We start from the raw sequence: 144,179 nt of genomic DNA on the forward strand, positions 1-144,179 counted from the left end.
ATTTCAAAACCATGCACCAGAATTCACTTCTTTCAACTCAGTAATGCATTTTGGATGTGTACCTAGAGTTTAAAGCAGAAAAACAGGAACTTTTAGAATTTTAATTTTTTGACCAAAACGACAGGTCCGGAGCTGATAAAATGTTGATATGGATGTAATTTTTTTTCTGACTGCAGTTTCAAAACCATGCACCAGAATCAACTTCTTTCAACTCAGTAATGCATTTTGGATGTGTACCTAGAGTTTAAAGCAGAAAAACAGGAACTTTTAGAATTTTCATTTTTTGACCAAAACGACAGGTCCGGAGTTGATAAAAATGTTGATATGGATGTAATTTTTTTTCTGAGTGCAGTTTCAAAACCATGCACCAGAATCAACTTCTTTCAACTCAGTAATGCTTTTTGGATGTGTACCTGGAGTTTAAAGCAGAAAAACAGGAACTTTTAGAATTTTCATTTTTTGACCAAAACAACAGGACCGGAGCTGATAAAAATGTTGATATGGATGTAATTTTTTTTCTGACTGCGGTTTCAAAACCATGCACCAGAATCAACTTCTTTCAACTCAGTAATACATTTTGGATGTGTACCTAGAGTTTAAAGCAGAAAAAAAGGAACTTTTAGAATTTTCATTTTTTGACCAAAACGACAGGTCCGGAGCTGATAAAAATGTTGATATGGATGTAATTTTTTTTCTGACTGCGGTTTCAAAACCATGCACCAGAATCAACTTCTTTCAACTCAGTAATACATTTTGGATATGTACCTAGAGTTTAAAGCAGAAAAAAAGGAACTTTTAGAATTTTTATTTTTTGACCAAAACGACAGTTCCGGAGCTGATAAAAATGTTGATATGGATGTAATTTTTTTTCTGACTGCGGTTTCAAAACCATGCACCAGAATCAACTTCTTTCAACTCAGTAATACATTTTGGATGTGTACCTAGAGTTTAAAGCAGAAAAACAGGAACTTTTAGAATTTTCATTTTTTGACCAAAACAACAGGACCGGAGCTGATAAAAATGTTGATATGGATGTAATTTTTTTTCTGACTGCGGATTTTAAAACCATGCACCAGAATCAACTTCTTGCAACTCAGTAATACATTTTGGAAGTGTACCTAGAGTTTAAAGCAGAAAAATAGGAACTTTTAGAATTTTCATTTTTTGACCAAAACGACAGGTCCGGAGCTGATAAAAATGTTGATATGGATGTAATTTTTTTTCTGACTGCGGTTTCAAAACCATGCACCAGAATCAACTTCTTTCAACTCAGTAATTCATTTTGGATGTGTACCTAGAGTTTAAAGCAGAAAAACAGGAACTTTTCGAATTTTAATTTTTTGACCAAAACGACAGGACCGGAGCTGATAAAAAAGTTGATAAGGATGTTTGTTTTTTATGACTGCGATTTCAAAACCATGCACCAGAATTTACTTCTTTCAACTCAGTAATGCATTTTGGATGTGTACCTAGAGTTTAAAGCAGAAAAACAGGAACTTTTAGAATTTTAATTTTTTGACCAAAACGACAGGTCCGGAGCTGATAAAATGTTGATATGGATGTAATTTTTTTTCTGACTGCAGTTTCAAAACCATGCACCAGAATCAACTTCTTTCAACTCAGTAATGCATTTTGGATGTGTACCTAGAGTTTAAAGCAGAAAAACAGGAACTTTTAGAATTTTCATTTTTTGACGAAAACGACAGGTCCGGAGATGATAAAAATGTTGATATGGATGTAATTTTTTTTCTGACTGCAGTTTCAAAACCATGCACAAGAATCAACTTCTTTCAACTCAGTAATGCTTTTTGGATGTGTACCTGGAGTTTAAAGCAGAAAAACAGGAACTTTTAGAATTTTCATTTTTTGACCAAAACGACAGGTCCGGAGCTGATAAAAATGTTGATATGGATGTAATTTTTTTTCTGACTGCGGTTTCAAAACCATGCACCAGAATCAACTTCTTTCAACTCAGTAATACATTTTGGATGTGTACCTAGAGTTTAAAGCAGAAAAACAGGAACTTTTAGAATTTTCATTTTTTGACCAAAACAACAGGACCGGAGCTGATAAAAATGTTGATATGGATGTAATTTTTTTTCTGACTGCGGTTTCAAAACCATGCACCAGAATCAACTTCTTTCAACTTAGTAATACATTTTGGATGTGTACCTAGAGTTTAAAGCAGAAAAATAGGAACTTTTAGAATTTTCATTTTTGACCAAAACGACAGGTCCGGAGCTGATAAAAATGTTGATATGGATGTAATTTTTTTCTGACTGCGGTTTCAAAACCATGCACCAGAATCAACTTCTTTCAACTCAGTAATTCATTTTGGATGTGTACCTAGAGTTTAAAGCAGAAAAACAGGAACTTTTAGAATTTTAATTTTTTGACCAAAACGACAGGACCGGAGCTGATAAAAAAGTTGATAAGGATGTTTGTTTTTTATGACTGCGATTTCAAAACCATGCACCAGAATTTACTTCTTTCAACTCAGTAATGCATTTTGGATGTGTACCTAGAGTTTAAAGCAGAAAAACAGGAACTTTTAGAATTTTAATTTTTTGACCAAAACGACAGGTCCGGAGCTGATAAAATGTTGATATGGATGTAATTTTTTTTCTGACTGCAGTTTCAAAACCATGCACCAGAATCAACTTCTTTCAACTCAGTAATGCATTTTGGATGTGTACCTAGAGTTTAAAGCAGAAAAACAGGAACTTTTAGAATTTTCATTTTTTGACGAAAACGACAGGTCCGGAGATGATAAAAATGTTGATATGGATGTAATTTTTTTTCTGACTGCAGTTTCAAAACCATGCACAAGAATCAACTTCTTTCAACTCAGTAATGCTTTTTGGATGTGTACCTGGAGTTTAAAGCAGAAAAACAGGAACTTTTAGAATTTTCATTTTTTGACCAAAACGACAGGTCCGGAGCTGATAAAAATGTTGATATGGATGTAATTTTTTTTCTGACTGCGGTTTCAAAACCATGCACCAGAATCAACTTCTTTCAACTCAGTAATACATTTTGGATGTGTACCTAGAGTTTAAAGCAGAAAAACAGGAACTTTTAGAATTTTCATTTTTTGACCAAAACAACAGGACCGGAGCTGATAAAAATGTTGATATGGATGTAATTTTTTTTCTGACTGCGGTTTCAAAACCATGCACCAGAATCAACTTCTTTCAACTTAGTAATACATTTTGGATGTGTACCTAGAGTTTAAAGCAGAAAAATAGGAACTTTTAGAATTTTCATTTTTGACCAAAACGACAGGTCCGGAGCTGATAAAAATGTTGATATGGATGTAATTTTTTTCTGACTGCGGTTTCAAAACCATGCACCAGAATCAACTTCTTTCAACTCAGTAATGCATTTTGGATGTGTACCTAGAGTTTAAAGCAGAAAAACAGGAACTTTTAGAATTTTCATTTTTTGACGAAAACGACAGGTCCGGAGATGATAAAAATGTTGATATGGATGTAATTTTTTTTCTGACTGCAGTTTCAAAACCATGCACAAGAATCAACTTCTTTCAACTCAGTAATGCTTTTTGGATGTGTACCTGGAGTTTAAAGCAGAAAAACAGGAACTTTTAGAATTTTCATTTTTTGACCAAAACGACAGGTCCGGAGCTGATAAAAATGTTGATATGGATGTAATTTTTTTCTGACTGCGGTTTCAAAACCATGCACCAGAATCAACTTCTTTCAACTCAGTAATGCATTTTGGATGTGTACCTGGAGTTTAAAGCAGAAAAACAGGAACTTTTAGAATTTTCATTTTTTGACCAAAACGACAGGTCCGGAGCTGATAAAAATGTTGATATGGATGTAATTTTTTTCTGACTGCGGTTTCAAAACCATGCACCAGAATCAACTTCTTTCAACTAAGTAATGCATTTTGGATGTGTACCTAGAGTTTAAAGCAGAAAAACAGGAACTTTTAGAATTTTCATTTTTTGACGAAAACGACAGGTCCGGAGATGATAAAAATGTTGATATGGATGTAATTTTTTTTCTGACTGCAGTTTCAAAACCATGCACAAGAATCAACTTCTTTCAACTCAGTAATGCTTTTTGGATGTGTACCTGGAGTTTAAAGCAGAAAAACAGGAACTTTTAGAATTTTAATTTTTTGACCAAAACGACAGGTCCGGAGCTGATAAAATGTTAATATGGATGTAATTTTTTTTCTGACTGCAGTTTCAAAACCATGCACCAGAATCAACTTCTTTCAACTCAGTAATGCATTTTGGATGTGTACCTAGAGTTTAAAGCAGAAAAACAGGAACTTTTAGAATTTTCATTTTTTGACGAAAACGACAGGTCCGGAGATGATAAAAATGTTGATATGGATGTAATTTTTTTTCTGACTGCAGTTTCAAAACCATGCACAAGAATCAACTTCTTTCAACTCAGTAATGCTTTTTGGATGTGTACCTGGAGTTTAAAGCAGAAAAACAGGAACTTTTAGAATTTTCATTTTTTGACCAAAACGACAGGTCCGGAGCTGATAAAAATGTTGATATGGATGTAATTTTTTTTCTGACTGCGGTTTCAAAACCATGCACCAGAATCAACTTCTTTCAACTCAGTAATACATTTTGGATGTGTACCTAGAGTTTAAAGCAGAAAAACAGGAACTTTTAGAATTTTCATTTTTTGACCAAAACAACAGGACCGGAGCTGATAAAAATGTTGATATGGATGTAATTTTTTTTCTGACTGCGGTTTCAAAACCATGCACCAGAATCAACTTCTTTCAACTTAGTAATACATTTTGGATGTGTACCTAGAGTTTAAAGCAGAAAAATAGGAACTTTTAGAATTTTCATTTTTGACCAAAACGACAGGTCCGGAGCTGATAAAAATGTTGATATGGATGTAATTTTTTTCTGACTGCGGTTTCAAAACCATGCACCAGAATCAACTTCTTTCAACTCAGTAATTCATTTTGGATGTGTACCTAGAGTTTAAAGCAGAAAAACAGGAACTTTTAGAATTTTAATTTTTTGACCAAAACGACAGGACCGGAGCTGATAAAAATGTTGATAAGGATGGTTTTTTTTTTCTGACTGCGATTTCAAAACCATGCACCAGAATTCACTTCTTTCAACTCAGTAATGCATTTTGGATGTGTACCTAGAGTTTAAAGCAGAAAAACAGGAACTTTTAGAATTTTCATTTTTTGACCAAAACGACAGGTCCGGAGCTGATAAAATGTTGATATGGATGTAATTTTTTTTCTGACTGCAGTTTCAAAACCATGCACCAGAATCAACTTCTTTCAACTCAGTAATGCATTTTGGATGTGTACCTAGAGTTTAAAGCAGAAAAACAGGAAGTTTTAGAATTTTCATTTTTTTGACCAAAACGACAGGTCCGGAGCTGATAAAAATGTTGATATAGATGTAATTTTTTTTCTGACTGTGAATATAAAACCATGCACCAGAATTCACTTCTTTCAACTCAGTAATGCATTTTGATGTGTACCTAGAGTTTAAAGCAGAAAAACAGGAACTTTTAGAATTTTCATTTTTTGACCAAAACAACAGGACCGGAGCTGATAAAAATGTTGATATGGATGTAATTTTTTTTCTGACTGCGGGTTCAAAACCATGAACCAGAATCAACTTCTTTCAACTCAGTAATACATTTTGGATGTGTACCTAGAGTTTAAAGCAGAAAAACAGGAACTTTTAGAATTTTCATTTTTTGACCAAAACAACAGGACCGGAGCTGATAAAAATGTTGATATGCATGTAATTTTTTTTTCTGACTGCGGTTTCAAAACCATGCACCAGAATCAACTTCTTTCAACTCAGTAATACATTTTGGATGTGTACCTAGAGTTTATAGCAGAAAAATAGGAACTTTTAGAATTTTAATTTTTTAACCAAAACGACAGGTCCGGAGCTAATAAAAATGTTGATATGGATGTAATTTTTTTTCTGACTGCGGTTTCAAAACCATGCACCAGAATCAACTTCTTTCAACTCAGTAATTCATTTTGGATGTGTACCTAGAGTTTAAAGCAGAAAAACAGGAACTTTTAGAATTTTAATTTTTTGACCAAAACGACAGGTCCGGAGCTGATAAAATGTTGATATGGATGTAATTTTTTTTCTGACTGCAGTTTCAAAACCATGCACCAGAATCAACTTCTTTCAACTCAGTAATGCATTTTGGATGTGTACCTAGAGTTTAAAGCAGAAAAACAGGAACTTTTAGAATTTTCATTTTTTGACCAAAACGACAGGTCCGGAGATGATAAAAATGTTGATATGGATGTAATTTTTTTTCTGAGTGCAGTTTCAAAACCATGCACCAGAATCAACTTCTTTCAACTCAGTAATGCTTTTTGGATGTGTACCTGGAGTTTAAAGCAGAAAAACAGGAACTTTTAGAATTTTCATTTTTTGACCAAAACGACAGGTCCGGAGCTGATAAAAATGTTGATATGGATGTAATTTTTTTCTGACTGCGGTTTCAAAACCATGCACCAGAATCAACTTCTTTTATCTCAGTAATGCATTTTGGATGTGTACCTAGAGTTTAAAGCAGAAAAACAGGAACTTTTAGATTTTTCATTTTTTGACCAAAACGACAGGTCCGGAGCTGATAAAAATGTTGATATGGATGTAATTTTTTTTCTGTCTGCGATTTCAAAACCATGCACCAGAATTCACTGCTTTCAACTCAGTAATGCATTTTGATGTGTACCTAGAGTTTACAGCAGAAAAACAGGAACTTTTAGAATTTTAATTTTTTGACCAAAACGACAGGACCGGAGCTGATAAAAATGTTGATAAGGATGTTTTTTTTTTTCTGACTGCGATTTCAAAACCATGCACCAGAATTCACTTCTTTCAACTCAGTAATGCATTTTGGATGTGTACCTAGAGTTTAAAGCAGAAAAACAGGAACTTTTAGAATTTTCATTTTTTGACCAAAACGACAGGTCCGGAGCTGATAAAATGTTGATATGGATGTAATTTTTTTTCTGACTGCAGTTTCAAAACCATGCACCAGAATCAACTTCTTTCAACTCAGTAATGCATTTTGGATGTGTACCTAGAGTTTAAAGCAGAAAAACAGGAACTTTTAGAATTTTCATTTTTTGACCAAAACGACAGGTCCGGAGCTGATAAAAATGTTGATATGGATGTAATTTTTTTTCTGACTGCGATTTCAAAACCATGCACCAGAATCAACTTCTTTCAACTCAGTAATACATTTTGGATGTGTACCTAGAGTTTATAGCAGAAAAATAGGAACTTTTAGAATTTTAATTTTTTAACCAAAACGACAGGTCCGGAGCTGATAAAAATGTTGATATGGATGTAATTTTTTTTCTGACTGCGATTTCAAAACCATGCACCAGAATTCACTTCTTTCAACTCAGTAATGCATTTTGGATGTGTACCTAGAGTTTAAAGCAGAAAAACAGGAAGTTTTAGAATTTTCATTTTTTGACCAAAACGACAGGTCCGGAGCTGATAAAAATGTTGATATGGATGTAATTTTTTTCTGACTGCGAATATAAAACCATGCACCAGAATTCACTTCTTTCAACTCAGTAATGCATTTTGATGTGTACCTAGAGTTTAAAGCAGAAAAACAGGAACTTTTAGAATTTTCATTTTTTGACCAAAACAACAGGACCGGAGCTGATAAAAATGTTGATATGGATGTAATTTTTTTTCTGACTGCGGGTTCAAAACCATGCACCAGAATCAACTTCTTTCAACTCAGTAATACATTTTGGATGTGTACCTAGAGTTTATAGCAGAAAAATAGGAACTTTTAGAATTTTAATTTTTTAACCAAAACGACAGGTCCGGAGCTAATAAAAATGTTGATATGGATGTAATTTTTTTTCTGACTGCGGTCTCAAAACCATGCACCAGGATCAACTTCTTTCAACTCAGTAATTCATTTTGGATGTGTACCTAGAGTTTAAAGCAGAAAAACAGGAACTTTTAGAATTTTAATTTTTTGACCAAAACGACAGGACCGGAGCTGATAAAAAAGTTGATAAGGATGTTTTTTTTTTCTGACTGCGATTTCAAAACCATGCACCAGAATTCACTTCTTTCAACTCAGTAATGCATTTTGGATGTGTACCTAGAGTTTAAAGCAGAAAAACAGGAACTTTTAGAATTTTAATTTTTTGACCAAAACGACAGGTCCGGAGCTGATAAAATGTTGATATGGATGTAATTTTTTTTCTGACTGCAGTTTCAAAACCATGCACCAGAATCAACTTCTTTCAACTCAGTAATGCATTTTGGATGTGTACCTAGAGTTTAAAGCAGAAAAACAGGAACTTTTAGAATTTTCATTTTTTGACCAAAACGACAGGTCCGGAGATGATAAAAATGTTGATATGGATGTAATTTTTTTTCTGAGTGCAGTTTCAAAACCATGCACCAGAATCAACTTCTTTCAACTCAGTAATGCTTTTTGGATGTGTACCTGGAGTTTAAAGCAGAAAAACAGGAACTTTTAGAATTTTCATTTTTTGACCAAAACGACAGGTCCGGAGCTGATAAAAATGTTGATATGGATGTAATTTTTTTCTGACTGCGGTTTCAAAACCATGCACCAGAATCAACTTCTTTTATCTCAGTAATGCATTTTGGATGTGTACCTAGAGTTTAAAGCAGAAAAACAGGAACTTTTAGATTTTTCATTTTTTGACCAAAACGACAGGTCCGGAGCTGATAAAAATGTTGATATGGATGTAATTTTTTTTCTGACTGCGATTTCAAAACCATGCACCAGAATTCACTGCTTTCAACTCAGTAATGCATTTTGATGTGTACCTAGAGTTTACAACAGAAAAACAGGAACTTTTAGAATTTTCATTTTTTGACCAAAACGACAGGACCGGAGCTGATAAAAATGTTGATATTGATGTAATTTTTTTTCTGACTGCGGTTTCAAAACCATGCACCAGAATCAACTTCTTTCAACTCAGTAATACATTTTGGATGTGTACCTAGAGTTTAAAGCAGAAAAACAGGAACTTTTAGAATTTTCATTTTTTGACCAAAACAACAGGACCGGAGCTGATAAAAATGTTGATATGGATGTAATTTTTTTTCTGACTGCGGTTTCAAAACCATGCACCAGAATCAACTTCTTTCAACTCAGTAATACATTTTGGATGTGTACCTAGAGTTTAAAGCAAAAAAATAGGAACTTTTAGAATTTTCATTTTTTGACCAAAACGACAGGTCCGGAGCTGATAAAAATGTTGATATGGATGTAATTTTTTTTCTGACTGCGGTTTCAAAACCATGCACCAGAATCAACTTCTTTCAACTCAGTAATTCATTTTGGATGTGTACCTAGAGTTTAAAGCAGAAAAACAGGAACTTTTAGAATTTTAATTTTTTGACCAAAACGACAGGACCGGAGCTGATAAAAATGTTGATAAGGATGTTTTTTTTTTCTGACTGCGATTTTAAAACCATGCACCAGAATTCACTTCTTTCAACTCAGTAATGCATTTTGGATGTGTACCTAGAGTTTAAAGCAGAAAAACAGGAACTTTTAGAATTTTAATTTTTTGACCAAAACGACAGGTCCGGAGCTGATAAAATGTTGATATGGATGTAATTTTTTTTCTGACTGCGGTTTCAAAACCATGCACCAGAATCAACTTCTTTCAACTCAGTAATACATTTTGGATGTGTACCTAGAGTTTAAAGCAGAAAAAAAGGAACTTTTAGAATTTTCATTTTTTGACCAAAACGACAGGTCCGGAGCTGATAAAAATGTTGATATGGATGTAATTTTTTTTCTGACTGCGGTTTCAAAACCATGCACCAGAATCAACTTCTTTCAACTCAGTAATACATTTTGGATGTGTACCTAGAGTTTAAAGCAGAAAAAAAGGAACTTTTAGAATTTTTATTTTTTGACCAAAACGACAGTTCCGGAGCTGATAAAAATGTTGATATGGATGTAATTTTTTTTCTGACTGCGGTTTCAAAACCATGCACCAGAATCAACTTCTTTCAACTCAGTAATACATTTTGGATGTGTACCTAGAGTTTAAAGCAGAAAAACAGGAACTTTTAGAATTTTCATTTTTTGACCAAAACAACAGGACCGGAGCTGATAAAAATGTTGATATGGATGTAATTTTTTTTCTGACTGCGGTTTCAAAACCATGCACCAGAATCAACTTCTTTCAACTCAGTAATACATTTTGGATGTGTACCTAGAGTTTAAAGCAGAAAAACAGGAACTTTTAGAATTTTCATTTTTTGACCAAAACAACAGGACCGGAGCTGATAAAAATGTTGATATGGATGTAATTTTTTTTCTGACTGCGGTTTCAAAACCATGCACCAGAATCAACTTCTTTCAACTCAGTAATACATTTTGGATGTGTACCTAGAGTTTAAAGCAAAAAAACAGGAACTTTTAGAATTTTCATTTTTTGACCAAAACGACAGGTCCGGAGCTGATAAAAATGTTGATATGGATGTAATTTTTTTTCTGACTGCGGTTTCAAAACCATGCACCAGAATCAACTTCTTTCAACTCAGTAATACATTTTGGATGTGTACCTAGAGTTTAAAGCAGAAAAACAGGAACTTTTAGAATTTTCATTTTTTGACCAAAACAACAGGACCGGAGCTGATAAAAATGTTGATATGGATGTAATTTTTTTTCTGACTGCGGTTTCAAAACCATGCACCAGAATCAACTTCTTTCAACTTAGTAATACATTTTGGATGTGTACCTAGAGTTTAAAGCAGAAAAATAGGAACTTTTAGAATTTTCATTTTTGACCAAAACGACAGGTCCGGAGCTGATAAAAATGTTGATATGGATGTAATTTTTTTCTGACTGCGGTTTCAAAACCATGCACCAGAATCAACTTCTTTCAACTCAGTAATTCATTTTGGATGTGTACCTAGAGTTTAAAGCAGAAAAACAGGAACTTTTAGAATTTTAATTTTTTGACCAAAACGACAGGACCGGAGCTGATAAAAAAGTTGATAAGGATGTTTGTTTTTTATGACTGCGATTTCAAAACCATGCACCAGAATTTACTTCTTTCAACTCAGTAATGCATTTTGGATGTGTACCTAGAGTTTAAAGCAGAAAAACAGGAACTTTTAGAATTTTAATTTTTTGACCAAAACGACAGGTCCGGAGCTGATAAAATGTTGATATGGATGTAATTTTTTTTCTGACTGCAGTTTCAAAACCATGCACCAGAATCAACTTCTTTCAACTCAGTAATGCATTTTGGATGTGTACCTAGAGTTTAAAGCAGAAAAACAGGAACTTTTAGAATTTTCATTTTTTGACGAAAACGACAGGTCCGGAGATGATAAAAATGTTGATATGGATGTAATTTTTTTTCTGACTGCAGTTTCAAAACCATGCACAAGAATCAACTTCTTTCAACTCAGTAATGCTTTTTGGATGTGTACCTGGAGTTTAAAGCAGAAAAACAGGAACTTTTAGAATTTTCATTTTTTGACCAAAACGACAGGTCCGGAGCTGATAAAAATGTTGATATGGATGTAATTTTTTTTCTGACTGCGGTTTCAAAACCATGCACCAGAATCAACTTCTTTCAACTCAGTAATACATTTTGGATGTGTACCTAGAGTTTAAAGCAGAAAAACAGGAACTTTTAGAATTTTCATTTTTTGACCAAAACAACAGGACCGGAGCTGATAAAAATGTTGATATGGATGTAATTTTTTTTCTGACTGCGGTTTCAAAACCATGCACCAGAATCAACTTCTTTCAACTTAGTAATACATTTTGGATGTGTACCTAGAGTTTAAAGCAGAAAAATAGGAACTTTTAGAATTTTCATTTTTGACCAAAACGACAGGTCCGGAGCTGATAAAAATGTTGATATGGATGTAATTTTTTTCTGACTGCGGTTTCAAAACCATGCACCAGAATCAACTTCTTTCAACTCAGTAATGCATTTTGGATGTGTACCTAGAGTTTAAAGCAGAAAAACAGGAACTTTTAGAATTTTCATTTTTTGACGAAAACGACAGGTCCGGAGATGATAAAAATGTTGATATGGATGTAATTTTTTTTCTGACTGCAGTTTCAAAACCATGCACAAGAATCAACTTCTTTCAACTCAGTAATGCTTTTTGGATGTGTACCTGGAGTTTAAAGCAGAAAAACAGGAACTTTTAGAATTTTCATTTTTTGACCAAAACGACAGGTCCGGAGCTGATAAAAATGTTGATATGGATGTAATTTTTTTCTGACTGCGGTTTCAAAACCATGCACCAGAATCAACTTCTTTCAACTCAGTAATGCATTTTGGATGTGTACCTGGAGTTTAAAGCAGAAAAACAGGAACTTTTAGAATTTTCATTTTTTGACCAAAACGACAGGTCCGGAGCTGATAAAAATGTTGATATGGATGTAATTTTTTTCTGACTGCGGTTTCAAAACCATGCACCAGAATCAACTTCTTTCAACTCAGTAATGCATTTTGGATGTGTACCTAGAGTTTAAAGCAGAAAAACAGGAACTTTTAGAATTTTCATTTTTTGACGAAAACGACAGGTCCGGAGATGATAAAAATGTTGATATGGATGTAATTTTTTTTCTGACTGCAGTTTCAAAACCATGCACAAGAATCAACTTCTTTCAACTCAGTAATGCTTTTTGGATGTGTACCTGGAGTTTAAAGCAGAAAAACAGGAACTTTTAGAATTTTAATTTTTTGACCAAAACGACAGGTCCGGAGCTGATAAAATGTTGATATGGATGTAATTTTTTTTCTGACTGCAGTTTCAAAACCATGCACCAGAATCAACTTCTTTCAACTCAGTAATGCATTTTGGATGTGTACCTAGAGTTTAAAGCAGAAAAACAGGAACTTTTAGAATTTTCATTTTTTGACGAAAACGACAGGTCCGGAGATGATAAAAATGTTGATATGGATGTAATTTTTTTTCTGACTGCAGTTTCAAAACCATGCACAAGAATCAACTTCTTTCAACTCAGTAATGCTTTTTGGATGTGTACCTGGAGTTTAAAGCAGAAAAACAGGAACTTTTAGAATTTTCATTTTTTGACCAAAACGACAGGTCCGGAGCTGATAAAAATGTTGATATGGATGTAATTTTTTTTCTGACTGCGGTTTCAAAACCATGCACCAGAATCAACTTCTTTCAACTCAGTAATACATTTTGGATGTGTACCTAGAGTTTAAAGCAGAAAAACAGGAACTTTTAGAATTTTCATTTTTTGACCAAAACAACAGGACCGGAGCTGATAAAAATGTTGATATGGATGTAATTTTTTTTCTGACTGCGGTTTCAAAACCATGCACCAGAATCAACTTCTTTCAACTTAGTAATACATTTTGGATGTGTACCTAGAGTTTAAAGCAGAAAAATAGGAACTTTTAGAATTTTCATTTTTGACCAAAACGACAGGTCCGGAGCTGATAAAAATGTTGATATGGATGTAATTTTTTTCTGACTGCGGTTTCAAAACCATGCACCAGAATCAACTTCTTTCAACTCAGTAATTCATTTTGGATGTGTACCTAGAGTTTAAAGCAGAAAAACAGGAACTTTTAGAATTTTAATTTTTTGACCAAAACGACAGGACCGGAGCTGATAAAAATGTTGATAAGGATGGTTTTTTTTTTCTGACTGCGATTTCAAAACCATGCACCAGAATTCACTTCTTTCAACTCAGTAATGCATTTTGGATGTGTACCTAGAGTTTAAAGCAGAAAAACAGGAACTTTTAGAATTTTCATTTTTTGACCAAAACGACAGGTCCGGAGCTGATAAAATGTTGATATGGATGTAATTTTTTTTCTGACTGCAGTTTCAAAACCATGCACCAGAATCAACTTCTTTCAACTCAGTAATGCATTTTGGATGTGTACCTAGAGTTTAAAGCAGAAAAACAGGAAGTTTTAGAATTTTCATTTTTTTGACCAAAACGACAGGTCCGGAGCTGATAAAAATGTTGATATAGATGTAATTTTTTTTCTGACTGTGAATATAAAACCATGCACCAGAATTCACTTCTTTCAACTCAGTAATGCATTTTGATGTGTACCTAGAGTTTAAAGCAGAAAAACAGGAACTTTTAGAATTTTCATTTTTTGACCAAAACAACAGGACCGGAGCTGATAAAAATGTTGATATGGATGTAATTTTTTTTCTGACTGCGGGTTCAAAACCATGAACCAGAATCAACTTCTTTCAACTCAGTAATACATTTTGGATGTGTACCTAGAGTTTAAAGCAGAAAAACAGGAACTTTTAGAATTTTCATTTTTTGACCAAAACAACAGGACCGGAGCTGATAAAAATGTTGATATGCATGTAATTTTTTTTTCTGACTGCGGTTTCAAAACCATGCACCAGAATCAACTTCTTTCAACTCAGTAATACATTTTGGATGTGTACCTAGAGTTTATAGCAGAAAAATAGGAACTTTTAGAATTTTAATTTTTTAACCAAAACGACAGGTCCGGAGCTAATAAAAATGTTGATATGGATGTAATTTTTTTTCTGACTGCGGTTTCAAAACCATGCACCAGAATCAACTTCTTTCAACTCAGTAATTCATTTTGGATGTGTACCTAGAGTTTAAAGCAGAAAAACAGGAACTTTTAGAATTTTAATTTTTTGACCAAAACGACAGGTCCGGAGCTGATAAAATGTTGATATGGATGTAATTTTTTTTCTGACTGCAGTTTCAAAACCATGCACCAGAATCAACTTCTTTCAACTCAGTAATGCATTTTGGATGTGTACCTAGAGTTTAAAGCAGAAAAACAGGAACTTTTAGAATTTTCATTTTTTGACCAAAACGACAGGTCCGGAGATGATAAAAATGTTGATATGGATGTAATTTTTTTTCTGAGTGCAGTTTCAAAACCATGCACCAGAATCAACTTCTTTCAACTCAGTAATGCTTTTTGGATGTGTACCTGGAGTTTAAAGCAGAAAAACAGGAACTTTTAGAATTTTCATTTTTTGACCAAAACGACAGGTCCGGAGCTGATAAAAATGTTGATATGGATGTAATTTTTTTCTGACTGCGGTTTCAAAACCATGCACCAGAATCAACTTCTTTTATCTCAGTAATGCATTTTGGATGTGTACCTAGAGTTTAAAGCAGAAAAACAGGAACTTTTAGATTTTTCATTTTTTGACCAAAACGACAGGTCCGGAGCTGATAAAAATGTTGATATGGATGTAATTTTTTTTCTGTCTGCGATTTCAAAACCATGCACCAGAATTCACTGCTTTCAACTCAGTAATGCATTTTGATGTGTACCTAGAGTTTACAGCAGAAAAACAGGAACTTTTAGAATTTTAATTTTTTGACCAAAACGACAGGACCGGAGCTGATAAAAATGTTGATAAGGATGTTTTTTTTTTTCTGACTGCGATTTCAAAACCATGCACCAGAATTCACTTCTTTCAACTCAGTAATGCATTTTGGATGTGTACCTAGAGTTTAAAGCAGAAAAACAGGAACTTTTAGAATTTTCATTTTTTGACCAAAACGACAGGTCCGGAGCTGATAAAATGTTGATATGGATGTAATTTTTTTTCTGACTGCAGTTTCAAAACCATGCACCAGAATCAACTTCTTTCAACTCAGTAATGCATTTTGGATGTGTACCTAGAGTTTAAAGCAGAAAAACAGGAACTTTTAGAATTTTCATTTTTTGACCAAAACGACAGGTCCGGAGCTGATAAAAATGTTGATATGGATGTAATTTTTTTTCTGACTGCGATTTCAAAACCATGCACCAGAATCAACTTCTTTCAACTCAGTAATACATTTTGGATGTGTACCTAGAGTTTATAGCAGAAAAATAGGAACTTTTAGAATTTTAATTTTTTAACCAAAACGACAGGTCCGGAGCTGATAAAAATGTTGATATGGATGTAATTTTTTTTCTGACTGCGATTTCAAAACCATGCACCAGAATTCACTTCTTTCAACTCAGTAATGCATTTTGGATGTGTACCTAGAGTTTAAAGCAGAAAAACAGGAAGTTTTAGAATTTTCATTTTTTGACCAAAACGACAGGTCCGGAGCTGATAAAAATGTTGATATGGATGTAATTTTTTTCTGACTGCGAATATAAAACCATGCACCAGAATTCACTTCTTTCAACTCAGTAATGCATTTTGATGTGTACCTAGAGTTTAAAGCAGAAAAACAGGAACTTTTAGAATTTTCATTTTTTGACCAAAACAACAGGACCGGAGCTGATAAAAATGTTGATATGGATGTAATTTTTTTTCTGACTGCGGGTTCAAAACCATGCACCAGAATCAACTTCTTTCAACTCAGTAATACATTTTGGATGTGTACCTAGAGTTTATAGCAGAAAAATAGGAACTTTTAGAATTTTAATTTTTTAACCAAAACGACAGGTCCGGAGCTAATAAAAATGTTGATATGGATGTAATTTTTTTTCTGACTGCGGTCTCAAAACCATGCACCAGGATCAACTTCTTTCAACTCAGTAATTCATTTTGGATGTGTACCTAGAGTTTAAAGCAGAAAAACAGGAACTTTTAGAATTTTAATTTTTTGACCAAAACGACAGGACCGGAGCTGATAAAAAAGTTGATAAGGATGTTTTTTTTTTCTGACTGCGATTTCAAAACCATGCACCAGAATTCACTTCTTTCAACTCAGTAATGCATTTTGGATGTGTACCTAGAGTTTAAAGCAGAAAAACAGGAACTTTTAGAATTTTAATTTTTTGACCAAAACGACAGGTCCGGAGCTGATAAAATGTTGATATGGATGTAATTTTTTTTCTGACTGCAGTTTCAAAACCATGCACCAGAATCAACTTCTTTCAACTCAGTAATGCATTTTGGATGTGTACCTAGAGTTTAAAGCAGAAAAACAGGAACTTTTAGAATTTTCATTTTTTGACCAAAACGACAGGTCCGGAGATGATAAAAATGTTGATATGGATGTAATTTTTTTTCTGAGTGCAGTTTCAAAACCATGCACCAGAATCAACTTCTTTCAACTCAGTAATGCTTTTTGGATGTGTACCTGGAGTTTAAAGCAGAAAAACAGGAACTTTTAGAATTTTCATTTTTTGACCAAAACGACAGGTCCGGAGCTGATAAAAATGTTGATATGGATGTAATTTTTTTCTGACTGCGGTTTCAAAACCATGCACCAGAATCAACTTCTTTTATCTCAGTAATGCATTTTGGATGTGTACCTAGAGTTTAAAGCAGAAAAACAGGAACTTTTAGATTTTTCATTTTTTGACCAAAACGACAGGTCCGGAGCTGATAAAAATGTTGATATGGATGTAATTTTTTTTCTGACTGCGATTTCAAAACCATGCACCAGAATTCACTGCTTTCAACTCAGTAATGCATTTTGATGTGTACCTAGAGTTTACAACAGAAAAACAGGAACTTTTAGAATTTTCATTTTTTGACCAAAACGACAGGACCGGAGCTGATAAAAATGTTGATATTGATGTAATTTTTTTTCTGACTGCGGTTTCAAAACCATGCACCAGAATCAACTTCTTTCAACTCAGTAATACATTTTGGATGTGTACCTAGAGTTTAAAGCAGAAAAACAGGAACTTTTAGAATTTTCATTTTTTGACCAAAACAACAGGACCGGAGCTGATAAAAATGTTGATATGGATGTAATTTTTTTTCTGACTGCGGTTTCAAAACCATGCACCAGAATCAACTTCTTTCAACTCAGTAATACATTTTGGATGTGTACCTAGAGTTTAAAGCAAAAAAATAGGAACTTTTAGAATTTTCATTTTTTGACCAAAACGACAGGTCCGGAGCTGATAAAAATGTTGATATGGATGTAATTTTTTTTCTGACTGCGGTTTCAAAACCATGCACCAGAATCAACTTCTTTCAACTCAGTAATTCATTTTGGATGTGTACCTAGAGTTTAAAGCAGAAAAACAGGAACTTTTAGAATTTTAATTTTTTGACCAAAACGACAGGACCGGAGCTGATAAAAATGTTGATAAGGATGTTTTTTTTTTCTGACTGCGATTTTAAAACCATGCACCAGAATTCACTTCTTTCAACTCAGTAATGCATTTTGGATGTGTACCTAGAGTTTAAAGCAGAAAAACAGGAACTTTTAGAATTTTAATTTTTTGACCAAAACGACAGGTCCGGAGCTGATAAAATGTTGATATGGATGTAATTTTTTTTCTGACTGCAGTTTCAAAACCATGCACCAGAATCAACTTCTTTCAACTCAGTAATGCATTTTGGATGTGTACCTAGAGTTTAAAGCAGAAAAACAGGAACTTTTAGAATTTTCATTTTTTGACCAAAACGACAGGTCCGGAGTTGATAAAAATGTTGATATGGATGTAATTTTTTTTCTGAGTGCAGTTTCAAAACCATGCACCAGAATCAACTTCATTCAACTCAGTAATGCTTTTTGGATGTGTACCTGGAGTTTAAAGCAGAAAAACAGGAACTTTTAGAATTTTCATTTTTTGACCAAAACAACAGGACCGGAGCTGATAAAAATGTTGATATGGATGTAATTTTTTTTCTGACTGCGGTTTCAAAACCATGCACCAGAATCAACTTCTTTCAACTCAGTAATACATTTTGGATGTGTACCTAGAGTTTAAAGCAGAAAAAAAGGAACTTTTAGAATTTTCATTTTTTGACCAAAACGACAGGTCCGGAGCTGATAAAAATGTTGATATGGATGTAATTTTTTTTCTGACTGCGGTTTCAAAACCATGCACCAGAATCAACTTCTTTCAACTCAGTAATACATTTTGGATGTGTACCTAGAGTTTAAAGCAGAAAAATAGGAACTTTTAGAATTTTCATTTTTGACCAAAACGACAGGTCCGGAGCTGATAAAAATGTTGATATGGATGTAATTTTTTTCTGACTGCGGTTTCAAAACCATGCACCAGAATCAACTTCTTTCAACTCAGTAATTCATTTTGGATGTGTACCTAGAGTTTAAAGCAGAAAAACAGGAACTTTTAGAATTTTAATTTTTTGACCAAAACGACAGGACCGGAGCTGATAAAAATGTTGATAAGGATGGTTTTTTTTTTCTGACTGCGATTTCAAAACCATGCACCAGAATTCACTTCTTTCAACTCAGTAATGCATTTTGGATGTGTACCTAGAGTTTAAAGCAGAAAAACAGGAACTTTTAGAATTTTCATTTTTTGACCAAAACGACAGGTCCGGAGCTGATAAAATGTTGATATGGATGTAATTTTTTTTCTGACTGCAGTTTCAAAACCATGCACCAGAATCAACTTCTTTCAACTCAGTAATGCATTTTGGATGTGTACCTAGAGTTTAAAGCAGAAAAACAGGAAGTTTTAGAATTTTCATTTTTTTGACCAAAACGACAGGTCCGGAGCTGATAAAAATGTTGATATAGATGTAATTTTTTTTCTGACTGTGAATATAAAACCATGCACCAGAATTCACTTCTTTCAACTCAGTAATGCATTTTGATGTGTACCTAGAGTTTAAAGCAGAAAAACAGGAACTTTTAGAATTTTCATTTTTTGACCAAAACAACAGGACCGGAGCTGATAAAAATGTTGATATGGATGTAATTTTTTTTCTGACTGCGGGTTCAAAACCATGAACCAGAATCAACTTCTTTCAACTCAGTAATACATTTTGGATGTGTACCTAGAGTTTAAAGCAGAAAAACAGGAACTTTTAGAATTTTCATTTTTTGACCAAAACAACAGGACCGGAGCTGATAAAAATGTTGATATGCATGTAATTTTTTTTTCTGACTGCGGTTTCAAAACCATGCACCAGAATCAACTTCTTTCAACTCAGTAATACATTTTGGATGTGTACCTAGAGTTTATAGCAGAAAAATAGGAACTTTTAGAATTTTAATTTTTTAACCAAAACGACAGGTCCGGAGCTAATAAAAATGTTGATATGGATGTAATTTTTTTTCTGACTGCGGTTTCAAAACCATGCACCAGAATCAACTTCTTTCAACTCAGTAATTCATTTTGGATGTGTACCTAGAGTTTAAAGCAGAAAAACAGGAACTTTTAGAATTTTAATTTTTTGACCAAAACGACAGGTCCGGAGCTGATAAAATGTTGATATGGATGTAATTTTTTTTCTGACTGCAGTTTCAAAACCATGCACCAGAATCAACTTCTTTCAACTCAGTAATGCATTTTGGATGTGTACCTAGAGTTTAAAGCAGAAAAACAGGAACTTTTAGAATTTTCATTTTTTGACCAAAACGACAGGTCCGGAGATGATAAAAATGTTGATATGGATGTAATTTTTTTTCTGAGTGCAGTTTCAAAACCATGCACCAGAATCAACTTCTTTCAACTCAGTAATGCTTTTTGGATGTGTACCTGGAGTTTAAAGCAGAAAAACAGGAACTTTTAGAATTTTCATTTTTTGACCAAAACGACAGGTCCGGAGCTGATAAAAATGTTGATATGGATGTAATTTTTTTCTGACTGCGGTTTCAAAACCATGCACCAGAATCAACTTCTTTTATCTCAGTAATGCATTTTGGATGTGTACCTAGAGTTTAAAGCAGAAAAACAGGAACTTTTAGATTTTTCATTTTTTGACCAAAACGACAGGTCCGGAGCTGATAAAAATGTTGATATGGATGTAATTTTTTTTCTGTCTGCGATTTCAAAACCATGCACCAGAATTCACTGCTTTCAACTCAGTAATGCATTTTGATGTGTACCTAGAGTTTACAGCAGAAAAACAGGAACTTTTAGAATTTTAATTTTTTGACCAAAACGACAGGACCGGAGCTGATAAAAATGTTGATAAGGATGTTTTTTTTTTTCTGACTGCGATTTCAAAACCATGCACCAGAATTCACTTCTTTCAACTCAGTAATGCATTTTGGATGTGTACCTAGAGTTTAAAGCAGAAAAACAGGAACTTTTAGAATTTTCATTTTTTGACCAAAACGACAGGTCCGGAGCTGATAAAATGTTGATATGGATGTAATTTTTTTTCTGACTGCAGTTTCAAAACCATGCACCAGAATCAACTTCTTTCAACTCAGTAATGCATTTTGGATGTGTACCTAGAGTTTAAAGCAGAAAAACAGGAACTTTTAGAATTTTCATTTTTTGACCAAAACGACAGGTCCGGAGCTGATAAAAATGTTGATATGGATGTAATTTTTTTTCTGACTGCGATTTCAAAACCATGCACCAGAATCAACTTCTTTCAACTCAGTAATACATTTTGGATGTGTACCTAGAGTTTATAGCAGAAAAATAGGAACTTTTAGAATTTTAATTTTTTAACCAAAACGACAGGTCCGGAGCTGATAAAAATGTTGATATGGATGTAATTTTTTTTCTGACTGCGATTTCAAAACCATGCACCAGAATTCACTTCTTTCAACTCAGTAATGCATTTTGGATGTGTACCTAGAGTTTAAAGCAGAAAAACAGGAAGTTTTAGAATTTTCATTTTTTGACCAAAACGACAGGTCCGGAGCTGATAAAAATGTTGATATGGATGTAATTTTTTTCTGACTGCGAATATAAAACCATGCACCAGAATTCACTTCTTTCAACTCAGTAATGCATTTTGATGTGTACCTAGAGTTTAAAGCAGAAAAACAGGAACTTTTAGAATTTTCATTTTTTGACCAAAACAACAGGACCGGAGCTGATAAAAATGTTGATATGGATGTAATTTTTTTTCTGACTGCGGGTTCAAAACCATGCACCAGAATCAACTTCTTTCAACTCAGTAATACATTTTGGATGTGTACCTAGAGTTTATAGCAGAAAAATAGGAACTTTTAGAATTTTAATTTTTTAACCAAAACGACAGGTCCGGAGCTAATAAAAATGTTGATATGGATGTAATTTTTTTTCTGACTGCGGTCTCAAAACCATGCACCAGGATCAACTTCTTTCAACTCAGTAATTCATTTTGGATGTGTACCTAGAGTTTAAAGCAGAAAAACAGGAACTTTTAGAATTTTAATTTTTTGACAAAAACGACAGGACCGGAGCTGATAAAAAAGTTGATAAGGATGTTTTTTTTTTCTGACTGCGATTTCAAAACCATGCACCAGAATTCACTTCTTTCAACTCAGTAATGCATTTTGGATGTGTACCTAGAGTTTAAAGCAGAAAAACAGGAACTTTTAGAATTTTAATTTTTTGACCAAAACGACAGGTCCGGAGCTGATAAAATGTTGATATGGATGTAATTTTTTTTCTGACTGCAGTTTCAAAACCATGCACCAGAATCAACTTCTTTCAACTCAGTAATGCATTTTGGATGTGTACCTAGAGTTTAAAGCAGAAAAACAGGAACTTTTAGAATTTTCATTTTTTGACCAAAACGACAGGTCCGGAGATGATAAAAATGTTGATATGGATGTAATTTTTTTTCTGAGTGCAGTTTCAAAACCATGCACCAGAATCAACTTCTTTCAACTCAGTAATGCTTTTTGGATGTGTACCTGGAGTTTAAAGCAGAAAAACAGGAACTTTTAGAATTTTCATTTTTTGACCAAAACGACAGGTCCGGAGCTGATAAAAATGTTGATATGGATGTAATTTTTTTCTGACTGCGGTTTCAAAACCATGCACCAGAATCAACTTCTTTTATCTCAGTAATGCATTTTGGATGTGTACCTAGAGTTTAAAGCAGAAAAACAGGAACTTTTAGATTTTTCATTTTTTGACCAAAACGACAGGTCCGGAGCTGATAAAAATGTTGATATGGATGTAATTTTTTTTCTGACTGCGATTTCAAAACCATGCACCAGAATTCACTGCTTTCAACTCAGTAATGCATTTTGATGTGTACCTAGAGTTTACAACAGAAAAACAGGAACTTTTAGAATTTTCATTTTTTGACCAAAACGACAGGACCGGAGCTGATAAAAATGTTGATATTGATGTAATTTTTTTTCTGACTGCGGTTTCAAAACCATGCACCAGAATCAACTTCTTTCAACTCAGTAATACATTTTGGATGTGTACCTAGAGTTTAAAGCAGAAAAACAGGAACTTTTAGAATTTTCATTTTTTGACCAAAACAACAGGACCGGAGCTGATAAAAATGTTGATATGGATGTAATTTTTTTTCTGACTGCGGTTTCAAAACCATGCACCAGAATCAACTTCTTTCAACTCAGTAATACATTTTGGATGTGTACCTAGAGTTTAAAGCAAAAAAATAGGAACTTTTAGAATTTTCATTTTTTGACCAAAACGACAGGTCCGGAGCTGATAAAAATGTTGATATGGATGTAATTTTTTTTCTGACTGCGGTTTCAAAACCATGCACCAGAATCAACTTCTTTCAACTCAGTAATTCATTTTGGATGTGTACCTAGAGTTTAAAGCAGAAAAACAGGAACTTTTAGAATTTTAATTTTTTGACCAAAACGACAGGACCGGAGCTGATAAAAATGTTGATAAGGATGTTTTTTTTTTCTGACTGCGATTTTAAAACCATGCACCAGAATTCACTTCTTTCAACTCAGTAATGCATTTTGGATGTGTACCTAGAGTTTAAAGCAGAAAAACAGGAACTTTTAGAATTTTAATTTTTTGACCAAAACGACAGGTCCGGAGCTGATAAAATGTTGATATGGATGTAATTTTTTTTCTGACTGCGGTTTCAAAACCATGCACCAGAATCAACTTCTTTCAACTCAGTAATACATTTTGGATGTGTACCTAGAGTTTAAAGCAGAAAAAAAGGAACTTTTAGAATTTTCATTTTTTGACCAAAACGACAGGTCCGGAGCTGATAAAAATGTTGATATGGATGTAATTTTTTTTCTGACTGCGGTTTCAAAACCATGCACCAGAATCAACTTCTTTCAACTCAGTAATACATTTTGGATGTGTACCTAGAGTTTAAAGCAGAAAAAAAGGAACTTTTAGAATTTTTATTTTTTGACCAAAACGACAGTTCCGGAGCTGATAAAAATGTTGATATGGATGTAATTTTTTTTCTGACTGCGGTTTCAAAACCATGCACCAGAATCAACTTCTTTCAACTCAGTAATACATTTTGGATGTGTACCTAGAGTTTAAAGCAGAAAAACAGGAACTTTTAGAATTTTCATTTTTTGACCAAAACAACAGGACCGGAGCTGATAAAAATGTTGATATGGATGTAATTTTTTTTCTGACTGCGGTTTCAAAACCATGCACCAGAATCAACTTCTTTCAACTCAGTAATACATTTTGGATGTGTACCTAGAGTTTAAAGCAGAAAAACAGGAACTTTTAGAATTTTCATTTTTTGACCAAAACAACAGGACCGGAGCTGATAAAAATGTTGATATGGATGTAATTTTTTTTCTGACTGCGGTTTCAAAACCATGCACCAGAATCAACTTCTTTCAACTCAGTAATACATTTTGGATGTGTACCTAGAGTTTAAAGCAAAAAAACAGGAACTTTTAGAATTTTCATTTTTTGACCAAAACGACAGGTCCGGAGCTGATAAAAATGTTGATATGGATGTAATTTTTTTTCTGACTGCGGTTTCAAAACCATGCACCAGAATCAACTTCTTTCAACTCAGTAATACATTTTGGATGTGTACCTAGAGTTTAAAGCAGAAAAACAGGAACTTTTAGAATTTTCATTTTTTGACCAAAACAACAGGACCGGAGCTGATAAAAATGTTGATATGGATGTAATTTTTTTTCTGACTGCGGTTTCAAAACCATGCACCAGAATCAACTTCTTTCAACTTAGTAATACATTTTGGATGTGTACCTAGAGTTTAAAGCAGAAAAATAGGAACTTTTAGAATTTTCATTTTTGACCAAAACGACAGGTCCGGAGCTGATAAAAATGTTGATATGGATGTAATTTTTTTCTGACTGCGGTTTCAAAACCATGCACCAGAATCAACTTCTTTCAACTCAGTAATTCATTTTGGATGTGTACCTAGAGTTTAAAGCAGAAAAACAGGAACTTTTAGAATTTTAATTTTTTGACCAAAACGACAGGACCGGAGCTGATAAAAAAGTTGATAAGGATGTTTGTTTTTTATGACTGCGATTTCAAAACCATGCACCAGAATTTACTTCTTTCAACTCAGTAATGCATTTTGGATGTGTACCTAGAGTTTAAAGCAGAAAAACAGGAACTTTTAGAATTTTAATTTTTTGACCAAAACGACAGGTCCGGAGCTGATAAAATGTTGATATGGATGTAATTTTTTTTCTGACTGCAGTTTCAAAACCATGCACCAGAATCAACTTCTTTCAACTCAGTAATGCATTTTGGATGTGTACCTAGAGTTTAAAGCAGAAAAACAGGAACTTTTAGAATTTTCATTTTTTGACGAAAACGACAGGTCCGGAGATGATAAAAATGTTGATATGGATGTAATTTTTTTTCTGACTGCAGTTTCAAAACCATGCACAAGAATCAACTTCTTTCAACTCAGTAATGCTTTTTGGATGTGTACCTGGAGTTTAAAGCAGAAAAACAGGAACTTTTAGAATTTTCATTTTTTGACCAAAACGACAGGTCCGGAGCTGATAAAAATGTTGATATGGATGTAATTTTTTTTCTGACTGCGGTTTCAAAACCATGCACCAGAATCAACTTCTTTCAACTCAGTAATACATTTTGGATGTGTACCTAGAGTTTAAAGCAGAAAAACAGGAACTTTTAGAATTTTCATTTTTTGACCAAAACAACAGGACCGGAGCTGATAAAAATGTTGATATGGATGTAATTTTTTTTCTGACTGCGGTTTCAAAACCATGCACCAGAATCAACTTCTTTCAACTTAGTAATACATTTTGGATGTGTACCTAGAGTTTAAAGCAGAAAAATAGGAACTTTTAGAATTTTCATTTTTGACCAAAACGACAGGTCCGGAGCTGATAAAAATGTTGATATGGATGTAATTTTTTTCTGACTGCGGTTTCAAAACCATGCACCAGAATCAACTTCTTTCAACTCAGTAATGCATTTTGGATGTGTACCTAGAGTTTAAAGCAGAAAAACAGGAACTTTTAGAATTTTCATTTTTTGACGAAAACGACAGGTCCGGAGATGATAAAAATGTTGATATGGATGTAATTTTTTTTCTGACTGCAGTTTCAAAACCATGCACAAGAATCAACTTCTTTCAACTCAGTAATGCTTTTTGGATGTGTACCTGGAGTTTAAAGCAGAAAAACAGGAACTTTTAGAATTTTCATTTTTTGACCAAAACGACAGGTCCGGAGCTGATAAAAATGTTGATATGGATGTAATTTTTTTCTGACTGCGGTTTCAAAACCATGCACCAGAATCAACTTCTTTCAACTCAGTAATGCATTTTGGATGTGTACCTGGAGTTTAAAGCAGAAAAACAGGAACTTTTAGAATTTTCATTTTTTGACCAAAACGACAGGTCCGGAGCTGATAAAAATGTTGATATGGATGTAATTTTTTTCTGACTGCGGTTTCAAAACCATGCACCAGAATCAACTTCTTTCAACTCAGTAATGCATTTTGGATGTGTACCTAGAGTTTAAAGCAGAAAAACAGGAACTTTTAGAATTTTCATTTTTTGACGAAAACGACAGGTCCGGAGATGATAAAAATGTTGATATGGATGTAATTTTTTTTCTGACTGCAGTTTCAAAACCATGCACAAGAATCAACTTCTTTCAACTCAGTAATGCTTTTTGGATGTGTACCTGGAGTTTAAAGCAGAAAAACAGGAACTTTTAGAATTTTAATTTTTTGACCAAAACGACAGGTCCGGAGCTGATAAAATGTTGATATGGATGTAATTTTTTTTCTGACTGCAGTTTCAAAACCATGCACCAGAATCAACTTCTTTCAACTCAGTAATGCATTTTGGATGTGTACCTAGAGTTTAAAGCAGAAAAACAGGAACTTTTAGAATTTTCATTTTTTGACGAAAACGACAGGTCCGGAGATGATAAAAATGTTGATATGGATGTAATTTTTTTTCTGACTGCAGTTTCAAAACCATGCACAAGAATCAACTTCTTTCAACTCAGTAATGCTTTTTGGATGTGTACCTGGAGTTTAAAGCAGAAAAACAGGAACTTTTAGAATTTTCATTTTTTGACCAAAACGACAGGTCCGGAGCTGATAAAAATGTTGATATGGATGTAATTTTTTTTCTGACTGCGGTTTCAAAACCATGCACCAGAATCAACTTCTTTCAACTCAGTAATACATTTTGGATGTGTACCTAGAGTTTAAAGCAGAAAAACAGGAACTTTTAGAATTTTCATTTTTTGACCAAAACAACAGGACCGGAGCTGATAAAAATGTTGATATGGATGTAATTTTTTTTCTGACTGCGGTTTCAAAACCATGCACCAGAATCAACTTCTTTCAACTTAGTAATACATTTTGGATGTGTACCTAGAGTTTAAAGCAGAAAAATAGGAACTTTTAGAATTTTCATTTTTGACCAAAACGACAGGTCCGGAGCTGATAAAAATGTTGATATGGATGTAATTTTTTTCTGACTGCGGTTTCAAAACCATGCACCAGAATCAACTTCTTTCAACTCAGTAATTCATTTTGGATGTGTACCTAGAGTTTAAAGCAGAAAAACAGGAACTTTTAGAATTTTAATTTTTTGACCAAAACGACAGGACCGGAGCTGATAAAAATGTTGATAAGGATGGTTTTTTTTTTCTGACTGCGATTTCAAAACCATGCACCAGAATTCACTTCTTTCAACTCAGTAATGCATTTTGGATGTGTACCTAGAGTTTAAAGCAGAAAAACAGGAACTTTTAGAATTTTCATTTTTTGACCAAAACGACAGGTCCGGAGCTGATAAAATGTTGATATGGATGTAATTTTTTTTCTGACTGCAGTTTCAAAACCATGCACCAGAATCAACTTCTTTCAACTCAGTAATGCATTTTGGATGTGTACCTAGAGTTTAAAGCAGAAAAACAGGAAGTTTTAGAATTTTCATTTTTTTGACCAAAACGACAGGTCCGGAGCTGATAAAAATGTTGATATAGATGTAATTTTTTTTCTGACTGTGAATATAAAACCATGCACCAGAATTCACTTCTTTCAACTCAGTAATGCATTTTGATGTGTACCTAGAGTTTAAAGCAGAAAAACAGGAACTTTTAGAATTTTCATTTTTTGACCAAAACAACAGGACCGGAGCTGATAAAAATGTTGATATGGATGTAATTTTTTTTCTGACTGCGGGTTCAAAACCATGAACCAGAATCAACTTCTTTCAACTCAGTAATACATTTTGGATGTGTACCTAGAGTTTAAAGCAGAAAAACAGGAACTTTTAGAATTTTCATTTTTTGACCAAAACAACAGGACCGGAGCTGATAAAAATGTTGATATGCATGTAATTTTTTTTTCTGACTGCGGTTTCAAAACCATGCACCAGAATCAACTTCTTTCAACTCAGTAATACATTTTGGATGTGTACCTAGAGTTTATAGCAGAAAAATAGGAACTTTTAGAATTTTAATTTTTTAACCAAAACGACAGGTCCGGAGCTAATAAAAATGTTGATATGGATGTAATTTTTTTTCTGACTGCGGTTTCAAAACCATGCACCAGAATCAACTTCTTTCAACTCAGTAATTCATTTTGGATGTGTACCTAGAGTTTAAAGCAGAAAAACAGGAACTTTTAGAATTTTAATTTTTTGACCAAAACGACAGGTCCGGAGCTGATAAAATGTTGATATGGATGTAATTTTTTTTCTGACTGCAGTTTCAAAACCATGCACCAGAATCAACTTCTTTCAACTCAGTAATGCATTTTGGATGTGTACCTAGAGTTTAAAGCAGAAAAACAGGAACTTTTAGAATTTTCATTTTTTGACCAAAACGACAGGTCCGGAGATGATAAAAATGTTGATATGGATGTAATTTTTTTTCTGAGTGCAGTTTCAAAACCATGCACCAGAATCAACTTCTTTCAACTCAGTAATGCTTTTTGGATGTGTACCTGGAGTTTAAAGCAGAAAAACAGGAACTTTTAGAATTTTCATTTTTTGACCAAAACGACAGGTCCGGAGCTGATAAAAATGTTGATATGGATGTAATTTTTTTCTGACTGCGGTTTCAAAACCATGCACCAGAATCAACTTCTTTTATCTCAGTAATGCATTTTGGATGTGTACCTAGAGTTTAAAGCAGAAAAACAGGAACTTTTAGATTTTTCATTTTTTGACCAAAACGACAGGTCCGGAGCTGATAAAAATGTTGATATGGATGTAATTTTTTTTCTGTCTGCGATTTCAAAACCATGCACCAGAATTCACTGCTTTCAACTCAGTAATGCATTTTGATGTGTACCTAGAGTTTACAGCAGAAAAACAGGAACTTTTAGAATTTTAATTTTTTGACCAAAACGACAGGACCGGAGCTGATAAAAATGTTGATAAGGATGTTTTTTTTTTTCTGACTGCGATTTCAAAACCATGCACCAGAATTCACTTCTTTCAACTCAGTAATGCATTTTGGATGTGTACCTAGAGTTTAAAGCAGAAAAACAGGAACTTTTAGAATTTTCATTTTTTGACCAAAACGACAGGTCCGGAGCTGATAAAATGTTGATATGGATGTAATTTTTTTTCTGACTGCAGTTTCAAAACCATGCACCAGAATCAACTTCTTTCAACTCAGTAATGCATTTTGGATGTGTACCTAGAGTTTAAAGCAGAAAAACAGGAACTTTTAGAATTTTCATTTTTTGACCAAAACGACAGGTCCGGAGCTGATAAAAATGTTGATATGGATGTAATTTTTTTTCTGACTGCGATTTCAAAACCATGCACCAGAATCAACTTCTTTCAACTCAGTAATACATTTTGGATGTGTACCTAGAGTTTATAGCAGAAAAATAGGAACTTTTAGAATTTTAATTTTTTAACCAAAACGACAGGTCCGGAGCTGATAAAAATGTTGATATGGATGTAATTTTTTTTCTGACTGCGATTTCAAAACCATGCACCAGAATTCACTTCTTTCAACTCAGTAATGCATTTTGGATGTGTACCTAGAGTTTAAAGCAGAAAAACAGGAAGTTTTAGAATTTTCATTTTTTGACCAAAACGACAGGTCCGGAGCTGATAAAAATGTTGATATGGATGTAATTTTTTTCTGACTGCGAATATAAAACCATGCACCAGAATTCACTTCTTTCAACTCAGTAATGCATTTTGATGTGTACCTAGAGTTTAAAGCAGAAAAACAGGAACTTTTAGAATTTTCATTTTTTGACCAAAACAACAGGACCGGAGCTGATAAAAATGTTGATATGGATGTAATTTTTTTTCTGACTGCGGGTTCAAAACCATGCACCAGAATCAACTTCTTTCAACTCAGTAATACATTTTGGATGTGTACCTAGAGTTTATAGCAGAAAAATAGGAACTTTTAGAATTTTAATTTTTTAACCAAAACGACAGGTCCGGAGCTAATAAAAATGTTGATATGGATGTAATTTTTTTTCTGACTGCGGTCTCAAAACCATGCACCAGGATCAACTTCTTTCAACTCAGTAATTCATTTTGGATGTGTACCTAGAGTTTAAAGCAGAAAAACAGGAACTTTTAGAATTTTAATTTTTTGACCAAAACGACAGGACCGGAGCTGATAAAAAAGTTGATAAGGATGTTTTTTTTTTCTGACTGCGATTTCAAAACCATGCACCAGAATTCACTTCTTTCAACTCAGTAATGCATTTTGGATGTGTACCTAGAGTTTAAAGCAGAAAAACAGGAACTTTTAGAATTTTAATTTTTTGACCAAAACGACAGGTCCGGAGCTGATAAAATGTTGATATGGATGTAATTTTTTTTCTGACTGCAGTTTCAAAACCATGCACCAGAATCAACTTCTTTCAACTCAGTAATGCATTTTGGATGTGTACCTAGAGTTTAAAGCAGAAAAACAGGAACTTTTAGAATTTTCATTTTTTGACCAAAACGACAGGTCCGGAGATGATAAAAATGTTGATATGGATGTAATTTTTTTTCTGAGTGCAGTTTCAAAACCATGCACCAGAATCAACTTCTTTCAACTCAGTAATGCTTTTTGGATGTGTACCTGGAGTTTAAAGCAGAAAAACAGGAACTTTTAGAATTTTCATTTTTTGACCAAAACGACAGGTCCGGAGCTGATAAAAATGTTGATATGGATGTAATTTTTTTCTGACTGCGGTTTCAAAACCATGCACCAGAATCAACTTCTTTTATCTCAGTAATGCATTTTGGATGTGTACCTAGAGTTTAAAGCAGAAAAACAGGAACTTTTAGATTTTTCATTTTTTGACCAAAACGACAGGTCCGGAGCTGATAAAAATGTTGATATGGATGTAATTTTTTTTCTGACTGCGATTTCAAAACCATGCACCAGAATTCACTGCTTTCAACTCAGTAATGCATTTTGATGTGTACCTAGAGTTTACAACAGAAAAACAGGAACTTTTAGAATTTTCATTTTTTGACCAAAACGACAGGACCGGAGCTGATAAAAATGTTGATATTGATGTAATTTTTTTTCTGACTGCGGTTTCAAAACCATGCACCAGAATCAACTTCTTTCAACTCAGTAATACATTTTGGATGTGTACCTAGAGTTTAAAGCAGAAAAACAGGAACTTTTAGAATTTTCATTTTTTGACCAAAACAACAGGACCGGAGCTGATAAAAATGTTGATATGGATGTAATTTTTTTTCTGACTGCGGTTTCAAAACCATGCACCAGAATCAACTTCTTTCAACTCAGTAATACATTTTGGATGTGTACCTAGAGTTTAAAGCAAAAAAATAGGAACTTTTAGAATTTTCATTTTTTGACCAAAACGACAGGTCCGGAGCTGATAAAAATGTTGATATGGATATAATTTTTTTTCTGACTGCGGTTTCAAAACCATGCACCAGAATCAACTTCTTTCAACTCAGTAATTCATTTTGGATGTGTACCTAGAGTTTAAAGCAGAAAAACAGGAACTTTTAGAATTTTAATTTTTTGACCAAAACGACAGGACCGGAGCTGATAAAAATGTTGATAAGGATGTTTTTTTTTTCTGACTGCGATTTTAAAACCATGCACCAGAATTCACTTCTTTCAACTCAGTAATGCATTTTGGATGTGTACCTAGAGTTTAAAGCAGAAAAACAGGAACTTTTAGAATTTTAATTTTTTGACCAAAACGACAGGTCCGGAGCTGATAAAATGTTGATATGGATGTAATTTTTTTTCTGACTGCAGTTTCAAAACCATGCACCAGAATCAACTTCTTTCAACTCAGTAATGCATTTTGGATGTGTACCTAGAGTTTAAAGCAGAAAAACAGGAACTTTTAGAATTTTCATTTTTTGACCAAAACGACAGGTCCGGAGTTGATAAAAATGTTGATATGGATGTAATTTTTTTTCTGAGTGCAGTTTCAAAACCATGCACCAGAATCAACTTCATTCAACTCAGTAATGCTTTTTGGATGTGTACCTGGAGTTTAAAGCAGAAAAACAGGAACTTTTAGAATTTTCATTTTTTGACCAAAACAACAGGACCGGAGCTGATAAAAATGTTGATATGGATGTAATTTTTTTTCTGACTGCGGTTTCAAAACCATGCACCAGAATCAACTTCTTTCAACTCAGTAATACATTTTGGATGTGTACCTAGAGTTTAAAGCAGAAAAAAAGGAACTTTTAGAATTTTCATTTTTTGACCAAAACGACAGGTCCGGAGCTGATAAAAATGTTGATATGGATGTAATTTTTTTTCTGACTGCGGTTTCAAAACCATGCACCAGAATCAACTTCTTTCAACTCAGTAATACATTTTGGATGTGTACCTAGAGTTTAAAGCAGAAAAAAAGGAACTTTTAGAATTTTTATTTTTTGACCAAAACGACAGTTCCGGAGCTGATAAAAATGTTGATATGGATGTAATTTTTTTTCTGACTGCGGTTTCAAAACCATGCACCAGAATCAACTTCTTTCAACTCAGTAATACATTTTGGATGTGTACCTAGAGTTTAAAGCAGAAAAACAGGAACTTTTAGAATTTTCATTTTTTGACCAAAACAACAGGACCGGAGCTGATAAAAATGTTGATATGGATGTAATTTTTTTTCTGACTGCGGTTTCAAAACCATGCACCAGAATCAACTTCTTTCAACTCAGTAATACATTTTGGATGTGTACCTAGAGTTTAAAGCAGAAAAACAGGAACTTTTAGAATTTTCATTTTTTGACCAAAACAACAGGACCGGAGCTGATAAAAATGTTGATATGGATGTAATTTTTTTTCTGACTGCGGTTTCAAAACCATGCACCAGAATCAACTTCTTTCAACTCAGTAATACATTTTGGATGTGTACCTAGAGTTTAAAGCAAAAAAATAGGAACTTTTAGAATTTTCATTTTTTGACCAAAACGACAGGTCCGGAGCTGATAAAAATGTTGATATGGATGTAATTTTTTTTCTGACTGCGGTTTCAAAACCATGCACCAGAATCAACTTCTTTCAACTCAGTAATTCATTTTGGATGTGTACCTAGAGTTTAAAGCAGAAAAACAGGAACTTTTAGAATTTTAATTTTTTGACCAAAACGACAGGACCGGAGCTGATAAAAATGTTGATAAGGATGTTTTTTTTTCTGACTGCGATTTCAAAACCATGCACCAGAATTCACTTCTTTCAACTCAGTAATGCATTTTGGATGTGTACCTAGAGTTTAAAGCAGAAAAACAGGAACTTTTAGAATTTTAATTTTTTGACCAAAACGACAGGTCCGGAGCTGATAAAATGTTGATATGGATGTAATTTTTTTTCTGACTGCAGTTTCAAAACCATGCACCAGAATCAACTTCTTTCAACTCAGTAATGCATTTTGGATGTGTACCTAGAGTTTAAAGCAGAAAAACAGGAACTTTTAGAATTTTCATTTTTTGACCAAAACGACAGGTCCGGAGTTGATAAAAATGTTGATATGGATGTAATTTTTTTTCTGAGTGCAGTTTCAAAACCATGCACCAGAATCAACTTCTTTCAACTCAGTAATGCTTTTTGGATGTGTACCTGGAGTTTAAAGCAGAAAAACAGGAACTTTTAGAATTTTCATTTTTTGACCAAAACAACAGGACTGGAGCTGATAAAAATGTTGATATGGATGTAATTTTTTTTCTGACTGCGGTTTCAAAACCATGCACCAGAATCAACTTCTTTCAACTCAGTAATACATTTTGGATGTGTACCTAGAGTTTAAAGCAGAAAAAAAGGAACTTTTAGAATTTTCATTTTTTGACCAAAACGACAGGTCCGGAGCTGATAAAAATGTTGATATGGATGTAATTTTTTTTCTGACTGCGGTTTCAAAACCATGCACCAGAATCAACTTCTTTCAACTCAGTAATACATTTTGGATGTGTACCTAGAGTTTAAAGCAGAAAAAAAGGAACTTTTAGAATTTTTATTTTTTGACCAAAACGACAGTTCCGGAGCTGATAAAAATGTTGATATGGATGTAATTTTTTTTCTGACTGCGGTTTCAAAACCATGCACCAGAATCAACTTCTTTCAACTCAGTAATACATTTTGGATGTGTACCTAGAGTTTAAAGCAGAAAAACAGGAACTTTTAGAATTTTCATTTTTTGACCAAAACAACAGGACCGGAGCTGATAAAAATGTTGATATGGATGTAATTTTTTTTCTGACTGCGGTTTCAAAACCATGCACCAGAATCAACTTCTTTCAACTCAGTAATACATTTTGGAAGTGTACCTAGAGTTTAAAGCAGAAAAATAGGAACTTTTAGAATTTTCATTTTTTGACCAAAACGACAGGTCCGGAGCTGAGAAAAATGTTGATATGGATGTAATTTTTTTTCTGACTGCGGTTTCAAAACCATGCACCAGAATCAACTTCTTTCAACTCAGTAATTCATTTTGGATGTGTACCTAGAGTTTAAAGCAGAAAAACAGGAACTTTTAGAATTTTAATTTTTTGACCAAAACGACAGGACCGGAGCTGATAAAAAAGTTGATAAGGATGTTTGTTTTTTATGACTGCGATTTCAAAACCATGCACCAGAATTCACTTCTTTCAACTCAGTAATGCATTTTGGATGTGTACCTAGAGTTTAAAGCAGAAAAACAGGAACTTTTAGAATTTTAATTTTTTGACCAAAACGACAGGTCCGGAGCTGATAAAATGTTGATATGGATGTAATTTTTTTTCTGACTGCAGTTTCAAAACCATGCACCAGAATCAACTTCTTTCAACTCAGTAATGCATTTTGGATGTGTACCTAGAGTTTAAAGCAGAAAAACAGGAACTTTTAGAATTTTCATTTTTTGACGAAAACGACAGGTCCGGAGATGATAAAAATGTTGATATGGATGTAATTTTTTTTCTGACTGCAGTTTCAAAACCATGCACAAGAATCAACTTCTTTCAACTCAGTAATGCTTTTTGGATGTGTACCTAGAGTTTAAAGCAGAAAAACAGGAACTTTTAGAATTTTCATTTTTTGACCAAAACAACAGGACCGGAGCTGATAAAAATGTTGATATGGATGTAATTTTTTTTCTGACTGCGGTTTCAAAACCATGCACCAGAATCAACTTCTTTCAACTCAGTAATACATTTTGGATGTGTACCTAGAGTTTAAAGCAGAAAAACAGGAACTTTTAGAATTTTCATTTTTTGACCAAAACAACAGGACCGGAGCTGATAAAAATGTTGATATGGATGTAATTTTTTTTCTGACTGCGGTTTCAAAACCATGCACCAGAATCAACTTCTTTCAACTCAGTAATACATTTTGGATGTGTACCTAGAGTTTAAAGCAAAAAAATAGGAACTTTTAGAATTTTCATTTTTTGACCAAAACGACAGGTCCGGAGCTGATAAAAATGTTGATATGGATGTAATTTTTTTTCTGACTGCGGTTTCAAAACCATGCACCAGAATCAACTTCTTTCAACTCAGTAATTCATTTTGGATGTGTACCTAGAGTTTAAAGCAGAAAAACAGGAAGTTTTAGAATTTTCATTTTTTGACCAAAACGACAGGTCCGGAGCTGATAAAAATGTTGATATGGATGTAATTTTTTTTCTGACTGCGATTATAAAACCATGCACCAGAATTCACTTCTTTCAACTCAGTAATGCATTTTGATGTGTACCTAGAGTTTAAAGCAGAAAAACAGGAACTTTTAGAATTTTAATTTTTTGACCAAAACGACAGGTCCGGAGCTGATAAAAATGTTGATATGGATGTAATTTTTTTTCTGACTGCAGTTTCAAAACCATGCACCAGAATCAACTTATTTCAACTCAGTAATACATTTTGGATGTGTACCTAGAGTTTAAAGCAGAAAAACAGGAACTTTTAGAATTTTCATTTTTTGACCAAAACAACAGGACCGGAGCTGATAAAAATGTTGATATGGATGTAATTTTTTTTCTGACTGCGGTTTCAAAACCATGCACCAGAATCAACTTCTTTCAACTCAGTAATACATTTTGGATGTGTACCTAGAGTTTAAAGCAGAAAAAAAGGAACTTTTAGAATTTTCATTTTTTGACCAAAACGACAGGTCCGGAGCTGATAAAAATGTTGATATGGATGTAATTTTTTTTCTGACTGCGGTTTCAAAACCATGCACCAGAATCAACTTCTTTCAACTCAGTAATTCATTTTGGATGTGTACCTAGAGTTTAAAGCAGAAAAACAGGAACTTTTAGAATTTTAATTTTTTGACCAAAACGACAGGACCGGAGCTGATAAAAATGTTGATAAGGATGTTTTTTTTTCTGACTGCGATTTCAAAACCATGCACCAGAATTCACTTCTTTCAACTCAGTAATGCATTTTGGATGTGTACCTAGAGTTTAAAGCAGAAAAACAGGAACTTTTAGAATTTTAATTTTTTGACCAAAACGACAGGTCCGGAGCTGATAAAATGTTGATATGGATGTAATTTTTTTTCTGACTGCAGTTTCAAAACCATGCACCAGAATCAACTTCTTTCAACTCAGTAATGCATTTTGGATGTGTACCTAGAGTTTAAAGCAGAAAAACAGGAACTTTTAGAATTTTCATTTTTTGACCAAAACGACAGGTCCGGAGTTGATAAAAATGTTGATATGGATGTAATTTTTTTTCTGAGTGCAGTTTCAAAACCATGCACCAGAATCAACTTCTTTCAACTCAGTAATGCTTTTTGGATGTGTACCTGGAGTTTAAAGCAGAAAAACAGGAACTTTTAGAATTTTCATTTTTTGACCAAAACAACAGGACCGGAGCTGATAAAAATGTTGATATGGATGTAATTTTTTTCTGACTGCGGTTTCAAAACCATGCACCAGAATCAACTTCTTTCAACTCAGTAATACATTTTGGATGTGTACCTAGAGTTTAAAGCAGAAAAAAAGGAACTTTTAGAATTTTCATTTTTTGACCAAAACGACAGGTCCGGAGCTGATAAAAATGTTGATATGGATGTAATTTTTTTTCTGACTGCGGTTTCAAAACCATGCACCAGAATCAACTTCTTTCAACTCAGTAATACATTTTGGATGTGTACCTAGAGTTTAAAGCAGAAAAAAAGGAACTTTTAGAATTTTTATTTTTTGACCAAAACGACAGTTCCGGAGCTGATAAAAATGTTGATATGGATGTAATTTTTTTTCTGACTGCGGTTTCAAAACCATGCACCAGAATCAACTTCTTTCAACTCAGTAATACATTTTGGATGTGTACCTAGAGTTTAAAGCAGAAAAACAGGAACTTTTAGAATTTTAATTTTTTGACCGAAACAACAGGACCGGAGCTGATAAAAATGTTGATATGGATGTAATTTTTTTTCTGACTGCGGTTTCAAAACCATGCACCAGAATCAACTTCTTTCAACTCAGTAATACATTTTGGAAGTGTACCTAGAGTTTAAAGCAGAAAAATAGGAACTTTTAGAATTTTCATTTTTTGACCAAAACGACAGGTCCGGAGCTGAGAAAAATGTTGATATGGATGTAATTTTTTTTCTGACTGCGGTTTCAAAACCATGCACCAGAATCAACTTCTTTCAACTCAGTAATTCATTTTGGATGTGTACCTAGAGTTTAAAGCAGAAAAACAGGAACTTTTAGAATTTTAATTTTTTGACCAAAACGACAGGACCGGAGCTGATAAAAAAGTTGATAAGGATGTTTGTTTTTTATGACTGCGATTTCAAAACCATGCACCAGAATTCACTTCTTTCAACTCAGTAATGCATTTTGGATGTGTACCTAGAGTTTAAAGCAGAAAAACAGGAACTTTTAGAATTTTAATTTTTTGACCAAAACGACAGGTCCGGAGCTGATAAAATGTTGATATGGATGTAATTTTTTTTCTGACTGCAGTTTCAAAACCATGCACCAGAATCAACTTCTTTCAACTCAGTAATGCATTTTGGATGTGTACCTAGAGTTTAAAGCAGAAAAACAGGAACTTTTAGAATTTTCATTTTTTGACGAAAACGACAGGTCCGGAGATGATAAAAATGTTGATATGGATGTAATTTTTTTTCTGACTGCAGTTTCAAAACCATGCACAAGAATCAACTTCTTTCAACTCAGTAATGCTTTTTGGATGTGTACCTAGAGTTTAAAGCAGAAAAACAGGAACTTTTAGAATTTTCATTTTTTGACCAAAACAACAGGACCGGAGCTGATAAAAATGTTGATATGGATGTAATTTTTTTTCTGACTGCGGTTTCAAAACCATGCACCAGAATCAACTTCTTTCAACTCAGTAATACATTTTGGATGTGTACCTAGAGTTTAAAGCAGAAAAACAGGAACTTTTAGAATTTTCATTTTTTGACCAAAACAACAGGACCGGAGCTGATAAAAATGTTGATATGGATGTAATTTTTTTTCTGACTGCGGTTTCAAAACCATGCACCAGAATCAACTTCTTTCAACTCAGTAATACATTTTGGATGTGTACCTAGAGTTTAAAGCAAAAAAATAGGAACTTTTAGAATTTTCATTTTTTGACCAAAACGACAGGTCCGGAGCTGATAAAAATGTTGATATGGATGTAATTTTTTTTCTGACTGCGGTTTCAAAACCATGCACCAGAATCAACTTCTTTCAACTCAGTAATTCATTTTGGATGTGTACCTAGAGTTTAAAGCAGAAAAACAGGAAGTTTTAGAATTTTCATTTTTTGACCAAAACGACAGGTCCGGAGCTGATAAAAATGTTGATATGGATGTAATTTTTTTTCTGACTGCGATTATAAAACCATGCACCAGAATTCACTTCTTTCAACTCAGTAATGCATTTTGATGTGTACCTAGAGTTTAAAGCAGAAAAACAGGAACTTTTAGAATTTTAATTTTTTGACCAAAACGACAGGTCCGGAGCTGATAAAAATGTTGATATGGATGTAATTTTTTTTCTGACTGCAGTTTCAAAACCATGCACCAGAATCAACTTATTTCAACTCAGTAATACATTTTGGATGTGTACCTAGAGTTTAAAGCAGAAAAACAGGAACTTTTAGAATTTTCATTTTTTGACCAAAACAACAGGACCGGAGCTGATAAAAATGTTGATATGGATGTAATTTTTTTTCTGACTGCGGTTTCAAAACCATGCACCAGAATCAACTTCTTTCAACTCAGTAATACATTTTGGATGTGTACCTAGAGTTTAAAGCAGAAAAAAAGGAACTTTTAGAATTTTCATTTTTTGACCAAAACGACAGGTCCGGAGCTGATAAAAATGTTGATATGGATGTAATTTTTTTTCTGACTGCGGTTTCAAAACCATGCACCAGAATCAACTTCTTTCAACTCAGTAATTCATTTTGGATGTGTACCTAGAGTTTAAAGCAGAAAAACAGGAACTTTTAGAATTTTAATTTTTTGACCAAAACGACAGGACCGGAGCTGATAAAAATGTTGATAAGGATGTTTTTTTTTCTGACTGCGATTTCAAAACCATGCACCAGAATTCACTTCTTTCAACTCAGTAATGCATTTTGGATGTGTACCTAGAGTTTAAAGCAGAAAAACAGGAACTTTTAGAATTTTAATTTTTTGACCAAAACGACAGGTCCGGAGCTGATAAAATGTTGATATGGATGTAATTTTTTTTCTGACTGCAGTTTCAAAACCATGCACCAGAATCAACTTCTTTCAACTCAGTAATGCATTTTGGATGTGTACCTAGAGTTTAAAGCAGAAAAACAGGAACTTTTAGAATTTTCATTTTTTGACCAAAACGACAGGTCCGGAGTTGATAAAAATGTTGATATGGATGTAATTTTTTTTCTGAGTGCAGTTTCAAAACCATGCACCAGAATCAACTTCTTTCAACTCAGTAATGCTTTTTGGATGTGTACCTGGAGTTTAAAGCAGAAAAACAGGAACTTTTAGAATTTTCATTTTTTGACCAAAACAACAGGACCGGAGCTGATAAAAATGTTGATATGGATGTAATTTTTTTTCTGACTGCGGTTTCAAAACCATGCACCAGAATCAACTTCTTTCAACTCAGTAATACATTTTGGATGTGTACCTAGAGTTTAAAGCAGAAAAAAAGGAACTTTTAGAATTTTCATTTTTTGACCAAAACGACAGGTCCGGAGCTGATAAAAATGTTGATATGGATGTAATTTTTTTTCTGACTGCGGTTTCAAAACCATGCACCAGAATCAACTTCTTTCAACTCAGTAATACATTTTGGATGTGTACCTAGAGTTTAAAGCAGAAAAAAAGGAACTTTTAGAATTTTTATTTTTTGACCAAAACGACAGTTCCGGAGCTGATAAAAATGTTGATATGGATGTAATTTTTTTTCTGACTGCGGTTTCAAAACCATGCACCAGAATCAACTTCTTTCAACTCAGTAATACATTTTGGATGTGTACCTAGAGTTTAAAGCAGAAAAACAGGAACTTTTAGAATTTTCATTTTTTGACCAAAACAACAGGACCGGAGCTGATAAAAATGTTGATATGGATGTAATTTTTTTTCTGACTGCGGTTTCAAAACCATGCACCAGAATCAACTTCTTTCAACTCAGTAATACATTTTGGAAGTGTACCTAGAGTTTAAAGCAGAAAAATAGGAACTTTTAGAATTTTCATTTTTTGACCAAAACGACAGGTCCGGAGCTGAGAAAAATGTTGATATGGATGTAATTTTTTTTCTGACTGCGGTTTCAAAACCATGCACCAGAATCAACTTCTTTCAACTCAGTAATTCATTTTGGATGTGTACCTAGAGTTTAAAGCAGAAAAACAGGAACTTTTAGAATTTTAATTTTTTGACCAAAACGACAGGACCGGAGCTGATAAAAAAGTTGATAAGGATGTTTGTTTTTTATGACTGCGATTTCAAAACCATGCACCAGAATTCACTTCTTTCAACTCAGTAATGCATTTTGGATGTGTACCTAGAGTTTAAAGCAGAAAAACAGGAACTTTTAGAATTTTAATTTTTTGACCAAAACGACAGGTCCGGAGCTGATAAAATGTTGATATGGATGTAATTTTTTTTCTGACTGCAGTTTCAAAACCATGCACCAGAATCAACTTCTTTCAACTCAGTAATGCATTTTGGATGTGTACCTAGAGTTTAAAGCAGAAAAACAGGAACTTTTAGAATTTTCATTTTTTGACGAAAACGACAGGTCCGGAGATGATAAAAATGTTGATATGGATGTAATTTTTTTTCTGACTGCAGTTTCAAAACCATGCACAAGAATCAACTTCTTTCAACTCAGTAATGCTTTTTGGATGTGTACCTAGAGTTTAAAGCAGAAAAACAGGAACTTTTAGAATTTTCATTTTTTGACCAAAACAACAGGACCGGAGCTGATAAAAATGTTGATATGGATGTAATTTTTTTTCTGACTGCGGTTTCAAAACCATGCACCAGAATCAACTTCTTTCAACTCAGTAATACATTTTGGATGTGTACCTAGAGTTTAAAGCAGAAAAACAGGAACTTTTAGAATTTTCATTTTTTGACCAAAACAACAGGACCGGAGCTGATAAAAATGTTGATATGGATGTAATTTTTTTTCTGACTGCGGTTTCAAAACCATGCACCAGAATCAACTTCTTTCAACTCAGTAATACATTTTGGATGTGTACCTAGAGTTTAAAGCAAAAAAATAGGAACTTTTAGAATTTTCATTTTTTGACCAAAACGACAGGTCCGGAGCTGATAAAAATGTTGATATGGATGTAATTTTTTTTCTGACTGCGGTTTCAAAACCATGCACCAGAATCAACTTCTTTCAACTCAGTAATTCATTTTGGATGTGTACCTAGAGTTTAAAGCAGAAAAACAGGAACTTTTAGAATTTTAATTTTTTGACCAAAACGACAGGACCGGAGCTGATAAAAATGTTGATAAGGATGTTTTTTTTTTCTGACTGCGATTTCAAAACCATGCACCAGAATTCACTTCTTTCAACTCAGTAATGCATTTTGGATGTGTACCTAGAGTTTAAAGCAGAAAAACAGGAACTTTTAGAATTTTAATTTTTTGACCAAAACGACAGGTCCGGAGCTGATAAAATGTTGATATGGATGTAATTTTTTTTCTGACTGCAGTTTCAAAACCATGCACCAGAATCAACTTCTTTCAACTCAGTAATGCATTTTGGATGTGTACCTAGAGTTTAAAGCAGAAAAACAGGAACTTTTAGAATTTTCATTTTTTGACCAAAACGACAGGTCCGGAGTTGATAAAAATGTTGATATGGATGTAATTTTTTTTCTGAGTGCAGTTTCAAAACCATGCACCAGAATCAACTTCTTTCAACTCAGTAATGCTTTTTGGATGTGTACCTGGAGTTTAAAGCAGAAAAACAGGAACTTTTAGAATTTTCATTTTTTGACCAAAACAACAGGACCGGAGCTGATAAAAATGTTGATATGGATGTAATTTTTTTTCTGACTGCGGTTTCAAAACCATGCACCAGAATCAACTTCTTTCAACTCAGTAATACATTTTGGATGTGTACCTAGAGTTTAAAGCAGAAAAAAAGGAACTTTTAGAATTTTCATTTTTTGACCAAAACGACAGGTCCGGAGCTGATAAAAATGTTGATATGGATGTAATTTTTTTTCTGACTGCGGTTTCAAAACCATGCACCAGAATCAACTTCTTTCAACTCAGTAATACATTTTGGATGTGTACCTAGAGTTTAAAGCAGAAAAAAAGGAACTTTTAGAATTTTTATTTTTTGACCAAAACGACAGTTCCGGAGCTGATAAAAATGTTGATATGGATGTAATTTTTTTTCTGACTGCGGTTTCAAAACCATGCACCAGAATCAACTTCTTTCAACTCAGTAATACATTTTGGATGTGTACCTAGAGTTTAAAGCAGAAAAACAGGAACTTTTAGAATTTTCATTTTTTGACCAAAACAACAGGACCGGAGCTGATAAAAATGTTGATATGGATGTAATTTTTTTTCTGACTGCGGTTTCAAAACCATGCACCAGAATCAACTTCTTTCAACTCAGTAATTCATTTTGGATGTGTACCTAGAGTTTAAAGCAGAAAAACAGGAACTTTTAGAATTTTAATTTTTTGACCAAAACGACAGGACCGGAGCTGATAAAAAAGTTGATAAGGATGTTTGTTTTTTATGACTGCGATTTCAAAACCATGCACCAGAATTCACTTCTTTCAACTCAGTAATGCATTTTGGATGTGTACCTAGAGTTTAAAGCAGAAAAACAGGAACTTTTAGAATTTTAATTTTTTGACCAAAACGACAGGTCCGGAGCTGATAAAATGTTGATATGGATGTAATTTTTTTTCTGACTGCAGTTTCAAAACCATGCACCAGAATCAACTTCTTTCAACTCAGTAATGCATTTTGGATGTGTACCTAGAGTTTAAAGCAGAAAAACAGGAACTTTTAGAATTTTCATTTTTTGACGAAAACGACAGGTCCGGAGATGATAAAAATGTTGATATGGATGTAATTTTTTTTCTGACTGCAGTTTCAAAACCATGCACAAGAATCAACTTCTTTCAACTCAGTAATGCTTTTTGGATGTGTACCTGGAGTTTAAAGCAGAAAAACAGGAACTTTTAGAATTTTCATTTTTTGACCAAAACGACAGGTCCGGAGCTGATAAAAATGTTGATATGGATGTAATTTTTTTTCTGACTGCGGTTTCAAAACCATGCACCAGAATCAACTTCTTTCAACTCAGTAATACATTTTGGATGTGTACCTAGAGTTTAAAGCAGAAAAACAGGAACTTTTAGAATTTTCATTTTTGACCAAAACGACAGGTTCGGAGCTGATAAAAATGTTGATATGGATGTAATTTTTTTCTGACTGCGGTTTCAAAACCATGCACCAGAATCAACTTCTTTCAACTCAGTAATTCATTTTGGATGTGTACCTAGAGTTTAAAGCAGAAAAACAGGAACTTTTAGAATTTTAATTTTTTGACCAAAACGACAGGACCGGAGCTGATAAAAATGTTGATAAGGATGTTTTTTTTTTTTCTGACTGCGATTTCAAAACCATGCACCAGAATTCACTTCTTTCAACTCAGTAATGCATTTTGGATGTGTACCTAGAGTTTAAAGCAGAAAAACAGGAACTTTTAGAATTTTCATTTTTTGACCAAAACGACAGGTCCGGAGCTGATAAAATGTTGATATGGATGTAATTTTTTTTCTGACTGCAGTTTCAAAACCATGCACCAGAATCAACTTCTTTCAACTCAGTAATGCATTTTGGATGTGTACCTAGAGTTTAAAGCAGAAAAACAGGAACTTTTAGAATTTTCATTTTTTGACCAAAACGACAGGTCCGGAGCTGATAAAAATGTTGATATGGATGTAATTTTTTTTCTGACTGCGAATATAAAACCATGCACCAGAATTCACTTCTTTCAACTCAGTAATGCATTTTGATGTGTACCTAGAGTTTAAAGCAGAAAAACAGGAACTTTTAGAATTTTCATTTTTTGACCAAAACAACAGGACCGGAGCTGATAAAAATGTTGATATGGATGTAATTTTTTTTCTGACTGCGGGTTCAAAACCATGAACCAGAATCAACTTCTTTCAACTCAGTAATAAATTTTGGATGTGTACCTAGAGTTTAAAGCAGAAAAACAGGAACTTTTAGAATTTTCATTTTTTGACCAAAACAACAGGACCGGAGCTGATAAAAATGTTGATATGGATGTAATTTTTTTTTCTGACTGCGGTTTCAAAACCATGCACCAGAATCAACTTCTTTCAACTCAGTAATACATTTTGGATGTGTACCTAGAGTTTATAGCAGAAAAATAGGAACTTTTAGAATTTTAATTTTTTAACCAAAACGACAGGTCCGGAGCTAATAAAAATGTTGATATGGATGTAATTTTTTTTCTGACTGCAGTTTCAAAACCATGCACCAGAATCAACTTCTTTCAACTCAGTAATGCATTTTGGATGTGTACCTAGAGTTTAAAGCAGAAAAACAGGAACTTTTAGAATTTTCATTTTTTGACCAAAACGACAGGTCCGGAGCTGATAAAAATGTTGATATGGATGTAATTTTTTTCTGACTGCGGTTTCAAAACCATGCACCAGAATCAACTTCTTTTATCTCAGTAATGCATTTTGGATGTGTACCTAGAGTTTACAGCAGAAAAATAGGAACTTTTAGAATTTTAATTTTTTGACCAAAACGACAGGTCCGGAGCTGATAAAAATGTTGATATGGATGTAATTTTTTTTCTGACTGCGGTTTCAAAACCATGCACCAGAATCAACTTCTTTCAACTCAGTAATTCATTTTGGATGTGTACCTAGAGTTTAAAGCAGAAAAACAGGAACTTTTAGAATTTTAATTTTTTGACCAAAACGACAGGACCGGAGCTGATAAAAATGTTGATAAGGATGTTTTTTTTTTTCTGACTGCGATTTCAAAACCATGCACCAGAATTCACTTCTTTCAACTCAGTAATGCATTTTGGATGTGTACCTAGAGTTTAAAGCAGAAAAACAGGAACTTTTAGAATTTTAATTTCTTGACCAAAACGACAGGTCCGGAGCTGATAAAATGTTGATATGGATGTAATTTTTTTTTCTGACTGCAGTTTCAAAACCATGCACCAGAATCAACTTCTTTCAACTCAGTAATGCATTTTGGATGTGTACCTAGAGTTTAAAGCAGAAAAACAGGAACTTTTAGAATTTTCATTTTTTGACCAAAACGACAGGTCCGGAGTTGATAAAAATGTTGATATGGATGTAATTTTTTTTCTGAGTGCAGTTTCAAAACCATGCACCAGAATCAACTTCTTTCAACTCAGTAATGCTTTTTGGATGTGTACCTGGAGTTTAAAGCAGAAAAACAGGAACTTTTAGAAATTTCATTTTTTGACCAAAACAACAGGACCGGAGCTGATAAAAATGTTGATATGGATGTAATTTTTTTTTCTGACTGCGGTTTCAAAACCATGCACCAGAATCAACTTCTTTCAACTCAGTAATACATTTTGGATGTGTACCTAGAGTTTATAGCAGAAAAATAGGAACTTTTAGAATTTTAATTTTTTAACCAAAACGACAGGTCCGGAGCTAATAAAAATGTTGATATGGATGTAATTTTTTTTCTGACTGCGGTCTCAAAACCATGCACCAGGATCAACTTCTTTCAACTCAGTAATTCATTTTGGATGTGTACCTAGAGTTTAAAGCAGAAAAACAGGAACTTTTAGAATTTTAATTTTTTGACCAAAACGACAGGACCGGAGCTGATAAAAAAGTTGATAAGGATGTTTTTTTTTTCTGACTGCGATTTCAAAACCATGCACCAGAATTCACTTCTTTCAACTCAGTAATGCATTTTGGATGTGTACCTAGAGTTTAAAGCAGAAAAACAGGAACTTTTAGAATTTTAATTTTTTGACCAAAACGACAGGTCCGGAGCTGATAAAATGTTGATATGGATGTAATTTTTTTTCTGACTGCAGTTTCAAAACCATGCACCAGAATCAACTTCTTTCAACTCAGTAATGCATTTTGGATGTGTACCTAGAGTTTAAAGCAGAAAAACAGGAACTTTTAGAATTTTCATTTTTTGACCAAAACGACAGGTCCGGAGATGATAAAAATGTTGATATGGATGTAATTTTTTTTCTGAGTGCAGTTTCAAAACCATGCACCAGAATCAACTTCTTTCAACTCAGTAATGCTTTTTGGATGTGTACCTGGAGTTTAAAGCAGAAAAACAGGAACTTTTAGAATTTTCATTTTTTGACCAAAACGACAGGTCCGGAGCTGATAAAAATGTTGATATGGATGTAATTTTTTTCTGACTGCGGTTTCAAAACCATGCACCAGAATCAACTTCTTTTATCTCAGTAATGCATTTTGGATGTGTACCTAGAGTTTAAAGCAGAAAAACAGGAACTTTTAGATTTTTCATTTTTTGACCAAAACGACAGGTCCGGAGCTGATAAAAATGTTGATATGGATGTAATTTTTTTTCTGACTGCGATTTCAAAACCATGCACCAGAATTCACTGCTTTCAACTCAGTAATGCATTTTGATGTGTACCTAGAGTTTACAACAGAAAAACAGGAACTTTTAGAATTTTCATTTTTTGACCAAAACGACAGGACCGGAGCTGATAAAAATGTTGATATTGATGTAATTTTTTTTCTGACTGCGGTTTCAAAACCATGCACCAGAATCAACTTCTTTCAACTCAGTAATACATTTTGGATGTGTACCTAGAGTTTAAAGCAGAAAAACAGGAACTTTTAGAATTTTCATTTTTTGACCAAAACAACAGGACCGGAGCTGATAAAAATGTTGATATGGATGTAATTTTTTTTCTGACTGCGGTTTCAAAACCATGCACCAGAATCAACTTCTTTCAACTCAGTAATACATTTTGGATGTGTACCTAGAGTTTAAAGCAAAAAAATAGGAACTTTTAGAATTTTCATTTTTTGACCAAAACGACAGGTCCGGAGCTGATAAAAATGTTGATATGGATGTAATTTTTTTTCTGACTGCGGTTTCAAAACCATGCACCAGAATCAACTTCTTTCAACTCAGTAATTCATTTTGGATGTGTACCTAGAGTTTAAAGCAGAAAAACAGGAACTTTTAGAATTTTAATTTTTTGACCAAAACGACAGGACCGGAGCTGATAAAAATGTTGATAAGGATGTTTTTTTTTTCTGACTGCGATTTCAAAACCATGCACCAGAATTCACTTCTTTCAACTCAGTAATGCATTTTGGATGTGTACCTAGAGTTTAAAGCAGAAAAACAGGAACTTTTAGAATTTTAATTTTTTGACCAAAACGACAGGTCCGGAGCTGATAAAATGTTGATATGGATGTAATTTTTTTTCTGACTGCAGTTTCAAAACCATGCACCAGAATCAACTTCTTTCAACTCAGTAATACATTTTGGATGTGTACCTAGAGTTTAAAGCAGAAAAACAGGAACTTTTAGAATTTTCATTTTTTGACCAAAACAACAGGACCGGAGCTGATAAAAATGTTGATATGGATGTAATTTTTTTTCTGACTGCGGTTTCAAAACCATGCACCAGAATCAACTTCTTTCAACTCAGTAATACATTTTGGATGTGTACCTAGAGTTTAAAGCAGAAAAACAGGAACTTTTAGAATTTTCATTTTTTGACCAAAACGACAGGTCCAGAGCTGATAAAAATGTTGATATGGATGTAATTTTTTTTCTGACTGCGGTTTCAAAACCATGCACCAGAATCAACTTCTTTCAACTCAGTAATACATTTTGGATGTGTACCTAGAGTTTAAAGCATAAAAACAGGAACTTTTAGAATTTTCATTTTTTGACCAAAACGACAGGTCCGGAGCTGATAAAAATGTTGATATGGATGTAATTTTTTTTCTGACTGCGATTTCAAAACCATGCACCAGAATTCACTTCTTTCAACTCATTAATGCATTTTGGATGTGTACCTAGAGTTTAAAGCAGAAAAACAGGAACTTTTAGAATTTTCAATTTTGGACCAAAACGACAGGTCCGGAGCTGATAAAAATGTTGATATGGATGTAATTTTTTTTCTGACTGCGGTTTCAAAACCATGCACCAGAATCAACTTCTTTCAACTCAGTAATGCATTTTGGATGTGTACCTAGAGTTTAAAGCAGAAAAACAGGAACTTTTAGAATTTTAATTTTTTGACCAAAACGACAGGACCGGAGCTGATAAAAATGTTGATAAGGATGTTTTTTTTTTTGTTCTGACTGCGATTTCAAAACCATGCACCAGAATTCACTTCTTTCAACTCAGTAATGCATTTTGGATGTGTACCTAGAGTTTAAAGCAGGAAAACAGGAACTTTTAGAATTTTCATTTTTTGACCAAAACGACAGGTCCGGAGCTGATAAAATGTTGATATGGATGTAATTTTTTTTTCTGACTGCAGTTTCAAAACCATGCACCAGTATCAACTTCTTTCAACTCAGTAATGCATTTTGGATGTGTACCTAGAGTTTAAAGCAGAAAAACAGGAACTTTTAGAATTTTCATTTTTTGACCAAAAAGACAGGTCCGGAGCTGAAAAAAATGTTGATATGGATGTAATTTTTTTTCTGACTGCGGTTTCAAAACCATGCACCAGAATCAACTTCTTTCAACTCAGTAATACATTTTGGATGTGTACCTAGAGTTTAAAGCAGAAAAACAGGAACTTTTAGAATTTTTATTTTTTGACCAAAACGACAGGACCGGAGCTGATAAAAATGTTGATAAGGATGTTTTTTTTTCTGACTGTGATTTCAAAACCATGCACCAGAATTCACTTCTTTCAACTCAGTAATGCATTTTGGATGTGTACCTAGAGTTTAAAGCAGAAAAACAGGAACTTTTAGAATTTTCATTTTTTGACCAAAACGACAGGTCCGGAGCTGATACAAATGTTGATATGGATGTAATTTTTTTCTGACTGCGATTTCAAAACCATGCACCAGAATTCACTTCTTTCAACTGAGTAATGCATTTTGGATGTGTACTTAGAGTTTAAAGCAGAAAAACAGGAACTTTTAGAATTTTCATTTTTTTGACCAAAACGACAGGTCCGGAGCTGATAAAAATGTTGATATGGTTGTAATTTTTTTTCTGACTGCGGTTTCAAAACCATGCACCAGAATCAACTTCTTTCAACTCAGTAATACATTTTGGATGTGTACCTAGAGTTTAAAGCAGAAAAACAGGAACTTTTAGAATTTTCATTTTTTGACCAAAACAACAGGACCGGAGCTGATAAAAATGTTGATATGGATGTAATTTTTTTTCTGACTGCGGTTTCAAAACCATGCACCAGAATCAACTTCTTTCATCTCAGTAATGCATTTTGGATGTGTACCTAGAGTTTAAAGCAGAAAAACAGTAACTTTTAGATTTTTCATTTTTTGACCAAAACGACAGGTCCGGAGCTGATAAAAATGTTGATATGGATGTAATTTTTTTTCTGACTGCGATTTCAAAACCATGCACCAGAATTCACTTCTTTCAACTCAGTAATGCATTTTGATGTGTACCTAGAGTTTAAAGCAGAAAAACAGGATCTTTTAGAATTTTCATTTTTTGACCAAAACGACAGGACCGGAGCTGATAAAAATGTTGATATTGATGTAATTTTTATTCTGACTGCGGTTTCAAAACCATGCACCAGAATCAACTTCTTTCAACTCAGTAATACATTTTGGATGTGTACCTAGAGTTTAAAGCAGAAAAACAGGAACTTTTAGAATTTTCATTTTTTGACCAAAACGACAGGTTCAGAGCTGATAAAAATGTTGATATGGATGTATTTTTTTTTCTGACTGCGGTTTCAAAACCATGCACCAGAATCAACTTCTTTCAACTCAGTAATACATTTTGGATGTGTACCTAGAGTTTAAAGCAGAAAAACAGGAACTTTTAGAATTTTCATTTTTTGACCAAAACGACAGGTCCGGAGCTGATAAAAATGTTGATATGGATGTAATTTTTTTTCTGACTGCGGTTTCAAAACCATGCACCAGAATCAACTTCTTTCAACTCAGTAATACATTTTGGATGTGTACCTAGAGTTTAAAGCAGAAAAAAAGGAACTTTTAGAATTTTCATTTTTTGACCAAAACGACAGGTCCGGAGCTGATAAAAATGTTGATATGGATGTAATTTTTTTTCTGACTGCGGTTTCAAAACCATGCACCAGAATCAACTTCTTTCAACTCAGTAATTCATTTTGGATGTGTACCTAGAGTTTAAAGCAGAAAAACAGGAACTTTTAGAATTTTAATTTTTTGACCAAAACGACAGGACCGGAGCTGATAAAAATGTTGATAAGGATGTTTTTTTTTCTGACTGCGATTTCAAAACCATGCACCAGAATTCACTTCTTTCAACTCAGTAATGCATTTTGGATGTGTACCTAGAGTTTAAAGCAGAAAAACAGGAACTTTTAGAATTTTAATTTTTTGACCAAAACGACAGGTCCGGAGCTGATAAAATGTTGATATGGATGTAATTTTTTTTCTGACTGCAGTTTCAAAACCATGCACCAGAATCAACTTCTTTCAACTCAGTAATGCATTTTGGATGTGTACCTAGAGTTTAAAGCAGAAAAACAGGAACTTTTAGAATTTTCATTTTTTGACCAAAACGACAGGTCCGGAGTTGATAAAAATGTTGATATGGATGTAATTTTTTTTCTGAGTGCAGTTTCAAAACCATGCACCAGAATCAACTTCTTTCAACTCAGTAATGCTTTTTGGATGTGTACCTGGAGTTTAAAGCAGAAAAACAGGAACTTTTAGAATTTTCATTTTTTGACCAAAACAACAGGACCGGAGCTGATAAAAATGTTGATATGGATGTAATTTTTTTTCTGACTGCGGTTTCAAAACCATGCACCAGAATCAACTTCTTTCAACTCAGTAATACATTTTGGATGTGTACCTAGAGTTTAAAGCAGAAAAAAAGGAACTTTTAGAATTTTCATTTTTTGACCAAAACGACAGGTCCGGAGCTGATAAAAATGTTGATATGGATGTAATTTTTTTTCTGACTGCGGTTTCAAAACCATGCACCAGAATCAACTTCTTTCAACTCAGTAATACATTTTGGATGTGTACCTAGAGTTTAAAGCAGAAAAAAAGGAACTTTTAGAATTTTTATTTTTTGACCAAAACGACAGTTCCGGAGCTGATAAAAATGTTGATATGGATGTAATTTTTTTTCTGACTGCGGTTTCAAAACCATGCACCAGAATCAACTTCTTTCAACTCAGTAATACATTTTGGATGTGTACCTAGAGTTTAAAGCAGAAAAACAGGAACTTTTAGAATTTTCATTTTTTGACCAAAACAACAGGACCGGAGCTGATAAAAATGTTGATATGGATGTAATTTTTTTTCTGACTGCGGTTTCAAAACCATGCACCAGAATCAACTTCTTTCAACTCAGTAATACATTTTGGAAGTGTACCTAGAGTTTAAAGCAGAAAAATAGGAACTTTTAGAATTTTCATTTTTTGACCAAAACGACAGGTCCGGAGCTGAGAAAAATGTTGATATGGATGTAATTTTTTTTCTGACTGCGAATATAAAACCATGCACCAGAATTCACTTCTTTCAACTCAGTAATGCATTTTGGATGTGTACCTAGAGTTTAAAGCAGAAAAACAGGAACTTTTAGAATTTTCATTTTTTGACCAAAACGACAGGTCCGGAGCTGATAAAAATGTTGATATGGATGTAATTTTTTTTCTGACTGCGGTTTCAAAACCATGCACCAGAATCAACTTCTTTCAACTCAGTAATACATTTTGGATGTGTACCTAGAGTTTAAAGCAGAAAAAAAGGAACTTTTAGAATTTTCATTTTTTGACCAAAACGACAGGTCCGGAGCTGATAAAAATGTTGATATGGATGTAATTTTTTTTCTGACTGCGGTTTCAAAACCATGCACCAGAATCAACTTCTTTCAACTCAGTAATTCATTTTGGATGTGTACCTAGAGTTTAAAGCAGAAAAACAGGAACTTTTAGAATTTTAATTTTTTGACCAAAACGACAGGACCGGAGCTGATAAAAATGTTGATAAGGATGTTTTTTTTTCTGACTGCGATTTCAAAACCATGCACCAGAATTCACTTCTTTCAACTCAGTAATGCATTTTGGATGTGTACCTAGAGTTTAAAGCAGAAAAACAGGAACTTTTAGAATTTTAATTTTTTGACCAAAACGACAGGTCCGGAGCTGATAAAATGTTGATATGGATGTAATTTTTTTTCTGACTGCAGTTTCAAAACCATGCACCAGAATCAACTTCTTTCAACTCAGTAATGCATTTTGGATGTGTACCTAGAGTTTAAAGCAGAAAAACAGGAACTTTTAGAATTTTCATTTTTTGACCAAAACGACAGGTCCGGAGTTGATAAAAATGTTGATATGGATGTAATTTTTTTTCTGAGTGCAGTTTCAAAACCATGCACCAGAATCAACTTCTTTCAACTCAGTAATGCTTTTTGGATGTGTACCTGGAGTTTAAAGCAGAAAAACAGGAACTTTTAGAATTTTCATTTTTTGACCAAAACAACAGGACCGGAGCTGATAAAAATGTTGATATGGATGTAATTTTTTTTCTGACTGCGGTTTCAAAACCATGCACCAGAATCAACTTCTTTCAACTCAGTAATACATTTTGGATGTGTACCTAGAGTTTAAAGCAGAAAAAAAGGAACTTTTAGAATTTTCATTTTTTGACCAAAACGACAGGTCCGGAGCTGATAAAAATGTTGATATGGATGTAATTTTTTTTCTGACTGCGGTTTCAAAACCATGCACCAGAATCAACTTCTTTCAACTCAGTAATACATTTTGGATGTGTACCTAGAGTTTAAAGCAGAAAAAAAGGAACTTTTAGAATTTTTATTTTTTGACCAAAACGACAGTTCCGGAGCTGATAAAAATGTTGATATGGATGTAATTTTTTTTCTGACTGCGGTTTCAAAACCATGCACCAGAATCAACTTCTTTCAACTCAGTAATACATTTTGGATGTGTACCTAGAGTTTAAAGCAGAAAAACAGGAACTTTTAGAATTTTCATTTTTTGACCAAAACAACAGGACCGGAGCTGATAAAAATGTTGATATGGATGTAATTTTTTTTCTGACTGCGGTTTCAAAACCATGCACCAGAATCAACTTCTTTCAACTCAGTAATACATTTTGGAAGTGTACCTAGAGTTTAAAGCAGAAAAATAGGAACTTTTAGAATTTTCATTTTTTGACCAAAACGACAGGTCCGGAGCTGAGAAAAATGTTGATATGGATGTAATTTTTTTTCTGACTGCGGTTTCAAAACCATGCACCAGAATCAACTTCTTTCAACTCAGTAATTCATTTTGGATGTGTACCTAGAGTTTAAAGCAGAAAAACAGGAACTTTTAGAATTTTAATTTTTTGACCAAAACGACAGGACCGGAGCTGATAAAAAAGTTGATAAGGATGTTTGTTTTTTATGACTGCGATTTCAAAACCATGCACCAGAATTCACTTCTTTCAACTCAGTAATGCATTTTGGATGTGTACCTAGAGTTTAAAGCAGAAAAACAGGAACTTTTAGAATTTTAATTTTTTGACCAAAACGACAGGTCCGGAGCTGATAAAATGTTGATATGGATGTAATTTTTTTTCTGACTGCAGTTTCAAAACCATGCACCAGAATCAACTTCTTTCAACTCAGTAATGCATTTTGGATGTGTACCTAGAGTTTAAAGCAGAAAAACAGGAACTTTTAGAATTTTCATTTTTTGACGAAAACGACAGGTCCGGAGATGATAAAAATGTTGATATGGATGTAATTTTTTTTCTGACTGCAGTTTCAAAACCATGCACAAGAATCAACTTCTTTCAACTCAGTAATGCTTTTTGGATGTGTACCTAGAGTTTAAAGCAGAAAAACAGGAACTTTTAGAATTTTCATTTTTTGACCAAAACAACAGGACCGGAGCTGATAAAAATGTTGATATGGATGTAATTTTTTTTCTGACTGCGGTTTCAAAACCATGCACCAGAATCAACTTCTTTCAACTCAGTAATACATTTTGGATGTGTACCTAGAGTTTAAAGCAGAAAAACAGGAACTTTTAGAATTTTCATTTTTTGACCAAAACAACAGGACCGGAGCTGATAAAAATGTTGATATGGATGTAATTTTTTTTCTGACTGCGGTTTCAAAACCATGCACCAGAATCAACTTCTTTCAACTCAGTAATACATTTTGGATGTGTACCTAGAGTTTAAAGCAAAAAAATAGGAACTTTTAGAATTTTCATTTTTTGACCAAAACGACAGGTCCGGAGCTGATAAAAATGTTGATATGGATGTAATTTTTTTTCTGACTGCGGTTTCAAAACCATGCACCAGAATCAACTTCTTTCAACTCAGTAATTCATTTTGGATGTGTACCTAGAGTTTAAAGCAGAAAAACAGGAACTTTTAGAATTTTAATTTTTTGACCAAAACGACAGGACCGGAGCTGATAAAAATGTTGATAAGGATGTTTTTTTTTTCTGACTGCGATTTCAAAACCATGCACCAGAATTCACTTCTTTCAACTCAGTAATGCATTTTGGATGTGTACCTAGAGTTTAAAGCAGAAAAACAGGAACTTTTAGAATTTTAATTTTTTGACCAAAACGACAGGTCCGGAGCTGATAAAATGTTGATATGGATGTAATTTTTTTTCTGACTGCAGTTTCAAAACCATGCACCAGAATCAACTTCTTTCAACTCAGTAATGCATTTTGGATGTGTACCTAGAGTTTAAAGCAGAAAAACAGGAACTTTTAGAATTTTCATTTTTTGACCAAAACGACAGGTCCGGAGTTGATAAAAATGTTGATATGGATGTAATTTTTTTTCTGAGTGCAGTTTCAAAACCATGCACCAGAATCAACTTCTTTCAACTCAGTAATGCTTTTTGGATGTGTACCTGGAGTTTAAAGCAGAAAAACAGGAACTTTTAGAATTTTCATTTTTTGACCAAAACAACAGGACCGGAGCTGATAAAAATGTTGATATGGATGTAATTTTTTTTCTGACTGCAGTTTCAAAACCATGCACCAGAATCAACTTCTTTCAACTCAGTAATGCATTTTGGATGTGTACCTAGAGTTTAAAGCAGAAAAACAGGAACTTTTAGAATTTTCATTTTTTGACGAAAACGACAGGTCCGGAGATGATAAAAATGTTGATATGGATGTAATTTTTTTTCTGACTGCAGTTTCAAAACCATGCACAAGAATCAACTTCTTTCAACTCAGTAATGCTTTTTGGATGTGTACCTGGAGTTTAAAGCAGAAAAACAGGAACTTTTAGAATTTTCATTTTTTGACCAAAACGACAGGTCCGGAGCTGATAAAAATGTTGATATGGATGTAATTTTTTTTCTGACTGCGGTTTCAAAACCATGCACCAGAATCAACTTCTTTCAACTCAGTAATACATTTTGGATGTGTACCTAGAGTTTAAAGCAGAAAAACAGGAACTTTTAGAATTTTCATTTTTGACCAAAACGACAGGTTCGGAGCTGATAAAAATGTTGATATGGATGTAATTTTTTTCTGACTGCGGTTTCAAAACCATGCACCAGAATCAACTTCTTTCAACTCAGTAATTCATTTTGGATGTGTACCTAGAGTTTAAAGCAGAAAAACAGGAACTTTTAGAATTTTAATTTTTTGACCAAAACGACAGGACCGGAGCTGATAAAAATGTTGATAAGGATGTTTTTTTTTTTTCTGACTGCGATTTCAAAACCATGCACCAGAATTCACTTCTTTCAACTCAGTAATGCATTTTGGATGTGTACCTAGAGTTTAAAGCAGAAAAACAGGAACTTTTAGAATTTTCATTTTTTGACCAAAACGACAGGTCCGGAGCTGATAAAATGTTGATATGGATGTAATTTTTTTTCTGACTGCAGTTTCAAAACCATGCACCAGAATCAACTTCTTTCAACTCAGTAATGCATTTTGGATGTGTACCTAGAGTTTAAAGCAGAAAAACAGGAACTTTTAGAATTTTCATTTTTTGACCAAAACGACAGGTCCGGAGCTGATAAAAATGTTGATATGGATGTAATTTTTTTTCTGACTGCGAATATAAAACCATGCACCAGAATTCACTTCTTTCAACTCAGTAATGCATTTTGATGTGTACCTAGAGTTTAAAGCAGAAAAACAGGAACTTTTAGAATTTTCATTTTTTGACCAAAACAACAGGACCGGAGCTGATAAAAATGTTGATATGGATGTAATTTTTTTTCTGACTGCGGGTTCAAAACCATGAACCAGAATCAACTTCTTTCAACTCAGTAATAAATTTTGGATGTGTACCTAGAGTTTAAAGCAGAAAAACAGGAACTTTTAGAATTTTCATTTTTTGACCAAAACAACAGGACCGGAGCTGATAAAAATGTTGATATGGATGTAATTTTTTTTTCTGACTGCGGTTTCAAAACCATGCACCAGAATCAACTTCTTTCAACTCAGTAATACATTTTGGATGTGTACCTAGAGTTTATAGCAGAAAAATAGGAACTTTTAGAATTTTAATTTTTTAACCAAAACGACAGGTCCGGAGCTAATAAAAATGTTGATATGGATGTAATTTTTTTTCTGACTGCGGTTTCAAAACCATGCACCAGAATCAACTTCTTTCAACTCAGTAATTCATTTTGGATGTGTACCTAGAGTTTAAAGCAGAAAAACAGGAACTTTTAGAATTTTAATTTTTTGACCAAAACGACAGGTCCGGAGCTGATAAAATGTTGATATGGATGTAATTTTTTTTCTGACTGCAGTTTCAAAACCATGCACCAGAATCAACTTCTTTCAACTCAGTAATGCATTTTGGATGTGTACCTAGAGTTTAAAGCAGAAAAACAGGAACTTTTAGAATTTTCATTTTTTGACCAAAACGACAGGTCCGGAGCTGATAAAAATGTTGATATGGATGTAATTTTTTTCTGACTGCGGTTTCAAAACCATGCACCAGAATCAACTTCTTTTATCTCAGTAATGCATTTTGGATGTGTACCTAGAGTTTACAGCAGAAAAATAGGAACTTTTAGAATTTTAATTTTTTGACCAAAACGACAGGTCCGGAGCTGATAAAAATGTTGATATGGATGTAATTTTTTTTCTGACTGCGGTTTCAAAACCATGCACCAGAATCAACTTCTTTCAACTCAGTAATTCATTTTGGATGTGTACCTAGAGTTTAAAGCAGAAAAACAGGAACTTTTAGAATTTTAATTTTTTGACCAAAACGACAGGACCGGAGCTGATAAAAATGTTGATAAGGATGTTTTTTTTTTTCTGACTGCGATTTCAAAACCATGCACCAGAATTCACTTCTTTCAACTCAGTAATGCATTTTGGATGTGTACCTAGAGTTTAAAGCAGAAAAACAGGAACTTTTAGAATTTTAATTTCTTGACCAAAACGACAGGTCCGGAGCTGATAAAATGTTGATATGGATGTAATTTTTTTTTCTGACTGCAGTTTCAAAACCATGCACCAGAATCAACTTCTTTCAACTCAGTAATGCATTTTGGATGTGTACCTAGAGTTTAAAGCAGAAAAACAGGAACTTTTAGAATTTTCATTTTTTGACCAAAACGACAGGTCCGGAGTTGATAAAAATGTTGATATGGATGTAATTTTTTTTCTGAGTGCAGTTTCAAAACCATGCACCAGAATCAACTTCTTTCAACTCAGTAATGCTTTTTGGATGTGTACCTGGAGTTTAAAGCAGAAAAACAGGAACTTTTAGAAATTTCATTTTTTGACCAAAACAACAGGACCGGAGCTGATAAAAATGTTGATATGGATGTAATTTTTTTTTCTGACTGCGGTTTCAAAACCATGCACCAGAATCAACTTCTTTCAACTCAGTAATACATTTTGGATGTGTACCTAGAGTTTATAGCAGAAAAATAGGAACTTTTAGAATTTTAATTTTTTAACCAAAACGACAGGTCCGGAGCTAATAAAAATGTTGATATGGATGTAATTTTTTTTCTGACTGCGGTCTCAAAACCATGCACCAGGATCAACTTCTTTCAACTCAGTAATTCATTTTGGATGTGTACCTAGAGTTTAAAGCAGAAAAACAGGAACTTTTAGAATTTTAATTTTTTGACCAAAACGACAGGACCGGAGCTGATAAAAAAGTTGATAAGGATGTTTTTTTTTTCTGACTGCGATTTCAAAACCATGCACCAGAATTCACTTCTTTCAACTCAGTAATGCATTTTGGATGTGTACCTAGAGTTTAAAGCAGAAAAACAGGAACTTTTAGAATTTTAATTTTTTGACCAAAACGACAGGTCCGGAGCTGATAAAATGTTGATATGGATGTAATTTTTTTTCTGACTGCAGTTTCAAAACCATGCACCAGAATCAACTTCTTTCAACTCAGTAATGCATTTTGGATGTGTACCTAGAGTTTAAAGCAGAAAAACAGGAACTTTTAGAATTTTCATTTTTTGACCAAAACGACAGGTCCGGAGATGATAAAAATGTTGATATGGATGTAATTTTTTTTCTGAGTGCAGTTTCAAAACCATGCACCAGAATCAACTTCTTTCAACTCAGTAATGCTTTTTGGATGTGTACCTGGAGTTTAAAGCAGAAAAACAGGAACTTTTAGAATTTTCATTTTTTGACCAAAACGACAGGTCCGGAGCTGATAAAAATGTTGATATGGATGTAATTTTTTTCTGACTGCGGTTTCAAAACCATGCACCAGAATCAACTTCTTTTATCTCAGTAATGCATTTTGGATGTGTACCTAGAGTTTAAAGCAGAAAAACAGGAACTTTTAGATTTTTCATTTTTTGACCAAAACGACAGGTCCGGAGCTGATAAAAATGTTGATATGGATGTAATTTTTTTTCTGACTGCGATTTCAAAACCATGCACCAGAATTCACTGCTTTCAACTCAGTAATGCATTTTGATGTGTACCTAGAGTTTACAACAGAAAAACAGGAACTTTTAGAATTTTCATTTTTTGACCAAAACGACAGGACCGGAGCTGATAAAAATGTTGATATTGATGTAATTTTTTTTCTGACTGCGGTTTCAAAACCATGCACCAGAATCAACTTCTTTCAACTCAGTAATACATTTTGGATGTGTACCTAGAGTTTAAAGCAGAAAAACAGGAACTTTTAGAATTTTCATTTTTTGACCAAAACAACAGGACCGGAGCTGATAAAAATGTTGATATGGATGTAATTTTTTTTCTGACTGCGGTTTCAAAACCATGCACCAGAATCAACTTCTTTCAACTCAGTAATACATTTTGGATGTGTACCTAGAGTTTAAAGCAAAAAAATAGGAACTTTTAGAATTTTCATTTTTTGACCAAAACGACAGGTCCGGAGCTGATAAAAATGTTGATATGGATGTAATTTTTTTTCTGACTGCGGTTTCAAAACCATGCACCAGAATCAACTTCTTTCAACTCAGTAATTCATTTTGGATGTGTACCTAGAGTTTAAAGCAGAAAAACAGGAACTTTTAGAATTTTAATTTTTTGACCAAAACGACAGGACCGGAGCTGATAAAAATGTTGATAAGGATGTTTTTTTTTTCTGACTGCGATTTCAAAACCATGCACCAGAATTCACTTCTTTCAACTCAGTAATGCATTTTGGATGTGTACCTAGAGTTTAAAGCAGAAAAACAGGAACTTTTAGAATTTTAATTTTTTGACCAAAACGACAGGTCCGGAGCTGATAAAATGTTGATATGGATGTAATTTTTTTTCTGACTGCAGTTTCAAAACCATGCACCAGAATCAACTTCTTTCAACTCAGTAATACATTTTGGATGTGTACCTAGAGTTTAAAGCAGAAAAACAGGAACTTTTAGAATTTTCATTTTTTGACCAAAACAACAGGACCGGAGCTGATAAAATGTTGATATGGATGTAATTTTTTTCTGACTGCGATTTCAAAACCATGCACCAGAATTCACTTCTTTCAACTCAGTAATGCATTTTGGATGTGTACCTAGAGTTTAAAGCAGAAAAACAGGAAGTTTTAGAATTTTCATTTTTTGACCAAAACGACAGGTCCGGAGCTGATAAAAATGTTGATATGGATGTAATTTTTTTTCTGACTGCGAATATAAAACCATGCACCAGAATTCACTTCTTTCAACTCAGTAATGCATTTTGATGTGTACCTAGAGTTTAAAGCAGAAAAACAGGAACTTTTAGAATTTTCATTTTTTGACCAAAACGACAGGACCGAAGCTGATAAAAATGTTGATAAGGATGTTTTTTTTTTTTCTGACTGCGATTTTAAAACCATGCACCAGAATTCACTTCTTTCAACTCAGTAATGCATTTTGGATGTGTACCTAGAGTTTAAAGCAGAAAAACAGGAACTTTTAGAATTTTCATTTTTTGACCAAAACGACAGGTCCGGAGCTGATAAAATGTTGATATGGATGTAATTTTTTTTCTGACTGCGGTTTCAAAACCATGCACCAGAATCAACTTCTTTCAACTCAGTAATGCATTTTGGATGTGTACCTAGAGTTTAAAGCAGAAAAACAGGAACTTTTAGAATTTTCATTTTTTGACCAAAACGACAGGTCCGGAGCTGATAAAAATGTTGATATGGATGTAATTTTTTTTCTGACTGCGATTTCAAAACCATGCACCAGAATTCACTTCTTTCAACTCAGTAATGCATTTTGGATGTGTACCTAGAGTTTAAAGCAGAAAAACAGGAAGTTTTAGAATTTTCATTTTTTGACCAAAACGACAGGTCCGGAGCTGATAAAAATGTTGATATGGATGTAATTTTTTTTCTGACTGCGAATATAAAACCATGCACCAGAATTCACTTCTTTCAACTCAGTAATGCATTTTGGATGTGTACCTAGAGTTTAAAGCAGAAAAACAGGAACTTTTAGAATTTTAATTTTTTGACCAAAACGACAGGTCCGGAGCTGATAAAATGTTGATATGGATGTAATTTTTTTTCTGACTGCAGTTTCAAAACCATGCACCAGAATCAACTTCTTTCAACTCAGTAATGCATTTTGGATGTGTACCTAGAGTTTAAAGCAGAAAAACAGGAACTTTTAGAATTTTCATTTTTTGACCAAAACGACAGGTCCGGAGATGATAAAAATGTTGATATGGATGTAATTTTTTTTCTGAGTGCAGTTTCAAAACCATGCACCAGAATCAACTTCTTTCAACTCAGTAATGCTTTTTGGATGTGTACCTGGAGTTTAAAGCAGAAAAACAGGAACTTTTAGAATTTTCATTTTTTGACCAAAACGACAGGTCCGGAGCTGATAAAAATGTTGATATGGATGTAATTTTTTTCTGACTGCGGTTTCAAAACCATGCACCAGAATCAACTTCTTTCAACTCAGTAATGCATTTTGGATGTGTACCTAGAGTTTAAAGCAGAAAAACAGGAACTTTTAGAATTTTCATTTTTTTACCAAAACGACAGGTCCGGAGCTGATAAAAATGTTGATATGGATGTAATTTTTTTCTGACTGCGATTTCAAAACCATGAACCAGAATTCACTTCTTTCAACTCAGTAATGCATTTTGATGTGTACCTAGAGTTTAAAGCAGAAAAACAGGAACTTTTAGAATTTTCATTTTTTGACCAAAACAACAGGACCGGAGCTGATAAAAATGTTGATATGGATGTAATTTTTTTTCTGACTTCGGTTTCAAAACCATGCACCAGAATCAACTTCTTTCAACTCAGTAATACATTTTGGATGTGTACCTAGAGTTTAAAGCAGAAAAATAGGAACTTTTAGAATTTTCATTTTTTGACCAAAACGACAGGTCCGGAGCTGATAAAAATGTTGATATGGATGTAATTTTTTTTCTGACTGCGGTTTCAAAACCATGCACCAGAATCAACTTCTTTCAACTCAGTAATTCATTTTGGATGTGTACCTAGAGTTTAAAGCAGAAAAACAGGAGCTTTTAGAATTTTAATTTTTTGACCAAAACGACAGGACCGGAGCTGATAAAAATGTTGATAAGGATGGTTTTTTTTTCTGACTGCGATTTCAAAACCATGCACCAGAATTCACTTCTTTCAACTCAGTAATGCATTTTGGATGTGTACCTAGAGTTTAAAGCAGAAAAACAGGAACTTTTAGAATTTTAATTTTTTGACCAAAACGACAGGTCCGGAGCTGATAAAATGTTGATATGGATGTAATTTTTTTTCTGACTGCAGTTTCAAAACCATGCACCAGAATCAACTTCTTTCAACTCAGTAATGCATTTTGGATGTGTACCTAGAGTTTAAAGCAGAAAAACAGGAACTTTTAGAATTTTCATTTTTTTACCAAAACGACAGGTCCGGAGCTAATAAAAATGTTGATATGGATGTAATTTTTTTTCTGACTGCGATTTCAAAACCATGCACCAGAATTCACTTCTTTCAACTCAGTAATGCATTTTGGATGTGTACCTAGAGTTTAAAGCAGAAAAACAGGAACTTTTAGAATTTTAATTTTTTGACCAAAACGACAGGTCCGGAGATGATAAAAATGTTGATATGGATGTAATTTTTTTTCTGACTGCAGTTTCAAAACCATGCACCAGAATCAACTTCTTTCAACTCAGTAATGCTTTTTGGATGTGTACCTGGAGTTTAAAGCAGAAAAACAGGAACTTTTAGAATTTTCATTTTTTGACCAAAACGACAGGTCCGGAGATGATAAAAATGTTGATATGGATGTAATTTTTTTTCTGACTGCGGTTTCAAAACCATGCACCAGAATCAACTTCTTTCATCTCAGTAATGCATTTTGGATGTGTACCTAGAGTTTAAAGCAGAAAAACAGGAACTTTTAGAATTTTCATTTTTTGACCAAAACGACAGGTCCGGAGCTGATAAAAATGTTGATATGGATGTAATTTTTTTTCTGACTGCGGTTTCAAAACCATGCACCAGAATCAACTTCTTTCATCTCAGTAATGCATTTTGGATGTGTACCTAGAGTTTAAAGCAGAAAAACAGGAACTTTTAGATTTTTCATTTTTTGACCAAAACGACAGGACCGGAGCTGATAAAAATGTTGATAAGGATGTTTTTTTTTCTGACTGTGATTTCAAAACCATGCACCAGAATTCACTTCTTTCAACTCAGTAATGCATTTTGGATGTGTACCTAGAGTTTAAAGCAGAAAAACAGGAACTTTTAGAATTTTCATTTTTTGACCAAAACGACAGGTCCGGAGCTAATAAAATGTTGATATGGATGTAATTTTTTTTCTGACTGCAGTTTCAAAACCATGCACCAGAATCAACTTCTTTCAACTCAGTAATGCATTTTGGATGTGTACCTAGAGTTTAAAGCAGAAAAACAGGAACTTTTAGAATTTTTATTTTTTGACCAAAACGACAGGACCGGAGCTGATAAAAATGTTGATAAGGATGTTTTTTTTTCTGACTGTGATTTCAAAACCATGCACCAGAATTCACTTCTTTCAACTCAGTAATGCATTTTGGATGTGTACCTAGAGTTTAAAGCAGAAAAACAGGAACTTTTAGAATTTTCATTTTTTGACCAAAACGACAGGTCCGGAGCTGATACAAATGTTGATATGGATGTAATTTTTTTCTGACTGCGATTTCAAAACCATGCACCAGAATTCACTTCTTTCAACTCAGTAATGCATTTTGGATGTGTACCTAGAGTTTAAAGCAGAAAAACAGGAAGTTTTAGAATTTTCATTTTTTGACCAAAACGACAGGTCCGGAGCTGATAAAAATGTTGATATGGATGTAATTTTTTTTCTGACTGCGAATATAAAACCATGCACCAGAATTCACTTCTTTCAACTCAGTAATGCATTTTGATGTGTACCTAGAGTTTAAAGCAGAAAAACAGGAACTTTTAGAATTTTCATTTTTTGACCAAAACGACAGGACCGAAGCTGATAAAAATGTTGATAAGGATGTTTTTTTTTTTTCTGACTGCGATTTTAAAACCATGCACCAGAATTCACTTCTTTCAACTCAGTAATGCATTTTGGATGTGTACCTAGAGTTTAAAGCAGAAAAACAGGAACTTTTAGAATTTTCATTTTTTGACCAAAACGACAGGTCCGGAGCTGATAAAATGTTGATATGGATGTAATTTTTTTTCTGACTGCGGTTTCAAAACCATGCACCAGAATCAACTTCTTTCAACTCAGTAATGCATTTTGGATGTGTACCTAGAGTTTAAAGCAGAAAAACAGGAACTTTTAGAATTTTCATTTTTTGACCAAAACGACAGGTCCGGAGCTGATAAAAATGTTGATATGGATGTAATTTTTTTTCTGACTGCGATTTCAAAACCATGCACCAGAATTCACTTCTTTCAACTCAGTAATGCATTTTGGATGTGTACCTAGAGTTTAAAGCAGAAAAACAGGAAGTTTTAGAATTTTCATTTTTTGACCAAAACGACAGGTCCGGAGCTGATAAAAATGTTTATATGGATGTAATTTTTTTTCTGACTGCGAATATAAAACCATGCACCAGAATTCACTTCTTTCAACTCAGTAATGCATTTTGGATGTGTACCTAGAGTTTAAAGCAGAAAAACAGGAACTTTTAGAATTTTAATTTTTTGACCAAAACGACAGGTCCGGAGCTGATAAAATGTTGATATGGATGTAATTTTTTTTCTGACTGCAGTTTCAAAACCATGCACCAGAATCAACTTCTTTCAACTCAGTAATGCATTTTGGATGTGTACCTAGAGTTTAAAGCAGAAAAACAGGAACTTTTAGAATTTTCATTTTTTGACCAAAACGACAGGTCCGGAGATGATAAAAATGTTGATATGGATGTAATTTTTTTTCTGAGTGCAGTTTCAAAACCATGCACCAGAATCAACTTCTTTCAACTCAGTAATGCTTTTTGGATGTGTACCTGGAGTTTAAAGCAGAAAAACAGGAACTTTTAGAATTTTCATTTTTTGACCAAAACGACAGGTCCGGAGCTGATAAAAATGTTGATATGGATGTAATTTTTTTCTGACTGCGGTTTCAAAACCATGCACCAGAATCAACTTCTTTCAACTCAGTAATGCATTTTGGATGTGTACCTAGAGTTTAAAGCAGAAAAACAGGAACTTTTAGAATTTTCATTTTTTTACCAAAACGACAGGTCCGGAGCTGATAAAAATGTTGATATGGATGTAATTTTTTTCTGACTGCGATTTCAAAACCATGAACCAGAATTCACTTCTTTCAACTCAGTAATGCATTTTGATGTGTACCTAGAGTTTAAAGCAGAAAAACAGGAACTTTTAGAATTTTCATTTTTTGACCAAAACGACAGGTCCGGAGCTGATAAAAATGTTGATATGGATGTAATTTTTTTTCTGACTGCGGTTTCAAAACCATGCACCAGAATCAACTTCTTTCAACTCAGTAATTCATTTTGGATGTGTACCTAGAGTTTAAAGCAGAAAAACAGGAGCTTTTAGAATTTTAATTTTTTGACCAAAACGACAGGACCGGAGCTGATAAAAATGTTGATAAGGATGGTTTTTTTTTCTGACTGCGATTTCAAAACCATGCACCAGAATTCACTTCTTTCAACTCAGTAATGCATTTTGGATGTGTACCTAGAGTTTAAAGCAGAAAAACAGGAACTTTTAGAATTTTCATTTTTTGACCAAAACGACAGGTCCGGAGCTGATAAAATGTTGATATGGATGTAATTTTTTTTCTGACTGCAGTTTCAAAACCATGCACCAGAATCAACTTCTTTCAACTCAGTAATGCATTTTGGATGTGTACCTAGAGTTTAAAGCAGAAAAACAGGAACTTTTAGAATTTTCATTTTTTTACCAAAACGACAGGTCCGGAGCTAATAAAAATGTTGATATGGATGTAATTTTTTTTCTGACTGCGATTTCAAAACCATGCACCAGAATTCACTTCTTTCAACTCAGTAATGCATTTTGGATGTGTACCTAGAGTTTAAAGCAGAAAAACAGGAACTTTTAGAATTTTAATTTTTTGACCAAAACGACAGGTCCGGAGATGATAAAAATGTTGATATGGATGTAATTTTTTTTCTGACTGCAGTTTCAAAACCATGCACCAGAATCAACTTCTTTCAACTCAGTAATGCTTTTTGGATGTGTACCTGGAGTTTAAAGCAGAAAAACATGAACTTTTAGTATTTTAATTTTTTGACCAAAACGACAGGTCCGGAGATGATAAAAATGTTGATATGGATGTAATTTTTTTTCTGACTGCGGTTTCAAAACCATGCACCAGAATCAACTTCTTTCATCTTAGTAATGCATTTTGGATGTGTACCTAGAGTTTAAAGCAGAAAAACAGGAACTTTTAGAATTTTCATTTTTTGACCAAAACGACAGGTCCGGAGCTGATAAAAATGTTGATATGGATGTAATTTTTTTTCTGACTGCGGTTTCAAAACCATGCACCAGAATCAACTTCTTTCAACTCAGTAATTCATTTTGGATGTGTACCTAGAGTTTAAAGCAGAAAAACAGGAACTTTTAGAATTTTAATTTTTTGACCAAAACGACAGGACCGGAGCTGATAAAAATGTTGATAAGGATGTTTTTTTTTTTTTCTGACTGCGATTTCAAAACCATGCACCAGAATTCACTTCTTTCAACTCAGTAATGCATTTTGGATGTGTACCTAGAGTTTAAAGCAGAAAAACAGGAACTTTTAGAATTTTCATTTTTTGACCAAAACGACAGGTCCGGAGCTGATAAAATGTTGATATGGATGTAATTTTTTTTCTGACTGCGGTTTCAAAACCATGCACCAGAATCAACTTCTTTCAACTCAGTAATACATTTTGGATGTGTACCTAGAGTTTAAAGCAGAAAAACAGGAACTTTTAGAATTTTCATTTTTTGACCAAAACGACAGGTCCGGAGCTGATAAAAATGTTGATATGGATGTATTTTTTTTCTGACTGCGGTTTCAAAACCATGCACCAGAATCAACTTCTTTCAACTCAGTAATTCATTTTGGATGTGTACCTAGAGTTTAAAGCAGAAAAACAGGAACTTTTAGAATTTTAATTTTTTGACCAAAACGACAGGACCGGAGCTGATAAAAATGTTGATATGGATGTAATTTTTTTTCTGACTGCGGTTTCAAAACCATGCACCAGAATCAACTTCTTTCAACTCAGTAATGCATTTTGGATGTGTACCTAGAGTTTAAAGCAGAAAAACAGGAACTTTTAGAATTTTCATTTTTTGACCAAAATGACAGGAACGGAGATGATAAAAATGTTGATATGGATGTTATCTTTTTTCTGACTGCGATTTCAAAACCATGCACCAGAATCAACTTCTTTCATCTCAGTAATGCTTTTTGGATGTGTACCTGGAGTTTAAAGCAGAAAAACAGGAACTTTTAGAATTTTCATTTTTTGACCAAAACGACAGGTCCGGAGCTGATAAAATGTTGATATGGATGTAATTTTTTTTCTGACTGCGGTTTCAAAACCATGCACCAGAATCAACTTCTTTCAACTCAGTAATGCATTTTGGATGTGTACCTAGAGTTTAAAGCAGAAAAACAGGAACTTTTAGAATTTTCATTTTTTGACCAAAACGACAGGTCCGGAGCTGATAAAAATGTTGATATGGATGTAATTTTTTTTCTGACTGCGAATATAAAACCATGCACCAGAATTCACTTCTTTCAACTCAGTAATGCATTTTGATGTGTACCTAGAGTTTAAAGCAGAAAAACAGGAACTTTTAGAATTTTAATTTTTTGACCAAAACGACAGGTCCGGAGCTGATAAAAATGTTGATATGGATGTAATTTTTTTTCTGACTGCGGTTTCAAAACCATGCACCAGAATCAACTATTTTCAACTCAGTAATGCATTTTGGATGTGTACCTAGAGTTTAAAGCAGAAAAACAGGAACTTTTAGAATTTTCATTTTTTGACCAAAACGACAGGTCCGGAGCTGATAAAATGTTGATATGGATGTAATTTTTTTTCTGACTGCGGTTTCAAAACCATGCACCAGAATCAACTTCTTTCAACTCAGTAATGCATTTTGGATGTGTACCTAGAGTTTAAAGCAGAAAAACAGGAACTTTTAGAATTTTCATTTTTTGACCAAAACGACAGGTTCAGAGCTGATAAAAATGTTGATATGGATGTATTTTTTTTTCTGACTGCGGTTTCAAAACCATGCACCAGAATCAACTTCTTTCAACTCAGTAATACATTTTGGATGTGTACCTAGAGTTTAAAGCAGAAAAACACGAACTTTTAGAATTTTAATTTTTTGACCAAAACGACAGGTCCGGAGCTGATAAAAATGTTGATATGGATGTCATTTTTTTTCTGACTGCGGTTTCAAAACCATGCACCAGAATCAACTTCTTTCATCTCAGTAATGCATTTTGGATGTGTACCTAGAGTTTAAAGCAGAAAAACAGGAACTTTTAGATTTTTCATTTTTTGACCAAAACGACAGGACCGGAGCTGATAAAAATGTTGATAAGGATGTTTTTTTTTCTGACTGTGATTTCAAAACCATGCACCAGAATTCACTTCTTTCAACTCAGTAATGCATTTTGGATGTGTACCTAGAGTTTAAAGCAGAAAAACAGGAACTTTTAGAATTTTCATTTTTTGACCAAAACGACAGGTCCGGAGCTAATAAAATGTTGATATGGATGTAATTTTTTTTCTGACTGCAGTTTCAAAACCATGCACCAGAATCAACTTCTTTCAACTCAGTAATGCATTTTGGATGTGTACCTAGAGTTTAAAGCAGAAAAACAGGAACTTTTAGAATTTTTATTTTTTGACCAAAACGACAGGACCGGAGCTGATAAAAATGTTGATAAGGATGTTTTTTTTTCTGACTGTGATTTCAAAACCATGCACCAGAATTCACTTCTTTCAACTCAGTAATGCATTTTGGATGTGTACCTAGAGTTTAAAGCAGAAAAACAGGAACTTTTAGAATTTTCATTTTTTGACCAAAACGACAGGTCCGGAGCTGATACAAATGTTGATATGGATGTAATTTTTTTCTGACTGCGATTTCAAAACCATGCACCAGAATTCACTTCTTTCAACTCAGTAATGCATTTTGGATGTGTACCTAGAGTTTAAAGCAGAAAAACAGGAAGTTTTAGAATTTTCATTTTTTGACCAAAACGACAGGTCCGGAGCTGATAAAAATGTTGATATGGATGTAATTTTTTTTCTGACTGCGAATATAAAACCATGCACCAGAATTCACTTCTTTCAACTCAGTAATGCATTTTGATGTGTACCTAGAGTTTAAAGCAGAAAAACAGGAACTTTTAGAATTTTCATTTTTTGACCAAAACGACAGGACCGAAGCTGATAAAAATGTTGATAAGGATGTTTTTTTTTTTTCTGACTGCGATTTTAAAACCATGCACCAGAATTCACTTCTTTCAACTCAGTAATGCATTTTGGATGTGTACCTAGAGTTTAAAGCAGAAAAACAGGAACTTTTAGAATTTTCATTTTTTGACCAAAACGACAGGTCCGGAGCTGATAAAATGTTGATATGGATGTAATTTTTTTTCTGACTGCGGTTTCAAAACCATGCACCAGAATCAACTTCTTTCAACTCAGTAATGCATTTTGGATGTGTACCTAGAGTTTAAAGCAGAAAAACAGGAACTTTTAGAATTTTCATTTTTTGACCAAAACGACAGGTCCGGAGCTGATAAAAATGTTGATATGGATGTAATTTTTTTTCTGACTGCGATTTCAAAACCATGCACCAGAATTCACTTCTTTCAACTCAGTAATGCATTTTGGATGTGTACCTAGAGTTTAAAGCAGAAAAACAGGAAGTTTTAGAATTTTCATTTTTTGACCAAAACGACAGGTCCGGAGCTGATAAAAATGTTGATATGGATGTAATTTTTTTTCTGACTGCGAATATAAAACCATGCACCAGAATTCACTTCTTTCAACTCAGTAATTCATTTTGGATGTGTACCTAGAGTTTAAAGCAGAAAAACAGGAACTTTTAGAATTTTAATTTTTTGACCAAAACGACAGGTCCGGAGCTGATAAAATGTTGATATGGATGTAATTTTTTTTCTGACTGCAGTTTCAAAACCATGCACCAGAATCAACTTCTTTCAACTCAGTAATGCATTTTGGATGTGTACCTAGAGTTTAAAGCAGAAAAACAGGAACTTTTAGAATTTTCATTTTTTGACCAAAACGACAGGTCCGGAGATGATAAAAATGTTGATATGGATGTAATTTTTTTTCTGAGTGCAGTTTCAAAACCATGCACCAGAATCAACTTCTTTCAACTCAGTAATGCTTTTTGGATGTGTACCTGGAGTTTAAAGCAGAAAAACAGGAACTTTTAGAATTTTCATTTTTTGACCAAAACGACAGGTCCGGAGCTGATAAAAATGTTGATATGGATGTAATTTTTTTCTGACTGCGGTTTCAAAACCATGCACCAGAATCAACTTCTTTCAACTCAGTAATGCATTTTGGATGTGTACCTAGAGTTTAAAGCAGAAAAACAGGAACTTTTAGAATTTTCATTTTTTTACCAAAACGACAGGTCCGGAGCTGATAAAAATGTTGATATGGATGTAATTTTTTTCTGACTGCGATTTCAAAACCATGAACCAGAATTCACTTCTTTCAACTCAGTAATGCATTTTGATGTGTACCTAGAGTTTAAAGCAGAAAAACAGGAACTTTTAGAATTTTCATTTTTTGACCAAAACAACAGGACCGGAGCTGATAAAAATGTTGATATGGATGTAATTTTTTTTCTGACTTCGGTTTCAAAACCATGCACCAGAATCAACTTCTTTCAACTCAGTAATACATTTTGGATGTGTACCTAGAGTTTAAAGCAGAAAAATAGGAACTTTTAGAATTTTCATTTTTTGACCAAAACGACAGGTCCGGAGCTGATAAAAATGTTGATATGGATGTAATTTTTTTTCTGACTGCGGTTTCAAAACCATGCACCAGAATCAACTTCTTTCAACTCAGTAATTCATTTTGGATGTGTACCTAGAGTTTAAAGCAGAAAAACAGGAGCTTTTAGAATTTTAATTTTTTGACCAAAACGACAGGACCGGAGCTGATAAAAATGTTGATAAGGATGGTTTTTTTTTCTGACTGCGATTTCAAAACCATGCACCAGAATTCACTTCTTTCAACTCAGTAATGCATTTTGGATGTGTACCTAGAGTTTAAAGCAGAAAAACAGGAACTTTTAGAATTTTAATTTTTTGACCAAAACGACAGGTCCGGAGCTGATAAAATGTTGATATGGATGTAATTTTTTTTCTGACTGCAGTTTCAAAACCATGCACCAGAATCAACTTCTTTCAACTCAGTAATGCATTTTGGATGTGTACCTAGAGTTTAAAGCAGAAAAACAGGAACTTTTAGAATTTTCATTTTTTTACCAAAACGACAGGTCCGGAGCTAATAAAAATGTTGATATGGATGTAATTTTTTTTCTGACTGCGATTTCAAAACCATGCACCAGAATTCACTTCTTTCAACTCAGTAATGCATTTTGGATGTGTACCTAGAGTTTAAAGCAGAAAAACAGGAACTTTTAGAATTTTAATTTTTTGACCAAAACGACAGGTCCGGAGATGATAAAAATGTTGATATGGATGTAATTTTTTTTCTGACTGCAGTTTCAAAACCATGCACCAGAATCAACTTCTTTCAACTCAGTAATGCTTTTTGGATGTGTACCTGGAGTTTAAAGCAGAAAAACAGGAACTTTTAGAATTTTCATTTTTTGACCAAAACGACAGGTCCGGAGATGATAAAAATGTTGATATGGATGTAATTTTTTTTCTGACTGCGGTTTCAAAACCATGCACCAGAATCAACTTCTTTCATCTCAGTAATGCATTTTGGATGTGTACCTAGAGTTTAAAGCAGAAAAACAGGAACTTTTAGAATTTTCATTTTTTGACCAAAACGACAGGTCCGGAGCTGATAAAAATGTTGATAAGGATGTTTTTTTTTCTGACTGTGATTTCAAAACCATGCACCAGAATTCACTTCTTTCAACTCAGTAATGCATTTTGGATGTGTACCTAGAGTTTAAAGCAGAAAAACAGGAACTTTTAGAATTTTCATTTTTTGACCAAAACGACAGGTCCGGAGCTAATAAAATGTTGATATGGATGTAATTTTTTTTCTGACTGCAGTTTCAAAACCATGCACCAGAATCAACTTCTTTCAACTCAGTAATGCATTTTGGATGTGTACCTAGAGTTTAAAGCAGAAAAACAGGAACTTTTAGAATTTTTATTTTTTGACCAAAACGACAGGACCGGAGCTGATAAAAATGTTGATAAGGATGTTTTTTTTTCTGACTGTGATTTCAAAACCATGCACCAGAATTCACTTCTTTCAACTCAGTAATGCATTTTGGATGTGTACCTAGAGTTTAAAGCAGAAAAACAGGAACTTTTAGAATTTTCATTTTTTGACCAAAACGACAGGTCCGGAGCTGATACAAATGTTGATATGGATGTAATTTTTTTCTGACTGCGATTTCAAAACCATGCACCAGAATTCACTTCTTTCAACTCAGTAATGCATTTTGGATGTGTACCTAGAGTTTAAAGCAGAAAAACAGGAAGTTTTAGAATTTTCATTTTTTGACCAAAACGACAGGTCCGGAGCTGATAAAAATGTTGATATGGATGTAATTTTTTTTCTGACTGCGAATATAAAACCATGCACCAGAATTCACTTCTTTCAACTCAGTAATGCATTTTGATGTGTACCTAGAGTTTAAAGCAGAAAAACTGGAACTTTTAGAATTTTCATTTTTTGACCAAAACGACAGGACCGAAGCTGATAAAAATGTTGATAAGGATGTTTTTTTTTTTTCTGACTGCGATTTTAAAACCATGCACCAGAATTCACTTCTTTCAACTCAGTAATGCATTTTGGATGTGTACCTAGAGTTTAAAGCAGAAAAACAGGAACTTTTAGAATTTTCATTTTTTGACCAAAACGACAGGTCCGGAGCTGATAAAATGTTGATATGGATGTAATTTTTTTTCTGACTGCGGTTTCAAAACCATGCACCAGAATCAACTTCTTTCAACTCAGTAATGCATTTTGGATGTGTACCTAGAGTTTAAAGCAGAAAAACAGGAACTTTTAGAATTTTCATTTTTTGACCAAAACGACAGGTCCGGAGCTGATAAAAATGTTGATATGGATGTAATTTTTTTTCTGACTGCGATTTCAAAACCATGCACCAGAATTCACTTCTTTCAACTCAGTAATGCATTTTGGATGTGTACCTAGAGTTTAAAGCAGAAAAACAGGAAGTTTTAGAATTTTCATTTTTTGACCAAAACGACAGGTCCGGAGCTGATAAAAATGTTGATATGGATGTAATTTTTTTTCTGACTGCGAATATAAAACCATGCACCAGAATTCACTTCTTTCAACTCAGTAATGCATTTTGGATGTGTACCTAGAGTTTAAAGCAGAAAAACAGGAACTTTTAGAATTTTAATTTTTTGACCAAAACGACAGGTCCGGAGCTGATAAAATGTTGATATGGATGTAATTTTTTTTCTGACTGCAGTTTCAAAACCATGCACCAGAATCAACTTCTTTCAACTCAGTAATGCATTTTGGATGTGTACCTAGAGTTTAAAGCAGAAAAACAGGAACTTTTAGAATTTTCATTTTTTGACCAAAACGACAGGTCCGGAGATGATAAAAATGTTGATATGGATGTAATTTTTTTTCTGAGTGCAGTTTCAAAACCATGCACCAGAATCAACTTCTTTCAACTCAGTAATGCTTTTTGGATGTGTACCTGGAGTTTAAAGCAGAAAAACAGGAACTTTTAGAATTTTCATTTTTTGACCAAAACGACAGGTCCGGAGCTGATAAAAATGTTGATATGGATGTAATTTTTTTCTGACTGCGGTTTCAAAACCATGCACCAGAATCAACTTCTTTCAACTCAGTAATGCATTTTGGATGTGTACCTAGAGTTTAAAGCAGAAAAACAGGAAGTTTTAGAATTTTCATTTTTTGACCAAAACGACAGGTCCGGAGCTGATAAAAATGTTGATATGGATGTAATTTTTTTTCTGACTGCGAATATAAAACCATGCACCAGAATTCACTTCTTTCAACTCAGTAATGCTTTTTGGATGTGTACCTGGAGTTTAAAGCAGAAAAACAGGAACTTTTAGAATTTTCATTTTTTTACCAAAACGACAGGTCCGGAGCTGATAAAAATGTTGATATGGATGTAATTTTTTTCTGACTGCGATTTCAAAACCATGAACCAGAATTCACTTCTTTCAACTCAGTAATGCATTTTGATGTGTACCTAGAGTTTAAAGCAGAAAAACAGGAACTTTTAGAATTTTCATTTTTTGACCAAAACAACAGGACCGGAGCTGATAAAAATGTTGATATGGATGTAATTTTTTTTCTGACTTCGGTTTCAAAACCATGCACCAGAATCAACTTCTTTCAACTCAGTAATACATTTTGGATGTGTACCTAGAGTTTAAAGCAGAAAAATAGGAACTTTTAGAATTTTCATTTTTTGACCAAAACGACAGGTCCGGAGCTGATAAAAATGTTGATATGGATGTAATTTTTTTTCTGACTGCGGTTTCAAAACCATGCACCAGAATCAACTTCTTTCAACTCAGTAATTCATTTTGGATGTGTACCTAGAGTTTAAAGCAGAAAAACAGGAGCTTTTAGAATTTTAATTTTTTGACCAAAACGACAGGACCGGAGCTGATAAAAATGTTGATAAGGATGGTTTTTTTTTCTGACTGCGATTTCAAAACCATGCACCAGAATTCACTTCTTTCAACTCAGTAATGCATTTTGGATGTGTACCTAGAGTTTAAAGCAGAAAAACAGGAACTTTTAGAATTTTAATTTTTTGACCAAAACGACAGGTCCGGAGCTGATAAAATGTTGATATGGATGTAATTTTTTTTCTGACTGCAGTTTCAAAACCATGCACCAGAATCAACTTCTTTCAACTCAGTAATGCATTTTGGATGTGTACCTAGAGTTTAAAGCAGAAAAACAGGAACTTTTAGAATTTTCATTTTTTTACCAAAACGACAGGTCCGGAGCTAATAAAAATGTTGATATGGATGTAATTTTTTTTCTGACTGCGATTTCAAAACCATGCACCAGAATTCACTTCTTTCAACTCAGTAATGCATTTTGGATGTGTACCTAGAGTTTAAAGCAGAAAAACAGGAACTTTTAGAATTTTAATTTTTTGACCAAAACGACAGGTCCGGAGATGATAAAAATGTTGATATGGATGTAATTTTTTTTCTGACTGCAGTTTCAAAACCATGCACCAGAATCAACTTCTTTCAACTCAGTAATGCTTTTTGGATGTGTACCTGGAGTTTAAAGCAGAAAAACATGAACTTTTAGTATTTTAATTTTTTGACCAAAACGACAGGTCCGGAGATGATAAAAATGTTGATATGGATGTAATTTTTTTTCTGACTGCGGTTTCAAAACCATGCACCAGAATCAACTTCTTTCATCTCAGTAATGCATTTTGGATGTGTACCTAGAGTTTAAAGCAGAAAAACAGGAACTTTTAGAATTTTCATTTTTTGACCAAAACGACAGGTCCGGAGCTGATAAAAATGTTGATATGGATGTAATTTTTTTTCTGACTGCGGTTTCAAAACCATGCACCAGAATCAACTTCTTTCAACTCAGTAATTCATTTTGGATGTGTACCTAGAGTTTAAAGCAGAAAAACAGGAACTTTTAGAATTTTAATTTTTTGACCAAAACGACAGGACCGGAGCTGATAAAAATGTTGATAAGGATGTTTTTTTTTTTCTGACTGCGATTTCAAAACCATGCACCAGAATTCACTTCTTTCAACTCAGTAATGCATTTTGGATGTGTACCTAGAGTTTAAAGCAGAAAAACAGGAACTTTTAGAATTTTCATTTTTTGACCAAAACGACAGGTCCGGAGCTGATAAAATGTTGATATGGATGTAATTTTTTTTCTGACTGCGGTTTCAAAACCATGCACCAGAATCAACTTCTTTCAACTCAGTAATACATTTTGGATGTGTACCTAGAGTTTAAAGCAGAAAAACAGGAACTTTTAGAATTTTCATTTTTTGACCAAAACGACAGGTCCGGAGCTGATAAAAATGTTGATATGGATGTATTTTTTTTTCTGACTGCGGTTTCAAAACCATGCACCAGAATCAACTTCTTTCAACTCAGTAATTCATTTTGGATGTGTACCTAGAGTTTAAAGCAGAAAAACAGGAACTTTTAGAATTTTAATTTTTTGACCAAAACGACAGGACCGGAGCTGATAAAAATGTTGATATGGATGTAATTTTTTTTCTGACTGCGGTTTCAAAACCATGCACCAGAATCAACTTCTTTCAACTCAGTAATGCATTTTGGATGTGTACCTAGAGTTTAAAGCAGAAAAACAGGAACTTTTAGAATTTTCATTTTTTGACCAAAATGACAGGAACGGAGATGATAAAAATGTTGATATGGATGTTATCTTTTTTCTGACTGCGATTTCAAAACCATGCACCAGAATCAACTTCTTTCATCTCAGTAATGCTTTTTGGATGTGTACCTGGAGTTTAAAGCAGAAAAACAGGAACTTTTAGAATTTTCATTTTTTGACCAAAACGACAGGTCCGGAGCTGATAAAATGTTGATATGGATGTAATTTTTTTTCTGACTGCGGTTTCAAAACCATGCACCAGAATCAACTTCTTTCAACTCAGTAATGCATTTTGGATGTGTACCTAGAGTTTAAAGCAGAAAAACAGGAACTTTTAGAATTTTCATTTTTTGACCAAAACGACAGGTCCGGAGCTGATAAAAATGTTGATATGGATGTAATTTTTTTTCTGACTGCGAATATAAAACCATGCACCAGAATTCACTTCTTTCAACTCAGTAATGCATTTTGATGTGTACCTAGAGTTTAAAGCAGAAAAACAGAAACTTTTAGAATTTTAATTTTTTGACCAAAACGACAGGTCCGGAGCTGATAAAAATGTTGATATGGATGTAATTTTTTTTCTGACTGCGGTTTCAAAACCATGCACCAGAATCAACTATTTTCAACTCAGTAATGCATTTTGGATGTGTACCTAGAGTTTAAAGCAGAAAAACAGGAACTTTTAGAATTTTCATTTTTTGACCAAAACGACAGGTCCGGAGCTGATAAAATGTTGATATGGATGTAATTTTTTTTCTGACTGCGGTTTCAAAACCATGCACCAGAATCAACTTCTTTCAACTCAGTAATGCATTTTGGATGTGTACCTAGAGTTTAAAGCAGAAAAACAGGAACTTTTAGAATTTTCATTTTTTGACCAAAACGACAGGTCCGGGGCTGATAAAAATGTTGATATGGATGTATTTTTTTTTCTGACTGCGGTTTCAAAACCATGCACCAGAATCAACTTCTTTCAACTCAGTAATTCATTTTGGATGTGTACCTAGAGTTTAAAGCAGAAAAACAGGAACTTTTAGAATTTTAATTTTTTGACCAAAACGACAGGACCGGAGCTGATAAAAATGTTGATATAGATGTAATTTTTTTTCTGACTGCGGTTTCAAAACCATGCACCAGAATCAACTTCTTTCAACTCAGTAATGCATTTTGGATGTGTACCTAGAGTTTAAAGCAGAAAAACAGGAACTTTTAGAATTTTCATTTTTTGACCAAAATGACAGGAACGGAGATGATAAAAATGTTGATATGGATGTTATCTTTTTTCTGACTGCGATTTCAAAACCATGCACCAGAATCAACTTCTTTCATCTCAGTAATGAATTTTAAATGTGTACCTAGAGTTTAAAGCAGAAAAACAGGAACTTTTAGATTTTTCATTTTTTGACCAAAACGACAGGTCCGGAGCTGATAAAAATGTTGATATGGATGTAATTTTTTTCTGACTGCGATTTCAAAACCATGCACCAGAATTCACTTCTTTCAACTCAGTAATGCATTTTGATGTGTACCTAGAGTTTAAAGCAGAAAAACAGGAACTTTTAGAATTTTCATTTTTTGACCAAAACAACAGGACCGGAGCTGATAAAAATGTTGATATGGATGTAATTTTTTTTCTGACTGCGGTTTCAAAACCATGCACCAGAATCAACTTCTTTCAACTCAGTAATACATTTTGGATGTGTACCTAGAGTTTAAAGCAGAAAAATAGGAACTTTTAGAATTTTCATTTTTTGACCAAAACGACAGGTCCGGAGCTGATAAAAATGTTGATATGGATGTAATTTTTTTTCTGACTGCGGTTTCAAAACCATGCACCAGAATCAACTTCTTTCAACTCAGTAATTCATTTTGGATGTGTACCTAGAGTTTAAAGCAGAAAAACAGGAGCTTTTAGAATTTTAATTTTTTGACCAAAACGACAGGACCGGAGCTGATAAAAATGTTGATAAGGATGTTTTTTTTTTCTCACTGCGATTTCAAAACCATGCACCAGAATTCACTTCTTTCAACTCAGTAATGCATTTTGGATGTGTACCTAGAGTTTAAAGCAGAAAAACAGGAACTTTTAGAATTTTAATTTTTTGACCAAAACGACAGGTCCGGAGATGATAAAAATGTTGATATGGATGTAATTTTTTTTCTGACTGCAGTTTCAAAACCATGCACCAGAATCAACTTCTTTCAACTCAGTAATGCTTTTTGGATGTGTACCTGGAGTTTAAAGCAGAAAAACAGAAACTTTTAAAATTTTCATTTTTTGACCAAAACGACAGGTCCGGAGCTGATAAAAATGTTGATATGGATGTAATTTTTTTTCTGACTGCGGTTTCAAAACCATGCACCAGAATCAACTTCTTTCATCTCAGTAATGCATTTTGGATGTGTACCTAGAGTTTAAAGCAGAAAAACAGGAACTTTTAGAATTTTCATTTTTTGACCAAAACGACAGGTCCGGAGCTGATAAAAATGTTGATATGGATGTAATTTTTTTTCTGACTGCGGTTTCAAAACCATGCACCAGAATCAACTTCTTTCAACTCAGTAATTCATTTTGGATGTGTACCTAGAGTTTAAAGCAGAAAAACAGGAACTTTTAGAATTTTAATTTTTTGACCAAAACGACAGGACCGGAGCTGATAAAAATGTTGATAAGGATGTTTTTTTTTTTTCTGACTGCGATTTCAAAACCATGCACCAGAATTCACTTCTTTCAACTCAGTAATGCATTTTGGATGTGTACCTAGAGTTTAAAGCAGAAAAACAGGAACTTTTAGAATTTTCATTTTTTGACCAAAACGACAGGTCCGGAGCTGATAAAATGTTGATATGGATGTAATTTTTTTTCTGACTGCGGTTTCAAAACCATGCACCAGAATCAACTTCTTTCAACTCAGTAATGCATTTTGGATGTGTACCTAGAGTTTAAAGCAGAAAAACAGGAACTTTTAGAATTTTCATTTTTTGACCAAAACGACAGGTCCGGAGCTGATAAAAATGTTGATATGGATGTAATTTTTTTTCTGACTGCGATTTCAAAACCATGCACCAGAATTCACTTCTTTCAACTCAGTAATGCATTTTGGATGTGTACCTAGAGTTTAAAGCAGAAAAACAGGAAGTTTTTGAATTTTCATTTTTTGACCAAAACGACAGGTCCGGAGCTGATAAAAATGTTGATATGGATGTAATTTTTTTTCTGACTGCGAATATAAAACCATGCACCAGAATTCACTTCTTTCAACTCAGTAATGCATTTTGATGTGTACCTAGAGTTTAAAGCAGAAAAACAGGAACTTTTAGAATTTTAATTTTTTGACCAAAACGACAGGTCCGGAGCTGATAAAAATGTTGATATGGATGTAATTTTTTTTCTGACTGCGGTTTCAAAACCATGCACCAGAATCAACTACTTTCAACTCAGTAATACATTTTGGATGTGTACCTAGAGTTTAAAGCAGAAAAACAGGAACTTTTAGAATGTTCATTTTTTGACCAAAACAACAGGACCGGAGCTGATAAAAATGTTGATATGGATGTAATTTTTTTTCTGACTGCGGTTTCAAAACCATGCACCAGAATCAACTTCTTTCAACTCAGTAATACATTTTGGATGTGTACCTAGAGTTTAAAGCAGAAAAATAGGAACTTTTAGAATTTTCATTTTTTGACCAAAACGACAGGTCCGGAGCTGATAAAAATGTTGATATGGATGTAATTTTTTTTCTGACTGCGGTTTCAAAACCATGCACCAGAATCAACTTCTTTCAACTCAGTAATTCATTTTGGATGTGTACCTAGAGTGTAAAGCAGAAAAACAGGAGCTTTTAGAATTTTAATTTTTTGACCAAAACGACAGGACCGGAGCTGATAAAAATGTTGATAAGGATGTTTTTTTTTTCTGACTGCGATTTCAAAACCATGCACCAGAATCAACTTCTTTCAACTCAGTAATGCATTTTGATGTGTACCTAGAGTTTAAAGCAGAAAAACAGGAACTTTTAGAATTTTAATTTTTTGACCAAAACGACAGGTCCGGAGCTGATAAAATGTTGATATGGATGTAATTTTTTTTCTGACTGCAGTTTCAAAACCATGCACCAGAATCAACTTCTTTCAACTCAGTAATGCATTTTGGATGTGTACCTAGAGTTTAAAGCAGAAAAACAGGAACTTTTAGAATTTTCATTTTTTTACCAAAACGACAGGTCCGGAGCTAATAAAAATGTTGATATGGATGTAATTTTTTTTCTGACTGCGATTTCAAAACCATGCACCAGAATTCACTTCTTTCAACTCAGTAATGCATTTTGGATGTGTACCTAGAGTTTAAAGCAGAAAAACAGGAACTTTTAGAATTTTAATTTTTTGACCAAAACGACAGGTTCGGAGATGATAAAAATGTTGATATGGATGTAATTTTTTTTCTGACTGCAGTTTCAAAACCATGCACCAGAATCAACTTCTTTCAACTCAGTAATGCTTTTTGGATGTGTACCTGGAGTTTAAAGCAGAAAAACAGGAACTTTTAGAATTTTCATTTTTTGACCAAAACGACAGGTCCGGAGCTGATAAAAATGTTGATATGGATGTAATTTTTTTTCTGACTGCGGTTTCAAAACCATGCACCAGAATCAACTTCTTTCATCTCAGTAATGCATTTTGGATGTGTACCTAGAGTTTAAAGCAGAAAAACAGGAACTTTTAGATTTTTCATTTTTTGACCAAAACGACAGGTCCGGAGCTGATAAAAATGTTGATATGGATGTAATTTTTTTTCTGACTGCGATTTCAAAACCATGCACCAGAATTCACTTCTTTCAACTCAGTAATGCATTTTGATGTGTACCTAGAGTTTACAGCAGAAAAACAGGAACTTTTAGAATTTTCATTTTTTGACCAAAACGACAGGACCGGAGCTGATAAAAATGTTGATATGGATGTAATTTTTTTTCTGACTGCGGTTTCAAAACCATGCACCAGAATCAACTTCTTTCAACTCAGTAATACATTTTGGATGTGTACCTAGAGTTTAAAGCAGAAAAATAGGAACTTTTAGAATTTTCATTTTTTGACCAAAACGACAGGTCCGGAGCTGATAAAAATGTTGATATGGATGTAATTTTTTTTCTGACTGCGAATATAAAACCATGCACCAGAATTCACTTCTTTCAACTCAGTAATGCATTTTGATGTGTACCTAGAGTTTAAAGCAGAAAAACAGGAACTTTTAGAATTTAAATTTTTTGACCAAAACGACAGGTCCGGAGCTGATAAAAATGTTGATATGGATGTAATTTTTTTTCTGACTGCGGTTTCAAAACCATGCACCAGAATCAACTTATTTCAACTCAGTAATTCATTTTGGATGTGTACCTAGAGTTTAAAGCAGAAAAACAGGAACTTTTAGAATTTTAATTTTTTGACCAAAACGACAGGACCGGAGCTGATAAAAATGTTGATAAGGATGTTTTTTTTTTTTTCTGACTGCGATTTCAAAACCATGCACCAGAATTCACTTCTTTCAACTCAGTAATGCATTTTGGATGTGTACCTAGAGTTTAAAGCAGAAAAACAGGAACTTTTAGAATTTTCATTTTTTGACCAAAACGACAGGTCCGGAGCTGATAAAATGTTGATATGGATGTAATTTTTTTTCTGACTGCGGTTTCAAAACCATGCACCAGAATCAACTTCTTTCAACTCAGTAATGCATTTTGATGTGTACCTAGAGTTTAAAGCAGAAAAACAGGAACTTTTAGAATTTTAATTTTTTGACCAAAACGACAGGTCCGGAGCTGATAAAATAATGATATGGATGTAATTTTTTTTCTGACTGCAGTTTCAAAACCATGCACCAGAATCAACTTCTTTCAACTCAGTAATGCATTTTGGATGTGTACCTAGAGTTTAAAGCAGAAAAACAGGAACTTTTAGAATTTTAATTTTTTGACCAAAACGACAGGTCCGGAGCTGATAAAAATGTTGATATGGATGTAATTTTTTTCTGACTGCGATTTCAAAACCATGCACCAGAATTCACTTCTTTCAACTCAGTAATGCATTTTGGATGTGTACTTAGAGTTTAAAGCAGAAAAACAGGAACTTTTAGAATTTTCATTTTTTGACCAAAACGACAGGTCCGGAGCTGATAAAAATGTTGATATGGATGTAATTTTTTTTCTGACTGCGAATATAAAACCATGCACCAGAATTCACTTCTTTCAACTCAGTAATGCATTTTGATGTGTACCTAGAGTTTAAAGCAGAAAAACAGGAACTTTTAGAATTTTAATTTTTTGACCAAAACGACAGGTCCGGAGCTGATAAAATGTTGATATGGATGTAATTTTTTTTCTGACTGCAGTTTCAAAACCATGCACCAGAATCAACTTCTTTCAACTCAGTAATGCATTTTGGATGTGTACCTAGAGTTTAAAGCAGAAAAACAGGAACTTTTAGAATTTTCATTTTTTGACCAAAACGACAGGTCCGGAGCTGATAAAAATGTTGATATGGATGTAATTTTTTTCTGACTGCGATTTCAAAACCATGCACCAGAATTCACTTCTTTCAACTCAGTAATGCATTTTGGATGTGTACTTAGAGTTTAAAGCAGAAAAACAGGAACTTTTAGAATTTTCATTTTTTTGACCAAAACGACAGGTCCGGAGCTGATAAAAATGTTGATATGGTTGTAATTTTTTTTCTGACTGCGGTTTCAAAACCATGCACCAGAATCAACTTCTTTCATCTGAGTAATGCATTTTGGATGTGTACCTAAAGTTTAAAGCAGAAAAACAGGAACTTTTAAAATTTTCATTTTTTGACCAAAACAACAGGACCGGAGCTGATAAAAATGTTGATATGGATGTAATTTTTTTTCTGACTGCGGTTTCAAAACCATGCACCAGAATCAACTTCTTTCATCTCAGTAATGCATTTTGGATGTGTACCTAGAGTTTAAAGCAGAAAAACAGGAACTTTTAGATTTTTCATTTTTTGACCAAAACGACAGGTCCGGAGCTGATAAAAATGTTGATATGGATGTAATTTTTTTTCTGACTGCGATTTCAAAACCATGCACCAGAATCAACTTCTTTCTTTTTTTTAAATTTTAATTTTATTACATAATTTTTCACAATACATACAGTACAATTACATCCCGTCAACATTTACCACTGGTAATATTCTTATACATATACATATTTCAATATCTTTATGACGGCCCTTCCATCCCACGACACAAAAAAAAAAAAAAAAAAAAAAAAAAGAAGAAAAAAAAAAAAAAAAAAATATAGACTAAATAATAGTGGATTGCATCGATATGTTCTCCCTCCCTTTTTCTTCTATACAAATTAACATGGTCAAGAATATATCCTCCACAATTCCCCTGACTCTACTCCCCCAATGGTCTCATAACGGTAGGGCATAATTACCTTAGTTATACCCTATTAATCCGACCAGAGTACACCTGGTCCCCTCAATGCCCATATGTATATGGTGGAGGGAGACCATTGTACTCAAGCCATGGGCCCCAGATCCTCCCAAACATTCCAGATGTATCCTCCACAATGCTTGCTAGGTATTCTAAGTGATATATATCCCAAATTGATGCCAAAATCGCATGTTTAGATGGGATATTTATTGATTTCCAATGAAGGGCAATCTTTATTTTTACCGCCCCGCATATAAACCATACTAATTTTTGCTGGTGTTTTAAAATCCCAGGAATATTTTGCGGTAACAAAAAATAGCTAGGATCCTCTGGTATTCGGATTCCCAACACCTTTTTAATCAACTCCCGTGTAAATCTCGATATCTCCCTTATTTTGGGACATCCCCAGAAGATATGTGTCATAGAGCCTCTCAGCCCACACTCCCTCCAACAGTCATCCGACATATTTGGGAACATTTGGGCCAATTTAATTGGTGTCATATACCATCGGGTGTATATTTTATATGCATTTTCTCGGTATCTAATTGAGGGCGAAACCGACACTATATTTTGTTTAATTTTATCCCACTCTCTATTCTCCAGCTGTATTCCCATCTCATGTTCCCATGCCATTTCATGCGCTGCTCGTCTTGGTTTGTTATGATTAAGTAGTAATCTGTATAATGTTGAAATCAGACCTTTCGAGCGAGCCCTTTTAAGGCATAGTGTTTCCACAACTGTCTTGTTCTCCTGTAGATAACCCTTTGTTATGGAACCATAGAAACTCCTTAATTGTAAAAATTGGTAAAAGCAGTTTGTGGATAGATTATACTTCTCCTGTAGCTCTCTGAAAGATGGGAACATCTGTGACTCTGCTAATTCATTGATAAATAGAATATCCTTTCCTGCCCAATCCTTAAAATATGATTTATCTTTTCCCACTGGGAAATTCGGATTATCCCTTAAAGGAACCAATTTTGGAGGATTAGAAAGTAGTTCAAATTTTTTTGTTATTCTATCCCAAATATTCAATGTAAATGTAATCGTGGGAAAATTACATATTATGTTCGGTCTCAGTTTCCGTGGAATCCAAAGGAGAGTCGAGACCGACTGCATTTGCAGCAATTCCGACTCCACTTGGACCCATCTTCTGGACTCTGGGTTAGAATGCCATAATATTGCCTGCGCCAGATGGGCCGCTAAGTAATACATTTGAATATTTGGGACCCCCAAACCGCCCTCTTTATTAGCATTTTGTAAAATTTTCAGTCTCACCCTAGGTTTTTTCCCCGCCCACAGAAAACGGGTAAACATCTTATGAAGATTTTTTATCGTACTACTAGGAATTGCTATTGGAAGGGCCTGGATTAAGTACAGCAATCTCGGGAGCACGTTCATTTTTAATGCATTTGCCCTCCCTGACCATGATATATACAGTTCTCCCCACCTATTTATATCTTTTTGTAGTTCATTAATCAATCTAGGATAGTTTGCTTGAAAAAGATTATTGTAATGTTTTGTTAAAAATATTCCTAGATATTTCAGATTATTTTTTTTCCAAACAAAATGATATAATCCGGCTATCTGGTTTTTCATATCTTGTGGCAGGTTTATATCCAAAACTTCTGTCTTAGACCTGTTTATTTTAAAATTCGAGATATCTCTGAAATCCTGTAGGATCTGGAACAAGGTGGCCAAGGAACCGACTGGGTTTGTTAATGTAAGCAGAATATCGTCCGCGTACAATGAGATTTTATATTCTTCCTCACCTATTTCTACCCCTCTGAGATCTCTCTCCTCTCGAATTTTTACAGCTAAGGGTTCAATCATAAGAGCAAAAATTAAGGGGGAAAGTGGGCAACCCTGCCTAGTCCCATTCTTAATTAAGAATGGTATTGATTTAATCCCATTTGCTACCACCATAGCTGCTGGCGTTGCATATAGCGCGTTCAATCCTGTCAAAAAGGTCCCCGCGAATCCAAACCGGCTCAGTGTCTGGTTCATATATGACCATGATACCCGGTCAAAAGCCTTCTCGGCATCAAGGCTCATGACCATTGTGGGTTTTTTTGTTCTATCAACATAATCTATGATATTAGTAGCTTTTCTAATATTATCACAGGCTTGCCTGTCTGGGATGAACCCAACCTGATCAGGATGAACCAAGCATGCGATCACCCCAGACAGGCGATTGGCCAAAATTTTTGAAAAAACTTTAAGGTCCACATTTAGGAGTGATATAGGTCGATAGCTTCCACACATTGTTGGGTCTCTACCTGGTTTAGAAAGTAGGATTATCTCCGCCTTCACAGCCTCTATATCAAAAGTTTCCCCCTCTAATATTTTATTGAATAGCGTTTTTAAGTGTGGCGTGAGTAAGGTACAAAATTTTTTATAATAAATGGCCGATAAGCCATCGAGGCCTGGGGCTGAGTTATTTTTTAGATTTTTAATTACTCCGCTAATTTCTTCAATAGTGATCTCCTTATTTAACTGTTGCCGATCCTGGTCTGTTAACTGGGGTAGTACTAATGGGGCAAAGAAATTATCCAACTTATTTTTGGCCATTTCCTCCTGTTCTCTTATAGGGATATTATATAGTTCTTCATAGTAGGCTCTAAAGAGCTGTGCTATTTTTTGGGGATCGTATATTAGGTTATTCTGAGTGTCTTTTATGGCTAGTATGCGGTTACGCTGCCTCTGGGCCCGAAGTCTTGAAGCCAATATTGCATCCGCTTTATCTCCCTTTGCATAAAATTTATATTGCAGCCACTTCATTGTTTTAGCAGCTTTTGTTGACTGGATTTGATAGAGTTGGCTTTTTAACTTCAACAATTTACTATAGATCTTTTTCTTTGGGTTCCTTTGATGTAGGCCATTTAATCTTTCTATCTGTTGTTCCAGATCCCGACAGGCTTTCTGGTCTTTTAATTTTTGAGAATTAGCCAATGAGATAAAGTGCCCTCTGATTACAGCTTTATGGGCTGCCCACATTGTAGCTACCGCTACATCCTCCGTATAATTGGTCTCAAAATATTCTTTCAAATATGTTTCTATCTGGATTATATGTTCCTTTTTTAATAAAAGAGCCGAATTTAATCTCCATTTACTCTGGGGGATGGGCCCTTGCATTAATCTTAGTGTCATCAGTACCTCGCTATGGTCTGACCACACCACTGTACGGCTTTTTACTTCCTTTAAGTCAGGTAGCGTACAGTTATTTATTAGAAACAGATCTATTCTCGAATGTATTTTATGCGGGATAGAAAAATGTGTGTAGTCACACTCCATGGGGTACAAAGTTCTCCATGCATCAAACAGACTATTTGTTGTGATTACCTCTACCAGTCTCCGGGATTCCATAATTGTGTTTCTACTTGGGGGAATGGTAGCCCCTCTATCCTTTTTTAAATCCGGAACTGCATTAAAGTCCCCGCCTATAATAACTTTGCCCTTTTCCAATTTATTTAGGCGAATCAAAAATTCCTTATAAAAACTACCGTGTTCTTGGTTCGGGATATAGACTGATGCCAGAGTTAAATAGATCCCATTTACATTAACCACCACAATACTAAATCGGCCCCATGTGTCCATGAATGATTGTTCTATTTTATATGCCAATGACTGATGCAATAAGATTGCTGTCCCTTTGTTTTTTTTTTTAGAGGTTGAATAAAAGACAGTGGGATAAGCTCTAGTAGACAGAGACGGGTGTTCTGTCTTAAAGTGTGTCTCCTGCAAAAATATAATTTGCGCTTTTGACTTTTTAAAGTGCTGAATTGCCATTGTTCTTTTACGTGGCGAATTTAGCCCGTTAACGTTAAGTGAAAGAATTTTTAATGTCATAACACTTCTCTTATCTTGCCACTAGTATATCCAGGGAGGGCATACCTTACATACAATCCACAAAAAAAAAGTAACACAAGAAAACCCAAATAAATCAAAAAACATTCAAAAAATCTAACATTCCAGATCACTAAACACAACATGTGACGAGATAACGTCTTTTTAAACATCAAAAACTTGCCATTAGGTCTTAAATATGGCTTCCCGCAGTTAACCTGGGCACTGGGCATCTTTTGCACAGTGTCCTTTAGCTGCTCGGGTTGGGGAGAGGATAAGCCGTCCAACTCGGACGAGGGACCCCTCTCATTTTACCCTTACTCTCATTTTCTCTGTACCATCATACTTCTTTATTACTTATACTAACCAATTTAGTTTATCATTCCCCTGCCCTTATCCAACCCGCACAAAACAAATTATCCCCAATCATAACTCCTGGTGGTAGGAGAGCGATGGGAGACGGGGGCGGGAGATAGAGAGAAAAAAAAAAAAAAAAAAAAAAGGTTACCAGTGAATATGTGTTATGAGAAGGCCCATTAAAGAGCTCATGTACTCTAATTGTGTCTATTTGTGTGGATGATAATTTAGCCCTAATTCTATTCAGTGTTCGTGTCTTTCTAACTGTAGTTGTGTGTATAGAAATATTAATTGAAATTTTAACCCTGATCAGTGTCCGTGTCTTTCTTACTATAATTAGTGAGGAGAAAAAAAAAAAAAAAAAAAAATTTTTTTTTACTAGTGGCTGTGTGTTATATGAGAGCCCATCAAAGAGCTCATGTACTCCAATTGTGTCTATTTTTGTAGATAATAATTCTAAACCGTGTCCGTGTCCTTCTAAACTATAATTAGTGTGTAGAGACAGGAAAAAAAAAAAAAACCCTCTCATCTCCGCTAAACAATGCTTATATGTCATTCATCGCATTACATACAATTTCTTGTTTATTTAAGACATTTTAAGCCTTTTAATTATTCTCAAAACTATAAAGAGAGGAAAAAACAACCCCCATATCACCCCCTAATAACAATTCCCCCCCCCGTCCCTCCCCTCCCCCTCCCCCCTCCTTTCTTTATATATCAGAACTATTTTCTTATTTTAGCTTAAGTCCAAATATAGAATGGCCTTTTCAGAGCCCAACACCCTTGGGACCATCTCCATTCCATGACATTAACTTTGGGCTATCTTCATGTTTTTGACCATTCTGGTCTTGGGGGATTTTCTTCTATACTCCGCTCGGGGCCTGTTTGTATCTGAAGCGATTTCGGGGCAAAGTCCTTCTGCTTCAGAACCTCTATGCCTTCTTCCACCTTTCTTATATTATGCCTTTTCCCTTCAAACGTAAATTGGAGAGAGAAGGGGAAGCCCCATCTATATGGAATCTTCTGTTCCTGTAGAATTTTGGTCACCTGCCCCATCTCTCTTCTTTTCCTCAATGTAGAAGGTGCAATATCTTGAAATATAAGCAGTTGGGAATCTTTATAGGTAATAGGGCCCGAGCGCCTACATGCCTCCAAGAACCGGTTCCTAACATGAAAATAATGCATTCGCAATATCACATCCCTAGGCAATTGATCAGGTGCCGGTTTCTTCCGGAGTGATCTATGGGCCCGATCTAGAAGTAACTCTTCATCTTTGCACTCTGGTATAATAGAGTTAAAAAAACCCTTTAAGTACGCTGGGAGCTGCGCGTCCTCAATGTTTTCAGGAATGTTCCGTATGCGTATATTGTTTCTACGCGTTCGGTTTTCCAATTCTTCGATCTGGTCACGCATAGAGGTTACCTCCTCTTTTAGATCTGTAACCTCTCGTTGTAATATCTCCTGATAATTACAGGTTTCATCTGTTTTGCGTTCAAGAGTGTCTATTCGGGACCCTAATGAATTTATCTCTATTTTTAATTCCTGTACTGCTCCACGTAATTCCACTTTAAATGTAGAGATTAACCTCTGTGCCAGGACTTCATAATGATCAGTCTCTGATACTTGTTTCACTTCCTCAGAAGTTAATGATTGCATTGAGGTATTCCCCGATGGGGGGGATTGTTGATTAATTTGTTTTTTCTTTTTTGAAAAAAAAGTTGTTTGATCTTGGGTTTGGACTTGGGTTTGATTTCTGCGCCCTTTATTCGACATTTGGAAAAATATCTACCAGGCCGAGGTAGATTCACTGCCTCTCCTATGTATACTATATTGGGCGTTCTCTTTTGCAAGTGGTATGACACTTAGTTCATTTTATCAAGATGTCGTAAAGGTATAACGGGAGGATTGTATGGGTCACCTCATCCTCTGACTGGGTTCTACTTCATCTTAGCCTCTGTTTCACCCGCCTGTCTGTAATAGGACGCCATTTATTCCTGCATTTATCTCCGTATATATATACAAATGTCTGCAAATACACGGGCTGGTTCAGTGTCAGGCAGAGTCCCTTAATTTATATTTCAAAGGGACAATATATATCCCCAGGGGTTGCCCCCTTATGTCCACTGATTAGAGAGTGCAGCCAGAGGGGGGAAAAATAAAACAGAAAAAGCATAAAAGTAAAAAGCGTGTGGGGTATTAACCCTCTCACCAACACCGGGCTTCCTGGCTCCGTTCTTCCCGCTTTCCGTCCGTGTTCTTGGGCTCCAAGGAGTTCCTCAGCCTGCAGTGCCTGCTACCCAGACTCCCGGCTCCGAGGGCCTCCCTTTCCCCCCTCTCTCTGTGGGTTCGGTTGTGCGGTCTGGCGTTGCTCTCCGCTCTCAGGACCCGTGCCGCAATATTGTGCGTCTCTGTCCTGTGCTCCCGTATCAGCCTCTGTGCACCCTCCGCGTCCACCCGACACTCCACGCTTTTTTTTTTTTTCCCTTTTTCCTCCTCACTGGAGTCCTTACGTCTCTCTGCCTCCTGATTGCTGTGAGACGCTTCTGCCCGTCCTCGACCTGCGGCGTCTACGCAAGGCAGACCCCCGGTTCTGTGGCCACGGGACCAGCGTCTGCTTCTCCCGGTAAGTAATGTCCGGGCTCCGTGCGTCCCTTCTGCCTTCCGCTTTCCAATACACTATGGCGACCCGTTCTCAACCTGCAGTGTCTACCCCAGGCAGTCACCCGGCTCCGAGATATCGGGACGCCACTTACAGTTTCGCGCCGGATAGTGCAGTCTGGGCTCAGGCTGTTTGCGTCCCAGTCTCCGACCTCACAGCAGCCTTGGAGAGGCGAGCGCACTTCTCACATGCGACCGCCCCTTCCGTATCCTCTCCCTCAGAATCAACTTCTTTCATCTCAGTAATGCATTTTGATGTGTACCTAGAGTTTACAGCAGAAAAACAGGAACTTTTAGAATTTTCATTTTTTGACCAAAACGACAGGACCGGAGCTGATAAAAATGTTGATATTGATGTAATTTTTTTTCTGACTGCGGTTTCAAAACCATGCACCAGAATCAACTTCTTTCAACTCAGTAATGCTTTTTGGATGTGTACCTGGAGTTTAAAGCAGAAAAACAGGAACTTTTAGATTTTTCATTTTTTGACCAAAACGACAGGTCCGGAGCTGATAAAAATGTTGATATGGATGTAATTTTTTTCTGACTGCGATTTCAAAACCATGCACCAGAATTCACTTCTTTCAACTCAGTAATGCATTTTGATGTGTACCTAGAGTTTAAAGCAGAAAAACAGGAACTTTTAGAATTTTCATTTTTTGACCAAAACAACAGGACCGGAGCTGATAAAAATGTTGATATGGATGTAATTTTTTTTCTGACTGCGGTTTCAAAACCATGCACCAGAATCAACTTCTTTCAACTCAGTAATACATTTTGGATGTGTACCTAGAGTTTAAAGCAGAAAAATAGGAACTTTTAGAATTTTCATTTTTTGACCAAAACGACAGGTCCGGAGCTGATAAAAATGTTGATATGGATGTAATTTTTTTTCTGACTGCGGTTTCAAAACCATGCACCAGAATCAACTTCTTTCAACTCAGTAATTCATTTTGGATGTGTACCTAGAGTGTAAAGCAGAAAAACAGGAGCTTTTAGAATTTTAATTTTTTGACCAAAACGACAGGACCGGAGCTGATAAAAATGTTGATAAGGATGGTTTTTTTTTCTGACTGCGATTTCAAAACCATGCACCAGAATCAACTTCTTTCAACTCAGTAATGCATTTTGATGTGTACCTAGAGTTTAAAGCAGAAAAACAGGAACTTTTAGAATTTTCATTTTTTTTACCAAAACGACAGGTCCGGAGCTAATAAAAATGTTGATATGGATGTAATTTTTTTTCTGACTGCAGTTTCAAAACCATGCACCAGAATTCACTTCTTTCAACTCAGTAATGCATTTTGGATGTGTACCTAGAGTTTAAAGCAGAAAAACAGGAACTTTTAGAATTTTCATTTTTTGACCAAAACGACAGGTCCGGAGCTGATAAAATGTTGATATGGATGTAATTTTTTTTCTGACTGCGGTTTCAAAACCATGCACCAGAATCAACTTCTTTCAACTCAGTAATGCATTTTGGATGTGTACCTAGAGTTTAAAGCAGAAAAACAGGAACTTTTAGAATTTTCATTTTTTGACCAAAACGACAGGTCCGGAGCTGATAAAAATGTTTATATGGATGTAATTTTTTTTCTGACTGCGAATATAAAACCATGCACCAGAATTCACTTCTTTCAACTCAGTAATGCATTTTGATGTGTACCTAGAGTTTAAAGCAGAAAAACAGGAACTTTTAGAATTTTAATTTTTTGACCAAAACGACAGGTCCGGAGCTGATAAAAATGTTGATATGGATGTAATTTTTTTTCTGACTGCGGTTTCAAAACCATGCACCAGAATCAACTACTTTCAACTCAGTAATACATTTTGGATGTGTACCTAGAGTTTAAAGCAGAAAAACAGGAACTTTTAGAATGTTCATTTTTTGACCAAAACAACAGGACCGGAGCTGATAAAAATGTTGATATGGATGTAATTTTTTTTCTGACTGCGGTTTCAAAACCATGCACCAGAATCAACTTCTTTCAACTCAGTAATACATTTTGGATGTGTACCTAGAGTTTAAAGCAGAAAAATAGGAACTTTTAGAATTTTCATTTTTTGACCAAAACGACAGGTCCGGAGCTGATAAAAATGTTGATATGGATGTAATTTTTTTTCTGACTGCGGTTTCAAAACCATGCACCAGAATCAACTTCTTTCAACTCAGTAATTCATTTTGGATGTGTACCTAGAGTTTAAAGCAGAAAAACAGGAACTTTTAGAATTTTAATTTTTTGACCAAAACGACAGGACCGGAGCTGATAAAAATGTTGATATGGATGTAATTTTTTTTCTGACTGCGGTTTCAAAACCATGCACCAGAATCAACTTCTTTCAACTCAGTAATTCATTTTGGATGTGTACCTAGAGTTTAAAGCAGAAAAACAGGAACTTTTAGAATTTTAATTTTTTGACCAAAACGACAGGACCGGAGCTGATAAAAATGTTGATATGGATGTAATTTTTTTTCTGACTGCGGTTTCAAAACCATGCACCAGAATCAACTTCTTTCAACTCAGTAATGCATTTTGGATGTGTACCTAGAGTTTAAAGCAGAAAAACAGGAACTTTTAGAATTTTCATTTTTTGACCAAAATGACAGGAACGGAGATGATAAAAATGTTGATATGGATGTTATCTTTTTTCTGACTGCGATTTCAAAACCATGCACCAGAATCAACTTCTTTCATCTCAGTAATGCATTTTGGATGTGTACCTAGAGTTTAAAGCAGAAAAACAGGAACTTTTAGATTTTTCATTTTTTGACCAAAACGACAGGTCCGGAGCTGATAAAAATGTTGATATGGATGTAATTTTTTTCTGACTGCGATTTCAAAACCATGCACCAGAATTCACTGCTTTCAACTCAGTAATGCATTTTGATGTGTACCTAGAGTTTAAAGCAGAAAAACAGGAACTTTTAGAATTTTAATTTTTTGACCAAAACGACAGGACCGGAGCTGATAAAAATGTTGATATGGATGTAATTTTTTTTCTGACTGCGGTTTCAAAACCATGCACCAGAATCAACTTCTTTCAACTCAGTAATTCATTTTGGATGTGTACCTAGAGTTTAAAGCAGAAAAACAGGAACTTTTAGAATTTTAATTTTTTGACCAAAACGACAGGACCGGAGCTGATAAAAATGTTGATATGGATGTAATTTTTTTTCTGACTGCGGTTTCAAAACCATGCACCAGAATCAACTTCTTTCAACTCAGTAATGCATTTTGGATGTGTACCTAGAGTTTAAAGCAGAAAAACAGGAACTTTTAGAATTTTCATTTTTTGACCAAAATGACAGGAACGGAGATGATAAAAATGTTGATATGGATGTTATCTTTTTTCTGACTGCGATTTCAAAACCATGCACCAGAATCAACTTCTTTCATCTCAGTAATGCATTTTGGATGTGTACCTAGAGTTTAAAGCAGAAAAACAGGAACTTTTAGATTTTTCATTTTTTGACCAAAACGACAGGTCCGGAGCTGATAAAAATGTTGATATGGATGTAATTTTTTTCTGACTGCGATTTCAAAACCATGCACCAGAATTCACTGCTTTCAACTCAGTAATGCATTTTGATGTGTACCTAGAGTTTACAACAGAAAAACAGGAACTTTTAGAATTTTCATTTTTTGACCAAAACGACAGGACCGGAGCTGATAAAAATGTTGATATGGATGTAATTTTTTTTCTGACTGCGGTTTCAAAACCATGCACCAGAATCAACTTCTTTCAACTCAGTAATGCATTTTGATGTGTACCTAGAGTTTAAAGCAGAAAAACAGGAACTTTTAGAATTTTCATTTTTTGACCAAAACAACAGGACCGGAGCTGATAAAAATGTTGATATGGATGTAATTTTTTTTCTGACTGCGGTTTCAAAACCATGCACCAGAATCAACTTCTTTCAACTCAGTAATACATTTTGGATGTGTACCTAGAGTTTAAAGCAGAAAAATAGGAACTTTTAGAATTTTCATTTTTTGACCAAAACGACAGGTCCGGAGCTGATAAAAATGTTGATATGGATGTAATTTTTTTTCTGACTGCGGTTTCAAAACCATGCACCAGAATCAACTTCTTTCAACTCAGTAATTCATTTTGGATGTGTACCTAGAGTGTAAAGCAGAAAAAAAGGAGCTTTTAGAATTTTAATTTTTTGACCAAAACGACAGGACCGGAGCTGATAAAAATGTTGATAAGGATGGTTTTTTTTTCTGACTGCGATTTCAAAACCATGCACCAGAATCAACTTCTTTCAACTCAGTAATGCATTTTGATGTGTACCTAGAGTTTAAAGCAGAAAAACAGGAACTTTTAGAATTTTAATTTTTTGACCAAAACGACAGGTCCGGAGCTGATAAAAATGTTGATATGGATGTAATTTTTTTTCTGACTGCGAATTTAAAACCATGCACCAGAATTCACTTCTTTCAACTCAGTAATGCATTTTGATGTGTACCTAGAGTTTAAAGCAGAAAAACAGGAACTTTTAGAATTTAAATTTTTTGACCAAAACGACAGGTCCGGAGCTGATAAAAATGTTGATATGGATGTAATTTTTTTTCTGACTGCGGTTTCAAAACCATGCACCAGAATCAACTTCTTTCAACTCAGTAATTCATTTTGGATGTGTACCTAGAGTTTAAAGCAGAAAAACAGGAACTTTTAGAATTTTAATTTTTTGACCAAAACGACAGGACCGGAGCTGATAAAAATGTTGATAAGGATGTTTTTTTTTTTCTGACTGCGATTTCAAAACCATGCACCAGAATTCACTTCTTTCAACTCAGTAATGCATTTTGGATGTGTACCTAGAGTTTAAAGCAGAAAAACAGGAACTTTTAGAATTTTCATTTTTTGACCAAAACGACAGGTCCGGAGCTGATAAAATGTTGATATGGATGTAATTTTTTTTCTGACTGCGGTTTCAAAACCATGCACCAGAATCAACTTCTTTCAACTCAGTAATGCATTTTGGATGTGTACCTAGAGTTTAAAGCAGAAAAACAGGAACTTTTAGAATTTTCATTTTTTGACCAAAACGACAGGTCCGGAGCTGATAAAAATGTTGATATGGATGTAATTTTTTTTCTGACTGCGATTTCAAAACCATGCACCAGAATTCACTTCTTTCAACTCAGTAATGCATTTTGGATGTGTACCTAGAGTTTAAAGCAGAAAAACAGGAAGTTTTAGAATTTTCATTTTTTGACCAAAACGACAGGTCCGGAGCTGATAAAAATGTTTATATGGATGTAATTTTTTTTCTGACTGCGAATATAAAACCATGCACCAGAATTCACTTCTTTCAACTCAGTAATGCATTTTGGATGTGTACCTAGAGTTTAAAGCAGAAAAACAGGAAGTTTTAGAATTTTCATTTTTTGACCAAAACAACAGGACCGGAGCTGATAAAAATGTTGATATGGATGTAATTTTTTTTCTGACTGCGGTTTCAAAACCATGCACCAGAATCAACTTCTTTCAAATCAGTAATACATTTTGGATGTGTACCTAGAGTTTAAAGCAGAAAAATAGGAACTTTTAGAATTTTAATTTTTTGACCAAAACGACAGGACCGGAGCTGATAAAAATGTTGATAAGGATGGTTTTTTTTTCTGACTGCGATTTCAAAACCATGCACCAGAATCAACTTCTTTCAACTCAGTAATGCATTTTGATGTGTACCTAGAGTTTAAAGCAGAAAAACAGGAACTTTTAGAATTTTAATTTTTTGACCAAAACGACAGGTCCGGAGCTGATAAAATGTTGATATGGATGTAATTTTTTTTCTGGTTGCAGTTTCAAAACCATGCACCAGAATCAACTTCTTTCAACTCAGTAATGCATTTTGGATGTGTACCTAGAGTTTAAAGCAGAAAAACAGGAACTTTTAGAATTTTCATTTTTTTACCAAAACGACAGGTCCGGAGCTAATAAAAATGTTGATATGGATGTAATTTTTTTTCTGACTGCGATTTCAAAACCATGCACCAGAATTCACTTCTTTCAACTCAGTAATGCATTTTGGATGTGTACCTAGAGTTTAAAGCAGAAAAACAGGAACTTTTAGAATTTTAATTTTTTGACCAAAACGACAGGTCCGGAGATGATAAAAATGTTGATATGGATGTAATTTTTTTTCTGACTGCAGTTTCAAAACCATGCACCAGAATCAACTTCTTTCAACTCAGTAATGCATTTTGGATGTGTACCTAGAGTTTAAAGCAGAAAAACAGGAACTTTTAGAATTTTCATTTTTTTACCAAAACGACAGGTCCGGAGCTAATAAAAATGTTGATATGGATGTAATTTTTTTTCTGACTGCGATTTCAAAACCATGCACCAGAATTCACTTCTTTCAACTCAGTAATGCATTTTGGATGTGTACCTAGAGTTTAAAGCAGAAAAACAGGAACTTTTAGAATTTTAATTTTTTGACCAAAACGACAGGTCCGGAGCTGATAAAAATGTTGATATGGATGTAATTTTTTTTCTGACTGCGGTTTCAAAACCATGCACCAGAATCAACTTCTTTCATCTCAGTAATGCATTTTGGATGTGTACCTAGAGTTTAAAGCAGAAAAAACAGGAACTTTTAGATTTTTCATTTTTTGACCAAAACGACAGGTCCGGAGCTGATAAAAATGTTGATATGGATGTAATTTTTTTTCTGACTGCGATTTCAAAACCATGCACCAGAATTCACTTCTTTCAACTCAGTAATGCATTTTGGATGTGTACCTAGAGTTTAAAGCAGAAAAACAGGAACTTTTAGAATTTTAATTTTTTGACCAAAACGACAGGTCCGGAGCTGATAAAAATGTTGATATGGATGTAATTTTTTTTCTGACTGCGGTTTCAAAACCATGCACCAGAATCAACTTCTTTCATCTCAGTAATGCATTTTGGATGTGTACCTAGAGTTTAAAGCAGAAAAAACAGGAACTTTTAGATTTTTCATTTTTTGACCAAAACGACAGGTCCGGAGCTGATAAAAATGTTGATATGGATGTAATTTTTTTTCTGACTGCGAATATAAAACCATGCACCAGAATTCACTTCTTTCAACTCAGTAATGCATTTTGATGTGTACCTAGAGTTTAAAGCAGAAAAACAGGAACTTTTAGAATTTAAATTTTTTGACCAAAACGACAGGACCGGAGCTGATAAAAATGTTGATAAGGATTTTTTTTTTTTTCTGACTGCGATTTCAAAACCATGCACCAGAATTCATTTCTTTCAACTCAGTAATGCATTTTGGATGTGTACCTAGAGTTTAAAGCAGAAAAACAGGAACTTTTAGAATTTTCATTTTTTGACCAAAACGACAGGTCCGGAGCTGATAAAATGTTGATATGGATGTAATTTTTTTTCTGACTGCGGTTTCAAAACCATGCACCAGAATCAACTTCTTTCAACTCAGTAATGCATTTTGGATGTGTACCTAGAGTTTAAAGCAGAAAAACAGGAACTTTTAGAATTTTCATTTTTTGACCAAAACGACAGGTCCGGAGCTGATAAAAATGTTGATATGGATGTAATTTTTTTTCTGACTGCGATTTCAAAACCATGCACCAGAATTCACTTCATTTAACTCAGTAATGCATTTTGGATGTGTACCTAGAGTTTAAAGCAGAAAAACCGGAAGTTTTAGAATTTTTATTTTTTGACCAAAACGACAGGTCCGGAGCTGATAAAAATGTTGATATGGATGTAATTTTTTTTCTGACTGCGAATATAAAACCATGCACCAGAATTCACTTCTTTCAACTCAGTAATGCATTTTGATGTGTACCTAGAGTTTAAAGCAGAAAAACAGGAACTTTTAGAATTTTAATTTTTTGACCAAAACGACAGGTCCGGAGCTGATAAAAATGTTGATATGGATGTAATTTTTTTTCTGACTGCGATTTCAAAACCATGCACCAGAATCAACTTCTTTCAACTCAGTAATGCATTTTGGATGTGTACCTAGAGTTTAAAGCAGAAAAACAGGAACTTTTAGAATTTTCATTTTTTGACCAAAACGACAGGTCCGGAGCTGATAAAAATGTTGATATGGATGTAATTTTTTTTCTGACTGCGATTTCAAAACCATGCACCAGAATTCACTTCATTTAACTCAGTAATGCATTTTGGATGTGTACCTAGAGTTTAAAGCAGAAAAACAGGAACTTTTAGAATTTTCATTTTTTTACCAAAACGACAGGTCCGGAGCTAATAAAAATGTTGATATGGATGTAATTTTTTTTCTGACTGCGATTTCAAAACCATGCACCAGAATCAACTTCTTTCAACTCAGTAATGCATTTTGGATGTGTACCTAGAGTTTAAAGCAGAAAAACAGGAACTTTTAGAATTTTCATTTTTTTACCAAAACGACAGGTCCGGAGCTAATAAAAATGTTGATATGGATGTAATTTTTTTTCTGACTGCGATTTCAAAACCATGCACCAGAATTCACTTCTTTCAACTCAGTAATGCATTTTGGATGTGTACCTAGAGTTTAAAGCAGAAAAACAGAAACTTTTAGAATTTTAATTTTTTGACCAAAACGACAGGTCCGGAGATGATAAAAATGTTGATATGGATGTAATTTTTTTTCTGACTGCAGTTTCAAAACCATGCACCAGAATCAACTTCTTTCAACTCAGTAATGCTTTTTGGATGTGTACCTGGAGTTTAAAGCAGAAAAACAGGAACTTTTAGAATTTTCATTTTTTGACCAAAACGACAGGTCCGGAGCTGATAAAAATGTTGATATGGATGTAATTTTTTTTCTGACTGCGGTTTCAAAACCATGCACCAGAATCAACTTCTTTCATCTCAGTAATGCATTTTGGATGTGTACCTAGAGTTTAAAGCAGAAAAAACAGGAACTTTTAGATTTTTCATTTTTTGACCAAAACGACAGGTCCGGAGATGATAAAAATGTTGATATGGATGTAATTTTTTTTCTGACTGCGAATATAAAACCATGCACCAGAATTCACTTCTTTCAACTCAGTAATGCATTTTGATGTGTACCTAGAGTTTAAAGCAGAAAAACAGGAACTTTTAGAATTTAAATTTTTTGACCAAAACGACAGGTCCGGAGCTGATAAAAATGTTGATATGGATGTAATTTTTTTTCTGACTGCGGTTTCAAAACCATGCACCAGAATCAACTTCTTTCAACTCAGTAATTCATTTTGGATGTGTACCTAGAGTTTAAAGCAGAAAAACAGGAACTTTTAGAATTTTATTTTTTTGACCAAAACGACAGGACCGGAGCTGATAAAAATGTTGATAAGGATGTTTTTTTTTTTCTGACTGCGATTTCAAAACCATGCACCAGAATTCATTTCTTTCAACTCAGTAATGCATTTTGGATGTGTACCTAGAGTTTAAAGCAGAAAAACAGGAACTTTTAGAATTTTCATTTTTTGACCAAAACGACAGGTCCGGAGCTGATAAAATGTTGATATGGATGTAATTTTTTTTCTGACTGCGGTTTCAAAACCATGCACCAGAATCAACTTCTTTCAACTCAGTAATGCATTTTGGATGTGTACCTAGAGTTTAAAGCAGAAAAACAGGAACTTTTAGAATTTTCATTTTTTGACCAAAACGACAGGTCCGGAGCTGATAAAAATGTTGATATGGATGTAATTTTTTTTCTGACTGCGATTTCAAAACCATGCACCAGAATTCACTTCATTTAACTCAGTAATGCATTTTGGATGTGTACCTAGAGTTTAAAGCAGAAAAACAGGAAGTTTTAGAATTTTCATTTTTTGACCAAAACGACAGGTCCGGAGCTGATAAAAATGTTGATATGGATGTAATTTTTTTTCTGACTGCGAATATAAAACCATGCACCAGAATTCACTTCTTTCAACTCAGTAATGCATTTTGATGTGTACCTAGAGTTTAAAGCAGAAAAACAGGAACTTTTAGAATTTTCATTTTTTGACCAAAACAACAGGACCGGAGCTGATAAAAATGTTGATATGGATGTAATTTTTTTTCTGACTGCGGTTTCAAAACCATGCACCAGAATCAACTTCTTTCAACTCAGTAATACATTTTGGATGTGTACCTAGAGTTTAAAGCAGAAAAATAGGAACTTTTAGAATTTTCATTTTTTGACCAAAACGACAGGTCCGGAGCTGATAAAAATGTTGATATGGATGTAATTTTTTTTCTGACTGCGGTTTCAAAACCATGCACCAGAATCAACTTCTTTCAACTCAGTAATTCATTTTGGATGTGTACCTAGAGTGTAAAGCAGAAAAACAGGAGCTTTTAGAATTTTAATTTTTTAAACAAAACGACAGGACCGGAGCTGATAAAAATGTTGATAAGGATGGTTTTTTTTTCTGACTGCGATTTCAAAACCATGCACCAGAATCAACTTCTTTCAACTCAGTAATGCATTTTGATGTGTACCTAGAGTTTAAAGCAGAAAAACAGGAACTTTTAGAATTTTAATTTTTTGACCAAAACGACAGGTCCGGAGCTGATAAAATGTTGATATGGATGTAATTTTTTTTCTGACTGCAGTTTCAAAACCATGCACCACAATCAACTTCTTTCAACTCAGTAATGCATTTTGGATGTGTACCTAGAGTTTAAAGCAGAAAAACAGGAACTTTTAGAATTTTCATTTTTTTACCAAAACGACAGGTCCGGAGCTAATAAAAATGTTGATATGGATGTAATTTTTTTTCTGACTGCGATTTCAAAACCATGCACCAGAATTCACTTCTTTCAACTCAGTAATGCATTTTGGATGTGTACCTAGAGTTTAAAGCAGAAAAACAGGAACTTTTAGAATGTTCATTTTTTGACCAAAACAACAGGACCGGAGCTGATAAAAATGTTGATATGGATGTAATTTTTTTTCTGACTGCGGTTTCAAAACCATGCACCAGAATCAACTTCTTTCAACTCAGTAATACATTTTGGATGTGTACCTAGAGTTTAAAGCAGAAAAATAGGAACTTTTAGAATTTTCATTTTTTTACCAAAACGACAGGTCCGGAGCTGATAAAAATGTTGATATGGATGTAATTTTTTTTCTGACTGCGGTTTCAAAACCATGCACCAGAATCAACTTCTTTCAACTCAGTAATTCATTTTGGATGTGTACCTAGAGTTTAAAGCAGAAAAACAGGAACTTTTAGAATTTTAATTTTTTGACCAAAACGACAGGACCGGAGCTGATAAAAATGTTGATAAGGATGTTTTTTTTTCTGCCTGCGATTTCAAAACCATGCACCAGAATTCACTTCTTTCAACTCAGTAATGCATTTTGGACGTGTACCTAGAGTTTAAAGCAGGAAAACAGGAACTTTTAGAATTTTCATTTTTTGACCAAAACGACAGGTCCGGAGCTGATAAAATGTTGATATGGATGTAATTTTTTTTCTGACTGCAGTTTCAAAACCATGCACCAGAATCAACTTCTTTCAACTCAGTAATGCATTTTGGATGTGTACCTAGAGTTTAAAGCAGAAAAACAGGAACTTTTAGAATTTTTATTTTTTGACCAAAACGACAGGTCCGGAGCTGATAAAAATGTTGATATGGATGTAATTTTTTTTCTGACTGCGATTTCAAAACCATGCACCAGAATTCACTTCTTTCAACTCAGTAATGCATTTTGGATGTGTACCTAGAGTTTAAAGCAGAAAAACAGGAAGTTTTAGAATTTTCATTTTTTGACCAAAACGACAGGTCCGGAGCTGATAAAAATGTTGATATGGATGTAATTTTTTTTCTGACTGCGAATATAAAACCATGCACCAGAATTCACTTATTTCAACTCAGTAATGCATTTTGATGTGTACCTAGAGTTTAAAGCAGAAAAACAGGAACTTTTAGAATTTAAATTTTTTGACCAAAACGACAGGTCCGGAGCTGATAAAAATGTTGATATGGATGTAATTTTTTTTCTGACTGCGATTTCAAAACCATGCACCAGAATTCACTTCTTTCAACTCAGTAATGCATTTTGATGTGTACCTAGAGTTTACAGCAGAAAAACAGGAACTTTTAGAATTTTAATTTTTTGACCAAAACGACAGGACCGGAGCTGATAAAAATGTTGATATTGATGTAATTTTTTTTCTGACTGCGGTTTCAAAACCATGCACCAGAATCAACTTCTTTCAACTCAGTAATACATTTTGGATGTGTACCTAGAGTTTAAAGCAGAAAAATAGGAACTTTTAAAATTTTCATTTTTTGACCAAAACGACAGGTCCGGAGCTGATAAAAATGTTGATATGGATGTAATTTTTTTTCTGACTGCGAATATAAAACCATGCACCAGAATTCACTTCTTTCAACTCAGTAATGCATTTTGATGTGTACCTAGAGTTTAAAGCAGAAAAACAGGAACTTTTAGAATTTAAATTTTTTGACCAAAACGACAGGTCCGGAGCTGATAAAAATGTTGATATGGATGTAATTTTTTTTCTGACTGCGGTTTCAAAACCATGCACCAGAATCAACTTCTTTCAACTCAGTAATTCATTTTGGATGTGTACCTAGAGTTTAAAGCAGAAAAACAGGAACTTTTAGAATTTTAATTTTTTGACCAAAACGACAGGACCGGAGCTGATAAAAATGTTGATAAGGATGTTTTTTTTTTTTCTGACTGCGATTTCAAAACCATGCACCAGAATTCATTTCTTTCAACTCAGTAATGCATTTTGGATGTGTACCTAGAGTTTAAAGCAGAAAAACAGGAACTTTTAGAATTTTCATTTTTTGACCAAAACGACAGGTCCGGAGCTGATAAAATGTTGATATGGATGTAATTTTTTTTCTGACTGTGGTTTCAAAACCATGCACCAGAATCAACTTCTTTCAACTCAGTAATGCATTTTGGATGTGTACCTAGAGTTTAAAGCAGAAAAACAGGAACTTTTAGAATTTTCATTTTTTGACCAAAACGACAGGTCCGGAGCTGATAAAAATGTTGATATGGATGTAATTTTTTTTCTGACTGCGATTTCAAAACCATGCACCAGAATTCACTTCTTTCAACTCAGTAATGCATTTTGGATGTGTACCTAGAGTTTAAAGCAGAAAAACAGGAAGTTTTAGAATTTTCATTTTTTGACCAAAACGACAGGTCCGGAGCTGATAAAAATGTTGATATGGATGTAATTTTTTTTCTGACTGCGAATATAAAACCATGCACCAGAATTCACTTCTTTCAACTCAGTAATGCATTTTGATGTGTACCTAGAGTTTAAAGCAGAAAAACAGGAACTTTTAGAATTTTAATTTTTTGACCAAAACGACAGGTCCGGAGCTGATAAAAATGTTGATATGGATGTAATTTTTTTTCTGACTGCGGTTTCAAAACCATGCACCAGAATCAACTACTTTCAACTCAGTAATACATTTTGGATGTGTACCTAGAGTTTAAAGCAGAAAAACAGGAACTTTTAGAATGTTCATTTTTTGACCAAAACAACAGGACCGGAGCTGATAAAAATGTTGATATGGATGTAATTTTTTTTCTGACTGCGGTTTCAAAACCATGCACCAGAATCAACTTCTTTCAACTCAGTAATACATTTTGGATGTGTACCTAGAGTTTAAAGCAGAAAAATAGGAACTTTTAGAATTTTCATTTTTTTACCAAAACGACAGGTCCGGAGCTGATAAAAATGTTGATATGGATGTAATTTTTTTTCTGACTGCGATTTCAAAACCATGCACCAGAATTCACTTCTTTCAACTCAGTAATGCATTTTGGATGTGTACCTAGAGTTTAAAGCAGAAAAACAGGAACTTTTAGAATTTTAATTTTTTGACCAAAACGACAGGTCCGGAGATGATAAAAATGTTGATATGGATGTAATTTTTTTTCTGACTGCAGTTTCAAAACCATGCACCAGAATCAACTTCTTTCAACTCAGTAATGCATTTTGGATGTGTACCTAGAGTTTAAAGCAGAAAAACAGGAACTTTTAGAATTTTCATTTTTTGACCAAAACGACAGGTCCGGAGCTGATAAAAATGTTGATATGGATGTAATTTTTTTTCTGACTGCGATTTCAAAACCATGCACCAGAATTCACTTCTTTCAACTCAGTAATGCATTTTGGATGTGTACCTAGAGTTTAAAGCAGAAAAACAGGAAGTTTTAGAATTTTCATTTTTTGACCAAAACGACAGGTCCGGAGCTGATAAAAATGTTGATATGGATGTAATTTTTTTTCTGACTGCGAATATAAAACCATGCACCAGAATTCACTTCTTTCAACTCAGTAATGCATTTTGATGTGTACCTAGAGTTTAAAGCAGAAAAACAGGAACTTTTAGAATTTTAATTTTTTGACCAAAACGACAGGTCCGGAGCTGATAAAAATGTTGATATGGATGTAATTTTTTTTCTGACTGCGGTTTCAAAACCATGCACCAGAATCAACTACTTTCAACTCAGTAATACATTTTGGATGTGTACCTAGAGTTTAAAGCAGAAAAACAGGAACTTTTAGAATGTTCATTTTTTGACCAAAACAACAGGACCGGAGCTGATAAAAATGTTGATATGGATGTAATTTTTTTTCTGACTGCGATTTCAAAACCATGCACCAGAATTCACTTCTTTTAACTCAGTAATGCATTTTGATGTGTACCTAGAGTTTACAGCAGAAAAACAGGAACTTTTAGAATTTTAATTTTTTGACCAAAACGACAGGACCGGAGCTGATAAAAATGTTGATATTGATGTAATTTTTTTTCTGACTGCGGTTTCAAAACCATGCACCAGAATCAACTTCTTTCAACTCAGTAATACATTTTGGATGTGTACCTAGAGTTTAAAGCAGAAAAATAGGAACTTTTAAAATTTTCATTTTTTGACCAAAACGACAGGTCCGGAGCTGATAAAAATGTTGATATGGATGTAATTTTTTTTCTGACTGCGAATATAAAACCATGCACCAGAATTCACTTCTTTCAACTCAGTAATGCATTTTGATGTGTACCTAGAGTTTAAAGCAGAAAAACAGGAACTTTTAGAATTTAAATTTTTTGACCAAAACGACAGGTCCGGAGCTGATAAAAATGTTGATATGGATGTAATTTTTTTTCTGACTGCGGTTTCAAAACCATGCACCAGAATCAACTTCTTTCAACTCAGTAATTCATTTTGGATGTGTACCTAGAGTTTAAAGCAGAAAAACAGGAACTTTTAGAATTTTAATTTTTTGACCAAAACGACAGGACCGGAGCTGATAAAAATGTTGATAAGGATGTTTTTTTTTTTTCTGACTGCGATTTCAAAACCATGCACCAGAATTCATTTCTTTCAACTCAGTAATGCATTTTGGATGTGTACCTAGAGTTTAAAGCAGAAAAACAGGAACTTTTAGAATTTTCATTTTTTGACCAAAACGACAGGTCCGGAGCTGATAAAATGTTGATATGGATGTAATTTTTTTTCTGACTGTGGTTTCAAAACCATGCACCAGAATCAACTTCTTTCAACTCAGTAATGCATTTTGGATGTGTACCTAGAGTTTAAAGCAGAAAAACAGGAACTTTTAGAATTTTCATTTTTTGACCAAAACGACAGGTCCGGAGCTGATAAAAATGTTGATATGGATGTAATTTTTTTTCTGACTGCGATTTCAAAACCATGCACCAGAATTCACTTCTTTCAACTCAGTAATGCATTTTGGATGTGTACCTAGAGTTTAAAGCAGAAAAACAGGAAGTTTTAGAATTTTCATTTTTTGACCAAAACGACAGGTCCGGAGCTGATAAAAATGTTGATATGGATGTAATTTTTTTTCTGACTGCGAATATAAAACCATGCACCAGAATTCACTTCTTTCAACTCAGTAATGCATTTTGATGTGTACCTAGAGTTTAAAGCAGAAAAACAGGAACTTTTAGAATTTTAATTTTTTGACCAAAACGACAGGTCCGGAGCTGATAAAAATGTTGATATGGATGTAATTTTTTTTCTGACTGCGGTTTCAAAACCATGCACCAGAATCAACTACTTTCAACTCAGTAATACATTTTGGATGTGTACCTAGAGTTTAAAGCAGAAAAACAGGAACTTTTAGAATGTTCATTTTTTGACCAAAACAACAGGACCGGAGCTGATAAAAATGTTGATATGGATGTAATTTTTTTTCTGACTGCGGTTTCAAAACCATGCACCAGAATCAACTTCTTTCAACTCAGTAATACATTTTGGATGTGTACCTAGAGTTTAAAGCAGAAAAATAGGAACTTTTAGAATTTAAATTTTTTGACCAAAACGACAGGTCCGGAGCTGATAAAAATGTTGATATGGATGTAATTTTTTTTCTGACTGCGATTTCAAAACCATGCACCAGAATTCACTTCTTTCAACTCAGTAATGCATTTTGATGTGTACCTAGAGTTTACAGCAGAAAAACAGGAACTTTTAGAATTTTAATTTTTTGACCAAAACGACAGGACCGGAGCTGATAAAAATGTTGATATTGATGTAATTTTTTTTCTGACTGCGGTTTCAAAACCATGCACCAGAATCAACTTCTTTCAACTCAGTAATACATTTTGGATGTGTACCTAGAGTTTAAAGCAGAAAAATAGGAACTTTTAAAATTTTCATTTTTTGACCAAAACGACAGGTCCGGAGCTGATAAAAATGTTGATATGGATGTAATTTTTTTTCTGACTGCGAATATAAAACCATGCACCAGAATTCACTTCTTTCAACTCAGTAATGCATTTTGATGTGTACCTAGAGTTTAAAGCAGAAAAACAGGAACTTTTAGAATTTAAATTTTTTGACCAAAACGACAGGTCCGGAGCTGATAAAAATGTTGATATGGATGTAATTTTTTTTCTGACTGCGGTTTCAAAACCATGCACCAGAATCAACTTCTTTCAACTCAGTAATTCATTTTGGATGTGTACCTAGAGTTTAAAGCAGAAAAACAGGAACTTTTAGAATTTTAATTTTTTGACCAAAACGACAGGACCGGAGCTGATAAAAATGTTGATAAGGATGTTTTTTTTTTTTCTGACTGCGATTTCAAAACCATGCACCAGAATTCATTTCTTTCAACTCAGTAATGCATTTTGGATGTGTACCTAGAGTTTAAAGCAGAAAAACAGGAACTTTTAGAATTTTCATTTTTTGACCAAAACGACAGGTCCGGAGCTGATAAAATGTTGATATGGATGTAATTTTTTTTCTGACTGTGGTTTCAAAACCATGCACCAGAATCAACTTCTTTCAACTCAGTAATGCATTTTGGATGTGTACCTAGAGTTTAAAGCAGAAAAACAGGAACTTTTAGAATTTTCATTTTTTGACCAAAACGACAGGTCCGGAGCTGATAAAAATGTTGATATGGATGTAATTTTTTTTCTGACTGCGATTTCAAAACCATGCACCAGAATTCACTTCTTTCAACTCAGTAATGCATTTTGGATGTGTACCTAGAGTTTAAAGCAGAAAAACAGGAAGTTTTAGAATTTTCATTTTTTGACCAAAACGACAGGTCCGGAGCTGATAAAAATGTTGATATGGATGTAATTTTTTTTCTGACTGCGAATATAAAACCATGCACCAGAATTCACTTCTTTCAACTCAGTAATGCATTTTGATGTGTACCTAGAGTTTAAAGCAGAAAAACAGGAACTTTTAGAATTTTAATTTTTTGACCAAAACGACAGGTCCGGAGCTGATAAAAATGTTGATATGGATGTAATTTTTTTTCTGACTGCGGTTTCAAAACCATGCACCAGAATCAACTACTTTCAACTCAGTAATACATTTTGGATGTGTACCTAGAGTTTAAAGCAGAAAAACAGGAACTTTTAGAATGTTCATTTTTTGACCAAAACAACAGGACCGGAGCTGATAAAAATGTTGATATGGATGTAATTTTTTTTCTGACTGCGGTTTCAAAACCATGCACCAGAATCAACTTCTTTCAACTCAGTAATACATTTTGGATGTGTACCTAGAGTTTAAAGCAGAAAAATAGGAACTTTTAGAATTTTCATTTTTTTACCAAAACGACAGGTCCGGAGCTGATAAAAATGTTGATATGGATGTAATTTTTTTTCTGACTGCGATTTCAAAACCATGCACCAGAATTCACTTCTTTCAACTCAGTAATGCATTTTGGATGTGTACCTAGAGTTTAAAGCAGAAAAACAGGAACTTTTAGAATTTTAATTTTTTGACCAAAACGACAGGTCCGGAGATGATAAAAATGTTGATATGGATGTAATTTTTTTTCTGACTGCAGTTTCAAAACCATGCACCAGAATCAACTTCTTTCAACTCAGTAATGCATTTTGGATGTGTACCTAGAGTTTAAAGCAGAAAAACAGGAACTTTTAGAATTTTCATTTTTTGACCAAAACGACAGGTCCGGAGCTGATAAAAATGTTGATATGGATGTAATTTTTTTTCTGACTGCGATTTCAAAACCATGCACCAGAATTCACTTCTTTCAACTCAGTAATGCATTTTGGATGTGTACCTAGAGTTTAAAGCAGAAAAACAGGAAGTTTTAGAATTTTCATTTTTTGACCAAAACGACAGGTCCGGAGCTGATAAAAATGTTGATATGGATGTAATTTTTTTTCTGACTGCGAATATAAAACCATGCACCAGAATTCACTTCTTTCAACTCAGTAATGCATTTTGATGTGTACCTAGAGTTTAAAGCAGAAAAACAGGAACTTTTAGAATTTTAATTTTTTGACCAAAACGACAGGTCCGGAGCTGATAAAAATGTTGATATGGATGTAATTTTTTTTCTGACTGCGGTTTCAAAACCATGCACCAGAATCAACTACTTTCAACTCAGTAATACATTTTGGATGTGTACCTAGAGTTTAAAGCAGAAAAACAGGAACTTTTAGAATGTTCATTTTTTGACCAAAACAACAGGACCGGAGCTGATAAAAATGTTGATATGGATGTAATTTTTTTTCTGACTGCGATTTCAAAACCATGCACCAGAATTCACTTCTTTTAACTCAGTAATGCATTTTGATGTGTACCTAGAGTTTACAGCAGAAAAACAGGAACTTTTAGAATTTTAATTTTTTGACCAAAACGACAGGACCGGAGCTGATAAAAATGTTGATATTGATGTAATTTTTTTTCTGACTGCGGTTTCAAAACCATGCACCAGAATCAACTTCTTTCAACTCAGTAATACATTTTGGATGTGTACCTAGAGTTTAAAGCAGAAAAATAGGAACTTTTAAAATTTTCATTTTTTGACCAAAACGACAGGTCCGGAGCTGATAAAAATGTTGATATGGATGTAATTTTTTTTCTGACTGCGAATATAAAACCATGCACCAGAATTCACTTCTTTCAACTCAGTAATGCATTTTGATGTGTACCTAGAGTTTAAAGCAGAAAAACAGGAACTTTTAGAATTTAAATTTTTTGACCAAAACGACAGGTCCGGAGCTGATAAAAATGTTGATATGGATGTAATTTTTTTTCTGACTGCGGTTTCAAAACCATGCACCAGAATCAACTTCTTTCAACTCAGTAATTCATTTTGGATGTGTACCTAGAGTTTAAAGCAGAAAAACAGGAACTTTTAGAATTTTAATTTTTTGACCAAAACGACAGGACCGGAGCTGATAAAAATGTTGATAAGGATGTTTTTTTTTTTTCTGACTGCGATTTCAAAACCATGCACCAGAATTCATTTCTTTCAACTCAGTAATGCATTTTGGATGTGTACCTAGAGTTTAAAGCAGAAAAACAGGAACTTTTAGAATTTTCATTTTTTGACCAAAACGACAGGTCCGGAGCTGATAAAATGTTGATATGGATGTAATTTTTTTTCTGACTGTGGTTTCAAAACCATGCACCAGAATCAACTTCTTTCAACTCAGTAATGCATTTTGGATGTGTACCTAGAGTTTAAAGCAGAAAAACAGGAACTTTTAGAATTTTCATTTTTTGACCAAAACGACAGGTCCGGAGCTGATAAAAATGTTGATATGGATGTAATTTTTTTTCTGACTGCGATTTCAAAACCATGCACCAGAATTCACTTCTTTCAACTCAGTAATGCATTTTGGATGTGTACCTAGAGTTTAAAGCAGAAAAACAGGAAGTTTTAGAATTTTCATTTTTTGACCAAAACGACAGGTCCGGAGCTGATAAAAATGTTGATATGGATGTAATTTTTTTTCTGACTGCGAATATAAAACCATGCACCAGAATTCACTTCTTTCAACTCAGTAATGCATTTTGATGTGTACCTAGAGTTTAAAGCAGAAAAACAGGAACTTTTAGAATTTTAATTTTTTGACCAAAACGACAGGTCCGGAGCTGATAAAAATGTTGATATGGATGTAATTTTTTTTCTGACTGCGGTTTCAAAACCATGCACCAGAATCAACTACTTTCAACTCAGTAATACATTTTGGATGTGTACCTAGAGTTTAAAGCAGAAAAACAGGAACTTTTAGAATGTTCATTTTTTGACCAAAACAACAGGACCGGAGCTGATAAAAATGTTGATATGGATGTAATTTTTTTTCTGACTGCGGTTTCAAAACCATGCACCAGAATCAACTTCTTTCAACTCAGTAATACATTTTGGATGTGTACCTAGAGTTTAAAGCAGAAAAATAGGAACTTTTAGAATTTTCATTTTTTTACCAAAACGACAGGTCCGGAGCTGATAAAAATGTTGATATGGATGTAATTTTTTTTCTGACTGCGATTTCAAAACCATGCACCAGAATTCACTTCTTTCAACTCAGTAATGCATTTTGGATGTGTACCTAGAGTTTAAAGCAGAAAAACAGGAACTTTTAGAATTTTAATTTTTTGACCAAAACGACAGGTCCGGAGATGATAAAAATGTTGATATGGATGTAATTTTTTTTCTGACTGCAGTTTCAAAACCATGCACCAGAATCAACTTCTTTCAACTCAGTAATGCATTTTGGATGTGTACCTAGAGTTTAAAGCAGAAAAACAGGAACTTTTAGAATTTTCATTTTTTGACCAAAACGACAGGTCCGGAGCTGATAAAAATGTTGATATGGATGTAATTTTTTTTCTGACTGCGATTTCAAAACCATGCACCAGAATTCACTTCTTTCAACTCAGTAATGCATTTTGGATGTGTACCTAGAGTTTAAAGCAGAAAAACAGGAAGTTTTAGAATTTTCATTTTTTGACCAAAACGACAGGTCCGGAGCTGATAAAAATGTTGATATGGATGTAATTTTTTTTCTGACTGCGAATATAAAACCATGCACCAGAATTCACTTCTTTCAACTCAGTAATGCATTTTGATGTGTACCTAGAGTTTAAAGCAGAAAAACAGGAACTTTTAGAATTTTAATTTTTTGACCAAAACGACAGGTCCGGAGCTGATAAAAATGTTGATATGGATGTAATTTTTTTTCTGACTGCGGTTTCAAAACCATGCACCAGAATCAACTACTTTCAACTCAGTAATACATTTTGGATGTGTACCTAGAGTTTAAAGCAGAAAAACAGGAACTTTTAGAATGTTCATTTTTTGACCAAAACAACAGGACCGGAGCTGATAAAAATGTTGATATGGATGTAATTTTTTTTCTGACTGCGGTTTCAAAACCATGCACCAGAATCAACTTCTTTCAACTCAGTAATACATTTTGGATGTGTACCTAGAGTTTAAAGCAGAAAAATAGGAACTTTTAGAATTTTCATTTTTTTACCAAAACGACAGGTCCGGAGCTGATAAAAATGTTGATATGGATGTAATTTTTTTTCTGACTGCGGTTTCAAAACCATGCACCAGAATCAACTTCTTTCAACTCAGTAATTCATTTTGGATGTGTACCTAGAGTTTAAAGCAGAAAAACAGGAACTTTTAGAATTTTAATTTTTTGACCAAAACGACAGGACCGGAGCTGATAAAAATGTTGATAAGGATGTTTTTTTTTCTGCCTGCGATTTCAAAACCATGCACCAGAATTCACTTCTTTCAACTCAGTAATGCATTTTGGACGTGTACCTAGAGTTTAAAGCAGGAAAACAGGAACTTTTAGAATTTTCATTTTTTGACCAAAACGACAGGTCCGGAGCTGATAAAATGTTGATATGGATGTAATTTTTTTTCTGACTGCAGTTTCAAAACCATGCACCAGAATCAACTTCTTTCAACTCAGTAATGCATTTTGGATGTGTACCTAGAGTTTAAAGCAGAAAAACAGGAACTTTTAGAATTTTTATTTTTTGACCAAAACGACAGGTCCGGAGCTGATAAAAATGTTGATATGGATGTAATTTTTTTTCTGACTGCGATTTCAAAACCATGCACCAGAATTCACTTCTTTCAACTCAGTAATGCATTTTGGATGTGTACCTAGAGTTTAAAGCAGAAAAACAGGAAGTTTTAGAATTTTCATTTTTTGACCAAAACGACAGGTCCGGAGCTGATAAAAATGTTGATATGGATGTAATTTTTTTTCTGACTGCGAATATAAAACCATGCACCAGAATTCACTTATTTCAACTCAGTAATGCATTTTGATGTGTACCTAGAGTTTAAAGCAGAAAAACAGGAACTTTTAGAATTTAAATTTTTTGACCAAAACGACAGGTCCGGAGCTGATAAAAATGTTGATATGGATGTAATTTTTTTTCTGACTGCGATTTCAAAACCATGCACCAGAATTCACTTCTTTCAACTCAGTAATGCATTTTGATGTGTACCTAGAGTTTACAGCAGAAAAACAGGAACTTTTAGAATTTTAATTTTTTGACCAAAACGACAGGACCGGAGCTGATAAAAATGTTGATATTGATGTAATTTTTTTTCTGACTGCGGTTTCAAAACCATGCACCAGAATCAACTTCTTTCAACTCAGTAATACATTTTGGATGTGTACCTAGAGTTTAAAGCAGAAAAATAGGAACTTTTAAAATTTTCATTTTTTGACCAAAACGACAGGTCCGGAGCTGATAAAAATGTTGATATGGATGTAATTTTTTTTCTGACTGCGAATATAAAACCATGCACCAGAATTCACTTCTTTCAACTCAGTAATGCATTTTGATGTGTACCTAGAGTTTAAAGCAGAAAAACAGGAACTTTTAGAATTTAAATTTTTTGACCAAAACGACAGGTCCGGAGCTGATAAAAATGTTGATATGGATGTAATTTTTTTTCTGACTGCGGTTTCAAAACCATGCACCAGAATCAACTTCTTTCAACTCAGTAATTCATTTTGGATGTGTACCTAGAGTTTAAAGCAGAAAAACAGGAACTTTTAGAATTTTAATTTTTTGACCAAAACGACAGGACCGGAGCTGATAAAAATGTTGATAAGGATGTTTTTTTTTTTTCTGACTGCGATTTCAAAACCATGCACCAGAATTCATTTCTTTCAACTCAGTAATGCATTTTGGATGTGTACCTAGAGTTTAAAGCAGAAAAACAGGAACTTTTAGAATTTTCATTTTTTGACCAAAACGACAGGTCCGGAGCTGATAAAATGTTGATATGGATGTAATTTTTTTTCTGACTGTGGTTTCAAAACCATGCACCAGAATCAACTTCTTTCAACTCAGTAATGCATTTTGGATGTGTACCTAGAGTTTAAAGCAGAAAAACAGGAACTTTTAGAATTTTCATTTTTTGACCAAAACGACAGGTCCGGAGCTGATAAAAATGTTGATATGGATGTAATTTTTTTTCTGACTGCGAATATAAAACCATGCACCAGAATTCACTTCTTTCAACTCAGTAATGCATTTTGATGTGTACCTAGAGTTTAAAGCAGAAAAACAGGAACTTTTAGAATTTTAATTTTTTGACCAAAACGACAGGTCCGGAGCTGATAAAAATGTTGATATGGATGTAATTTTTTTTCTGACTGCGGTTTCAAAACCATGCACCAGAATCAACTACTTTCAACTCAGTAATACATTTTGGATGTGTACCTAGAGTTTAAAGCAGAAAAACAGGAACTTTTAGAATGTTCATTTTTTGACCAAAACAACAGGACCGGAGCTGATAAAAATGTTGATATGGATGTAATTTTTTTTCTGACTGCAGTTTCAAAACCATGCACCAGAATCAACTTCTTTCAACTCAGTAATGCATTTTGGATGTGTACCTAGAGTTTAAAGCAGAAAAACAGGAACTTTTAGAATTTTTATTTTTTGACCAAAACGACAGGTCCGGAGCTGATAAAAATGTTGATATGGATGTAATTTTTTTTCTGACTGCGATTTCAAAACCATGCACCAGAATTCACTTCTTTCAACTCAGTAATGCATTTTGGATGTGTACCTAGAGTTTAAAGCAGAAAAACAGGAAGTTTTAGAATTTTCATTTTTTGACCAAAACGACAGGTCCGGAGCTGATAAAAATGTTGATATGGATGTAATTTTTTTTCTGACTGCGAATATAAAACCATGCACCAGAATTCACTTATTTCAACTCAGTAATGCATTTTGATGTGTACCTAGAGTTTAAAGCAGAAAAACAGGAACTTTTAGAATTTTCATTTTTTTACCAAAACGACAGGTCCGGAGCTAATAAAAATGTTGATATGGATGTAATTTTTTTTCTGACTGCGATTTCAAAACCATGCACCAGAATTCACTTCTTTTAACTCAGTAATGCATTTTGGATGTGTACCTAGAGTTTAAAGCAGAAAAACAGGAACTTTTAGAATTTTAATTTTTTGACCAAAACGACAGGTCCGGAGATGATAAAAATGTTGATATGGATGTAATTTTTTTTCTGACTGCAGTTTCAAAACCATGCACCAGAATCAACTTCTTTCAACTCAGTAATGCTTTTTGGATGTGTACCTGGAGTTTAAAGCAGAAAAACAGGAACTTTTAGAATTTTCATTTTTTGACCAAAACGACAGGTCCGGAGCTGATAAAAATGTTGATATGGATGTAATTTTTTTTCTGACTGCGGTTTCAAAACCATGCACCAGAATCAACTTCTTTCATCTCAGTAATGCATTTTGGATGTGTACCTAGAGTTTAAAGCAGAAAAAACAGGAACTTTTAGATTTTTCATTTTTTGACCAAAACGACAGGTCCGGAGCTGATAAAAATGTTGATATGGATGTAATTTTTTTTCTGACTGCGATTTCAAAACCATGCACCAGAATTCACTTCTTTCAACTCAGTAATGCATTTTGATGTGTACCTAGAGTTTACAGCAGAAAAACAGGAACTTTTAGAATTTAAATTTTTTGACCAAAACGACAGGACCGGAGCTGATAAAAATGTTGATATTGATGTAATTTTTTTTCTGACTGCGGTTTCAAAACCATGCACCAGAATCAACTTCTTTCAACTCAGTAATACATTTTGGATGTGTACCTAGAGTTTAAAGCAGAAAAATAGGAACTTTTAAAATTTTCATTTTTTGACCAAAACGACAGGTCCGGAGCTGATAAAAATGTTGATATGGATGTAATTTTTTTTCTGACTGCGAATATAAAACCATGCACCAGAATTCACTTCTTTCAACTCAGTAATGCATTTTGATGTGTACCTAGAGTTTAAAGCAGAAAAACAGGAACTTTTAGAATTTAAATTTTTTGACCAAAACGACAGGTCCGGAGCTGATAAAAATGTTGATATGGATGTAATTTTTTTTCTGACTGCGGTTTCAAAACCATGCACCAGAATCAACTTCTTTCAACTCAGTAATTCATTTTGGATGTGTACCTAGAGTTTAAAGCAGAAAAACAGGAACTTTTAGAATTTTAATTTTTTGACCAAAACGACAGGACCGGAGCTGATAAAAATGTTGATAAGGATGTTTTTTTTTTTTTCTGACTGCGATTTCAAAACCATGCACCAGAATTCATTTCTTTCAACTCAGTAATGCATTTTGGATGTGTACCTAGAGTTTAAAGCAGAAAAACAGGAACTTTTAGAATTTTCATTTTTTGACCAAAACGACAGGTCCGGAGCTGATAAAATGTTGAAATGGATGTAATTTTTTTTCTGACTGTGGTTTCAAAACCATGCACCAGAATCAACTTCTTTCAACTCAGTAATGCATTTTGGATGTGTACCTAGAGTTTAAAGCAGAAAAACAGGAACTTTTAGAATTTTCATTTTTTGACCAAAACGACAGGTCCGGAGCTGATAAAAATGTTGATATGGATGTAATTTTTTTTCTGACTGCGATTTCAAAACCATGCACCAGAATTCACTTCTTTCAACTCAGTAATGCATTTTGGATGTGTACCTAGAGTTTAAAGCAGAAAAACAGGAAGTTTTAGAATTTTCATTTTTTGACCAAAACGACAGGTCCGGAGCTGATAAAAATGTTGATATGGATGTAATTTTTTTTCTGACTGCGAATATAAAACCATGCACCAGAATTCACTTCTTTCAACTCAGTAATGCATTTTGATGTGTACCTAGAGTTTAAAGCAGAAAAATAGGAACTTTTAGAATTTTCATTTTTTGACCAAAACGACAGGTCCGGAGCTGATAAAAATGTTGATATGGATGTAATTTTTTTTCTGACTGCGGTTTCAAAACCATGCACCAGAATCAACTTCTTTCAACTCAGTAATTCATTTTGGATGTGTACCTAGAGTGTAAAGCAGAAAAACAGGAGCTTTTAGAATTTTAATTTTTTAAACAAAACGACAGGACCGGAGCTGATAAAAATGTTGATAAGGATGGTTTTTTTTTCTGACTGCGATTTCAAAACCATGCACCAGAATCAACTTCTTTCAACTCAGTAATGCATTTTGATGTGTACCTAGAGTTTAAAGCAGAAAAACAGGAACTTTTAGAATTTTAATTTTTTGACCAAAACGACAGGTCCGGAGCTGATAAAATGTTGATATGGATGTAATTTTTTTTCTGACTGCAGTTTCAAAACCATGCACCACAATCAACTTCTTTCAACTCAGTAATGCATTTTGGATGTGTACCTAGAGTTTAAAGCAGAAAAACAGGAACTTTTAGAATTTTCATTTTTTTACCAAAACGACAGGTCCGGAGCTAATAAAAATGTTGATATGGATGTAATTTTTTTTCTGACTGCGATTTCAAAACCATGCACCAGAATTCACTTCTTTCAACTCAGTAATGCATTTTGGATGTGTACCTAGAGTTTAAAGCAGAAAAACAGGAAGTTTTAGAATTTTCATTTTTTGACCAAAACGACAGGTCCGGAGCTGATAAAAATGTTGATATGGATGTAATTTTTTTTCTGACTGCGAATATAAAACCATGCACCAGAATTCACTTCTTTCAACTCAGTAATGCATTTTGATGTGTACCTAGAGTTTAAAGCAGAAAAACAGGAACTTTTAGAATTTTAATTTTTTGACCAAAACGACAGGTCCGGAGCTGATAAAAATGTTGATATGGATGTAATTTTTTTTCTGACTGCGGTTTCAAAACCATGCACCAGAATCAACTACTTTCAACTCAGTAATACATTTTGGATGTGTACCTAGAGTTTAAAGCAGAAAAACAGGAACTTTTAGAATGTTCATTTTTTGACCAAAACAACAGGACCGGAGCTGATAAAAATGTTGATATGGATGTAATTTTTTTTCTGACTGCGGTTTCAAAACCATGCACCAGAATCAACTTCTTTCAACTCAGTAATACATTTTGGATGTGTACCTAGAGTTTAAAGCAGAAAAATAGGAACTTTTAGAATTTTCATTTTTTTACCAAAACGACAGGTCCGGAGCTGATAAAAATGTTGATATGGATGTAATTTTTTTTCTGACTGCGGTTTCAAAACCATGCACCAGAATCAACTTCTTTCAACTCAGTAATTCATTTTGGATGTGTACCTAGAGTTTAAAGCAGAAAAACAGGAACTTTTAGAATTTTAATTTTTTGACCAAAACGACAGGACCGGAGCTGATAAAAATGTTGATAAGGATGTTTTTTTTTCTGCCTGCGATTTCAAAACCATGCACCAGAATTCACTTCTTTCAACTCAGTAATGCATTTTGGACGTGTACCTAGAGTTTAAAGCAGGAAAACAGGAACTTTTAGAATTTTCATTTTTTGACCAAAACGACAGGTCCGGAGCTGATAAAATGTTGATATGGATGTAATTTTTTTTCTGACTGCAGTTTCAAAACCATGCACCAGAATCAACTTCTTTCAACTCAGTAATGCATTTTGGATGTGTACCTAGAGTTTAAAGCAGAAAAACAGGAACTTTTAGAATTTTTATTTTTTGACCAAAACGACAGGTCCGGAGCTGATAAAAATGTTGATATGGATGTAATTTTTTTTCTGACTGCGATTTCAAAACCATGCACCAGAATTCACTTCTTTCAACTCAGTAATGCATTTTGGATGTGTACCTAGAGTTTAAAGCAGAAAAACAGGAAGTTTTAGAATTTTCATTTTTTGACCAAAACGACAGGTCCGGAGCTGATAAAAATGTTGATATGGATGTAATTTTTTTTCTGACTGCGAATATAAAACCATGCACCAGAATTCACTTATTTCAACTCAGTAATGCATTTTGATGTGTACCTAGAGTTTAAAGCAGAAAAACAGGAACTTTTAGAATTTAAATTTTTTGACCAAAACGACAGGTCCGGAGCTGATAAAAATGTTGATATGGATGTAATTTTTTTTCTGACTGCGATTTCAAAACCATGCACCAGAATTCACTTCTTTCAACTCAGTAATGCATTTTGATGTGTACCTAGAGTTTACAGCAGAAAAACAGGAACTTTTAGAATTTTAATTTTTTGACCAAAACGACAGGACCGGAGCTGATAAAAATGTTGATATTGATGTAATTTTTTTTCTGACTGCGGTTTCAAAACCATGCACCAGAATCAACTTCTTTCAACTCAGTAATACATTTTGGATGTGTACCTAGAGTTTAAAGCAGAAAAATAGGAACTTTTAAAATTTTCATTTTTTGACCAAAACGACAGGTCCGGAGCTGATAAAAATGTTGATATGGATGTAATTTTTTTTCTGACTGCGAATATAAAACCATGCACCAGAATTCACTTCTTTCAACTCAGTAATGCATTTTGATGTGTACCTAGAGTTTAAAGCAGAAAAACAGGAACTTTTAGAATTTAAATTTTTTGACCAAAACGACAGGTCCGGAGCTGATAAAAATGTTGATATGGATGTAATTTTTTTTCTGACTGCGGTTTCAAAACCATGCACCAGAATCAACTTCTTTCAACTCAGTAATTCATTTTGGATGTGTACCTAGAGTTTAAAGCAGAAAAACAGGAACTTTTAGAATTTTAATTTTTTGACCAAAACGACAGGACCGGAGCTGATAAAAATGTTGATAAGGATGTTTTTTTTTTTTCTGACTGCGATTTCAAAACCATGCACCAGAATTCATTTCTTTCAACTCAGTAATGCATTTTGGATGTGTACCTAGAGTTTAAAGCAGAAAAACAGGAACTTTTAGAATTTTCATTTTTTGACCAAAACGACAGGTCCGGAGCTGATAAAATGTTGATATGGATGTAATTTTTTTTCTGACTGTGGTTTCAAAACCATGCACCAGAATCAACTTCTTTCAACTCAGTAATGCATTTTGGATGTGTACCTAGAGTTTAAAGCAGAAAAACAGGAACTTTTAGAATTTTCATTTTTTGACCAAAACGACAGGTCCGGAGCTGATAAAAATGTTGATATGGATGTAATTTTTTTTCTGACTGCGATTTCAAAACCATGCACCAGAATTCACTTCTTTCAACTCAGTAATGCATTTTGGATGTGTACCTAGAGTTTAAAGCAGAAAAACAGGAAGTTTTAGAATTTTCATTTTTTGACCAAAACGACAGGTCCGGAGCTGATAAAAATGTTGATATGGATGTAATTTTTTTTCTGACTGCGAATATAAAACCATGCACCAGAATTCACTTCTTTCAACTCAGTAATGCATTTTGATGTGTACCTAGAGTTTAAAGCAGAAAAACAGGAACTTTTAGAATTTTAATTTTTTGACCAAACTGACAGGTCCGGAGCTGATAAAAATGTTGATATGGATGTAATTTTTTTTCTGACTGCGGTTTCAAAACCATGCACCAGAATCAACTACTTTCAACTCAGTAATACATTTTGGATGTGTACCTAGAGTTTAAAGCAGAAAAACAGGAACTTTTAGAATGTTCATTTTTTGACCAAAACAACAGGACCGGAGCTGATAAAAATGTTGATATGGATGTAATTTTTTTTCTGACTGCGGTTTCAAAACCATGCACCAGAATCAACTTCTTTCAACTCAGTAATACATTTTGGATGTGTACCTAGAGTTTAAAGCAGAAAAATAGGAACTTTTAGAATTTTCATTTTTTTACCAAAACGACAGGTCCGGAGCTGATAAAAATGTTGATATGGATGTAATTTTTTTTCTGACTGCGATTTCAAAACCATGCACCAGAATTCACTTCTTTCAACTCAGTAATGCATTTTGGATGTGTACCTAGAGTTTAAAGCAGAAAAACAGGAACTTTTAGAATTTTAATTTTTTGACCAAAACGACAGGTCCGGAGATGATAAAAATGTTGATATGGATGTAATTTTTTTTCTGACTGCAGTTTCAAAACCATGCACCAGAATCAACTTCTTTCAACTCAGTAATGCATTTTGGATGTGTACCTAGAGTTTAAAGCAGAAAAACAGGAACTTTTAGAATTTTCATTTTTTGACCAAAACGACAGGTCCGGAGCTGATAAAAATGTTGATATGGATGTAATTTTTTTTCTGACTGCGATTTCAAAACCATGCACCAGAATTCACTTCTTTCAACTCAGTAATGCATTTTGGATGTGTACCTAGAGTTTAAAGCAGAAAAACAGGAAGTTTTAGAATTTTCATTTTTTGACCAAAACGACAGGTCCGGAGCTGATAAAAATGTTGATATGGATGTAATTTTTTTTCTGACTGCGAATATAAAACCATGCACCAGAATTCACTTCTTTCAACTCAGTAATGCATTTTGATGTGTACCTAGAGTTTAAAGCAGAAAAACAGGAACTTTTAGAATTTTAATTTTTTGACCAAAACGACAGGTCCGGAGCTGATAAAAATGTTGATATGGATGTAATTTTTTTTCTGACTGCGGTTTCAAAACCATGCACCAGAATCAACTACTTTCAACTCAGTAATACATTTTGGATGTGTACCTAGAGTTTAAAGCAGAAAAACAGGAACTTTTAGAATGTTCATTTTTTGACCAAAACAACAGGACCGGAGCTGATAAAAATGTTGATATGGATGTAATTTTTTTTCTGACTGCGATTTCAAAACCATGCACCAGAATTCACTTCTTTCAACTCAGTAATGCATTTTGATGTGTACCTAGAGTTTACAGCAGAAAAACAGGAACTTTTAGAATTTTAATTTTTTGACCAAAACGACAGGACCGGAGCTGATAAAAATGTTGATATTGATGTAATTTTTTTTCTGACTGCGGTTTCAAAACCATGCACCAGAATCAACTTCTTTCAACTCAGTAATACATTTTGGATGTGTACCTAGAGTTTAAAGCAGAAAAATAGGAACTTTTAAAATTTTCATTTTTTGACCAAAACGACAGGTCCGGAGCTGATAAAAATGTTGATATGGATGTAATTTTTTTTCTGACTGCGAATATAAAACCATGCACCAGAATTCACTTCTTTCAACTCAGTAATGCATTTTGATGTGTACCTAGAGTTTAAAGCAGAAAAACAGGAACTTTTAGAATTTAAATTTTTTGACCAAAACGACAGGTCCGGAGCTGATAAAAATGTTGATATGGATGTAATTTTTTTTCTGACTGCGGTTTCAAAACCATGCACCAGAATCAACTTCTTTCAACTCAGTAATTCATTTTGGATGTGTACCTAGAGTTTAAAGCAGAAAAACAGGAACTTTTAGAATTTTAATTTTTTGACCAAAACGACAGGACCGGAGCTGATAAAAATGTTGATAAGGATGTTTTTTTTTTTTCTGACTGCGATTTCAAAACCATGCACCAGAATTCATTTCTTTCAACTCAGTAATGCATTTTGGATGTGTACCTAGAGTTTAAAGCAGAAAAACAGGAACTTTTAGAATTTTCATTTTTTGACCAAAACGACAGGTCCGGAGCTGATAAAATGTTGATATGGATGTAATTTTTTTTCTGACTGTGGTTTCAAAACCATGCACCAGAATCAACTTCTTTCAACTCAGTAATGCATTTTGGATGTGTACCTAGAGTTTAAAGCAGAAAAACAGGAACTTTTAGAATTTTCATTTTTTGACCAAAACGACAGGTCCGGAGCTGATAAAAATGTTGATATGGATGTAATTTTTTTTCTGACTGCGATTTCAAAACCATGCACCAGAATTCACTTCTTTCAACTCAGTAATGCATTTTGGATGTGTACCTAGAGTTTAAAGCAGAAAAACAGGAAGTTTTAGAATTTTCATTTTTTGACCAAAACGACAGGTCCGGAGCTGATAAAAATGTTGATATGGATGTAATTTTTTTTCTGACTGCGAATATAAAACCATGCACCAGAATTCACTTCTTTCAACTCAGTAATGCATTTTGATGTGTACCTAGAGTTTAAAGCAGAAAAACAGGAACTTTTAGAATTTTAATTTTTTGACCAAAACGACAGGTCCGGAGCTGATAAAAATGTTGATATGGATGTAATTTTTTTTCTGACTGCGGTTTCAAAACCATGCACCAGAATCAACTACTTTCAACTCAGTAATACATTTTGGATGTGTACCTAGAGTTTAAAGCAGAAAAACAGGAACTTTTAGAATGTTCATTTTTTGACCAAAACAACAGGACCGGAGCTGATAAAAATGTTGATATGGATGTAATTTTTTTTCTGACTGCGGTTTCAAAACCATGCACCAGAATCAACTTCTTTCAACTCAGTAATACATTTTGGATGTGTACCTAGAGTTTAAAGCAGAAAAATAGGAACTTTTAGAATTTTCATTTTTTTACCAAAACGACAGGTCCGGAGCTGATAAAAATGTTGATATGGATGTAATTTTTTTTCTGACTGCGATTTCAAAACCATGCACCAGAATTCACTTCTTTCAACTCAGTAATGCATTTTGGATGTGTACCTAGAGTTTAAAGCAGAAAAACAGGAACTTTTAGAATTTTAATTTTTTGACCAAAACGACAGGTCCGGAGATGATAAAAATGTTGATATGGATGTAATTTTTTTTCTGACTGCAGTTTCAAAACCATGCACCAGAATCAACTTCTTTCAACTCAGTAATGCATTTTGGATGTGTACCTAGAGTTTAAAGCAGAAAAACAGGAACTTTTAGAATTTTCATTTTTTGACCAAAACGACAGGTCCGGAGCTGATAAAAATGTTGATATGGATGTAATTTTTTTTCTGACTGCGATTTCAAAACCATGCACCAGAATTCACTTCTTTCAACTCAGTAATGCATTTTGGATGTGTACCTAGAGTTTAAAGCAGAAAAACAGGAACTTTTAGAATTTTAATTTTTTGACCAAAACGACAGGTCTGGAGCTGATAAAAATGTTGATATGGATGTAATTTTTTTTCTGACTGCGGTTTCAAAACCATGCACCAGAATCAACTTCTTTCATCTCAGTAATGCATTTTGGATGTGTACCTAGAGTTTAAAGCAGAAAAACAGGAACTTTTAGATTTTTCATTTTTTGACCAAAACGACAGGTCTGGAGCTGATAAAAATGTTGATATGGATGTAATTTTTTTTCTGACTGCGGTTTTAAAACCATGCACCAGAATCAACTTCTTTCATCTCAGTAATGCATTTTGGATGTGTACCTAGAGTTTAAAGCAGAAAAACAGGAACTTTTAGATTTTTCATTTTTTGACCAAAACGACAGGTCCGGAGCTGATAAAAATGTTGATATGGATGTAATTTTTTTCTGACTGCGATTTAAAAACCATGCACCAGAATTCACTTCTTTCAACTCAGTAATGCATTTTGATGTGTACCTAGAGTTTAAAGCAGAAAAACAGGAACTTTTAGAATTTTCATTTTTTGACCAAAACGACAGGACCGGAGCTGATAAAAATGTTGATAAGGATGTTTTTTTTTTTTTCTGACTGCGATTTCAAAACCATGCACCAGAATTCACTTCTTTCAACTCATTAATGCATTTTGGATGTGTACCTAGAGTTTAAAGCAGAAAAACAGGAACTTTTAGAATTTTCATTTTTTGACCAAAACGACAGGTCCGGAGCTGATAAAATGTTGATATGGATGTAATTTTTTTTCTGACTGCAGTTTCAAAACCATGCACCAGAATTCACTTCTTTCAACTCAGTAATGCATTTTGGATGTGTACCTAGAGTTTAAAGCAGAAAAACAGGAACTTTTAGAATTTTCATTTTTTTGACCAAAACGACAGGTCCGGAGCTGATAAAAATGTTGATATGGTTGTAATTTTTTTTCTGACTGCAGTTTCAAAACCATGCACCAGAATCAACTTCTTTAAACTCAGTAATGCTTTTTGGATGTGTACCTAGAGTTTAAAGCAGAAAAACAGGAACTTTTAGAATTTTCATTTTTTGACCAAAACGACAGGTCCGGAGCTGATAAAATGTTGATATGGATGTAATTTTTTTTCTGACTGCGGTTTCAAAACCATGCACCAGAATCAACTTCTTTCATCTCAGTAATGCATTTTGGATATGTACCTAGAGTTTAAAGCAGAAAAACAGGAACTTTTAGATTTTTCATTTTTTGACCAAAACGACAGGTCCGGAGCTGATAAAAATGTTGATATGGATGTAATTTTTTTTCTGACTGCGATTTCAAAACCATGCACCAGAATTCACTTCTTTCAACTCAGTAATGCATTTTGATGTGTACCTAGAGTTTACAGCAGAAAAACAGGAACTTTTAGAATTTTCATTTTTTGACCAAAACAACAGGACCGGAGCTGATAAAAATGTTGATATGGATGTATTTTTTTTTCTGACTGCGGTTTCAAAACCATGCACCAGAATCAACTTCTTTCAACTCAGTAATACATTTTGGATGTGTACCTAGAGTTTAAAGCAGAAAAATAGGAAATTTTAGAATTTTCATTTTTTGACCAAAACGACAGGTCCGGAGCTGATAAAAATGTTGATATGGATGTAATTTTTTTTCTGACTGCGGTTTCAAAACCATGCACCAGAATCAACTTCTTTCAACTCAGTAATTCATTTTGGATGTGTACCTAGAGTTTAAAGCAGAAAAACAGGAACTTTTAGAATTTTAATTTTTTGACCAAAACGACAGGACCGGAGCTGATAAAAATGTTGATAAGGATGTTTTTTTTTTCTGACTGCGATTTCAAAACCATGCACCAGAATTCACTTCTTTCAACTCAGTAATGCATTTTGGATGTGTACCTAGAGTTTAAAGCAGAAAAACAGGAACTTTTAGAATTTTCATTTTTTGACCAAAACGACAGGTCCGGAGCTGATAAAATGTTGATATGGATGTAGTTTTTTTTCTGACTGCGGTTTCAAAACCATGCACCAGAATCAACTTCTTTCAACTCAGTAATACATTTTGGATGTGTACCTAGAGTTTAAACTCTAAAACTCTAGAAAAATAGGAAGTTTTAGAATTTTCATTTTTTGACCAAAACGACAGGTCCGGAGCTGATAAAAATGTTGATATGGATGTAATTTTTTTTCTGACTGCGGTTTCGAAACCATGCACCAGAATCAACTTCTTTCAACTCAGTAATTCATTTTGGATGTGTACCTAGAGTTTAAAGCAGAAAAACAGGAACTTTTAGAATTTTAATTTTTTGACCAAAACGACAGGACCGGAGCTGATAAAAATGTTGATAAGGATGTTTTTTTTTTCTGACTGCGATTTCAAAACCATGCACCAGAATTCACTTCTTTCAACTCAGTAATGCATTTTGGATGTGTACCTAGAGTTTAAAGCAGAAAAACAGGAACTTTTAGAATTTTCATTTTTTGACCAAAACGACAGGTCCGGAGCTGATAAAATGTTGATATGGATGTAGTTTTTTTTCTGACTGCGGTTTCAAAACCATGCACCAGAATCAACTTCTTTCAACTCAGTAATACATTTTGGATGTGTACCTAGAGTTTAAACTCTAAAACTCTAGAAAAATAGGAAGTTTTAGAATTTTCATTTTTTGACCAAAACGACAGGTCCGGAGCTGATAAAAATGTTGATATGGATGTAATTTTTTTTCTGACTGCGGTTTCGAAACCATGCACCAGAATCAACTTCTTTCATCTCAGTAATGCATTTTGGATGTGTACCTAGAGTTTAAAGCAGAAAAACAGGAACTTTTAGATTTTTCATTTTTTGACCAAAACGACAGGTCCGGAGCTGATAAAAATGTTGATATGGATGTAATTTTTTTCTGACTGCGATTTCAAAACCATGCACCAGAATCAACTTCTTTCAACTCAGTAATACATTTTGGATGTGTACCTAGAGTTTAAAGCAGAAAAATAGGAACTTTTAGAATTTTCATTTTTTGACCAAAACGACAGGTCCGGAGCTGAGAAAAATGTTGATATGGATGTAATTTTTTTTCTGACTGCGGTTTCAAAACCATGCACCAGAATCAACTTCTTTCAACTCAGTAATTCATTTTGGATGTGTACCTAGAGTTTAAAGCAGAAAAACAGGAACTTTTAGAATTTTAATTTTTTGACCAAAACGACAGGACCGGAGCTGATAAAAATGTTGATAAGGATGTTTTTTTTTTTTCTGACTGCGATTTCAAAACCATGCACCAGAATTCACTTCTTTCAACTCAGTAATGCATTTTGGATGTGTACCTAGAGTTTAAAGCAGAAAAATAGGAACTTTTAGAATTTTCATTTTTTGACCAAAACGACAGGTCCGGAGCTGAGAAAAATGTTGATATGGATGTAATTTTTTTTCTGACTGCGGTTTCAAAACCATGCACCAGAATCAACTTCTTTCAACTCAGTAATTCATTTTGGATGTGTACCTAGAGTTTAAAGCAGAAAAACAGGAACTTTTAGAATTTTAATTTTTTGACCAAAACGACAGGACCGGGGCTGATAAAAATGTTGATAAGGATGTTTTTTTTTTTTCTGACTGCGATTTCAAAACCATGCACCAGAATTCACTTCTTTCAACTCAGTAATGCATTTTGGATGTGTACCTAGAGTTTAAAGCAGAAAAACAGGAACTTTTAGAATTTTAATTTTTTGACCAAAACGACAGGACCGGAGCTGATAAAAATGTTGATAAGGATGTTTTTTTTTTTTTCTGACTGCGATTTCAAAACCATGCACCAGAATTCACTTCTTTCAACTCAGTAATGCATTTTGGATGTGTACCTAGAGTTTAAAGCAGAAAAACAGGAACTTTTAGAATTTTCATTTTTTGACCAAAACGACAGGTCCGGAGCTGATAAAATGTTGATATGGATGTAATTTTTTTTCTGACTGCAGTTTCAAAACCATGCACCAGAATCAACTTCTTTCAACTCAGTAATGCATTTTGGATGTGTACCTAGAGTTTAAAGCAGAAAAACAGGAACTTTTAGAATTTTCATTTTTTGACCAAAACGACAGGTCCGGAGATGATAAAAATGTTGATATGGATGTAATTTTTTTTTGACTGCGGTTTCAAAACCATGCACCAGAATCAACTTCTTTCATCTCAGTAATGCATTTTGGATGTGTACCTAGAGTTTAAAGCAGAAAAACAGGAACTTTTAGATTTTTCATTTTTTGACCAAAACGACAGGTCCGGAGCTGATAAAAATGTTGATATGGATGTAATTTTTTTTCTGACTGCGATTTCAAAACCATGCACCAGAATTCACTTTGTTCAACTCAGTAATGCATTTTGGATGTGTACCTAGAGTTTAAAGCAGAAAAACAGGAACTTTTAGAATTTTAATTTTTTGACCAAAACGACAGGTCCGGAGATGATAAAAATGTTGATATGGATGTAATTTTTTTTCTGACTGCAGTTTCAAAACCATGCACCAGAATTTACTTCTTTCAACTCAGTAATGCATTTTGGATGTGTACCTAGAGTTTAAAGCAGAAAAACAGGAACTTTTAGAATTTTCATTTTTTGACCAAAACGACAGGTCCGGAGCTGATAAAATGTTGATATGGATGTAATTTTTTTTCTGACTGCGGTTTCAAAACCATGCACCAGAATCAACTACTTTCAACTCAGTAATACATTTTGGATGTGTACCTAGAGTTTAAAGCAGAAAAACAGGAACTTTTAGAATGTTCATTTTTTGACCAAAACAACAGGACCGGAGCTGATAAAAATGTTGATATGGATGTAATTTTTTTTCTGACTGCGGTTTCAAAACCATGCACCAGAATCAACTTCTTTCAACTCAGTAATACATTTTGGATGTGTACCTAGAGTTTAAAGCAGAAAAATAGGAACTTTTAGAATTTTCATTTTTTGACCAAAACGACAGGTCCGGAGCTGATAAAAATGTTGATATGGATGTAATTTTTTTTCTGACTGCGGTTTCAAAACCATGCACCAGAATCAACTTCTTTCAACTCAGTAATTCATTTTGGATGTGTACCTAGAGTTTAAAGCAGAAAAACAGGAACTTTTAGAATTTTAATTTTTTGACCAAAACGACAGGACCGGAGCTGATAAAAATGTTGATATGGATGTAATTTTTTTTCTGACTGCGGTTTCAAAACCATGCACCAGAATCAACTTCTTTCAACTCAGTAATGCATTTTGGATGTGTACCTAGAGTTTAAAGCAGAAAAACAGGAACTTTTAGAATTTTCATTTTTTGACCAAAATGACAGGAACGGAGATGATAAAAATGTTGATATGGATGTTATCTTTTTTCTGACTGCGATTTCAAAACCATGCACCAGAATCAACTTCTTTCATCTCAGTAATGCATTTTGGATGTGTACCTAGAGTTTAAAGCAGAAAAACAGGAACTTTTAGATTTTTCATTTTTTGACCAAAACGACAGGTCCGGAGCTGATAAAAATGTTGATATGGATGTAATTTTTTTCTGACTGCGATTTCAAAACCATGCACCAGAATTCACTTCTTTCAACTCAGTAATGCATTTTGATGTGTACCTAGAGTTTAAAGCAGAAAAACAGGAACTTTTAGAATTTTCATTTTTTGACCAAAACAACAGGACCGGAGCTGATAAAAATGTTGATATGGATGTAATTTTTTTTCAGACTGCGGTTTCAAAACCATGCACCAGAATCAACTTCTTTCAACTCAGTAATACATTTTGGATGTGTACCTAGAGTTTAAAGCAGAAAAATAGGAACTTTTAGAATTTTCATTTTTTGACCAAAACGACAGGTCCGGAGCTGATAAAAATGTTGATATGGATGTAATTTTTTTTCTGACTGCGAATATAAAACCATGCACCAGAATTCACTTCTTTCAACTCAGTAATGCATTTTGGATGTGTACCTAGAGTTTAAAGCAGAAAAACAGGAAGTTTTAGAATTTTCATTTTTTGACCAAAACAACAGGACCGGAGCTGATAAAAATGTTGATATGGATGTAATTTTTTTTCTGACTGCGGTTTCAAAACCATGCACCAGAATCAACTTCTTTCAACTCAGTAATTCATTTTGGATGTGTACCTAGAGTGTAAAGCAGAAAAACAGGAGCTTTTAGAATTTTAATTTTTTGACCAAAACGACAGGACCGGAGCTGATAAAAATGTTGATAAGGATGTTTTTTTTTTCTGACTGCGGTTTCAAAACCATGCACCAGAATCAACTTCTTTCAACTCAGTAATACATTTTGGATGTGTACCTAGAGTTTAAAGCAGAAAAATAGGAACTTTTAGAATTTTCATTTTTTGACCAAAACGACAGGTCCGGAGCTGATAAAAATGTTGATATGGATGTAATTTTTTTTCTGACTGCGGTTTCAAAACCATGCACCAGAATCAACTTCTTTCAACTCAGTAATTCATTTTGGATGTGCACCTAGAGTGTAAAGCAGAAAAACAGGAGCTTTTAGAATTTTAATTTTTTGACCAAAACGACAGGACCGGAGCTGATAAAAATGTTGATAAGGATGGGTTTTTTTTCTGACTGCGATTTCAAAACCATGCACCAGAATCAACTTCTTTCAACTCAGTAATGCATTTTGATGTGTACCTAGAGTTTAAAGCAGAAAAACAGGAACTTTTAGAATTTTAATTTTTTGACCAAAACGACAGGTCCGGAGCTGATAAAATGTTGATATGGATGTAATTTTTTTTCTGGTTGCAGTTTCAAAACCATGCACCAGAATCAACTTCTTTCAACTCAGTAATGCATTTTGGATGTGTACCTAGAGTTTAAAGCAGAAAAACAGGAACTTTTAGAATTTTAATTTTTTGACCAAAACAACAGGTCCGGAGCTAATAAAAATGTTGATATGGATGTAATTTTTTTTCTGACTGCGATTTCAAAACCATGCACCAGAATTCACTTCTTTCAACTCAGTAATGCATTTTGGATGTGTACCTAGAGTTTAAAGCAGAAAAACAGGAACTTTTAGAATTTTAATTTTTTGACCAAAACGACAGGTCCGGTGATGATAAAATTGTTGATATGGATGTAATTTTTTTTCTGACTGCAGTTTCAAAACCATGCACCAGAATCAACTTCTTTCAACTCAGTAATGCTTTTTGGATGTGTACCTGGAGTTTAAAGCAGAAAAACAGGAACTTTTAGAATTTTCATTTTTTGACCAAAACGACAGGTCCGGAGCTGATAAAAATGTTGATATGGATGTAATTTTTTTTCTGACTGCGGTTTCAAAACCATGCACCAGAATCAACTTCTTTCATCTCAGTAATGCATTTTGGATGTGTACCTAGAGTTTAAAGCAGAAAAACAGGAACTTTTAGATTTTTCATTTTTTGACCAAAACGACAGGTCCGGAGCTGATAAAAATGTTGATATGGATGTAATTTTTTTTCTGACTGCGATTTCAAAACCATGCACCAGAATTCACTTCTTTCAACTCAGTAATGCATTTTGATGTGTACCTAGAGTTTACAGCAGAAAAACAGGAACTTTTAGAATTTTCATTTTTTGACCAAAACGACAGGACCGGAGCTGATAAAAATGTTGATATTGATGTAATTTTTTTTCTGACTGCGGTTTCAAAACCATGCACCAGAATCAACTTCTTTCAACTCAGTAATACATTTTGGATGTGTACCTAGAGTTTAAAGCAGAAAAATAGGAACTTTTAGAATTTTCATTTTTTGACCAAAACGACAGGTCCGGAGCTGATAAAAATGTTGATATGGATGTAATTTTTTTTCTGACTGCGAATATAAAACCATGCACCAGAATTCACTTCTTTCAACTCAGTAATGCATTTTGATGTGTACCTAGAGTTTAAAGCAGAAAAACAGGAACTTTTAGAATTTAAATTTTTTGACCAAAACGACAGGTCCGGAGCTGATAAAAATGTTGATATGGATGTAATTTTTTTTCTGACTGCGGTTTCAAAACCATGCACCAGAATCAACTTCTTTCAACTCAGTAATTCATTTTGGATGTGTACCTAGAGTTTAAAGCAGAAAAACAGGAACTTTTAGAATTTTAATTTTTTGACCAAAACGACAGGACCGGAGCTGATAAAAATGTTGATAAGGATGTTTTTTTTTTTCTGACTGCGATTTCAAAACCATGCACCAGAATTCATTTCTTTCAACTCAGTAATGCATTTTGGATGTGTACCTAGAGTTTAAAGCAGAAAAACAGGAACTTTTAGAATTTTCATTTTTTGACCAAAACGACAGGTCCGGAGCTGATAAAATGTTGATATGGATGTAATTTTTTTTCTGACTGCGGTTTCAAAACCATGCACCAGAATCAACTTCTTTCAACTCAGTAATGCATTTTGGATGTGTACCTAGAGTTTAAAGCAGAAAAACAGGAACTTTTAGAATTTTCATTTTTTGACCAAAACGACAGGTCCGGAGCTGATAAAAATGTTGATATGGATGTAATTTTTTTTCTGACTGCGATTTCAAAGCCATGCACCAGAATTCACTTCTTTCAACTCAGTAATGCATTTTGGATGTGTACCTAGAGTTTAAAGCAGAAAAACAGGAAGTTTTAGAATTTTCATTTTTTGACCAAAACGACAGGTCCGGAGCTGATAAAAATGTTGATATGGATGTAATTTTTTTTCTCACTGCGAATATAAAACCATGCACCAGAATTCACTTCTTTCAACTCAGTAATGCATTTTGGATGTGTACCTAGAGTTTAAAGCAGAAAAACAGGAACTTTTAGAATTTTAATTTTTTGACCAAAACGACAGGACCGGAGCTGATAAAAATGTTGATAAGGATGTTTTTTTTTTCTGACTGCGATTTCAAAACCATGCACCAGAATTCATTTCTTTCAACTCAGTAATGCATTTTGGATGTGTACCTAGAGTTTAAAGCAGAAAAACAGGAACTTTTAGAATTTTCATTTTTTGACCAAAACGACAGGTCCGGAGCTGATAAAATGTTGATATGGATGTAATTTTTTTTCTGACTGCGGTTTCAAAACCATGCACCAGAATCAACTTCTTTCAACTCAGTAATGCATTTTGGATGTGTACCTAGAGTTTAAAGCAGAAAAACAGGAACTTTTAGAATTTTCATTTTTTGACCAAAACGACAGGTCCGGAGCTGATAAAAATGTTGATATGGATGTAATTTTTTTTCTGACTGCGATTTCAAAGCCATGCACCAGAATTCACTTCTTTCAACTCAGTAATGCATTTTGGATGTGTACCTAGAGTTTAAAGCAGAAAAACAGGAAGTTTTAGAATTTTCATTTTTTGACCAAAACGACAGGTCCGGAGCTGATAAAAATGTTGATATGGATGTAATTTTTTTTCTCACTGCGAATATAAAACCATGCACCAGAATTCACTTCTTTCAACTCAGTAATGCATTTTGATGTGTACCTAGAGTTTAAAGCAGGAAAACAGAAACTTTTAGAATTTTCATTTTTTGACCAAAACGACAGGTCCGGAGCTGATAAAATGTTGATATGGATGTAATTTTTTTTCTGACTGCAGTTTCAAAACCATGCACCAGAATCAACTTCTTTCAACTCAGTAATGCATTTTGGATGTGTACCTAGAGTTTAAAGCAGAAAAACAGGAACTTTTAGAATTTTAATTTTTTGACCAAAACGACAGGACCGGAGCTGATAAAAATGTTGATAAGGATGTTTTTTTTTTTCTGACTGCGATTTCAAAACCATGCACCAGAATTCATTTCTTTCAACTCAGTAATGCATTTTGGATGTGTACCTAGAGTTTAAAGCAGAAAAACAGGAACTTTTAGAATTTTCATTTTTTGACCAAAACGACAGGTCCGGAGCTGATAAAATGTTGATATGGATGTAATTTTTTTTCTGACTGCGGTTTCAAAACCATGCACCAGAATCAACTTCTTTCAACTCAGTAATGCATTTTGGATGTGTACCTAGAGTTTAAAGCAGAAAAACAGGAACTTTTAGAATTTTCATTTTTTGACCAAAACGACAGGTCCGGAGCTGATAAAAATGTTGATATGGATGTAATTTTTTTTCTGACTGCGATTTCAAAGCCATGCACCAGAATTCACTTCTTTCAACTCAGTAATGCATTTTGGATGTGTACCTAGAGTTTAAAGCAGAAAAACAGGAAGTTTTAGAATTTTCATTTTTTGACCAAAACGACAGGTCCGGAGCTGATAAAAATGTTGATATGGATGTAATTTTTTTTCTCACTGCGAATATAAAACCATGCACCAGAATTCACTTCTTTCAACTCAGTAATGCATTTTGGATGTGTACCTAGAGTTTAAAGCAGAGAAACAGGAACTTTTAGAATTTTCATTTTTTGACCAAAACGACAGGTCCGGAGCTGATAAAATGTTGATATGGATGTAATTTTTTTTCTGACTGCAGTTTCAAAACCATGCACCAGAATCAACTTCTTTCAACTCAGTAATGCATTTTGGATGTGTACCTAGAGTTTAAAGCAGAAAAACAGGAACTTTTAGAATTTTAATTTTTTGACCAAAACGACAGGACCGGAGCTGATAAAAATGTTGATAAGGATGTTTTTTTTTTCTGACTGCGATTTCAAAACCATGCACCAGAATTCATTTCTTTCAACTCAGTAATGCATTTTGGATGTGTACCTAGAGTTTAAAGCAGAAAAACAGGAACTTTTAGAATTTTCATTTTTTGACCAAAACGACAGGTCCGGAGCTGATAAAATGTTGATATGGATGTAATTTTTTTTCTGACTGCGGTTTCAAAACCATGCACCAGAATCAACTTCTTTCAACTCAGTAATGCATTTTGGATGTGTACCTAGAGTTTAAAGCAGAAAAACAGGAACTTTTAGAATTTTCATTTTTTGACCAAAACGACAGGTCCGGAGCTGATAAAAATGTTGATATGGATGTAATTTTTTTTCTGACTGCGATTTCAAAACCATGCACCAGAATTCACTTCTTTCAACTCAGTAATGCATTTTGGATGTGTACCTAGAGTTTAAAGCAGAAAAACAGGAAGTTTTAGAATTTTCATTTTTTGACCAAAACGACAGGTCCGGAGCTGATAAAAATGTTGATATGGATGTAATTTTTTTTCTCACTGCGAATATAAAACCATGCACCAGAATTCACTTCTTTCAACTCAGTAATGCATTTTGATGTGTACCTAGAGTTTAAAGCAGGAAAACAGAAACTTTTAGAATTTTCATTTTTTGACCAAAACGACAGGTCCGGAGCTGATAAAATGTTGATATGGATGTAATTTTTTTTCTGACTGCAGTTTCAAAACCATGCACCAGAATCAACTTCTTTCAACTCAGTAATGCATTTTGGATGTGTACCTAGAGTTTAAAGCAGAAAAACAGGAACTTTTAGAATTTTTATTTTTTGACCAAAACGACAGGTCCGGAGCTGATTAAAATGTTGATATGGATGTAATTTTTTTTCTGACTGCGATTTCAAAACCATGCACCAGAATCAACTTCTTTAAACTCAGTAATGCTTTTTGGATGTGTACCTAGAGTTTAAAGCAGAAAAACAGGAACTTTTAGAATTTTCATTTTTTGACCAAAACGACAGGTCCGGAGCTGATAAAAATGTTGATATGGATGTAATTTTTTTTCTGACTGCGGTTTCAAAACCATGCACCAGAATCAACTTCTTTCATCTCAGTAATGCATTTTGGATATGTACCTAGAGTATAAAGCAGAAAAACAGGAACTTTTAGATTTTTCATTTTTTGACCAAAACGACAGGTCCGGAGCTGATAAAAATGTTGATATGGATGTAATTTTTTTTCTGACTGCGGTTTCAAAACCATGCACCAGAATCAACTACTTTCAACTCAGTAATACATTTTGGATGTGTACCTAGAGTTTAAAGCAGAAAAACAGGAACTTTTAGAATTTTCATTTTTTGACCAAAACAACAGGACCGGAGCTGATAAAAATGTTGATATGGATGTAATTTTTTTTCTGACTGCGGTTTCAAAACCATGCATCAGAATCAACTTCTTTCAACTCAGTAATACATTTTGGATGTGTACCTAGAGTTTAAAGCAGAAAAATAGGAACTTTTAGAATTTTCATTTTTTGACCAAAACGACAGGTCCGGAGCTGATAAAAATGTTGATATGGATGTAATTTTTTTCTGACTGCGGTTTCAAAACCATGCACCAGAATCAACTTCTTTCAACTCAGTAATTCATTTTGGATGTGTACCTAGAGTTTAAAGCAGAAAAACAGGAACTTTTAGAATTTTCATTTTTTTGACCAAAACGACAGGACCGGAGTTGATAAAAATGTTGATATTGATGTCATTTTTTTTCTGACTGCGGTTTCAAAACCATGCACCAGAATCAACTTCTTTCAACTCAGTAATACATTTTGGATGTGTACCTAGAGTTTAAAGCAGAAAAACAGGAACTTTTAGAATTTTAATTTTTTGACCAAAACGACAGGACCGGAGCTGATAAAAATGTTGATAAGGATGTTTTTTTTTTTTTCTGACTGCAGTTTCAAAACCATGCACCAGAATCAACTTCTTTCAACTCAGTAATGCATTTTGGATGTGTACCTAGAGTTTAAAGCAGAAAAACAGGAACTTTTAGAATTTTCATTTTTTGACCAAAACGACAGGTCCGGAGCTGATAAAATGTTGATATGGATGTAATTTTTTTTCTGACTGCAGTTTCAAAACCATGCACCAGAATCAACTTCTTTCAACTCAGTAATGCATTTTGGATGTGTACCTAGAGTTTAAAGCAGAAAAACAGGAACTTTTAGAATTTTCATTTTTTGACCAAAACGACAGGTCCGGAGCTGATAAAAATGTTGATATGGATGTAATTTTTTTTCTGACTGCGATTTCAAAACCATGCACCAGAATTCACTTCTTTCAACTCAGTAATGCATTTTGGATGTGTACCTAGAGTTTAAAGCAGAAAAACAGGAAGTTTTAGAATTTTCATTTTTTGACCAAAACGACACGTCCGGAGCTGATAAAAATGTTGATATGGATGTAATTTTTTTTCTGACTGCGATTATAAAACCATGCACCAGAATTCACTTCTTTCAACTCAGTAATGCATTTTGATGTGTACCTAGAGTTTAAAGCAGAAAAACAGGAACTTTTAGAATTTTAATTTTTTGACCAAAACGACAGGTCCGGAGCTGATAAAAATGTTGATATGGATGTAATTTTTTTTCTGACTGCGGTTTCAAAACCATGCACCAGAATCAACTTCTTTCAACTCAGTAATACATTTTGGATGTGTACCTAGAGTTTATAGCAGAAAAACAGGAACTTTTAGAATTTTCATTTTTTGACCAAAACAACAGGACCGGCGCTGATAAAAATGTTGATATGGATGTAATTTTTTTCTGACTGCGGTTTCAAAACCATGCACCAGAATCAACTTCTTTTAACTCAGTAATACATTTTGGATGTGTACCTAGAGTTTAAAGCAGAAAAATAGGAACTTTTAGAATTTTCATTTTTTGACCAAAACGACAGGTCCGGAGCTGATAAAAATGTTGATATGGATGTAATTTTTTTCTGACTGTGGTTTCAAAACCATGCACCAGAATCAACTTCTTTCAACTCAGTAATTCATTTTGGATGTGTACCTAGAGTTTAAAGCAGAAAAACAGGAACTTTTAGAATTTTCATTTTTTGACCAAAACGACAGGTCTGGATGTGTACCTAGAGTTTAAAGCAGAAAAACAGGAACTTTTAGAATTTTCATTTTTTGACCAAAACAACAGGACCGGAGCTGATAAAAATGTTGATATGGATGTAATTTTTTTTCTGACTGCGGTTTCAAAACCATGCACCAGAATCAACTTCTTTCAACTCAGTAATACATTTTGGATGTGTACCTAGAGTTTAAAGCAGAAAAATAGGAACTTTTAGAATTTTCATTTTTTGACCAAAACGACAGGTCCGGAGCTGATAAAAATGTTGATATGGATGTAATTTTTTTCTGACTGCGGTTTCAAAACCATGCACCAGAATCAACTTCTTTCAACTCAGTAATTCATTTTGGATGTGTACCTAGAGTTTAAAGCAGAAAAACAGGAACTTTTAGAATTTTCATTTTTTTGACCAAAACGACAGGACCGGAGTTGATAAAAATGTTGATATTGATGTCATTTTTTTTCTGACTGCGGTTTCAAAACCATGCACCAGAATCAACTTCTTTCAACTCAGTAATACATTTTGGATGTGTACCTAGAGTTTAAAGCAGAAAAACAGGAACTTTTAGAATTTTAATTTTTTGACCAAAACGACAGGACCGGAGCTGATAAAAATGTTGATAAGGATGTTTTTTTTTTTCTGACTGCGATTTCAAAACCATGCACCAGAATTCACTTCTTTCAACTCAGTAATGCATTTTGGATGTGTACCTAGAGTTTAAAGCAGAAAAACAGGAACTTTTAGAATTTTCATTTTTTGACCAAAACGACAGGTCCGGAGCTGATAAAAATGTTGATATGGATGTAATTTTTTTTCTGACTGCGATTTCAAAACCATGCACCAGAATTCACTTCTTTCAACTCAGTAATGCATTTTGGATGTGTACCTAGAGTTTAAAGCAGAAAAACAGGAAGTTTTAGAATTTTCATTTTTTGACCAAAACGACAGGTCCGGAGCTGATAAAAATGTTGATATGGATGTAATTTTTTTTCTGACTGCGGTTTCAAAACCATGCACCAGAATCAACTTCTTTCAACTCAGTAATACATTTTGGATGTGTACCTAGAGTTTATAGCAGAAAAACAGGAACTTTTAGAATTTTCATTTTTTGACCAAAACAACAGGACCGGAGCTGATAAAAATGTTGATATGGATGTAATTTTTTTCTGACTGCGGTTTCAAAACCATGCACCAGAATCAACTTCTTTTAACTCAGTAATACATTTTGGATGTGTACCTAGAGTTTAAAGCAGAAAAATAGGAACTTTTAGAATTTTCATTTTTTGACCAAAACGACAGGTCCGGAGCTGATAAAAATGTTGATATGGATGTAATTTATTTCTGACTGTGGTTTCAAAACCATGCACCAGAATCAACTTCTTTCAACTCAGTAATTCATTTTGGATGTGTACCTAGAGTTTAAAGCAGAAAAACAGGAACTTTTAGAATTTTCATTTTTTGACCAAAACGACAGGTCTGGAGCTGATAAAAATGTTGATATGGATGTAATTTTTTTTCTGACTGCGGTTTCAAAACCATGCACCAGAATCAACTTCTTTCATCTCAGTAATGCATTTTGGATGTGTACCTAGAGTTTAAAGCAGAAAAACAGGAACTTTTAGATTTTTCATTTTTTGACCAAAACGACAGGTCCGGAGCTGATAAAAATGTTGATATGGATGTAATTTTTTTCTGACTGCGATTTCAAAACCATGCACCAGAATTCACTTCTTTCAACTCAGTAATGCATTTTGATGTGTACCTAGAGTTTAAAGCAGAAAAACAGGAACTTTTAGAATTTTCATTTTTTGACCAAAACGACAGGACCGGAGCTGATAAAAATGTTGATAAGGATGTTTTTTTTTTTTTTTCTGACTGCGATTTCAAAACCATGCACCAGAATTCACTTCTTTCAACTCATTAATGCATTTTGGATGTGTACCTAGAGTTTAAAGCAGAAAAACAGGAACTTTTAGAATTGTCATTTTTTTGACCAAAACGACAGGTCCAGAGCTGATAAAAATGTTGATATGGTTGTAATTTTTTTTCTGACTGCAGTTTCAAAACCATGCACCAGAATCAACTTCTTTAAACTCAGTAATGCTTTTTGGATGTGTACCTAGAGTTTAAAGCAGAAAAACAGGAACTTTTAGAATTTTCATTTTTTGACCAAAACGACAGGTCCGGAGCTGATAAAAATGTTGATATGGATGTAATTTTTTTTCTGACTGCGGTCTCAAAACCATGCACCAGAATCAACTTCTTTCATCTCAGTAATGCATTTTGGATAAAGCAGAAAAACAGGAACTTTTAGAATTTTCATTTTTTGACCAAAACGACAGGACCGGAGCTGATAAAATGTTGATATGGATGTAATTTTTTTTCTGACTGCAGTTTCAAAACCATGTACCAGAATTCACTTCTTTCAACTCAGTAATGCATTTTGGATGTGTACCTAGAGTTTAAAGCAGAAAAACAGGAACTTTTAGAATTTTCATTTTTTTGACCAAAACGACAGGTCCGGAGCTGATAAAAATGTTGATATGGTTGTAATTTTTTTTCTGACTGCAGTTTCAAAACCATGCACCAGAATCAACTTCTTTAAACTCAGTAATCCTTTTTGGATGTGTACCTAGAGTTTAAAGCAGAAAAACAGGAACTTTTAGAATTTTCATTTTTTGACCAAAACGACAGGTCCGGAGCTGATAAAAATGTTGATATGGATGTAATTTTTTTTCTGACTGCGGTTTCAAAACCATGCACCAGAATCAACTTCTTTCATCTCAGTAATGCATTTTGGGGTACTTGTTTCCTATCTGGGCGCCCACTAAGTTAATTGCGCACCATGCTATTCTCCGTAGAGAAATCGGATCGCATCGCATCGTACACATACACGATATTGAACGATGCGATGCGATGCGATGCGATCCGATTCGATTTCCCATAGGAAACAATGTTAAATGGCTCAATTTAGCCAAATTATCATAGGAACAATAGTAAATGGGCCAAAAACACCCCTGAACATTGAAATGTCCCCCCAAAAGTAGTTGACGCCACCCCGCCATCAACGTGAACCGGAAGCGTGGCGAGCGCAGCGAGCCCGCGAGGGGCGGCGGTACGCGTCCTCCGACCTTTTCATGCCCTACTATCCACGTCGGCGTGGAGTGAGAATAGAATAGTGTGGCGAGCGCAGCGAGCCACCGAGCCCGAAGCGTGGCGAGCGCAGCGAGCCCCGCGAGGGGACGCGGATACCTTCACAGGTAAACGCGTCCCTTCGCGGGCTTCCCAGGTGTCCGCGTCGCCCGCGAGGGGACGCGTATAACTGTGAAGGTATCCGCGTCCCCTCGCGGGGCTCGCTGCGCTCGCCACGCTTCGGGCTCGGTGGCTCGCTGCGCTCGCCACACTATTCTATTCTCACTCCACGCCGACGTGGATAGTAGGGCATGAAAAGGTCGGAGGACGCGTACCGCCGCCCCTCGCGGGCTCGCTGCGCTCGCCACGCTTCGGGTTCACGTTGATGGCGGGGTGGCGTAAACTACTTTTGGGGGGACATTTCAATGTTCAGGGGTGTTTTTGGCCCATTTACTATTGTTCCTATGAGAATTTGGCTAAATTGAGCCATTTCACATTGTTTCCTATGGGAAATCGAATCGGATCGCATCGCATCGTTCAATATCGTGTATGTGTACGATGCGATGCGATCCGATTTCATTACGGTGCCGTACGTAGAAAACCTGGGCGCCCAGATAGGAAACAAGTACCCATTTTGGATATGTACCTAGAGTTTAAAGCAGAAAAACAGGAACTTTTAGATTTTTCATTTTTTGACCAAAACGACAGGTCCGGAGCTGATAAAAATGTTGATATGGATGTAATTTTTTTCTGACTGCGATTTCAAAACCATGCACCAGAATTCACTTCTTTCAACTCAGTAATGCATTTTGATGTGTACCTAGAGTTTACAGCAGAAAAACAGGAACTTTTAGAATTTTCATTTTTTGACCAAAACAACAGGACCGGACTTGATAAAAATGTTGATATGGATGTAATTTTTTTTCTGACTGCGGTTTCAAAACCATGCACCAGAATCAACGTCTTTCAACTCAGTAATACATTTTGGATGTGTACCTAGAGTTTAAAGCAGAAAAATAGGAAGTTTTAGAATTTTAATTTTTTGACCAAAACGACAGGTCCGGAGCTGATAAAAATGTTGATATGGATGTAATTTTTTTTCTGACTGCGGTTTCAAAACCATGCACCAGAATCAACTTCTTTCAACTCAGTAATTCATTTTGGATGTGTACCTAGAGTTTAAAGCAGAAAAACAGGAACTTTTAGAATTTTAATTTTTTGACCAAAACGACAGGACCGGAGCTGATAAAAATGTTGATAAGGATGTTTTTTTTTTCTGACTGCGATTTCAAAACCATGCACCAGAATTCACTTCTTTCAACTCAGTAATGCATTTTGGATGTGTACCTAGAGTTTAAAGCAGGAAAACAGGAACTTTTAGAATTTTCATTTTTTGACCAAAACGACAGGTCCGGAGCTGATAAAATGTTGATATGGATGTAATTTTTTTTCTGACTGCAGTTTCAAAACCATGCACCAGAATCAACTTCTTTCAACTCAGTAATGCATTTTGGATGTGTACCTAGAGTTTAAAGCAGAAAAACAGGAACTTTTAGAATTTTTATTTTTTGACCAAAACGACAGGTCCGGAGCTGATAAAAATGTTGATATGGATGTAATTTTTTTTCTGACTGCGATTTCAAAACCATGCACCAGAATTCACTTTTTTCAACTCAGTAATGCATTTTGGATGTGTACCTAGAGTTTAAAGCAGAAAAACAGGAAGTTTTAGAATTTTCATTTTTTGACCAAAACGACAGGTC

The sequence above is a fragment of the Crinia signifera genome, chromosome 19, assembly GCF_055691185.1.
Source record: "Crinia signifera chromosome 19, ASM5569118v1, whole genome shotgun sequence".
Lineage (NCBI taxonomy): Eukaryota > Metazoa > Chordata > Amphibia > Anura > Myobatrachidae > Crinia > Crinia signifera.